The sequence below is a fragment of the Sminthopsis crassicaudata genome, chromosome 4, assembly GCF_048593235.1.
Source record: "Sminthopsis crassicaudata isolate SCR6 chromosome 4, ASM4859323v1, whole genome shotgun sequence".
NCBI classification, from domain to species: domain Eukaryota; kingdom Metazoa; phylum Chordata; class Mammalia; order Dasyuromorphia; family Dasyuridae; genus Sminthopsis; species Sminthopsis crassicaudata.
In genome coordinates, this window is record NC_133620.1 from 333100430 (window position 1) to 333244608 (window position 144179).

General features: G+C 38.6%; 5 protein-coding genes across 20 annotated transcripts; 2 read left to right on the forward strand and 3 right to left on the reverse strand.

The window, feature by feature from the left end:
* Window positions 1-2446: 2446 nt before the first annotated feature.
* Window positions 2447-17605, forward strand: COG1 (component of oligomeric golgi complex 1). The gene is given in 15 exon segments (XM_074260648.1): window positions 2447-2494; window positions 2496-2909; window positions 7239-7483; window positions 7664-7845; window positions 7997-8167; window positions 8853-9009; window positions 9217-9427; window positions 9859-10638; window positions 12680-12826; window positions 13521-13682; window positions 15052-15179; window positions 15617-15725; window positions 16160-16269; window positions 16350-16428; window positions 17405-17605. Coding segments are annotated over 15 exon segments (3084 nt in total). The 3' UTR covers window positions 17546-17605.
* Window positions 16549-43352, reverse strand: VCF1 (VCP nuclear cofactor family member 1). Of its 3 annotated transcripts, none has more exons than XM_074260666.1 (4): window positions 43083-43352; window positions 39927-40023; window positions 20339-20401; window positions 16549-18886 (listed from the first exon to the last, which is right to left on the reverse strand). In XM_074260666.1, the coding sequence occupies exons 1-4, from the start codon at window positions 43103-43105 to the stop codon at window positions 18641-18643; spliced, it is 429 nt and encodes a 142-aa protein (XP_074116767.1). In that variant the 5' UTR covers window positions 43106-43352; the 3' UTR covers window positions 16549-18640. The 3 variants fall into 3 exon arrangements, with proteins under 3 accessions (XP_074116767.1, XP_074116768.1, XP_074116769.1); XM_074260667.1 differs by lacking the exon at window positions 43083-43352 and adding an exon at window positions 40336-40505; XM_074260668.1 differs by lacking the exon at window positions 20339-20401.
* On the forward strand, window positions 34228-56354 carry MTNAP1 (mitochondrial nucleoid associated protein 1). Of its 8 annotated transcripts, none has more exons than XM_074260651.1 (6): window positions 34228-34298; window positions 41232-41301; window positions 46621-48128; window positions 54549-54656; window positions 55123-55236; window positions 56052-56354. In XM_074260651.1, the coding sequence occupies exons 3-6, from the start codon at window positions 46628-46630 to the stop codon at window positions 56078-56080; spliced, it is 1752 nt and encodes a 583-aa protein (XP_074116752.1). In that variant the 5' UTR covers window positions 34228-34298; window positions 41232-41301; window positions 46621-46627; the 3' UTR covers window positions 56081-56354. The 8 variants fall into 8 exon arrangements, with proteins under 8 accessions (XP_074116752.1, XP_074116756.1, XP_074116758.1 ...); XM_074260657.1 differs by having other exon boundaries at window positions 34296-35034; XM_074260650.1 differs by lacking the exon at window positions 34228-34298 and adding an exon at window positions 40604-40906.
* A 3592-nt stretch (window positions 56355-59946) lies between these two features.
* Window positions 59947-88295, reverse strand: CPSF4L (cleavage and polyadenylation specific factor 4 like). The gene is made up of 7 exons (XM_074260669.1): window positions 76621-88295; window positions 75755-75805; window positions 69728-69880; window positions 64582-64677; window positions 62834-62927; window positions 62216-62256; window positions 59947-61371 (listed from the first exon to the last, which is right to left on the reverse strand). The coding sequence occupies exons 1-6, from the start codon at window positions 76721-76723 to the stop codon at window positions 62232-62234; spliced, it is 522 nt and encodes a 173-aa protein (XP_074116770.1). The 5' UTR covers window positions 76724-88295; the 3' UTR covers window positions 59947-61371; window positions 62216-62231.
* Window positions 88296-97162: 8867 nt separating this feature from the next.
* CDC42EP4 (CDC42 effector protein 4) lies at window positions 97163-126321 on the reverse strand. 7 transcript variants are annotated; one of them, XM_074260659.1, is made up of 3 exons: window positions 126115-126321; window positions 112134-112226; window positions 97163-100810 (listed from the first exon to the last, which is right to left on the reverse strand). In XM_074260659.1, exon 3 carries the CDS (start codon window positions 100694-100696, stop codon window positions 99632-99634), a length of 1065 nt encoding a protein of 354 aa, XP_074116760.1. In that variant the 5' UTR covers window positions 100697-100810; window positions 112134-112226; window positions 126115-126321; the 3' UTR covers window positions 97163-99631. The 7 variants fall into 7 exon arrangements, with proteins under 7 accessions (XP_074116760.1, XP_074116759.1, XP_074116765.1 ...); XM_074260658.1 differs by lacking the exon at window positions 112134-112226 and having other exon boundaries at window positions 126115-126320; XM_074260664.1 differs by lacking the exon at window positions 112134-112226 and having other exon boundaries at window positions 126221-126311.
* Window positions 126322-144179: the final 17858 nt, after the last annotated feature.

A 144179-nucleotide genomic window follows, 5' to 3' on the forward strand; every position in this document is an offset into this window, starting at 1 on the left:
GCAATTGGGAAGATACCATTAAGGTAGACTAAGTTCCTAATGTAACATTTAGTAAGTGGACTAAAAGGAGTCAGCAAAGAAGTAGAGTATCATCAGTAAGTTCTTTTATAGCAGAAAAATAATCCAGGTGGAGATTGATATCATGACTTGGTGTTCTGATGGGACACTAACTGTGGGGGTCATGATAATTTTTGTTAATGCAAGAGATTCACTAGGAATTCAACAAGGGCCTACTGGAATTAAGATTCACTTAAGGATAACAAATGGCCAATTTAAGAACAAAAGGCTCCCTTCAAGGCCAGGTAATTGAGTCAGTGCTCCTCCCTGCTTGTCTTTGGGAATAGTTTGACTTTCTAGTTCTTTATAATTAGATCCTTTCCAGTTAATGGCCCTTCTGATGACCAGCTACCAAAGACCCAGGACCCTACCAAAGACACTCTTGTGATGTCATATGTAGTCTTTGAGAACAAAAGACAATCTGTGAATGGAAGCTGCCCTTTGGCAACCTAATTTACCAGTTCAAATTGGGCAATGCCAGCTATTTCTTCATCACATATACTCTATCCACCTGAGGAATTGATGCTTGAAGGGGGAAATGATGGGGGTGAATCCTGACTTTTGGGGTGAGCTCTGAAACTCTCCTCAGAGACCCACCCTTCAGGGCAGCTAAGTGGTTTCATTAAGATTAACCCAGGACCACTCTGTACTTAGCTCAAGCCTAAGTGATCTCATTCAGCTGGAGATCTGGACCTGGGGGCAATGACATCATTGAAGGAATCTCATTCAATGGAAATGCTACAGCCAGACTTCTTAATAAATGACCATCAAACTCCAAATCTTTGCAGAAGTCCAAAGTAGGAATTATGCTTTGCCAAGGGACCTCTCCTCTAGGCGCAGCTGCCTCCAGGACTCTTGCCCTCTGTGAAAACATTCTCTTCTCAGTGATAACCTTTTGTTATTTCTCGCCAGGACCTCTTGCCACTCAGAAGTCTGTCTTCCTAGCAAAGCTGGCTTCTCAGCTGACTCTGCCAGTCAGACTTTTCGGGTCTGTGAGTTCTCTCACATTGGATCTACATCTCCCACCAAAGGGGATTCCCACAGCTCTCTGCACTGCAACTAACTGCATCAGTCATACCTTTATATGGGGGCGATCTGTCCAAAAGAATATAATTTTTAATCACTTATATTTGGTAAGATATCTTAAGGTTAGGGGGCTAGATTTCTTTTAAATTTCCTATTTATCTTCCCACCCATCCCAAAAGCTGAGACAATTAATTCTTATTTTGCACAGATTTTATGATTTCTTGAAATACAGTTCTGGAAAAAAAAAAGTTTTGATAAAGCTCATTGGGGGTTCAGATGGAGCGCCCTGATTTATCTTTAAACCTAAACCACTCTGGCTTTCATTGAGTTGCCAAAAAAAAAAAAAAAAAACAACCCCAAAAAAATCCCAGCCCAACCTCTCTCGCTCATTGCTTGGGGTTAAATAGCCATTATTTTCTGTTCTGGCAGAAACTCTGAGAACCTTCCCCTCCCAGACTGATTCATTGTGATAGCAAGCTGGGCCATCTTGTTTCAGTTCTGACATAGCCCCTAACCACTGACTGCATATTGTTTCAGACAGACAGGGAAGAGCTGAAGCTAAAAAGGCCAAGGTCACCCACTGCATCCTGGAGCGTCACAGGTGCCTTAGCTTTTGCTTTATCATTCAATTTCAATGACTCTCACAACGACATCCATATCTCGATTGTTGTGAAGATGAGATGATATTTGTAAGGTGCTTCGAAACCTCGAGGCACTATATAAATGCTATTGTCTTGCACACATGCCTATGTACAGATACGTTATATATAACATGTTTGTAAATATATATAAAAATAACACGTCTTGGTGCATAACGTATCATTCGTCATGTGGTATTTGCATACCGTCCTCACTATGGACTGGGAGGTCCTTGAGACAGGAACTGTTTTTGCCTTTTTTGTCAATTTCAGCTTAGCACGATATTTGGCATACACTGATCTACAAGGTCAGTGGTGTCCAACTCTTCCTGACCTCAATTGGGATTTTGACCAAAAAACGGTTTGCCATTTCTTTCTTCGACTCATTTTGCTGATGAGGAAACAAAGGCAAAGTGTCTCCAGTATGAATTTGAACTCAGGTTCGGGAGTCTTGCAGGCCTCAGGCCTGGCATTTTGTTCACTGCGACACCTAGTGGTCCTTTAGTCTTTAGTAGGTGTTTAATAAGTTGTGGATTGACAGGGTCTGAAATCCGGTGGAGGCCTTGTGAATAATCCTTTCAGCTTCACTCTTAGGTGAGATGAGTTTATTAATAACTCTTCAGTATTATCTGCCTATTTAATTACTCTTCCACAATAATTTTCAAGAAGGCAAGTCTGCCCTCCATAAATATAGCGTCCTAGCTACGCGTCATTCCCTGAAAAACATGGCTCCTCATGGAAAGCGGAAGCGCTCAGCCCCAAACAAAAATGGCGCGGGTGGCCCAAGAGTCTGGCGGAAGTTACCTCCTACCTCCCCCCGCCCCGCCCCGCCCGTCCTGCAGCAGAGGGAGCGCCACGATGGCGGCAGCGACGGCCGGGGCGCTGGCTCTCAAGCGGCCGGAGCTGCGGGACGCCGCGGCGCTATTCGAGGCACATGGAGCAGAGGAGATCCGCGGGCTGGAGCGACAAGTACGAGCGGAGATCGAGCATAAGAAAGAGGAGCTGCGGCAGATGGTCGGCGAGCGTTACCGCGATTTGATCGAGGCGGCTGATACCATCGGACAGATGCGGTGCTGCGCTGAGGGACTGCTGGACGCCGTCAGGGCCACGGACCAGTGCTGCGCGCGCCTCCGCCAGCAGAGCCACGCTACGGCTACGGCTACGCCGCGCCCCTCGCGTACCCTTCAGGTTTCGGCCCCTTCCCCAAAGCCCCGCCTCCTGTACAAGCCCCGCCCTCCCTGCACCTGACCCCGCCCTGTCTGCTTTTAGGAGTCACACCGCTGGGCGCGGGAATAGGGATCACTTTATCTCGCGGAATTTCCCTTCCCCACACCTTCCTTCTCTTGCTTTTAGCAAAGCCCCAGGTTATAAATTACAGCAAAGGGGCGGGGCTGCAGTGGTGACTGGAAGGAGTTTCCTTTGAGGGGGATTCTCTACGTGATTGAAGCTCTAGATCCGGGCCCAAACCTCAATGTCAGAGGTTAGGTTTAGAGAAAAACTGCCCCGGTTTCAAGAACTTTCCTTCCTGCTGAGGGATTACCAATAGCCAGCAGCTTCTGAGGGCTGTAAAGTTTACAAAGCATTTTATTGACGTCCTCCCCACACCCTGGTTGGGAGGTGCTGCTGCTGGTCTCACTTTGTGGGCGTGGCTTCTGAGGGCCGTCCCGCTGATGAGGGTCTGAGCTTGCCTTTGAACCCCGGCCTCCCGAACTCCAGTATGCACAGTGCACCCACCTGAATGACGAATTACGGATGAGGAAACCCAAAGGACCGAGGCGTAGTTAGTCAGATCTGGAAAGACCGGGTGGGGGCTGGCATGGGGAAGCTTGGGACTCCAGAGGTAGTGAGAAGGAATTTATACAATATCCCCAGAAGCAATTGGAAGTTACTTGAAGGTTTTTGAGTAAGAGAGTGACTGGCAGATCTGTGTTTAAGGCTATCGATTTACCAGGAGTGTGGAGAATTAATATGCGCGCTGGAAGCAGGAAGGACAGTTAGGTCACTGCAGCAGCTTACACAGAAGGTTAAAGTAGGTAGTGGAAAGAAGGGGATGGAGGAGAGGTGCAGGTAGAAGTGACAAGGGTTGGAAAGTAGTTGATGTGGGATAAGAGAGGAAACAATCCAGGCAGATGTCAAGATTGAGCACCTGGCTGACTGGACAAATAATGATGCAATTTGGAAGTTCAGAAGAGGGGATAAATTGGAAGGGAAAATGAATGAAATTCACCTTTAATTTGTGGTATTTCCAGACAGTCGGTTTGAAATGTCCATTGTTGATTTTAGGCTCTAGTTTAGGAGAGAGAATGGGTCTGTATGTAATTATCTGTTATTGTCTTTGTTAATTGAACCTATGGAAATTGATGAAGTCATTAAGTGAGAGAATAGAGAAAAAAAGAGAGACAATTCATAGGCATGGCTTGGATTTTGAACCCTCAGTAAGAGACAGGGATGCAGCAGTCAGTAAGGCAGTGGGAAGAGTAATGTGAAGAGAATGATGTTACAAAGACTCCAGGGGGACAGAGTACATGAAGGAAAAGGTGCTAGCTATGTCAAATGCTGAAAGGGACTCAAGGGCCATTTAGATTGGGCAAGGAAGGGACCATTGGTAAGAGAGCAATTTCAGCAGAGTACTGAGGTCAGAAGCCAGATTGCAAATGGCTGAAAATAGGTGAGAGGAGAGGAAGTGGAGGTAACCACTATAAACTTTTGAGTTCTTTCAAGTGAATAAAGATATAGGATAATAGTTAGCAGAAATAGTGGGATTTAATGAGGCTTTTATTTTAAAGGGTGTGAGAGATAAGGAATGGAAAGTGGGGACAGTCTGCTGGAAAAGATGCGAAGGACATCAAGGGTGTATGAAGAAGGGTTGTCCTTGGTGAGGACAACCATAGAAGAGTAAGAGAAGGAATGAGAATGACCTTGATTTGTCCTGATCTGTGTAAAGGAGAGAACCTTAGCTGAGAGGACTAGAGAGGGGCATTATGGGAAGCTTGAGGAGAGAGGTTTGGAGTAGCAATTGTGGAGAATGAGATAGATCATCATTTGGGGAGTAAGAACCCTTTTGTGATTAGATGACAAATTTGTACTGGACCTAAGTTACTTGACTTCCTAAGTTTCCTCTAGTTTCATTCTGCTGCAGATGAGGGAAGTGGAATTGGCAGGTGGTGGTAGTGTAGGGTTAGGATTTGTAAAATCTAAGGGTAAGAGAGGGAGGGAGCCAGGGATTGGAGCTGATTAGCACTCTGTTATTAAAATTACTTTGCCTTTACTTGTATATTGATGTATTTCTCTATGGGATGTAAATTCTTTGAGAGCAAGGACTTCATTAAGTCCCTAACACTGTGCCTAGGTACTTTAGGAATGTTTGTTGACTTGAATTTTGTGAAATATAGCTGTGATGAAGCCCTTTGGGATTCAAAAGGAGTTATTGGATTATGTCTTTAAACACAAATCACTGTGGCTCTCACTGATTGGCCAATAATAAATCCCAGTCCAAGCTTCATTTACCCATTGGGTTTTGATGGCTCCAAATAGTCTTAAGTAGATTTTATTTTCTGTTTTGGCCAGAAACTCCCAGATTGATTCTTTTATGAAGGCAAAATAGGTGGGCCATCTTTTGTCTCAGTTCTTACCTAGCCTTTAATTACTGCATGGGTATTGCAACAGACAAACTGAGATCTGGGTAAGACCATAATCCAAAAAGGCCAAGGTGATCCACTGCATCTGAGGCCATCAGTCATCCTCTTGTATATCTAGCCATTGGACTCCAATGACTGGAGGGGAAGAGTGAGGCTTTTCATTATTCTGCATCTCTTAAATTCATTTCATTTGCAAGTCAAGATATCTCTCTTGTGATATCCCTGGTGCTCTTGAGAATGTAGAACATTCTGGAACACCAAAATTTTTGTTTCTGAATTTCAGGTGAATCTGATTTTAAAAGTTTAGCTCTTATAGAGCCTTGGAAAGTTGGAAGGACTTTATTTGGAAATGAAGGACCTTAATTGTTAAACGTGTTCTGTAGAGAGTGTATACTATCATAGCCTATATAATCCCCAGCTTTTAGTTGAGACAGGACTCTCTAATATTGATTAAAGGCAGTCATTTGGACAGAGAAAAGAACTCTCCTGAGAAATCATAGGTTTAAGCCAAAGTTCATCATTCCAGAAGGGGAATGGAAAACAAATGGTGGAGCCAGTGGCAGTTTGTCAAGGCATTATACTTGACATTCTGGAGGGGAAGTGTCCCACTTAGCTTACCCATTAGCAAGATAACAGTCTATAATGTAGGACTTCTCCATCCAAGACGTTATTCATTCATGGCATACTGCTAATTATTTTAAAAATATTTTTATTGATATATTTTTTTGTCAACAAGATTTCTCCCAGCATCCCTCCATCTCCACTCACCCAAAGATACATCTTATGTAACAGATAACATTTTGCTGAATATGTTGACATGAGAAGAAACACAACATGGGATACAAGGAACTAATTTTTTGATTTTGATTTCAGAGATGAGTTCAATTTCAGATATATCAGAGGAGACATAAGAATAACCAAATGGAAAGATCCAGCAGGCAACCGGAAATAATGAGGCATATGAACATGACAGTGAAAATAGGTGCCTAGCAGTCTAAAGGGTGATAGTTGAAACTGAGTTTGGATGAGACCTAAGGGCAAAGAAAGAGAACAGGTGTCCAACCCTTGGGGCCATCCACATTTAAGGGAAAGGAGGAGGAAAAGAAACTGTTGCAGAAAACAATATCCAAAGAGGTAGAAAAAGAACCAAAAGATTTCCGGAGGAACCCAAGGGAGGAGGAATGTTGACAAAGCAGCTAAATTGATATTCCTAATTTACATATTTAATTTCCTACTTAATTTTATAAGATAAAAGCCTATGTGACATTTAAAATCTTATGTAACCTGGATGCTATCTACCTCTCCATTCTTATTTTTTTGATCACCTCTTCTTCAGTCAAATTGGCCTGCTAGCTAAATCCCTTCTCCCACCTTTGTCAACCTCCATAGCTGGATTATTCTTTTCCCTTCTAACTGATAGGATCCCCTGATTCCTTCAAAGCACAGCTCAGATGCCCCCTTCCCTGAGGCCTAGTCATTTTGTACCTTGCCATGTGCTTAGAAATGTACATTTTGGTTTTCCATTAATAGATGGTAAGCTTCCTAAAGGCAAGGGCTGATTTGTTTTTGTCTTCATATCCCCAGCACCCAGCACAACTTGATCAGTATCTGTTGAACTGAATTGGAATGCTGAAGAGAAGTTAAGGAAAAATTGATATAAAGATAGATAAGAGAGGAACTTGACTCTTCCATTATCTGGTATCTATGGAACTGAGCAAGGGGAGGTGCTATATCCTGAACTTCCAGAGTCCAGCCTCCATGCCCCTCAGAGTAGATTAGAATGCAGCCTGCATAATTCAGGTTTGGGGCCCAAAGTTAGTCCCCAGGCTTCCCACTGAGTAACAAAAGTTAGGCCCCATGTTCTCCATCTCTCCTACAGCCCCAGCAGCCTTCCCAGGAGAAATTCTACAGCATGGCTGCCCAGATCAAGCTACTCTTGGAGATTCCTGAGAAAATCTGGAGCTCCATGGAAGCCTCTCAGTACCTGCATGCCACCCAGCTCTACCTGCTGTGCTGCCACCTTCATGGCCTGCTTCGGCTGGACTCCACCAGCGGCTCCTACAGCCCTGTTCTCGCCCGGTTTCCAATACTGGTGCGGCAGGTGGCAGCAGCCAGCCACTTCCGGTGAGTTGTTAGTGCAGAAGAATCATTTCTGGGGCCTCCCAAATTGTGGGTTATTGCTTTTCTCTTGTTCTGTCATTTATGGCTCTCAGTTGTTTTGGGGTTTTGCCATTCTCTTGGACTAGTTTAAAATCCCATTTACCTTTGTTGTTCTCCCTGTCCTTTCATTTTATTTCTTCCTAGGTCAACCATTCTGCATGAAACCAAGATGATACTCAGATGCCAAACTGTGTCTGACCAGGCTGTTGCTGAGGCCTTGTCATCAGTCATGCTGCTGGAAGACAGTTCTCCCCGCCAGGCACTCACGGATTTCCTGTTAGCCAGAAAGGCAGCCATTCAGCAGCTTCTCAATCAGCCCCACCATGGTAGGCACAGCTTATTTCCCTTTGAAATTTGATCCTCAGAAGCTGAGAGAGAATCATTTCTCTGAGATTATTTGTGACCACAGACTTTCACAGATGTGCACTTAAAATGAAATTTCTGTCAATTTCAGTAAAAGAAGATGCTTTCTTATAGGTGCTGGCATTAAAGCGCAGATATGTTCACTCGTGGAGCTGCTGGTTACCACTCTGTACCAAGCCCATGCCCTCTTCTACACCTTGCCCGAAGGTGTGCTGCCCGATCCCTCCCTGCCCTGTGGAGTTCTCTTCTCTACTCTAGACTCTGTCACAAGCCAGAGGCTTGCAGGTAAGTCCCTGACCAGCTTTCTTAATGACATAATGATATCATTCCATTTCACATCTAATTTATTTCTCTTTCAACAGCTCCTTATTACATCTGTTCCAATATACCTTTAAAGCTTCTCTTTCAAGGACATAAAAGCCAAAAGAGACCTTACGATGTCATTTTGATCCATCTTCTTACCACTAGCATCACTAGCACAATTTAAATGCAGAAGGAGTTTCAATTACTATCTCCAGAGGGTATTTGAAGTACATAAGATTTTGTGTTTTTAAAAATCAGGTTAAATTCAGATTTTTTTACATTTGAATGTGTATTTATCATTCCAAAGCATTATTCACCCCAATATTTTTTTCCATAATTTTTATTATTTGCTTTACTGGGAATCATTTATCAAAGTTAATAGAGATGTGGATTAGCTGGAATGTGTGTATGCATGAGTATGTACATGTCAGAGAGAAAAGGGGAGGGAGGGAAAGGGAGACAAAGGGGACAGTGTGTGGGTGTACTTGTTGGGGACACTTGGAACTCATTCTTGTACCTTTGTTTCCTATCTTAAGAATTGGCTCCAGAGATGAAGATTTCAGTCATCCTCAGAAATTCTTTTCATACCTGCCCGGAGTAAGGGGAAGATTGGATGTCTGTTTATTAGGCTTAAACTATTGTTGACTAATAGGTTTCATCTGTTTAGGGAAAGGCATCATCAGTGTCTTGCAAGAGATGAAGTTGTGTAGCTGGTTCAAACATCTCCCAGCCTCCATTGTGGAGTTCCAGCCAACTCTTCGGACTCTTGCACACCCCATCAATGAGGAGTACCTGAAAGATACTCTACAGAAGTGGATCAGCATGTAAGCTTCGAGGGAGAAGTTTAGGCTGGTGGCCTGTGGCTCTGTGATGCAGAGTGATGTTGAACTGTAGCATAAGAACACAGGCATGTGACTTGCTCTAAAGCATGCCTCTGTCCTTAGTCTAGTGGAGGAAAGCAGCACATGTTATGTGAGAAAGAGACTATTCATTGAGGGGACTCAAAAAAAAAAAAAATGGCTATGTTGCAGGTGTCATGAGGACATCAAAAGTGGGATCACCAATTTGCTGGTTTATGTGAAGAGCCTGAAAGGCCTGGCTGGCATCCGGGATGCTGTGTGGGAACTGCTCACCAGTGAGTCGATGAGCCACAGCTGGGAGATGGTGTGCCGGCGCCTCCTGGACAAGCGCCTCTCCTTCTGGGAGGACCTGTTGCAGCAGCTGTTTCTGGACCGATTACAGGTGAAGGGGTAGAGGAATTTTAAAAACTTGGACAAATGCTAGCATCAACATAGGAAAAACTCATGGGATTGAATTAAATGTCTGCTCTGTGCAAAGGACTGTAGTAAGACCCTGGCAGATACATAGAATGGAAAATGGTCTCTGCTCTCAAAGTACTTACATTCTCCTGAATTTTAAAGCCTATGCCCTAAAGAAAAGTGTTTGAGGTAGAAGAGGATGCTAATAACTGGAAAATTCAGTAAAGGCTTTGCGTAAAAACCAAGATTTCTGAGAGAGGGAAGTGGGGAAGCAATAACATGTGCTGAGGGAAAAGGAATGGGCTGGTTTGACTATGCATGAGGTGAAGGAAAGGTGCCCAAAGATCTGGGAGTGGTGATTTCTGAGGCTTCCTCCCAGAAATCTGATAGGGATTCTTTCTCATTCTCTCTTAGACGCTGACAAGAGAAGGCTTTGACTCTATCTCCAGCAGCTCTAAACAGCTTCTGGCCTCAGCTCTGCAGGAGCTTGAAGCCAGTTCCAGCACCTCCCCCAATAAGCAGGTTCAGTTTGAGCACAACATGTCTCTCTTTCTCTGGTCAGAGAGTCCTTCTGATTTGCCTTTAGATGCCGCATGGGTCAATGTGGCAAACCGGAGCCAATGTGCCAGCAGCGGCCTCTCCATGAAAGCTCAGGCCCTCAGCCCCTACGTACAGAGCTTTTGTCTTGCTCTGGACTCCAAACTGAAGGTCAAACTGGATGACCTCTTGTCGTACCTTCCTTCAGATGCACCCAAGGAGACCTCGGGCATGCAGACCAAGAATTCTGCTTTTGATAGATACTCAGATGCTGGCACTGTGGAGGGAATGCTCCGAAACCACTGTGCATCTTGCACCGAGCAGATTGTGGCGTGTGTGCGTACTGAACTGCAAGGGGCTGAAGCCTTACTGCGAGGGTCGGTCCAGACCCTCAATCGTTCCAAGCTCTCCTCGGTCCTGTTCATGGCCAGACTTTGCCAGTCCCTTGGAGAATTGTGTCCCCATCTTAAACGATGTATTTTGGGCAAATCAGGCAATTCAGAGAAACCCACCAGGGAACCTCGGTCTATGAAGAAACAGATGAAAGGAAAAGCTCAAGAAGTGAATCCTATTCTAGCAAAATGGCACGAAGTGAAAGAACAGCTCCTAGAGCAAAGTCTGCTAGGATATCGCCTCTGGAGCACAGCCATCACAAACGTATGCAGATGGGAAGAGGGGAGGAAGGGAAGATAGGAACTTGCCCTTATATTATGTTAAAGGAAATAAGACAGACAGACAGACACACACACACACACACTGTGATACAAGGAAAAATGTGATTAAGTTCATGAAAAGTATGAACAAAAGTTACTTCCCCCTGGGATTATTAGGGAAGATTGTATGGAAGAGATGGCAATTGAAGTAGGCCTTAGGATTTCAGCAGATGAAAGTACACAAAAAAGAATTCTAGGTATAAGGAATAAGCATAATGGAAAACTTCAGACAGAAGTCTTAAAGGATTGTTAACTGGTGCAATTTGGCTGGAGTTCTTTTCATTGGAGCCAAGTTTGGCGGGGGCAGTCTTTGAATACAAGGTTAGATATTGGGGATCTACTGTAGGCTTTTTACCTGGGAATGTTTTCAGGTGTGTGCATTAAGTTATTTTGCCACAGATTAGTGGCAGTGGAGATGAAAAACATTGGGGACCTCTGTGAGATTTCAAGTTCAACTCCACAGACTTGGTAAGTGTATGTGTGGATAGACATGAGGAGGAGACATCAGAGATGACCCTAAGGTTCTAAGCCCAGCTAACTGAAAGGCTAGTTCAGGATCAACTCCCAGGTCTGTCCAGTTCTGGCACCAACATCTCAGTTGTCTTGTCCTTGTCATTCCCTAGATTGCTTTGAGTTTCCCTTGCAATTACTTTTCAGATCACTTTACCTCCCCTAGGTCTATAGTAGTAGGTTAATTGGTCTCCTTGTCTCCATCTCTTTCTATTCAATCTATCCTATACACTATTACTAGATCAGTCTTCCCAGTAAGGATAAGGATGTGAACCTCCATGGGCGTCCCACTGCCTAAAAATTTAGCAGGACTGTCAATAAATGATTTGGGGTTGTCTTGTGTGGAAGGTGATAGCATTCTGATCCATTGCCATAATTTAAGCTAAGGGAAATTACAGATGAAGAGCAAGCTAAGGACAGATGCTTTGGGAAATGGCAGCATTAGGGCAAGCTAAGGACAGAAGCCTTAGGAAATGGCAGCATTTAGGGAGGGAGGGTGAAGTTATAGCATAACTAGCATCTGAGTAGATATGAGAGAGTCGTGGCAGAAGTTAAAGAGAAGGGAAGAATTATTGGTATTAGTATACCAATAGCAGAGTTGAGGCATGAGTTGATGGAGGGGAGCAATGTACTCTTGCTAGTAGTAAAAACAGTGGAAAAGAGAAAGTAGTGGTTTGGGATTGGGATAGGATCTTGTTTTGAAGGATGGGAGAGACTAGAGAAAGGGAGGAGCCAGTGGAGAATATTGAGGATGTCCATCATGGTGCTTGATACTATTCTTGGTATAAAGAGGCCTTCCTAGTAGAGTGAATCTTAAGGGGACTAGATAACGTTTACTCTCACTTGTGAGTTTTTTCTTCTTACCAGCCTATTTAAATTTGAGACCTGTTTTGTTTTTTCCCTAATATACCATTTCTATTTAGCACCATGACCTTTATACCAAGAATAATGAAGTCATTCAACAGGAGCTCCTTCAGATTTTCTTCCATATCTGAACAATTTTACGTCTTTGTTTTGTCTCAGTGAGGTAGCCTCTTTAAGACCAATCTTTCCACTTCTGCTTTTGATCCCATCCGTTCCCATTTCAAAGACCCAGCTCCACCCTGACCATGAACAACCTCAGTATTCTCCTCCACTGGCTCTTACCCTTCAAGATCCTACAATTTGAGATTGGGGTAGGATCTTGAAGGGTAAGAGCCAATCTCAAATTGTTCCTTTAATCAGCTGAAAATGTGGAATCCCTTCTGAGGATTAGGGGATTTCATTACCCATTTTTCTTTCTAGAATGTGTTCTTTTCCAAAATATCTGTGTTGTTTTTGACTAGTAGTATCTAAGTGCCATCTTAGTATCTTAGATATTAAGTATCTAAGACTCAACCCATGATTAGATGCCCTTTCTGTGGTATATTCACTCGTTTATACCCACCTTGGATGTATCTGTTAGATGTTCCATTATATATCTCTTTGTTTGCCAGGTCCTAGTTCATGATTTCACTCAGTCATTACTTCTTGATAATGCTGGCTCCATCCTAGCTATGGCCACTAACTGGGATGAACTAGAAATCCAGGAGGAGACCGAAACTGGAAGCAGTGTAACATCTAAGATTCGACTGCCAGTACAGGTGAGGTCACTTTTTTTCTGAGGTAATTGGGTGACTTGCCCAGGGTCACACAGGAAGGAAATTATTTAAGTGTCTTGAGGACAGATTTGAACTTACGCTCTAAGGTCAAGTCACTTTTAAATGAGCCACAGTAAGAATGAGGCATAGGAAAAAAAACTGAACAATCTGGGGTTCAGGTCCTAGAGCATTCTTGGGCACATGAACACCTTTCTGAGCTATACTTAAAAGTTTTCTTCAAGATAGAATTTATTGTACTTTTTAAAGTTGTAAGAATAGGTATGTGTGAAAGCACATCTTACTGCTAAAATGTAAACAATCATATTGCAAAATAATCCATGACAAAGAGAAGTGATTCATTATAATTAACCAGTGAGGCACAATGTGCCAGAGCACATGGTTAGGTAGTAAGAGAGAATAAGAGAAAATTGTTTTGAGGAGACAAAAATGGCCCCTTCACAAAGGCCTTTTGTAAAGTACCTGTGTGAAAATTTTCATTTTACTATTCTGTCTCTCCTGAAGTCTTCTGTGCTGTGAAGCAGAATCCTGGAATAGTATGTGGGGTAGATAGTTGATCTGAAAGATCAAGTCTCAGTTACATTAAAAGAAGCTTTCTATTTGTTAAACCTACTTTGCCAATGACCCATTTTGATGGCTTGCCAACTCCTTTCTAAATGCCAGTATTTGATTCTTGTAGCCATCCTGGTATGTCCAATCCTTCCTCTTCAGCCTATGTCAAGAAATAAATCAGGTTGGAGGCCATGCCCTGCCAAAGGCAACACTGCAGGAGATGCTAAAGGGGTGCCTGGTTCAAGTACTAGCAGGCTATGAAAAGCTTTCCGAAGAGAAGTCAACAAAGGTATGTTGTTGGAGCTTATCTCTGTCTCAAACATGTATTGTGCTTCAGGAGATCTGATGGGAACTAAAGACGTAGAAGCCATAGTTTTCAGACATGTTTGGCAATACCCTTGGGTACATTTGGGTCAAGTATTTACTATGGAACATCCGAATACTTTTGCCCAACTATGGGTTTTCTAGCTGGTTTGAATTTTTAAAATGTTAAATCTCCATGTATTCTTTCCTAAGCCATATTTTGCAATGATCAAATTGAGCTCTTGGCTCTATCTTTGCCACTAAGTAATTCTCACTTGGAGCATCCAGCTTCCTTTATTAGGTATGCTTGTCTTTTATAGCATAAAAGTTCCTCTTTTCTACATCTTAGTTCTTAAATTGTTATGTAGGACTCATTTGATCTGCCAATATAGGTGAAAGCTTTCAGTCTATTGCCAATCTGAGTAGCTCTTTGTCTTGGAATAAATCTTGATTCAACTCTTAGACCAAGTTCTAATCTTAAAACTTGTAGCAATTAAGCAGTTTAAAAAAAAAAAATCTAGAATTTGAGTTTCATTTGCAAAAAGCCTTTCCTTGAAATATAAAAATTTAACTTGCATGACTAATTCTAGACTAGTGTAGTGATCTCTAAACTTTAATTTGCACATGGCTATTGGTAAAATATAAACATTTGCTACTGCACTAATGATGTGGAAGTGTGGAATAGCAATGTGGAAGTTAGATGAAATATTTGAAGTAGAGGCAAGTGAACTACTGAGAATGATCAAGTAGGAGTTTTAGAAGCTTTTAGAAAATCGCTGGCATTTACACATTAAGTGATTTGAGGGTGGGACAGTTAGGAGGCTATTGCAGTAGTCCAGGTGATGTGATAAGGTGGCCTTCTGAATAGGGAAGGACAGAAAAGATGTGGTAGTAGAAACAGCAAAGTATGTCAATGATTGGATTTGTAGGGGGAGGAGAATCAAAAATTGAGAAGTTGGAAACATGGAAGAGTTTGTGTAGGGGGGAAAAAGCAATGAGATCTTTGATGCATTTCTGCTTATTCTAGGTGGTTCACTGTCCCTTTTAAATGAATTAGAACAGGGTAGCAGACTGCTTATTCACCAATCCCTCTTCAAGATACAGGGTAAAGAAGTAGTGGCATTTTCTCAGGAACAGCCCTTGTGGGCTGCTGTTATTTCCCTTCAGAAGTAATACCGGGCCTCAAGAGGATAGAATATAGAATATATCCATAGGTGAGGCAGGGATGTACTATCTTCCTGTGCTGCAATTTGTTGACCATATTCCACCCCCTTCAGGTCAACCAAAGTTAATGTCTGCTCAGTATGCCTATCTAATATCTCATTTCTCTTCATGTTTGGATAAAACAATTACAGAAAGAAGGTATGTTCCCAATGACCCAGAACAGGGCACTGCAGTTGCTTTATGATCTGCGTTACCTCAATATTGTGCTGACAGTCAAAAATGAAGAGGTGAAAAGTAGTCGAAGTAAACAGGATTCCAGGTATAGTACCTTACCTATTACCAATGTGGGCACATACCCCAAGTGCCCACATTGCTAATGAAAACAGTGGTCATGTGGAGGCTGATTAAATTCCAGCTAAGTGGATTTTGTGTATGATTGGTTATTCAGATTATCTGAATTATCATCTATCACAAATCTGTAATGTGGCTGTCTCCCAAAATTAACAACACAGAATGTTGCCTGAATTGAACACTATAGTCTCTGAATATAATAATATAAGTGTCTGAAGTGAATTAAAATTGTGGATGGCTACTCTGCATCCATTTGTAGGAGGAAGGTGAGCTACTATATAAAAAGCAAAACCAAACAAATCTCCAGTACTGGATTTTTCTAGGACATGTATAGGTTTTATATGTATAGGATTTCTTTTCAGAATACTGAAAAGCAATTCTCATTCCAATTTTTTTCTTTTCCAGAATAGAAAAAGTAACAGACTTCTTAGAAGGTCTCATTGATCCTTTTGACCTAGATGTCTTTACACCACACCTAAACAGTAATCTTAATCGACTGGTCCAACGAACCTCAGTAAGTCAAAATGCTTCCGAGTTGTGTCCGGGAGGCTTGGGTTGCAAAATAAGTCAAAGCACATATTAGCAGTTGCCTCTCAGCTGGAGAGAATGGGGGGGAAAGCAAAGCAAGTCATTCTAGTGAGAGGTGACCTTCATGTTATAGCAGATAGACATGGTCAAGTTTAAATCTTAATCAGATGAATATTACAAAATCCTCCCCAAGTGGCTGGATATGAACAAAATGCAAGCATAACTTCCTATGATCAAGTGGTAAAGAAATAATTTTGAATAGATTTAGTATGCTATTCAACATAGGAATATTTCCATACAACTGTATCTGAAAACTGCAGTATTTGCTAAGAAGCGTGAAATCCGGCCTTTGGAGGATTAGTGAGTTAATTAAATTACTAAGTCACCCTCTTAATTTGACCTGTTTTTTAAATTTCCCAGGTTCTATTTGGATTGCTAACTGGTACAGACAATCAGTTTTCTGCCCGGAGCAGCACTTTCAACTCCCAAGAACCCCATAATATACTACCATTGGCATCGAGTCAGATCAGGTATACTTTCATTAGAAACTTCATCTAAGCCCTAGGGTTTCTTGGTGACTCCTCTGCAACCTCCTTATTCTACCTTTCAGGTTTGGACTTCTTCCACTTAGTACGACTAGCACAAGAAAGGCTAAGTCCGCTGGCCGAAGCACAGAATCCAAAGACCAGGTTAGCCAGCACAACAACTGAAGCTTATGTCCAATTAGACTCTCCCTCCCCACTTTCTATATACAGACCCTTTGGGGGGAAATCTCCCTCTTAAATACAAGAAAGAACTAAATGACAACATGCACTAATGCTGCATTTAATGGTGGTGTGATACAAGAACAAGATCTTATCTTGAGCTGATGTTTAAAAAGACGATCATGTTTAGACACTGAAGCAGCCTCACAGTGGAGATAGTATTTTAGGCTGCTTAATACTATATAGAAAATTCTGCAAAAGACAGTATGGAGTTTTATTTAGTATACTAAGGAAAGGGGGTTGGAGTTACATAGCCAGCCCCAGAAAATGGTTGTACTTGTTTGGAAAACAGGGGGGGGGAAAAAAACTTTTTGTCCTAGTCATGGTTTCATCCTCCACAACCTTATTTGTTAGGAGGAAATAGGAAACTTATTGCTTTTTCAAGCCATCCAGTAAAGCCTGCAGCCTAAAGCATTCTTTCCTCATTCTCTGCAGACCTTCTTCCTAAAAACTTTTCAATCTCACATGTTTTTTAAAAAGTGGTGAGAAGAGAGAAAATACAATCTCCCCCTCTCCCCCCCAAGACTAATTAGATTTCAATTTAAATAAAATGATGCCCATTCCAAAGATGGTTTACCTCTGCTGAAAAACTTCCTCCTTCAAGTGTCTGTGGCAAATCTTATTCATGTTAAAGGAGCCAGCAGAGGGAAGAAAGTATATTTTAAACTTTTCTTTTCCTTAAAGTCTGACTTACTAGTTCTGTCTCTCATCACACAAGTAAAAGTTAATACCAGTCAAGAGTTTTTTCAAATCCAGTCTTTTTCTAACCTTACCCTAGAGGGGAAAGGTCCTCTCTGCTTTAGTGCACTGGATGGCATTCAGAACAGAGGACTGGAGGTGGGTAAGCAGGTAAGAGAATCCTGGTAGAATCTAAGGCACTTTCCTTTCAATCTAATGGCAGGTTGTACTTCCAACACTCTCCAGAGCAGATGATGACATGATGCGTCCTGGTTCCTTGTTCAGACAGCTCGTCACAGAGGAGGAAGACACATCTACACCATCTCTTTTCAAACTTAGTTGGCTCTCTAGTATGACTAAATAAAATGAAGCAATTTATCAGGACATACCTCTCCTTTTCTAAATAAATATTACCATGTATTTATTAGTGCCTCTGCTAATTTGTTTCTAAGTTCCACCAATTGTTGTGGTTTCAATGAGGGAATATGGCCCTCTAGTGACTATTAGAAGGTACTTCAAATAGTAAATTGAACCTAAGCTAACACAAAGTTCTACAGTACCTGTTACCTTAAACACCAGCTCAGGTTGCTTAGTTTTTACCATTAGTCATCTGTGCCTTAACTAGACACAATAGGTGGAATTATCACAAGATCATTTAAGCTGTACATACATTTGTGTTTGAGACAAAAGTTACAAATACAGTACAACTATTTCAAAACTGTGCAGTGTTTGCTAAGAAGCTTGAAATCTAGCCTTTGGAGGATTAATGATATAGAAATAATCAGGGTTCAACGAAGTATCTAAAGATATTCTCCCTGAAATGCAAACACTTTTACATAGCGAAGAGAAGAAAACAGATTGTAGGGAGGGTGTTTCCATCTTACAAAGTCTAATCTAATAAGCTTGGTCTAATTTTTCTCCCCCTGTAACAGGGGAAATTAGTTTCAATAGGACATCTGCATACTGAGAGGTAGTATGGTGGCCAGCTTCAGACAGACAGAAGCGAGCTCTTTTATACTTTGGGAAAGAAAACTAATGTTTTTCATGCAAACTAGTCCTTACTAGTTCACAGAATTTTTAAAAAATCTTTTAAAATTTGAGGATCCCAAGTTTTAATTGGACTCCTTGCACAAAAGAGTAAAATTCCAATTGGTTTCCAAATCCAAAAATGGAGCCATATGGACTCTTAACATGCAGATGCGGTTTTCTTCTACCGTCACCTTCATTGGGATGACACCACCCTGAAAAGAATCCCATAAAAATGGCTTCAAAGCCCCTCTGAAATTGCAATAGTGCAGCAAAACCACAAGTAAACAAATGCCTGCTAACCTGTTATTTCAAATATAGACTGAAAAGCCAACAGGCATATTTTGTGCAATTTTTTAACAAACTTTTTAAGTTGAAATATCAAATCTGCACAGTGCTGTCCCTTCACAGAAGGCAAGGAACTGCTAGTTCATCATGTAGGAGGCCGTCCTCGGTGCTGTAGGCTATAAAAATGCGCCTCCTTCAGAATCTGGTTGATGTGGAAGTAAGGGCCTTGGCATAGTGCAGACTGCTCCTGTAAGGACTGAGGGGTATTAGGGCTGGATCCGGTAATTATCTGGTTTAAGCTGCTTTCTTGAACACTTCCCCTGTCTGGGCTATTGATGCTGCTGCTGGTACTACTGCTGCTGCTGCTACCACCACTGTCACTGCTTGAAGACTAGAAAACAAGAGAAAAGAGAGAAGAAGGTTAATGGCAATGATATTAGTTCTGCTTGTCCTCTTCCTTTCATACTCAGAACATTTGTAAGAACTCATCTTATTCCCCCCCTAAACCCTGCTGATGTATTACTTTTACCACCCATTCTATACCACCAACTTCTATATAGAAATGAAATTCTGGACCTCCAGGGAGAATTTCAGTCATTGGGATCACATTATAGTATCAGTAATATTCCAACCATCATCAAAAGAAGGAGAAAAGGAAAAGAAAGAAGCAAAAAAAAAAAAAAAATAAAAATGAGCGAAAGTAAAATAGAGCAACTTTTGCTACCCTTTTTGCAGTTCTTACCTGATCACCAACTATACTACACTAATATGATAATGCAAGAAATATATTTTGCTCAATCATTAGTATAATTTCAGTAGTTTGTGGAAAAAATTGTCATTTCTGTTCGGCAATAATTTTGCTACTTACTTCCTCCCTTCCCAGTTTTTAAACTGGACTCAGCTGATTCAGTGCTTCCTGCTTGATATCATATGGAATAATATCTGACATCATTATCAGATCTGATTCTCAATATTAGGTCTCTGAAAAGAGGTGTTCCAACAGAACTCATTTCAAAATTAGGTTATTATACTTCTTAAGTAACTAAGTTAGAACATTTATTCCATTCCTAAGATACAAATTTTTAACAATCCAATATCAAAAACCTTAAAGCATGTCAATACTATCAACATAAACAAGGAAAGAAAATTAAGAAATTTAAGATTTTAATAATGATCCTATACATAATGAAATTTAAAATTTCTAACCATCTTTTACAATTTGTATTCCTTTTGAGTTCCTTGAGAGAGAGAAATGAGGATATTTAAGGAAACCTTTGTTTTGCTGCTCTTTCATGAGTTAGTAAACAGGGACTACCTACCTACCATTTAATTTTGAAATGTCATCTATGTATGTATAATTTAAGAAAAAAAAAAGTTTTAATTATGTCAAGTTCAACATATATTCATGATCATTTGTAATAGCATGGATGACAATTAGGAAAAGTGTCATATTTATATATGACAATAACAGAACGAAACTCAAGTTCCACCAGTTATCTGGGTCTATCCAACATACATTACACAAATTTACTACAAGAAGCCAAGCAAATTAAGAAAGAAGAAAAAGTTTTTTAAGCTCAAGAAAATAATTATTAAGCCATCTGAAGATAGATTGAAGTATTTATCCACCATTAAGAAGTGACAGTATTGTTAGCTGTAAAAAGGAAATTCATACATATGTAGACTTTACACATAATTTTAAAATTAGCAAGTCAAAATAAGACATTTTCACTAGAGGTATATATATCCTAGACTATGTCTGCTAGAGACTCCATTTGAACAGCCCCTGGGTTAATGAATAGTAGTCACAAAGTAAGTTTGCTACACTGGATAAGAAACCCACCGCACAGAACACTTTGTTTCCTCTTAGTCTGTTTTCTTTACTGTTTTTCGTTACGGGTGCTGTCTGAAAATTAAGGTGAGAACTATAATCAGTTTCTAATCAAGTTTCATATTAAATTATAATATATCAAAGTTTACAATTATAATGACAACTTGGTAACTCTTGGTGAAAAAGCAATACCTATTTTCAAAATTATAAGGATTTAAGTAAAAAAATACACTCCCAAAAACAGTAAACTTCAACAAATTCAATTTGTGCACTACTGAAAATACTCTGTGACAAAAGATATAAATTTAGATCAACTATTTGTGAATTTAAACTACCAAAAAAAATTCAGTTCATTACAACAGCATAAAGAAAGACTTGGGAGAACATTCATCTTTCAAACTTCAATTTCTAAAATAATTTTGGAGGTACATTGTATACAAATGGATGCACCTAATTAATTTTTTAATTTTAATTAATGAATACAAAGAACTATGTAGTAGTGTCCTCTACTTGGTAACTATTACTACAAGGATTAAGTGATAGTAATTAAACTACATTTATATGAATTATTTCTAAGGTTTCTAGCTAGAATCCTTATGAAACCTTTTGTCATTCCTTAAAAGAAAACAAAACCCCCCCACCCCACTCTACAAGTATTACTGCTCCCTATAGCTATCCCCAAGAGATGATGTTTTCACTATTAAATCATGTAAAACATTATAGCCAAATTCAATCACCCATATATAACATTGCTCCTGTGGAACTAATGAGAATGTTACTTCATTCATGTTATATTTTCCTGGAATCAAGTGAAAATTTAAGTGAAATGTATAATATAGTTCTGATTTTTACTAATTCAGAATTATCTTTAGCTCCAAATTGGTACAAATCAATATTTATTTATTAAGGATCTATGAATGTGTAAAGCACCAAGCTATGAAAAATGGGTCAATAGTAGTTTAGAAGACAAATCCAACTATAATATATAGTATTAGACAATATATACATTATGAAGGGTCAAAAATATCTGAAAGGGAAATGCAAAAAAAACAAACCTTAGTGATTAAAAGACATTAACATATATATTGTTTGTGTACTGAATAAACAGGAATTATAAATAAGCAAAAGGTAAGGGAATCTATAATGTTCCAGACATAGAATATCTTGAAATAAAAGTAGGGAGGTAAAAAAGAGGGCAGAGAGTATTCAGTTTAGCTAGAACAAAAGTACAGGTAAATGAATAAAGGTTAAACACCTCAAAGGCACAAGATTTTACTCTATATAGATAATTTAGAATTAATGAATACTAGAATGACACAATCTAGGTAGGATAAAGACTTTCTAGCAATTAATAAGGACGAATAACAGAGAAGGAAAGTTACACTTGTCCAGGTAATGACAGTAATGTCTATAGGAACAAAAAGTAAGGGAAATATGTGAGAGATGTTATAAAGATAGAATTATCACAACATGGTAAATGTTATGATAGCTAGATGGTGCCATGGAAACACTCCTGGAGTCAGGAAGACTTGATTCCAATTCTGCCACTTCCTAATTGTATGACCCAGGCAAGTCACTTAACCTGTTTTGGCTTCAGTTTCTTCATCTGTAAAAGGCATAATACCTACACCCCAATGTTGTAATAATGAGATCAAGCTCATATGATTAAATGATCAGTTACAAGAGAGAATGAAGCCTAAAAAAGATTACCCCAATCCTCACCCTCAAAGGTGAAGAACTAGGCAGAAGGGTAGTGTCTGTCAAAGAATAAAATGGTTAAGTATGAGAAAGAAGATACTGAGTAAAATTAATGAACACAAAAGTTACACTTTGTCTTCTAAGATCATATCTTTAGAGATGAAGGAGACTTTAAAGGTCACTTAGTCTGTGCTTTTCAATCAACAAACATTTGTTAATGGTACTGGGAATACAAAGAAAAATATATAATAGACAAAATATTCACTTCCCTCAAGGGGCTTACATTTTAACAGGAAAACAATCTGCACACATAAGCATATCCAAAATATATAAAAGTAAATACAAGTTGACTGAGGAAGGATAACAACTGGAAAAGGCCTCATCTTTGAAGAAGGCCAAGAATTTGATAAATCTTCATTTTATGGATGGAGAAGCAGGTTCAAGGGTTCAGTGGATTTGCCCAAGGTGTTCTGACTTCAGATCTACTTCTCTTTCCACTTCAAGAGGTGCTAACAAAGGACTCTACCACTGGGAATGTAGGTTTGAAGGTCAGAGGGAAGGACTCTAGAGATGAGTGTGATTTTACAGGGAGCCAATATTAAAGCAGTTTGGGAGTGATGAAGATTACATAATGAAAATTACAAGAACATTTTGTAAAAGTTTTTTCATAACTTGGAGATTGTTTCTAAGGGTATGAGGGAATTGAGAGAATCAAAGAGAATCAGACAGACACTGGAGAAAAAACAACAACTACACATATTAAGAGAAAAGGAGGAACAGAGGCAGACAGGTAGAATTGGAGCAGTGTCTTGGTGGACAAAGGATGTCAAAAGGGATGAAGACTGAAAAAAAGCTGTAGATTTTGTAATTAGGTAATTGTATAAAGCAGCTTCAGTGGGTTAGTGAAAGTAGAAGATAGATGACAATGGAGTAAGGCATGAAATATGAAGAAGTACTGAGATGTGGATAACTTCTCCCAAAAAAATTAGCAGTGAAAGAAAAGAGAGCTGGAACAATAAGTGCCTGGGGCAAATAAGCTAAAGTTTTTTGTTGTGTTTTCAAGATGGGCAATACTTTATGGTTATAGTAGGTATGTAGAGAAGGGCCAATATGGAAGCAGAACTAAAGGACAGAGAAAAGATGACTGTCAAATAGAAGGTTCTAGACATAGAATTCAAGGACATAGGCAGAGACTAATCTCTAAATGAAGATTAAGGATATTTCAATAAGCAGGGGGAAGGGAAGAGACTAAGTAAAGAAAAATACTGTGACGTTCTGAGGACTTAAAGAGATTAAGTCAAAAGTGGTTTTACTTTATTTCCCAGTTCTGAGGATATACCCGTGTGTTTTATAAAAACTATCAATGCTACATCAATATTCAGATCTATCAAGAGTACATTTAATTAGTTGGAAGAAGACTAGAGAGAGCACTTCACACTTACTTCTCTTCATACACTCCTGATTCCAGGCTAACTGGCCTTTACTGAACTTAATAAGTCATCTCTGGATACTTACCTATAGCTGCCTCCTTCCATAATTTATGACATTCTTCCTGATGTTAGTTCTCTCCCTCTTCAAATTACCTTGTATTTATGTGTCTAAATGCTAATCACTGCCTCAGCCACCTGTAGAAAGTAAGCTCCTAGAGGACATCCTTTGTATTCTAAGCATCTAATACAGTATTTGATACAGGCTTCAAGTTTGCTGAATAGATTTCTTAAGGCATGAAACTGAATTCTAAAGGCCTAAGGAGAAGGAAAGGATTTAAAATTAAATTGTTTTTGGTTACATTTTAAATTGAGTTGTGTCTCTTCCTCTTTCCCTCCAAACTTGACATCACCATTTGACACACATATGTAAAACCATACAACATATACTTCTATTCATCAGTTCTTTCTTTGGAGGGGGATAGCATCTTCCTTCATAAGTCCTTTGTAGTTGATCTGAGTATTTATAATACTCAGAATAATTTAGTGATTTAATTGTTCTCGGAAAAATATTGCTTTTAACATATATTCTGTACATTCCACTCTTCATTACTTCATGCAAGTCTTTCCATGTTTTTCAAAAAATCAACCAGCTCATCATTTCTTACAGCACAGTAATATTCTACCACAATCATATACCACAAGTTGTTTAGCCATACCCTAATTGATTGGGATTGCTTTAAACAATTTAGAATCAGTACACAAATTCCATAATACACCTCAAGAGTTCCTATCAGAAACAAGTGTTTAATACAACTGGCTGCTCCAAAGTTCATCTTCACCTTCCTGAAACTGTGACTAAAGTTTAATGTCCATCAAACACCTGACAAATTATTTTCATGACACCTTTGTGGTAAATTGTTAAGAAAAAAAAAAATAATAATAATAAATAAATCCTTCCAAACACCTATGAGCAACAGATAAGAAAAATCCAGAATGCTGAAATGGGAGCTCATATATTATAAACTGACCCTCAAAAGATGAATTATTCTAAAGATTTATATACTAGGATTTGTACCATCAGTTAGAGACTATTAAAAATATATAACTATGGGAAAAAAATCTTTGCAGCAAGCTTCTCTGATAAGGGTCTCAATCAAGATATATAAATCATTCATTTATAAAGCTAAAAATCATTTCCCAATAAATAGAAAAAGGACATGAAGAGGTAGTAAAATGCTCTAAATCAGTAATTATAGAAATGCAAATTAAAATGACTCTTCAAATTACATTTCATTCCTATCAAGATTGGCAAAGATTACAAATGAGGAAAATGACAAATGCTGGAGGGGCTGTATAAAAAATAGCATAGTACTAAATCACTATTGGTGAAATTGTAAATTAACCTTTCTGGAATGCAATTTCGAAAAAGTCACTAAATCATGCATACATACTGCTTTAACTCAGACCACTACAATACCTATATCTCAAAGAAAGAAAGAAAAAAAAGACCCATACGTATAAAAATATTTGATTGTTCTTTTCATAGTAGCCATAAGCTGAAAACTGAGAAACCCACAGGGAATAGCAGACAAATTATGGCATTTAAATATAATGGGAATATCAAAGAAATACTAAAAAAGGGAAAAAAGTCCTGTATGTGCCAAAATGTTTGTGGCAGCCCTTTTTGTAGTGGCTAGAAACTGGAAAATGAATGGATGGGTAAATTGTGATATAAGAAATGACCAGCAGGATGAATACAGAGAGGCTTGGAAAGACTTACATGAACCGATGCTGAATGAAATGAGTAGAACCAGGAGATCATTATACACTTCAACAACAATACTGTACGAGGATGTATTCTGATAGAAGTGGATATCTTCGAAAAAGACAAGATCTAATTCAGTTGCAATTGATCAATGATGGACAAAATCAGCTACACCCAGAGAAGGAACACTGGAAAATGAGTGTAAACTGTTTGCATTTTTGTTTTTCTTCCCAGGTATTTTTACCTTCTGAATCCAATTCTTCCTGTACAACAAGAAATTCGGTTCTGCACACATACATTGTACATTGTATCTAGAATATAATATAACATATTTAATATATATGGGAATGCCTGCCATCTAGGGGAAGGGGCGGAGGGAAGGAGGGGAAAAATTGGAACAGAAGTGAGTGCAAGGGATAATGTTGTAAAAAATTAGCCATGCATATGTACTGTCAAAAAAAAAAAGTTAAAAAAAAATTAAAAAAAAAGAAAAAATAATGGGAATATTACTCTACTATTAAAAAAATTAACAAAATGTAGAGTTTTCAAAGAAAACTGGCAAAATCTCTATTATCTGAGATAGTGAGCAGAACTAGGACAATTTACAACATTAAAAGAATCTTGAAAGAATTTAGAACTCTGATTAATATAATAAGCCACAAATCCACAAGACTGAAGATGAATCCCAGAGGGCTGATGAACCCTAAGCCCAACACAAGACATATTTGAATATGGCCAATGTGGGAAATTGTTTAACTGGACCGTGTACATTGTAGAGTGGTAGTAGTTGTAGATTTTGGTGGGGGGAGTGTGGCTAATTGTTCTATAAGGAGATGGGGAGTGATACTAAATCAAACTAACAAGCATTTAGTTAAATCCCCAACAGTACCTACTCTCAAGGACAAGGCAGTGTGCTAGGTTAAGACTAAAACAAAAAACCTTTCTAGCATGAAAGGAATTGCAAATTATGCCTATAATTTCGAGGATGGAGCTTTACTTTTTTAAAGTTTAAAATTAAAATTTTCAAATATGAATTTAAACACTAAAAAAAAATCTATAGAATAGGAAGAGTACTGGATATGAAATTATGAATCTTTTATCATGTAGAGCTAAAAAAAAAAAAGAAAGAAAAAAAAAAGAAAAAAAAAAGCATAATATGTAACTTCAAATCATTCTATTTGTGCCTGTGATTCCTTTTGGCCTTCTAAAAAAGGAAAAAGAAAAAATTACAACATGTCTAACAGAACTACATACAAAAGTAAAACAAATTCCTATAATGGCTAAAGCCCTCAAATATATGGCTTATTTTGCAATAAATAAAAAAATAAAAATAAAAAGACAAAATAAGCAATTATTTATCATGTTTCTGGAGATGGTTTCTTGCACATAGAATAATACTGTGGAACAGTGGTAGTTTTTTGTTGATCAGCATTCTAAACTCTTTCAAAGTTATTTTCACAGTCCTAGTATAATTGTTTTTCTGATTCTCTTCATTTTCGCTCTTTATCAGTTCATAGATGTTTTCAAGTTTCTCCAAAATAATACTATTTGTCATTCCTGTTCAGTTATTCATTCCCCAACTGATGGGGAATGACTTTATTTTCTAGTTTTTTTTTTTTGGTTACTATAAAAAAGAGCTTGTACATATATGTTATTTCTTTTGGGGTACAGAACAAGTAATGGTAAACTTGAATCAATGGATATACACAATTTGTGACTTTGGGATATAGAACTACCACAGACCAGCACCACAAATAGTGCAGTAATGACTTAAATGTATGCCATTCTGTAACTAAGGTCCATCTTGTTCTGTCAAGATGGAGATTATATATATATATATATATATATATATATATATATATATATATATATATATATATATAGAGAGAGAGAGAGAGAGAGAGAGAGAGAGAGAGAGAGAGAGAGAGAGAGATGCTTCATCACTCCATTGTAACTGTGGTAGGTCTGTTCATTAATATATACATATTGTCCTTCCTCCACCCAAATCATTTCCACTACTGTTTTCTTTTTTTGTCATCTTTACCAAACTGATCGGTATAAGGGAAACCCTCACCCAAAGTTTCATTTGCCAAATTATTAGTGAAATAGAATTTTTTTTTTAATATGAAAAAGTTTTGATTTCTTCCTTTGAAAACTGCTGGTTCATCATCTTTGATTATTGGGAAATGGCTCTGAATCAAACATTTGATTCAGTTTTTATCTTAAATGTGAGATTTATCAGAGAAACTTGCAACAGTTTTTCCCCCATTTAAACTGTTTCTTTTCTAATCTTAACCAGATTGGTTTCATAGTTCTGGAAAGTATTTTCCTCCTTGCTCCTGGTAATGTATTTTCTGTGATTTTTTTTCCTACATGATTCATGCTGTTCCGTCACCTATGACTTTCATGACCTCATTTGGGGTTTTCTTGACAAAGATGCTGAAGTGATTTGCCATTTCTTTTTCCAGTTCATTTGACCAATGAGGCAAACAAGGTTAAATGGACTTGCCCAGGATGTCCCACCACATAGTTGCTTCAATTCAATTATCTTGGTACAGGACGTGAAATGTTATACCAAATTTCTATCAGAATACTTTTTTGGTTTTCTCGACAATTTTGGTCAAAATAGGTGAATCCTTTATTTAGTAGTCTTTGGGGCACAAGTTTTAATTCTGGATTGATATTTTAAAGCAATATCAAAATTTTACTTCATTGCTGGCTCTCTCCTTTATCCTTTATTCCCTAGTCTCCCTTTATCTGGCCATAACAAAGAAATGAACACTTAACTTTTTTATATTTAATATTTTTTGGTTTCTTATTAATTTAAGTGAGATATTTTATTTTTACTTAAGTTATTTAGTGAATTTTATTTATATGGTCTTTATTTGGAGGGGAAAGTTTTCCAATCCTAGTATAAGTATTTTAATTCTAATAACATAATACAGTGCATTCAGTAAGTACTAAGATAATTGCAGAAAGTGGATTAAGTGAAAAGGGCTTAAAGGAAGTTAGACCCCACAAATTCTGTTTACTACTAAAGAGGGAATTTGAGAAAGCCCTTCTTGGCATTTCCCAAGTTTTCAGTGGTTTGGGTAAAGCTCGGAAGTACTATAAGACAGTGTTATTAAGTCAGCTGGAAACAAAGTAAAATGTCACTGATTGGGGAATGTCTAAATAAAATATGATTCATGAATTTAATGGAGCATTATTACACTATTAATGACTATGAAGAAAACAGAAATATAGTTAGCCTTAGATGAACTTATATCAAAATATAATGTTGTTGTTGTTCTCTCAAATATCCTAACTTTCCAGTTCTTTAAACTACTCAATTCCCATGGCCTACAATTCCACTTTACCTCAGGTTCCACAAAGGAGTGGTCACACCCTTGATCATGCATTGACACTCAAATGTTTTACTTTCATGTTCAAAAACTTTCATTCCATTTCTCCCTCCACCTCTAGTCAATTTCTTTGCTTCTTTGACATTTTGCAGCTACTTTTACCAAACCCCAATCTATGGATTACTCTTACCATCTGTCTGTCTGTCTCAAAGCTGGGCACATTGACTGGGTTTAATACCTAATTTTAACTGGACAAAATTTTGATTCCTCCCTTTACTGACTCTCTACAACTAGTGTTCCAAGGATTCTCTTTTCTTTCAAGCCTCTCATTCCGGTACTACTCTATATACTCGAATCATACTTTACTGAGAAAATCAAGGCCATTTCACCATTCTCTTTTCTTCACATCTACAACCTTTAGATCATCATCATCATCATCTACTTTGTCTTCCTTTTGTGATGACAAGAGTGAGAATGTTCTATATATAATCTCAACCCCATCTTTTCCTCTAGCAGATTAACCCTACTATCAGCTTTTCCCTCTAATTTTCATTCTCTTTACTTCTTTGCTTCTTCTTACTCCTTCATCCTTAAAAAAAGCCTGACCAAATCCTACTGCCCCCATGATCTAATGTTCTACATTTCTTTTTCCATGTCACAGCCCAACTTTTAAGGAAAGCCTGCCTATACTCCTTCCTTCCATTTCCTCTCCTTTTTATTTCTCAATTTCTTACAATCTGGTCTCTAACCTTATGATCTCTAAGTGAAATTATTCTCTCCTATCTTTTTAAAATAATTTCTTTAAAAAATTTTATCCTCTCCATACATATACCCTTTCTTGTTGAAACAACTTGTAACAAATATGTATAGTTCACATATATATATATATATATATATATATATATACAGATCTTTATACATATTATATGTACACAGACCTACATACAAGCATAAGTATGTCTAGGGCAGAGGGAATGGGAGAGGGAAGAAAAGGGAAAATTTACATGATAACTTTATTATGTTTAAAAGAAATACCAAGTTGTATATAACAGATTTCAGTTTCTTGTGTAATAATCTTTTTATAATACTATGTTTTGGAAATGCTTGTTGTATTCCATAAATTAAAAAGAAAAAAAAATGGAAAATAAGTATTCCCACACTGGCTACATCCAAATGAAATACATGTCTCATTTTATGTGGAGTCCATCATCTCTGTCAGCATGTGGGTGGCATACCTTCATCAGTTCTCTGGAACCACTTTAGTTCAGAGCACTGACCAAAGTCCTTCAAGTCTTTCACAGTTGTTTTGTCTTTATAATATTACTTATTAAAAGGTTTTTCTTTTGGTCCCTACATTATCAAATTTTGAAAATTGACTATTTTCCTTTTGGTTTTCTTAAAAAAATTAAATCCTGCTGTTTTAAATGTATAGACACTTTGGAAAGAAAATAGTTCTTCAACCTTAGGACATATGCTGTACTTCTGATGACATAATATAATTTAACTACAGAAATTGGATTAAGAGAAGCAACTGATTTCAACTAACTTTGATAAGAGGTTTAAAGCAAGGGTAGATAACAATCTCTTCTGTTAATACAGAAATTATTCTGGTCATACTCACTTTGAGTTAATTGATACATATCTTTCCATCCCTTTTTCTTACCACACAGTATTTTCCTGTACACCCACCGCTCCCAACTTCCCATAATTTTCAGGTTTTTGCTACTACAAAAAGAGCCTCTCAAGTTTTTTTGCATGTATAAGCTTTGTTCTTCCTTTGACTTATTTGGGGATACAGGACTAGTAACAGTATTTCTGGGTTAAAAAATACACACAGCTTGGTAACTTTTTGAATATGATTATAGATTACTTTCCAGAATGGCCAGACCAATTCACAATTCCACTAAACAATGTATCAATGTGCCTATTTTCCCACATTCCCTCCAACACTTGGCATTCTCCTCAATAGTTTTACCAAAAGTCTCTCTATCACCAAATCTAATGGTTTTCTTCAATTCTCATACTCCTTAGCTTTCTCTCTTAAATATTTGATACAGCTTATCACACTCTCATTTATGGGCTTCCTTGACACTATTCTCTTTGTTCTCTTGCTACCCATCTTGTTTGTACATATTTTGTCTCCTCTTGTTCCCGGTGGGGTCTCCTCAAATTTGAGTATGAGTTCCTCAAGGATAGAGATTGTCTTTGTATCATCAGTTTTTAACATAGTGCCTAGCACATAATAGACATTTAAATACTAACCACTTCAGTTGATAGGTAATCATTTATAATTACATCCCCTATGGGTATGTTCATGGCTCAGTCTTTTCTCTCTCCTCCATTCCTCTCCTCTCTTTTTTTTTTTTTTTTTTTTTTGGCTGAGGCAATTGGGGTTAAGTGACTTGCCCAGGCTTACACAGCTAGTATTAAGTGTTTGAGGCCAAATTTGAACTCAGGTCCTCCTGACTTCAGGGCTGATACTCTATACACTGTGCCATCTAGCTGCCCCTCAAAATATATACTCTTACTTAGTGACTATCTACTCTCATGAGCTTAATTACTATTGTACAACTGATTCCCTAAATTTTTATATCCTACCAGTTTCTTTCCCAAATGCTATTATCATTTGAATCATCAACTGTACATTGGATGTTTCAGAATATCCAATGAATGTTTCAGGTATTTCAAACTCAACATGTTCAAAATAATGTATCATATTTCTTTCCATATTCCCCATTTCTATCCACACCATCCTGCTAGTTATTCCACTTCCCAAGCTTTTGCATCATCTTCAACTTCTCTTTTACTACTTTATATACAATCATGTCACATTTTGTTTCTAGTTTTCAATATCTCTCACTTTTCCCTTTCTCTCTGGTTATCACAGCTCCCTACCTATAACGATTAACTTCATCATTACTATTGTGATAGCTCCCTAGGTGATCTCCCTATAATCCAGTCTTCTACCTATCTTCCACAAGTATGCCAAAGTGAATTTTCCTGAAGTGGAGGTCTTTATTACTGCTAGGGACAAATAGATACACCTCTGATATGTAAAAGCTCTCCATAATGTGGCCTCAATTTACCTTTCCAGATTTATTTTTTTACTGGGGTTTAAAATTTTTATTTTTTCCCCCTTTTTAAAATTAATTTTATAATTATAACATTTTTGGACAGTACATATGCATAGGTAATTTTTTTGACATTAACCCTTATACTCCTTTCTTTTCCGAATTTTTTTCCCCTTTCCCTCCACCCCCTCCCCTAGATGACAGGCATTCCCATACATAATATGTTATAGTATATCCTAGGTACAATATATATGTGCAGAATCGAATTTTGTTGTTTTTGTTGTTGTGGCAAAGGAAGAATTGGATTCGGAAGGTATAAATAACCCGGGGAGAAAAACAAAAGATACTAACAGTTTACACTTATTTCCCAGTGTTCTTTTTTTGGATGTAGCTGATTCTGTCCATCATTGATCAATTGGAAGTGGATTAGCTCTTCTCTATGTTGAAGTTATCCATGTCCATCAGAATACATCCTCATATAGTATTGTTGTTGAAGTGTATAATGATCTCCTAGTTCTGCTCATTTCACTCAGCAGGGTTTAAAAATTTTCACTTATTTTATTTATTTATTACTTATTTTTTACACTTTACTTTCCACAAACATAATACAATCCAGGCAAACTAGCTTTTCCTATGTACTTTATTTCTCATTCCTGACTTTTGTCCTGATTGTCCCCTCATCTCAAATGAACTTCCTCCTTACTATTACCTTTTACATTCCCTTATTTCCTCCAATACTCAATTCAAGTACTACCTTTTCCTGATACAAAACAAGATGCTAGGACATTCTATCCTCCAAATTGCCTTGTATTTTGCATGTAACTATATATGTGAATGTTATTTCTATCAATAAAATGTAAGCAGACTTTTCACTTTTGTCTTTGTATCTACAATGTCCAATAGAATCAGGCCAGCATTTGATAAATTACTGGTGATTGATTTTACTGAAGCAAAGTAAATTAATCCAAACTACAAAACATACACAATGAACACAAGGCAAAAATGGTACCCCTCCCACACACAAAAACCCCAACTTGAAAGCTGTGTGACTATAAAAACCAAGCTTGACCCCCAAAAAAGCAGCTCCCTAGTTATTGCAATCATGTTAGTTTAGACTTGGCTGATGTGTTCATAAGTCCATTCCCTTTTTTATAAGGGATAGTAAACTCTTTGGGCAGTGGAGTAACATATATATTTGAAAATAAAGGTGAAATACAAACAGAAGATAGCAAGATTGCAGATCAAATTATTACAATGCATGTTCATATGAAACAAATCCTTCCTTAATTAAGCTGCTTGATGAAAACTTTCCCCCAAATTACAGTATAAAATTAAAAGCTTTTAACAAATGACTTATAGGTATATTGTTTTCCTCTGGGAAAATAATTGAACATGTTTGGGTCTTAGTGTCCTTATATTAAATAAGTATTTAGAATATAAGTATTTAGAATATTTGATCTCAATGCTCCTTTTCAATTCTCATTTTATCATTTCTACAACAATCTCACCTCCTTAAACTGGCTGAATAGGGAGGGTTAATTTCAAAACTGGGATTTTCAACTACACAAATGTTAGCAACGTCTTCCACCTTTAAAAAACAACCAATTGTTTGTGACAATTGTTTGCCACACTGAAAGTCTTGTGTGCAAAACAAAACAAAACAAAACAAAAAACAAAAAAAAAAAAAAAAAAACAAAAATAAAAATAAAAAAACCCAGCAAACTCAGTTAAGTCCCAACCAGATGAGGGTGGTACATGAATGGAATTGGTGCACTATGGGAAATAACAAATGAATTCTTTCAAAACAGGAAAATGATAGATTAGAACAAAGCAATGAAATTAAATGAAACCTCATATAATTATAGCGATTCAAGCTCGGATCCAGAGCACAGCTAAGAAAATGAAAATTTCTTTCCCATCACTGCAGAGGTAAAGGACTTTAGATGTGTAATAAATACCACAAACTGTCAAATGCAGCCGATTTTGATTGGTTTTCCTGAATCAGTTTTCTTTCTCAATCTGTTTACAAGGAAAAATTTAAGTGGGGTTGGGAAAAATATGTTCAAAAATGAGGATGAAGTAAAAACAAAGGTCAAATGATATCTAATTAGAAATATTAAAAAATCAAAAATAAATATTGGTATGGTTTAATGAGTGAATTTAATTCCAAGGACCTGAACCATAATCAAAGTTCGAAAATAGGAAATCAATAAAATTAGACCACCTGTGAAAATGTACTGTTTCAATAAAAAATTTCTTAGAATCTGGTTCCTATTTGGTTTTATGACTATAAAAACCGTAGAAATCTCAGAACAAAAGACAAACCAAATCAACTTAAATCTCCTGCTCATTTTACTAATTTTCTAGATGGTTCTTGTTCTCAAATTCATTGCTAGTAATGAGAGATGAGTAAGGCCATCAAAAGCTTTAAAGCCTCTGATTTTTATTGTTATTAGGGCTACAGTCTTTGGCTAAAATAATCTGTTTGAAAAACCAAACCTAACAAATATGTTTAGTTCACAGAATTTTGTAATCATGCAGTTGCTAGGTTTCTGTTTATTGATCCTATACCTTTTACAATGAGAATATCCTTAGAATGCTGAGATTGTGACATCGATGGTTTTTTCCCTACCAAGAAAGGAAGGGAAAAGGCAGAAGCCTGAGGTAAGTCTCTTCTATTCTTCTTTCCCTCTCATTTTCACTCCCAGGCTGCTTGTATAATGTAATATCTTAAGTTAAAGATCTCAGCAAGTCAAAAAGGTGAAGAAACAGACATTCAGGTTATGCCACAGGCATAACTCATAACCTTTTTTTAGGCAGAAGTCTTTTAAGGGTCACTGTGTATCAGAGTAAGATCACAAAAGAAAATACAGGTATTTCACAGATTAAGTAAAAGCAGAATACAGAAAGTTTAAAATGAAGAGAAGCGTAAATAAAATAATAAGCTTTGATATTAGCACCTACTTTACCATCAAGGAAAAAAGTTAGAACTATCATGAGATGAATGGGGCATAGCTCCAGAGGTCACAATCTCAGGAGGCACAGTTTCTACCTGTGCTTCAGCCCCCCCTTAGTCCTAATTAAGGGACTGGCCTTTCATTTCTTTAATCTAGTACTGGGTTGCCATCTGGCCAAGTCCCACGACCATTTTAGGCTTTCTTTAGGTATAGCTTTTCACAACGGCAGACTATTACTCCATACCCAAACAAAGGCTGCCTAGCCCAAGACTCCATCACAGCCACGATTAGTGCAAAATCATCAAGGACATCCATAAGCTGTAATGTTCTTTGCTTTTCTATTGTGCCCTTTGAAAACTTTTCTGTTGTAGTGAGATAGCTGGATTTAAATTCAGAGCACCGATTCCTCCCTCTGGTTCAGCCACATCTATTTGACACCTTAGGCAAGTCATTACTTCACCTTTCTATGCCTTAGGTTTCCTTATCTATAAAATGAAGGAATTAGATTAAATGATTTAAGGTCCTTTCTAAATAAATTTTTATGATTTTGTGGTCCCTTGTTCTCATTCATTCCACTTCTGGAGTTGGATGAAATAAAGTTTTCTCCTGAAGCCTTCTCTCCTGGCACACAGAACCAGGAGAAATTAGGCACACTCTTTGCTCTATAATGCTATATTCAAACAATCTGTTTTCCTTTCAAGTTCACTCTAGGATGTTCCTAGATCCTTGTTGCTGTCATTCTCTGAATCTCCCTCTTCCTCCTATTTGATTAATAGACTTCTCCATCCCAATCCCTGTACCATTTGATTTCCTCAATTCACATGGTCTGTTTGCATCTTCAGATGCCAGAATTCTTCATTATATCTCTCAATACAATGAGACTCACAGAGCTTTCTTTTTTTTTTGCTGAGGCAACTGGGGTTAAGTGACTTGCCCAGAGTCACATAGCTAGGAAGTGTTAAGTGTCTAAGACCAGATTTGAAGTCAGGTACTTTTGATTTCAGGGCTGATACTCTATTCACTGTACCACCTAGTTTGTCCCCTTAATTTTGAGGAATAAGACGATTATCCACTAGGGAAAAAAAATATCTTCCTCCCTTGAATCAACAATCACATGTAATTCTAGAAGGAAATTTCTGACTTTTTCAAAATAATACATATTGTAGATAGGAGACCTTGTCAAAAATAAATCTAAAAATTAATATGCCTAATTTAACTTCTATTATGTAAAAGATATAATTAGCATATGTACAGTCTAGTTCAAAGCTGCACGATATTTTCATTTTAAAAAGCACAAATAAAATACTTGAAGTAACACCAGATACTAATACACAAAAACTAGAAAAGCAGTATTTCTAAGACAATGTTCTTCACAATAAGGAGGAATTTCAATACTATGATTTTTTTTTTCCTTCTAAGGTATGAATAAAAACTAAATATATGAAGCTGCTTTTTTTTTTTTTGGGGGGGGGGATATGAAACAAAAAAACCTGTAAATTCCCTTCCCCCATTTTCAATTTTTCTGATTTTGCTTTGTTTCAAGAAGATATTCCATATTCCTAGAATCCTTGTAGATTCCATCAATTTTTTTCTTTCTTTTTTGTTAAGACAACTGGGGTTAAATGTAGTAAGTCTTCAGTGTCTGAGGGCAAGTCAGATCCTCCTGACTCCAAGGACAATGCTCCATCTAGCTGACTCATTCATTTCTTGTTAAAAATAAAGTTTTATTAGTTCTCTTATTCTTATACCAGTTATTTTTGGACACATGTAATATATAATCCTGTGAAACCAGTCCTCAAAAAGGAAATGTTTGCTTATAAAAAAGACAAAGTTATGCAGAAACCAGTGTCCATCAATATATTTCAGGTACAAAAGTTTTGCATGGTCAAAGCAATTTGGGAAAAATCCTGTAAGTTAAATTCCTCCTGAGTTCTTCCAATTGCAGCTTTGGGGAAACCATTTGTCCTCAGTTTTTTCTTGTTTTTTCCCAGTGAGAAAATGAAGCTAGTATATAGCAAGCTAAGAACATACTATACACGAAAGCATACTCAAACATACTTTAAAGTCTCCTAAAAAGAAAGGGAAGATGGTAATTATGCGGGTAAATTGCTTCAGACCCCTGAGGCAAAGCAAAATTGGCTACTCAAGGATACAGGTGGAAAAGACACAATTGATCCTATAAATTAAAGCAGCCCTCTTTAAGCTAAAAAGATTACTTGGTTCAAACCAGTTTGACTGAAGCACCTCTCACTACCTTTCACTATTTTTTCAAGGTCTAGTAGGGAACCTACAGAATATTGCTGAAAAAGGTAAAAGGGTGGGGGAAAAAATGGTCAAGAGAAAGATAAATATAGGGATTCCTGGTGCTAAGGTTTCCCCTGATAATCCAGAGAAGCAGTTCTGAAACTAACTCCTCCAGCCTGAGGAGCACATGACCATTTTTGCAAATGGAGAAAGCATACCAGATACTTCAACAAGAGATTAAACAAATAATAAATAAACCTTCAGGTTAAAAGGTAAAAGTGTCTTAAAAAAAAAAAAAAAAAGGCATTTCAGCTACTTAAAAAAGGCAGTAAATACCAATACTTCAAGGAGGTAAAAGATAAGAAGATCCCATATGTACAAAATATGTTTTATAGTAGCACTTCTAGGGAAGCAAAAAACATGAATCTGAATGGATGCCTATCATCTGGGGGAGTGCCTGAACAAATCATGGTATATAAATGTAACAGTGGATAAGAAGAATTCATAAATTAATTACTATTAATTGGATAAAATTACATGAGCAGAAAAAATACTAAAACTCATATCAGTGCAATGACTAATTTGGCTTCAGAAGCCTAAAAAAGTTAAAAGAGCCGACAAATCCAAGATCAATGTGTTTTGTTTAACTATACTTTTCTAAACAAAGGGAAAGCACTGATGGGAAACTGATAAATTATTGTAGTAAAAAATAAAAGACAGACATAAAGGAAAACATTGTCTCGAGTTATCTAAAGCATAACTGACTAAAAGTGAAAAATGAGGTAAAAGCAACATAAACAGAAAAAAGGCACAATATTTTTTTCCCTTTAAATGTCAACCTCTCCCACCTGGAAAGGTGTTAACCAGTCCTCCTAATAAAATCAACATAAAAATAAGCTTCAATAGAAGTAACTCAATTAGTTGGTGCTCAATTCTCTCATAATAATGGAAGGATCACCATTCTAACAGTTTCTCCTTTAGCTCCTTTTTGGTAGCTAATGCTTTTTTATCCAAGAAGCAGCTGCATAATTTGGCTCAGCTTAGACTCTCTGACAAAAGTTGAAGGAATAATGGAGAATCCAATAGATACATTCTGAATTTTAAATTACCTATTGATTCCATCTATTCTCTCCTTGTCCCATTTTAATGGCTTATATTAGCAACATTTTTGTATTAGCCTTGAGCAGAGTGTGAAGAAACTCTGGCCTAGCCTCAAGACAGATGGTGACGCGAACAATTACAAGAGACTCAAGACTCTGGGTATTATGTGAGGCAAAAAGTGGATGGCAAAATTTCTCCTTTGCTTTCTTGATACCACTTGTGCACAAAGAAATGTTTAAATCCAACAGAAACTAATATCAAAGAATTGACTTTTAAGATAGTTTTTGTTCAGTTCTACTTCTCTTGAAGCTACAGATCAGGAATTCCCAGGTTCAAAACACAACATGAAGAAAAAGTAATAGGTAACAAATGATAAATAACTTAAAAAAAAAAAAAATTAGGTTCCCAAATAAAACCTACAAGCTACATCTTTGATGTAGTATAAACACATCAAATGTAGAAGCAAAAATGATACTTATGTTGAAAAACAGAGGAGGAGCCTTGCTGACAATAGGTCAAATCACTTACGAAAAAATTTTCCCCTGATTAATTGAACAGAACTTGAGTGAAATTTAAATTGTTACTCCAGTTTTTAATAGCTACTAGTTGTAGTTATGACTACAACTAAGTTTAATTTAATTACTGATAACTAGTTTTCTCCTATTCCTTAAAAACCACACTGCTTTAATTTCATCTTATTCATTCAGTCAGTCACTGTTCCATGAATTCTGTTCAGGTGTATTAAGCATCATTCAATGTGCAGAGCAATATTATTAAGCACTAAGAGAGATAGCAAGCTTAGCTAAACCTTTAAGGATTGTATTAATGGGGGAATATGACACATACACAGGAAATGAAAGAGTACTAAGATATAAGAGCATTAGTATTATCCAAAATGACACGAAGTCTAGGAGCTGAGGGAATGGTATAGGAGAGAAAATGGTAAACAAAAAGGTCAAGAATTCTAAAAGACTCTAGAAATTCAAGTTCCTAGTGTTTCTAATCTGCATCTATTAACTTTTGCACTGTGATAGCACCAAAGGTAATTTTGAGCTGTATACTTATTTTCTGACTCTGTACTTAAAATAATTCCATGAAGGAAGTGTGTCTGTCTCTTTTTGGCTGAAGCAATGGGGTTAAGTTGTTTGCCCATTTAAGATATTAAATGACTGTGGCAGAATTTGAATTCAGGTCCTCCTGACCTCAGGGCTGTCTCTATCCACTTTGACATCTACCTGCTCCAAGGGAGCCTTTATATGTACAACAAATCAATTACAATGAGTAACTGAGAATTCTGTCAAATATAAATTCTAAATAAATGGGACTGGGAATCAGAAAACCTTTATGTGGATAGGGTTTTTTTGGCTGTTGTATCTTTCTTCATATGATTTTATCTGTAATATTAAGAATTCAAACCTATTTGTTTCATAATAAGGGTAACAAACTTCCAATTTCCAAAATGGACCAGAGTCCTTTCTATGGAAATCTGGTTTAATATCCACAGACAAAGCACCACTTTCAGTAAACTTGGCTTAGATGTGTGTCCAGCAGATTATTGCTCCAAAGCTTTTCTAGTATGTTTTGAATCCTCATATTTTGAGGGATTTTCTTTAATACTCTTAAAGCTATTCTGAAAAGAGCTATCCACGTTTAAACAAAATTTTTTTTAATTAGAAAAATTCCCCAAAACACCATGTAGATCTGGTCTTACGTTAACTAAATAGTTATTAGATATTTATATGTTATTAGTAAAGCTTGTACATTTACAATAAAGATATTGTAAATGCCTACTGTGTGCCATAGGAGAGGAAAAAAGCAAATTGGTAAAGATAATTCAACACCTTCAAATATATTTCAAGCATTTTAAAGGGAAACTCTTGTTTATTTTTTGAACAATTGTCATTTTTTTTGGCTGCCCTTTACAATGTAGATATTTAAGTTCAGGAAACTTTTAAAAAACTAGGGGCTTTAAACTTAATCCAGTTATTACCTCTGTATCCCAGGAGTCCTGAAAAACAGGGTTTCTGCTACTCCGTTTGGTCTGAGGGAGATGACTGTCTTCTTCATTCCCATTCCTTCTCCTTTTCCTGAAATTAAATCATTGGAGGGAGAAAAAAATTAGCCAACTACTGTCATTTGATTTCTCAAGCATAAATAAAAAAATCATACATATTTTATAGCTTCCCCTTAAAATATCCTCCAAAACCTGAATGATCCAATTGATGCTAGAGTAACTTAAACACTATAGCACTACTAGGCAATGATAACAAAAAACAGTATCAGCATAAGTTAGCGGTACTAATAAAGTTAAGCTATTAGATTCAGTTCTAAAATTAAGCCTGAAAAGTTTTCAAATAACAGGAATACTGTAAGCTGTTAACTAAATTATCAATATCTACCTAATTATGTTCATCTTTTTATAATCCCTGAAATTACAATTCCATGTTAACTAATTTTACTCCCTTCCATGTGATGGCAGTTAAGCCAGGTGTGGCTGCCAATCACTATTTACCCTTAAAGCACTTTACAGTGGTACTATGACAAACACTGAAAAGGTTAGACTCTTCTCTTGTTAACTCAATTACTCAGTTTGCTTGTACCAGATAGTATTATGACATAATTGTTACTTCATTGGATTATTTTGAAGGGGAAAAAAAAAAAACATTTGTTTTTTAAGGCTCACTGGTAAATAAGATTTTTAAATACAGGTCTGACTCTTCTTAATCAAGTGTTCTGGAAGGAATTTAAATAATCAAAAGAGACAACAATATGTATGTACTCGGTATGGGCCCCGACTGTTAGAGAAAGGATGTCTACCAGCATTCTAAATAGCTGCTGAGAAACAATAAATTATAGAGGAAAAACTTGTGGTGTAGTTTAAGCTAAATCTGTGCTAGATGTAACCTACTCTTATTATAATGAAGAATTTCCTAAAGTTCATTGTTTATAGCTAGAAAGCCAAAGACTAAGGTGGGTCTTTTTAAAGACTATTTAATTTTGGGCATAGTGTCTTACACACTATGTAACATATAAAGCCTACTTAATTTTGGGTATATACTGTGGCCTGATTTTAGAAATGTGTATAAAAATTTTAAAGGAATAAGAGGCTCTTGAGCCCTAAATCTCTCAATTCCAGAACTATGTTCTCCGTCTTAAATGTAAACCCTGTTAATATAGATAATGATCTCAATTTCTGCCTGATCTGGTGGAAACAGATGTTTTCAGCTCTGTGGGCCAAGTTTTCTCCCTGAGACTTGAAAAATGGAATAATCGTCTCTTTCTTTTTTTCTCTCAGGAGTGCTGCGAAGAATATCATTCTGGTACAGTAATACTTTGAACTCCTTGGAGGTGGATGCCACATGAAGGTATTGTCATTAAGTGGGTGCGTGAAAAGCTTATTTGCCAGATAGGTGAGCCTCAGAAACTGCTACCCTTGGCATCCATTAAACCACTGGAGTAAGGGGAAATCTAAGGAACCGGAAGGGTAAGCCTAAATCATTTATTTGATAGTAAAAAGAAGTTTCAGGTATGTATCCAACAACATTTTACATACATATATATATATATATATATATATATATATATATATATATATATATATATATATATATTAGCAGAAGTGGGTTGGAGTAGAGAAATCTTTTCTGTTGGAAATGTTTTCAATTTTCAAGAATGAGTGAGGGAAGTGCCCCAATAGCAGCCTTTAGAAACAGCACTACAGAAACCAAAATAGACTTTGATCACTTATTTCAAAAAGTGGCTTGATTCTAGCATCACCATATAATATCCTAGACTCAAAATGATCCTATCTTTTTGAATAAGTAGTTTCAGAATGTGGCTTGGTTCTATTTATAATAGCATCACTTTATAACATCCTAGACTCAAAATGATCCTCTCTTTATAAGTAGTCTCCATATGTTCATCCTTAGCCTCTCTGATCAACCATCCACATTACTATTAATCATGAACCTCAGGTTTTCACTTAACTGGAGGCTGGACCAAATAGAAATAATGGAATTCTAGAAACTGGTTTTGAGAGTAGAGTGGGAAGGGAAGTAATCATTAGGGTGTTAGCATATGCTAATTAACTTTGCAGTTTATTAAAGACAAAAAAATAGTCTTGACAAATCTACCAAATTTGACAGGATTGGCTAACCAATGCAACTTTGATCCCATCACGGATCAGGGTTATCTATTCTGGACCTCAGTTTTCCCATCTGTAAAATGAGGGAGAAGTATATGGTTCTTCTGGTTCTAAAAATCGACACCAGCAGAACGATTTTGACTGCAGAGCCCTTGGATCTTTTCTCTATTTCACTCGGAAGCACTTTCATCAGCCCTCACCTCTAAAGGAAACATGAGACTGCTGCATTGTAGCGGCCACCGAAAATTCTTGATTCTTTTTAACGACTCTCTCTGTAGTGGTTAATTCAGCAAGGAAAGTAGGAAAGGGAAATAAAAGTCACAGAAGTGGGCAAAGAAAAAAAGTCAACTTGCTCCTTCGGCTCGTCTACCCCAACCACGAAGGGAAGAGTAAAGCCCAGCGTATGAGGGAGCCCAATGCTGGAGAATACACAGGCACAGTGTATTCCAAATGCTCCTTCGCCCAGGACAGCTGATTGTCTCCTTAATGCGGTCCCAGGAAAATATTATCACCTCTCCTAGTTCTGTCTACCACATCCAATCGGCTTCACTATCCAAGTCTTTCCCCATTGCAGTAGGGAGCACAACTTCTCCTTCTGACATCCAGGAAACAAGAGGTAACCCCTTCCTCCCCTAGGCGATAAAACTAAGTATCCACCAAGATCGGACCGCAGTCAGGTTTGTTACTCTTTCCTGAGGAAAAAAGGGGCCTAATTTGCCGGGGCTCACCACTCCCACCCAGGGGAAGAGGGGGGAGAATGGGGGAACACAAGACTTCCAATTTGTCCCCCTGGAGCAAACTACGGGGCTTCGACAGGATCAAACAGCTACGCTTCCTGTGCTACCCCCGACCCCAGCAGCCCAGCGCCAGGACTGACGGCTAGACGGATCGACGGAGTCCCTGCAGGGTCAATCCCTTCCCGGCTCTCCGCTCCGCACTCCCGCCCGCCTCCCGCGACTTCGGCCTCTCCAAGAAGGGGGGTGAGGGGATCCCTTTTCTCACCTGGGGCGGAGGCGTTCGCTCATGGCAGCTGATAGAGAGGAGCGACGGCACGTCGCCTGGCGGGGAGATCGGTGGGGAGGTCTTTGGTTCAGGCGGCGGTAGCGGCGACCGCCGCCCCCACGCCCTCCCCCTCCGGTCTTATCCCTCACTACCGCCTTCCTCTACGCCGTCTGAGTGGAGTACCCCTCCACCGGACCCGTACCACCACGACTTCCGGCGTCTCCCCGACGCTCCCACCCCCCATACCACTGCCTCTGTAGACCCGCCCACTCGCGCTTGCGCAATTGGGCCGACCCGAGAGGCTCCGCAATCCCACCTACCGGAAGAGGGGGTGTGGCGAGCTGAGAAATTCGATCTTCACCTTTTCAGTAAAGGTGGGGGAAGGGGGTAGGGGATAGAGGAGGGTCCTCATTTTGTAGGTGTCTATAATTTTCGCCTGTTCTCCGTGGACACGTATCGCACCCCTGAATTATAAATAGACAAGAAATCCATAAGATCGATATAAAATATTAGAGTGAAATTTGGGTAGGGTTTGGAAAAGGGAAGTTCACAGTCATCCGGCATTTGAGAAGTCAGACGAGCAGGAGGTGGCCTTTTCTGTAGTCCTCTCAGGAGCCGCTGGAGACAGCAACTTGTTTCTCCCAGGAGTGCGGGCTTTAGGGCTTTCTGAACTCCCTACGGGAGACGTGTGGAGCTCTGAGTGAAAACCTGGTTTCTGAGGAGCCCCCATAGAGAACCTGGAGTGGGTGCACTGCTCCGAGACGGGGGGCTAACCGGACTGGGGGGTAATGACCTCCAGCCTCCTGCGGAAGCTTAGCGCTTGCCTGCCTGGGTGTTGAAAGCCGGTGGGCGTGGGATCCGTAGAAGGAATGAATCTGCAGGGACCCCCCAAGAAGGCCGCCCAGGCCTCCTTTAGGACTGGGAGGAAATCTCCGGTCACTGTGTATTTGGAGAAATCAAAACCCCGAGGGGTGACGTGCCTTGCCCAAGGGGCTAGTTAGCAGTAGAATGCGAATTCGAACCCAGTTTTTCGGCTCCAAATCTTAGGAATTATGTTAGGACGGAAACGTCCCGCCTTTGCTCGCACTCCCTGCTCCCTTCCTAGAAGCTGGAGCGGAGCCTGAGAGAGGGAAAAGAAGATTCGTGAAGAAACCAGAGTTCAAGAGCCACATGGCGAAGAGAAAAAAAGGGAATTGATGTGCCGGGAAGGGAAGGAAACAGACAAATCTGCAGTGTTTCTCCCTGGCAGTGGGGAGGCTGGCAGCATGGCATTCGCGATATAGTTACTCTTCACCGATAGAGTATGCACCATGGTCTATTTTGGTCTTCGAATCCTCGCCCATAATAGGTGCTTTATTAATAGACTTTTGTTGGTTGGTGAAAGCTGATAATCCCAAATTATTTCCGTGTAGCTGGAACAAGTGCACGGGTGTATTGCAGGATTTATCCTCCTGCTTAGGAGTTCTTGTGCCGTAATGAAGTGAGCTTTAATTTCCCAAGCACAGATGCACAGAATTTAGGGAAGGGCGACAGGAAGAATACTGGGGAAGAAGAGAAGAAACCCAGCAGTTTTAACATGTTGGCACATGAATGAAAAAATCAGTTTCTTAGTGTGTGCCGTGTTAGGCTCAGGGATACTTTCACAAAATGAGACCGCTCCGAGGAAGCTTACATTCTAACGGCGGGATGACGACCCACATAGAGCACCGTGCCCAATTTACAGGAATGGTGTAAGAGGATCCAGAGTGGAACGAGGGGAGCTACGGAGTGAACTATCTAGAAACATTGTACATAGTAAATGAATTAGTGAAGGGAAACATCTGGGATCTTCCACCAATCACTGACAGGGAATCAGTCATTGATCAGAAGGGCAGAAAATCGCTTCAGGGACACAGTCTGCATGGGTGGTGAGCATCAAGAGTGGAGCTATATTTTAGGGTGGACAGACTAAGGAAACAATGGATACTGTGCAATACACGGAGTGGGGAGGAGCTCAGTTCTAATTCTCCTTCATACCTTTGTAAGTGGTGTGGCTCTGATAAATTCGGTGTGCCTCAGTTTCCTCATCTGTAAAAAGGGGATAACACTAGCCCCTATCTCCCATTTACAAAGATAAAATGGGATAGATGATATTTTCAAAGCATTTTGCAAAATTTAAAGTGCAATGTGAAATGCTGGCTATCATCATTACTGCTATTATTATTCAACCTGATAACTACCAACCATTCTTTATGGGAGAGCATTTAAATACAGATTTTACATATATGTGAGAAAAGCTACACTTGGGGAAACAAACTTTTTTCTTCCCCCAAAGGAAGAAGCTTAACCAAATACTATTCGCAAGTCCCTTTTCCCATTCCATTTGTCTTGACAATAAAGATACTTTTTATTTTACCTGACTTCCCCCAGGATGGTGTTATAGGATTACTCTGATAAATGGACTGATAAGTCTATCTGGTTTCATTCTGTTTCTCATGTAAGTTGCTTGCTGCACTCTTTTCTAACCTTGGCACATTCATCTTTGCCTTTGAGTCACAAATAGTTATAGCCATGATACCTTACATAGATTAGATATGTTTTTATCTAGAGAAAAACAACAACTTGAATAATAGAAAAAAGATATTTGCACCTGAAATTTTGAGTATTTCATGTGTAACTGGGGAGGTGAGGGAGAGAATGCCATTGATGTGAAAAGATAAGTGTCTGCAAATCCTTGGATCCCTGAATCAATATTATAGTTAATAGAGGCCTTGGAAATCATCCTGTTCAGCCTGTTCATATTATATGTGCATGAAGAAATTAAGACCCATGGTCATTAAGCAACTTGTCCAGCATCAAAAAACTACTATTTGTCAGATAGTTGAATCCCTGTCTCCTGATTGTCATTCTTGTACTTTATACCACGCTTTATTATAATCATAGGACACACTTCTCTTTTCCATCTTGAATGATGAAATGCTGGTGGTTATTAAAAGCTTTCATATGCATTAATATAAACATGAATAATACTCAGAAAGTTTAGTTGGTTATGTTAGCATTCAATGTTTTAGATTAAACACTTAATAATTAATTATTAATAAAGCCTTAATGTTCACCTGGTTTCTGCTAGTGTGCTTTAGTGCATAATAATAAATCCCATATTTAGTTTGTCTTTTAATTGTCCCTTCTTTATCCTTCTTATTTATTAGTTTAAGATTGTTATCCTTTTTTCCCCCCCTCTAAAGCACTTAGTATTTTACTGAAGGTAGAACTCAGGGGTGACAAGGAGACTCTTTTAATTCTCTTCTGTAGATCCCCATAAGACCTTAGGAGAAAATAGAAAATTCCTTACTGAGGCAAGTTAGAGACAGAGATTTAAATTTATTTTTAAAACAAAAACTATTCTATTAATTTTTCTACCTTCACAAAAAGCTGAAATGAAGTCAGTCAATTTCAATTCATTTCCTTTACATTTAAAATGAGTATGAATGGGTACCTAATTAAACAGATGAAAAGGAAGTTTTCTTTATAATAATAATGTCACATTTGTATTTCTTAGCAGGAAGATGGCAGACATCTTACCTCAAATGGAATTGTGTCCTCATTGTAAGAAACAATTTAAACGGTTAAAGTCTCATTTACCTTTCTGTAAAAAGGTAGGAACCATCCTTCCTTTTAATTCAGAAATTACTAATTCCAAGGCAGCTTTCTTTCAAGCTCCCAAATCAAAGAAGTTACCAAAAAAGCTGATAAAAACTGATCGTGAAGAGACACTTAAAAAAGATCAAATTAAGAGAAGAAACACTAACCTTATGAAAGTTAGACTACATAATGCTGACTTAGAAATGAGACTTGCTATGCAGACAGGTGAAAATATGAAGAAGCAAATTAAAAATAACTCCCAAGTGACACAGAATTCTACTAGACCAAAGAAGGTTGTGTTTTTGGCTGAGAATGGGCATTTGTTTTCTGCAGAAAAAAAAATTTCCAAAGCAAAATTTACAAAATATTTACCTAAATCGGGAGAAGACAAGAGCAAAAATCCTTCAGAAATTTTTGGGAGCAGCCCTTCCAAAAGTTCTTTTACCAATGAAAATAAGACACATTGGTCAGGTTTGCAGAATGATAACAGAATGGAATACCCAGAACAGAAATTCCTGGCAGAAACATTAGACTTTCCTTTCAGTATTTGTGAGAGTTTTCCAAGTCTTGATAGAAGTCAGAATCCTTATGCAACTTTACAAAACAATGAGAGAGGCCTCAAAGCTTGGGACCCCATTTCAGAGGCTTCATACAGTGTCAATAACTCTGAGATGCCGAGAAAAAGCATAGGATCCCTTTTCTCAACCAATTATGTAAATTCGTCATTGTCTAAGTCACTCCAAACTGGAGGAAGAGAGAATCATCACATCAAACACAGAGCAAAGAAAAAAGGGTTTCATTTTGGATTGGCAGCTAGAAAGTGTAGTTGGGATAAAGAATCTAACTACAATAAATCACCTGAAGTAAAAGTACCCAAATTGGATTACATGAGAGATGGCCTGAGGAAGCAAGTTAATAACAATAATTTAGCCATAGAGAAGATACCTCACCATGACGATCCTGATTCAGGTTGTGAAGAACCGCTTTCTTTGGCAGATTTAGGTAACCAAAGTCTGTCTACTTTGGTTTTAAAATATCTACAAGAGGAGGAAGATGGGTACAAGGATCCAGTCACTCCAGTTAATCCAGTGGAGAGTAAGAAACCAGTATTTTCAGAGCCTCATCTTAATCCCAATACATGGGCAACAGAGCCTCCTCCTAATCCCAATACATGGGCAACACACACTAAATATAATCAGCAACCTTTAAACCTGGCCTGTCATTTGGCTCCTAAAAACCTGACTGGTGGTCATATTGAAACTACTGGCAGCAAGAGCCTTCCTACATCCATGGGACTGGAGTGGTTTCCAGAACTCTACCCTGGGTATCAACATCTGGGAGTATTACCAGGGAGATCTCAGAAGGGGAATATTGAGGTCCAGAAACCTCACTATAGCCTCCCAGAAGAGGAAAGAGTTTTACAAGGTAAATAAGTAGTCCATTTTCAAATATTTAATAATCTTGAAGGTTTTTATAGAGATGCTGATAAAATTTTGGATTCCTGTTAGTATTTTTAATAACTTCATCCCTTTCCCCAATGATAGTCTAGGTGCCTGACAGAATTATCATTCCCTCTTAAATGGTAGCCCATCTGTGTTCATTTTCCATTCCCATCAAAAGGGAATGAGGAGAAGAATAAATCCTGGGTATGTGGAATACACTGATTTGGAGTAGGGATTTAGTTCCAGGAATTTGGGTACCTAACCATAGAGAACATGGGTTTAAAAATATATATATAGAAGGACAGCTATGTAACCAGACTTTGGGATGGAGACAGCCTTTTCTGAGGCAGGGATTATTTCCTCCTCCTTCAGGATACAGCCAACAGAAAGAGCTGGTTATAGGACTAAGGAACTAGCAATGTTAACAACAACTCACTAAGTACAGTTGGTTCTTATCTTGTCATTGAGCTGTGCCTTTAAAAATGTGAGGTGGGGCAATGGATAGAGCATCTGAATTTAAGTACTACTTAAGTACTTACTAGCACTGTGACCCTGAGCAAGTCACTTAACTATAATTGTTTCTCAACAAACAAACAAATGGATAGAGATAGATCAATCAATCAATCAATAACAAAACAGGAAGAAATTTGTTGTAATGGATAGAATTTCTTGGTTTTCCTTAAAAGGACCCTTCTACCAGGGCCTGATCAGATCAAGAGAAACCTGATCTTTTCATCCAGCTATATGAGTATCCCCACACTGAAAGTAGGTAGGAATGGAGATATACATTGATGAAAAGTTTTTATTAAAGGCAGAAATGTTAAAATACCATTCATTGTCTAAATAGATTCTTCATTGGTGTTTTCAGATGTCTTACTGTTTTATTTTATCAGGAAATTTTTTTTGGAGGGAACTCTTAATAGATTTGAAATGCAAGTTAGCCCTTGTAGTTTAGTGTAAGAGGAAGAAGAGCTGAATTTGGAGACAGGAGACCTGGGTTGAATCTTAGCTCCAATACTTATTTCTTAAAAGACCTTGGCCAGTAACTTCTTATAATTTCAGTTTCTTCATAAAACAAAGGTAATATTTACATTGCTGTCCTCATAAAGTTGTGAGGAAAGGAACACAGTTTTTTTCAACTAAAATACTATATAAATGTCAGCTGCTATGATTGTTTTTGCTTCTTACAAATATCAAGTTTTTTTTTTTCTCATGAGTTGTTTACAAGCTCCTAATGTGCTTTCTTCCAAAGCATCCTCCTGTTTACAACAGTTATGTTTTAGTATGTAAGACAAATATCTATATAATAGCAGTTTATTGTCAAGAAGACTAACAGCTGATTCCATGATTGCTTTTCACTTTCTTGAGGAGGTCTTGGGACCTACTGATATCAAGGATTTTTTCCCCTGACTCAATTAGGATTAAGTGACTTGCCCAGGGTCACACAGCTAGGAAGTGTTAAGTGTCTGAGTCCAGATTTGAACTCAGGTCCTCCTGACTTCACGGCTGGTGCTCTATCCACTGTACCACCTAGATGCTCTGATAGCAAAGATTTTTATATAACCCATCTTTTGAAGTCTTATTCTCAAGCTTTTTCCTTCTCTAAAACACTATGTGGTGGATAATACCATTCTCTTACATTTGATTAGCATTTGACAGTTTTCACATAAATTATTTCATTTTGATCATGAAATTATCCCCATGAGACAGGCAGGACCAGATGTGTTCCTGTTTTATAGATAAGGAAACAAATGTAGAAAAATGAAATTATTTGCCCCAGGTCATGTAGCACATAATAATGGAGTCATGACTAGAATGCAGGTCTTTTTACTACCAATGCTTTTCTATTTTGTAACATTACATAGTAAATACAGTATAATAGTTTCCATATAACCGGAAAGGGACCCTTTTTTATGTGTTCTAGTACCCTTTGCATGGCTAGTGATAGTTACTAACCAGGGATGTTGTGAGGATTGAATGAAATAATTATAAAGTACTTAGCACAATGCCTGGCAGTAGAGTAAGGGCTATGTAAATGTTACCTTTTTTTTTTTAATTTTTAATTATTATTTTTATTATTTTAATTTTTAATTATTATTGTCTAGTGTCTTTCATTAGGGGAAGGTCTTTCTACCCAATCTGGGCAACTAGATTAGAATAGAGATGACCTGTTTAAGTAGGTTGGTAGTTAGTTTCATTAGGTAGGCAGAACATTATCTGTACTTCAGGCCTATGAATACAACTAGCACTTATATACTTTAACTTTTTTTTTTTTTTTTTTTTTTTTTTTTTTTTTAGCAGCTTTATTCACCAGTGCAGCTCAGGTGGCCAATACTGAGAGATTAAAATGTATTATGAGCAGTTAAGATTATTCTTTTAAGCTCCAGTGCAGATCTTTATTAGGAACTCAAACTAGGGAACTAAAACTATCTATCATTATCTTCACTAATTAGAGACCTATTAATATCCAAAACTGTTGAGCTGAAAACTGTCCTTAATGTCATACATGCTTTTGAGAAACTTTTCATCAATGTGTATCTCCCTTCTTACCTACTTTTAGTGTGGAGATATTGTGTATAGCTTGATCACTAATGAAAAGATCAAGTTTCTCCATTGAGACAGAATAATTTCCTTTATGTCTGATTCTTAGGTCATCTCAATGGTTTCTGGTATCTGTTCTAGGATGATTATGGTTGGCTTTTATGCCATTACAACAGGCTCTCATAGTTTGGAATCAAAGTTGAGAGATATGGGCATTCTGGGATCTTGGGTTCTGGTGAAAGGTAAGGAACTGTGGTGGTAGGCCTTGGGGCTACTCCCCAAACCAATATCTTCAAAGATTCTGGGACTTCACTTTGATTTATCGTTGGTTTAGAGTGCAGCACTGACTTATTGATAGTGATCACTGACTCCTCCGTAAACCAAGTTGTTTTGTTGAAAATATCTGCAAGGACTAGAGACATCTCTGAAGGAGTAATAGATCTAGCTTCTCTGGAGGCCTGGGCATTTCAAAAGGCTGATGCTGATTCTTAGGGTATTACAGCTGTTCAGAAATCATAAAAACCAGGGAATGTGTGTTGTATAAGAAGAGAACTTTGAGAGATGCTCATGATTACTTAGGGAGCAAAAGATGAATAATAAATTAACAAAAAAGATTATGAAGAGCAATCAGGGAGAATTGGGGAATGATGGGGTTGGGATTATAAAGGTTGAGTTCAGGATGGAATTAGAGCTTCAGAAAGTAGAAAATTCCTTCTAAGAGCACTCAGGCCTATTGGGTTATAAGGGACTAACCCAAGCTACATTTTGTGATTCTGCCAAGTCAGTGTCTCACTAGGATTAGGGAATTACTGAAACCTGTTCCTGTTATTGTTCCTTTAGTTTTGGTGAATGACAAAAGGTTATTTTTGGTGAATGAAAGAAGATTCTTCTGGTTCCTGAAAAATAAGAGTTGTTTTGCAAAGGCTTGTATATAGAGAAATGGACTTGGTTGTTCTGAGTCATAGATCAGGTTTCAGGGAGAAGAGACGGAGTCCAAGGACCATTCTCTGAAGTTCAGGAAGAAAAAAGGCATTTTCACATGTTAAAACATTTAATAGAAAGGCCCATCTTAAACAAACACACAAATAACCAGGTGTCTGAGGCTCAAAAAAAAGGGAAGATTCAGAGGGAATGTGTAGTTCTGAGATTTTCCTACAGAAATACGTTTCTAAAGATCAAGGAAGTGCTTCTAGGATTTTGGTGATATTTAGGGCTCCTGGATCTAAAGGGATTCTGTGGATCTGTTTTAGAGTCCAGGGGGTGCAGACTTCTGGAACTTAAGATATATAGTGACTTCTTGGAAACCAGGTGATACCAGTGTAGGGAACCAAGGTCTAGGTGGTATGTACAAAACAGGTAATCAGGCTTTAAAGTTTAATTGGGGGAAGACATTCCTAGTTTAATCGTTGCTAAGATTAAAAAAAAAAATTCACTGGAGAAGAGGAAGGGCCAGTGATAGGGAAGTAGGAATCATGCCAGGCCTTTATTTCTAACTGCTGATCAGCCAGGCCAGCTAGCAGAGTGGTGTGTGTATGCTGGGTTTGCAGACTGTGTGTGTGTGTGTGTGTGTGTGTGTGTGTGTGTGTGTGTGTGTGTGTGTGTGTGTGTGATGAGCAAGTGTGACAGTTCTATATTGCCCAAAAGGAATGAAGAGGTTTCTGAGTTTTAAGTAAAACAGTCAGGATTTGGGCTGGAATGGGAAGCATAGAGAGAAGATAGTTATAAAAGTGGAAATAGGGTCATTGTTGAATTTGAGTAGGTACTTGTGATTGGAAGAAGTCTGGGAACCAGCATATTCATGGAAGTTTGCAATGTCCTTGTTTCTCTTCCCAAGTTATTTTTCTTCTGTCCTTTCTTCTTCTTCTTCTTCTTCTTCTTCTTCTTCTTCTTCTTCTTCTTCTTCTTCTTCTTCTTCTTCTTCTTCTTCTTCTTCTTCTTCTTCTTCTTCTTCTTCTTCCTCTTCTTCCTCTTCTTCCTCTTCTTCCTCTTCTTCCTCCTCTTCCTCCTCTTCCTCCTCTTCCTCCTCTTCCTCCTCTTCCTCCTCTTCCTCTTCTTCCTCTTCTTCCTCTTCTTCTTCTTCTTCTTCTTCTTCTTCTTCTTCTTCTTCTTCTTCTTCTTCTTCTTCTTCTTCTTCTTCTTCTTCTTCTTCTTCTTCTTCTTCTTCTTCTTCTTCTTCTTCTTCTTCTTCTTCTTCTTCTTCTTCTTCTTCTTCTTCTTCTTCTTCTTCTTCTTCTTCTTCTTCTTCTTCTTCTTCTTTTTAAAAGCAGTTTTCATCTGCCCTGTAAAGGTCTTTAGAGACATTGAGTTAATTTATAGTTTTCCACTAAGATAATGAGACTGGATGATAAAGTGATGGGGAAGAACACTTTCTACTCATTTAATGTGGTTAGAAAGGATGTGGGACAAAGTTGAACATAGGTCCAGGAAAAGCATAAACTTCCCCTTTGTAAAGTCGACACACTTGCATTTAATCATGTATGAAATGTGGGCAGGAAATAATTGCTGGTTTGAATTCCAGATAGAAATAAGATTTAAAAAGTAATGGTTGCTAGTTAAGTACTAGTGAGAGTACAATAGCATAGTTCAGATGTGTGGAAAATATAATGACCACTATTATTTCTTAATGCTGTCATGCAGTAGAACAATATTGTTTTAGGTAAAAATTTGATGAAGATATTGCCTCTTGTCTCTTGACACTCATGTGCTCTATGATCCTGGCAAGTCACTTCATCTTTCTATAGCTCAGGCAACTCCATAGATCTTGATAGATCAGAAAACCTGGGTTGGAATCCTGACCCTGGCGGTCATGTTATTTAACCTCTGGATCTCAGTTCTTTGTCTTTAAAATAAAAAGATTGATCTGAGATGATTGTTGTCCCTTCCAACTCTTAAAGAGTTGCTCTGCTAAGAAATGGACAAGTTGCCCAGTGCTCAGTTATTTGAAGCTCTAGGGAAAGAGCTTAGTTATTTGAAGCTCTAGTATAAGGACAAAGACCTGAAAGTCTTTGGAATGGGACAGATGAGGAGAATAGCCTTGGGGATCATAGGTGTTGAGAACATGCACGAGAGACCATGGGGAGCAGCTGGATTATAAGATAAAATAACCATGGTTTAGATAATATTGGTAAGAATAAATTGCAAGTAGGTATTGGATTGATGAAAAGAGTCCCCTGTGTGGACAAAAATAACTGTGTTTATATAAACATTATATTTGTGTGTATATTATACACACATATATTCATATACATGTGTATATGTATATATAACCTGTAGGCATATAGATACATATTTATACATTCACATGTGTGTATATGTGTATATACATACATGTGTTGGTATGATAGAAAGGATATTCATAAAATGCATATTGAGTTAGCTATGTATCAATTTAAGGATTATGAACTTCCAGGAGTGGCTAGGTGGTACAATGGATTGAGCACTAGTCCTGGAAGTCAGGAGGACTTGAGTTCAAATTCAGCCTCCATAGCTCTATGCTCCTGGGCAAGTCCCTTAACCCCCAAGTTACCTCAAAATAACAACCAAAAAAGAATTATTAATTTCTTGTCAATTGTCATAATTCTTAGGGGCTTAAGATTGTTGAAAATTCTTCTGGTTGAAAAGAGTTTTGTATCAGGATTTGCTTGATAGATGTGCAGTGTGTTTGTTGCCCAAGTCACTCTTCTCTTTATTGCCTAGAAGAATGATTTTTCTCTAGTCCATTTGGGGAATTTTTACCACTAAAGATACTAAATTATCCCTCTCCTAGGAAGACTTGGTGAGAGGAGAGGATGAAATTAGATTGTTAGAACAAAGTAGGTGAAATTGGATGACGTATTACTGGAAATTTTGTTTGTATTCATAGCTCCTCCTTTGGAAAGAAGTCTGATGGATTTCAAGATTGCAAAGCTTCCATTTTGGTTTAGAGTTTCCAACTTCTCTATAATGGGACTGCTGGGAAAAGTACAAAAAGGTGAGATTGGGTTGATGATGATTCAGTTGCTGGGTTTAGATATTTTCACAAACTTTCTTTAGAAATCTCTATATTCTATGGTATCTATGCCACTGGATCTGTCATTTTGTGTGTGAGAACCTGGCCTGTATCTCTTTATCTATTCTTGGTTATGAATTAGTAGAAAAACCTGTATAAATGATATCTATTGCGAATCCCAAACTGCACACTAGTGATGTTTCCCATGAAATGACTGACCCTAGCTCCCAATGAAGAATAAATCTGTTTTGGAGAAGGTAAATTTTTACACCTTTCTGGGCATTTGAAGGGACTAGATTAATTGTTCTTTAAAGCCCCTCTGAGATAAATTTATGGAGTTTCACCTTCATCTCCCTGATCAGTAAATAGCCTGAGACAAAAGACCTTGACAAATAAGTCCCAGAATCAGAGTTCACTAACAACTAGATTCATACTTCTTTTTAAACAGCCTGGATTAAATACCCCAAATTTGTCAGCTTGAAGAAGGGTGGCGCCGGTTGCATCACCATGTTCTGTGCTGGATACTGGGTCCTTTGCTACAGTTGGAGTTTCAAGCACCTGAGTAAGATTTCCTGGCTTTGGGGCTTGAATTACAGACCCTTAAATGATGGTAAAATATATTAGGGTTGACTCTTTTTCTGCTTTGCCCAACAATGCCTGTACTTCTGGCCTTTCCTTTCCCACAAAATTTATATAAAGGTGATTTTTTTTTCCTCTCAGCAGTCCTCAGTATTCTAATAATGCTTATGTGCCTTCTCCCACTTGCTGAATATTTTTATCACAATTATACCTGCCCACTTTTTTTAAGTTCTTTGATACATAAAGTCTGAGTCCTTTAGGAAAAAATAATCTTCTTCCCCAAAGGGAAGAAGGAGTCACTTCAGGCTTCACGTTTGGACATGGATAAATGAATCCTTTGTAGATCTAGACTGAGTTCAGACTAGGGGATAAAAGCAGGATCCTCATGTCTGAGGTTTGAGTATGGCTTTAGACCTGCAAGTCAGAGATTCCAGGTACCGTGGTCATTTGAAGATCTTGTTAAATCAGTCTGATATTCAACTCAACAGATACTTTGCAAGCCTGGTACTTCTTACTACTCAGTCTTCCTAACTTTGACAACACCTTTCCCCTCCCTTCATTCCACTTTGTTGTTTTTTTTGTTTGTTTGTTTGCTTGTTTTTGTTGTTGTTGTTTTTTGCTGTTGGAGATTGCCAGGAACAAAGTATCATTTGAGCTTTTGATTTCATGAGCTTTTCTGGGTCTAGACTGGAAGAAAAACTTATCTGAGATTTTGAGTTTCAACTTGTACAAAAGGATTTTATTCTCTTTATGGTCAATAATTGTTTCCTTACTTCTTTTTCTCTTCTCTACCCAAAGAGTTGCAGCGTTGGCGCAAGCACCACTGACTGATCTGGACACTATGTATTGTGTCAAGAGTTCTTCTGATAGACTGAGACGCAGTAAGAAGCATGGAAATTTATATAAAAGCTTAAATTTTCAATTGGGAATAGGGGAGGAGGAACAGTAAAGTTTTTGAAGTATATTGAAGTATTAGTGGTACATGTATTATCAAATTGCTTGCCTTTAGTGGGTGGGGAGAGAGGGAACTTGGAATTCAGAATTTTAAAAATGCTCTTATATGTAATTGGAAAAAAATAAATAAAATAATTTTAAAAATTAGTGCTATAGGAATATTATTCTTATGGAAAATTACTTAAAAGATAAAAATAGTCAAACTAGATCTGTGCCTCATCTCACAGATTGACTTCCTTGGCCAATCTGAATGGAGGGTATGGAGTAGAGATGTAATAAGTATTTATTTTATCACTTTGATGCACTGTATTATAATTAATCTGTATGTTGGAATCCTAGTTTTAAAAGGAAGAACAGAGAAGTTGTGCTAATTCCAACTCCTACTAGGGCTTAGACAGGAAAATCTATGATTTCCCCTAGAATTTAATTCAAGTCTAGACCATTGGTACCAGCCTCCTCCATATTTCTAAATGGGGTTTCCATATTAGGAAGACTATGCATATCCTCTCTAGACAGGAATTTCTGAAATAATATTTAAAGGAAATACTTTGGAGCCCCCAGTTTCCCATGAATATAATCTATATACTTTCACATTAGTGTAATGCTACTCTACCACCTTCTCTTCAGCACCTTTCCATTGACCTATATAATAACAATTATATTAAAGACTTATTATATATAATATATAACATATATATGATATACAACATAAATCATATATATGATATATTATTCATATCAATATATCAATAACATATAATATATAATTACATATTAAAGAATTACCTTGTCCTAAATCTAATATTTGTATTTTTTAAAAAGGTCTTTTCAAGACCTAATCTCTTTTTAAAATAGCTTTTTATTTTTCCAAATACATGCAAAGATTCACCCTTGTAAAACCTTGTGCTCCAAACTTTCTCCCTCTTTCTCCCCTACCTCCTCCTATAGGCAGCTGGCAATCCAATATAGATTAAACATCTATTGACCATTATGAATCACTAAATTTTCTGAACCTGGATAATCCTCCTGCATCTCTCAGCAATTTGGACTATACCCAAAGGACTATAAAACCATGCTTACCCTTTTATCCAGTAGTGTGTCTACTGGGTTTGTATTCCAAAGAGATCATTAAAAAAGAGAAAAAGATTCACATGTTTGTGACAGCCCTTTTTGTAGTGGCAAGGAACAGGAAATTGAGTGTATGCCCATCAGCTGGAGAATGACTGAATAAGTTATGATATATGAAAGTTATGGAATGTTATTGTTCTTTAAGAAATAATGCGTAGGTTGATTTCAGAAAAATCTGGACTTACATGAACTGATGCTGAGTGAAGTGAGCAGAACCAGGAGAACATTGTATACAGTAACAGCAAGATTATGTGATGGTCAACCATGATGGATTTGGTTATTTTCAACAATGAAATGATTCAAGGCAATTCCAATAGATTTGTGATGGAGAAAGTCATCTGCATCCAGAGAGAGGACTATGAAGACTAAATGTGGATCAAAACAGCATTTTCATTTTTTAAAGTTGTTTGCTTGTTTTTTCTTATGTTTTTTTCCTCCTTTTGATCCGATTTTTTTTTTTTTTTTTTTTTTTTTTTTTGCTCAGCATCATGACTGTGGAAATATGTTTAGAAGAATTGCACATATTTAACCTATAACAAATTACTTGCTGTCTTGGGGAGGGGGGAGGAGAGGGAGAGAAATTTGGAACACAAGGTTTTGAATGAATGTTGAAATGTTGAAAATTATCTTTGCATGTATTTGGAAAAATAAAATAGCATTAAATTTAAAGAAATATTTTAAAAGCATCTTCCACTTGGACCTAGCACAATGGAAGCACAGAGTATATATTTAGAATGAGAATCAAGTGCCTTCATTGTGCTGAAGGCCATTATTGTATTAGAACAGATTATAAAACTTTGCCAGATCTTTGAAATGTTTTTTTCAGTCACATGTGGCAGACCCAGTTTAGGTAAACCACATAAGATGTAAAATCATGTGAATTTTCTTAAATTATATGTATTTCTTCTTTTAGATAAAATTTAACATATTAAATATATGTGAATGAATATGTATTCAATAATTTGCTATATATTATAAGTCAATAGCTATCAGATTCAGACATTCTGCCTTCACTTCTGTTTTCCTGTTTCTGAGGTTCACTTATTTATTGGATAAGAAAACAAGACGAAGCATTTATACTTCATGCTATTCTGAATTCAGTGAGTTTTCTTCATTAAATACATTAATTTCAACATTAAAGTTTCTCTGTACAGAGTATCATATATGCTGTGACCACTGGTGATATTTGCCAAAAAGGTTGTCCAACCATGTAGATAATTCTGTTATTTTCTGACGAATACTGTTTGATTCTTGTTGAACTTGTTAGCATAAAGACGGTTTCCTTTGTACTGAAAGGAAACGGTCGATAGGCTTAACTTCCTCCTCACATATGCTACAAGAGCTCCTCTCATTGCATAGTGAAACCCCAGCAGAGCCCATGATACACATTTGACTTCGTATATATATGATCTGTATTTCCTGCCAAAACAAAATCCTGCAATTAGTTAGAAAAAGGAACTTGAGAAGATTACACATTGTCAATCCATTCATTCACTCAGCAACAATTTTAAAGGACCTCAGAATTGTCAGTGATACGAGGTAGAAAAGAAAAGCACAAAAGTTATGTCTGGGACTACAAAGGCAAAGAAAACTATGGATTCTACTTTTCCTCCTTTCCATAAGCTCAGAAAACCCTGAGCAATGTAGTATCTCACATCATAAGACCTTAAGAGATTCCTTCCCTCCTTCCTTCTTCCCTCCATTCTTCCATTACTTCTCTCTTTTCCTTCATTCCCTTCTTCCTTTCCTCCTTCCTTCCTTCCCTCCTTTTTTTTCTCTTCCCTGTGCTTCCCTTCTTCCTTCCTTCTTTCTCTTCTCAAAATAGATATTAACATCAAGAAGAACGAATAAGATGACAAATCCAGGAATTATATGAATATAATTACATAATATTTCTCACACAAAGTCAGATCTAAACAGTTGGAAAATATCAATTTCTCATGGGTAGGCTGGACTGATATAACAAAAATGATAGTTCTACTTAAATTAGTCTACTTCTTCAGTACCATACCAACCAAACTGCCAAAATATTATTTTATAGAGATAGAAAAAATATCAAAATTCATCTGGAAGAACAAAAAGTGAAGAATATTAAGGGAATGAATGAAAAAAAAAATATGAAGAATGGTGGCCTGGGCAGTACCAGATCCAAAACTTTATTATAAGGCAGCAGTCATCAATACCATTTGGTACTGACTAAGAAATAGTGTTGGAACCATGGAATAGGTTAGATACCATGACACAATAATCAATGACTATAATAATCTAGTATTTGATAAACCCCTAACCTCTAATTCTAGGATAAAAACTCACTATTACACAAAAATTACTGGGAAAACTGGAAAAGAATATGTCAGAAACTTGGCATAGATCTACATCTTATATTCCATAGCAAAATAAGGTCAAAATGAATACATGATTTGGGCAGAAGGGTGATACCATAAGCAAATTAGGAGAGCAAGATGGAGAACATGATGAAATGCAAAATGGACAACTTTGGTTACATTAAATTAAAAAGGTTTTGCACAAAACCAAACCAACACAAGTTTAAAAGGCAAGTACAAAGTTGGGAAAAATTTTTTATTAGTGTTTCTAATAAAGATCTCATTTCTAATACATATAAAAAAACTATCAAATTTATAAGAGTACAAGTCATTTCCCAATTGATAAAATGGTCAAAGGACATGAATAGACAATTTTCAGATGATGAAATTAAAGTCATCTTTAGTTGTGAAAAAATGCTCTAAATCACTATTGATTGGAGAAATACAAATTAAAACAACTCTGAGGTGTAACACCTTACACCTTTCAGACTGGCTAAGATGACAATGATTAATGTTGGAGGGAATGTGAGAAAACTGGGACACTAAAGCACTGTTGGTGGAGTTGTGAAATGATCCAACCATTCTATAAAGCAACTTGGAACTATGTCCAAAGGGCTATAAAACTTTGAATACCCTTTGACCCAGCAGTATCAATACTGGAACTGTATCCCAAGAAAATCATAAAGGAAAAGGACCCATATATTGCAAAATATTTGTAGCTCTTTTTGTGATAACAAAGAATTGGAAAATGCATGGATGCCTATCATATGAGGAAGGCTGAATAAGTTGTGATATATGAAGGTAATGGAATTATTATTGTTCTATAAAACATGAGCAAGCTGATTTTAGAAAGGCCTGAAAAGATTTATATGAACTGCTGCTGAGCGAAACAAACAGGACCAGGAATGCATTATACACAGTAACAGCAAAATTATATGATGATCAGCTATGAAAAACTTGGTGGTCCTCAGTGGTTCAATGATCCAAGGCAATTCCAGTAAGCTTTGGATAGAAAATGCCATCTGGATCCTGAGAGAAAACTATGGAGATTGAATGTAAATCAATACATGCTATGTTCACTTCTTTTTTTCTGTTTTTTTCCCCTTCTCATGGTTTTTTCCTTTTGTTCTGATTTTTCTCTAGCAACATGATCCATAAATATGTATTTAAAAAGTTAATATACATGTATGACTAGAAAAAACAATAAAAAGGAAGGAGCTCAATCACCCCAAGTACTCAAGTCTTTCTAGAGATAAAGATCAATGAAATAATAATGCAAACTCTTTATTAACTTTTAAACTTTTTTCCTGCCTTTTTAAGAAAGCAAGCAATACCATTTGTCAGGAAATATAAAAATAAGATTACATTGCTGAGAATCGTCTAGTAACTTTCAGGCATCTTGATTTGATTTGCCAGTATCTACCCTCTCCTATAGTCTTAAGTACAGTTGTTTTTTTTTTTTTTTCCTGACTTGTTACACATAGAGGATTATTCATACCCAGATTCCTGATTGAAATATATTATTAGTTCATAACAAGAAAGATGGAAAAATTCTCTTAGCCCCAATACCCATCCTAAAGCAAATGAACTGCTACAAAGGACACATTGGACTTGCTTGAGACTTCAGCTGGTGTACTCTCTTGCCAACTGTGTTCAGAAGACATTTTCACAAAGGAAGCAAGTTTTGTTGGTCCTTGTAGTTGACTTACATTCTGAAAGAAGAAAAGGAAAAATAGGAGTTGAGACTAATAATTCTCCAGTGCCAGAGCAATGCTCAGAGGATGATGAGATACCCAGATTTAAAGTCAAGCTTATAAAGACTAGTTATCTGCTATTTATTCAAAGGAAGGTGGGAGTGGGGAGAGAAGAGAAGAGAGTGATTACATTTATCCCTTCCACATCTTGACTTTTCCAATCACTATTTCAATATATTATGGTTCAGCATAAGAAATTAATTGGGAATTTGAGGGTTTTCTGGATACTGCAGATGGAAGGAAGGTGAATAGATAATACAGAAATGTAGGATTGTTATAATAATGTATTCTAATAGATTATATCATTATACAAAAGGCTAAATCCTTATATGATTTTTTAAAGGAAAATTAAGATGAAGGATCTACCTCTATGGGTTTTTAATGGATTCTCCAGATTGTGGGGGCCCAGAAGGGATAACTACATTTATTTTTACTTCTTCAGAAGTTGAATAGGCTGGCAAGTCAGGAGAGTTTTCTACCTTATGCCAGCAATTTCCAATAACAGATATTGCTATCAGCTAAGGATTTCCCCCTTTTAAGGCAGCAAATGGCCAAGGCTGTGTCTCATTTTATGATTCCAGTATCCCACTTTTATGAGTTGTATCTGCTGCCTAGCCAAAAACCTGTCTGTCTCTCCTCTTAGAAATTTATCCTAGAAATATTCTAAATGATCTTACATGCTAATGTATAGTGCCCTATAGAGTTAGGAGATTTAGTGGGATGGGGGCTCTGGTCCACCCTCTTTATTATTGGAAGGAAACAAGCCCAAATAGTTGACCCCAGACCCTTTTCTAGTTCTTACCTTTGAGTGACTTGCCTTATGTAGTAACAGTCATCTTGAGGCTGAGGAAAGTATATGACAGGTAATTAAAAAAACAATCTAACACCTCTAACTCTGTTAATATGCTCAACACCACAGATTGCTATAAACTTCAGCTTTCTAACCTTGGAGGGAAGAGATTCCTCCCCAGGTCAAGCATGTGTTGAGCTTTTTCTGCCACTGATGAAGAATTTTGTGAAAGCAAGGGGTAGGTAATAATAAGAAAACCTCTATTATAGTGTGTAAATAGAATGGGCTACTTTGGAAGAGTGAGAAATTTGGAAGAAGGTTTCAAATCTTGAAGGGAAAAGATTCCTTCCCAGGTCAAGCATGTGTTGAGCTTTTTCTGCTGCTGATGAAGAATTTTGTTAAAGCAAGGGATAGGTAATAACAAGAACCTCCTATTATAGCGTGTCAATAGAATGGGCTACTTTGGAAGAGTGAAAAATTTGGAGGGACCTTAACACTGGGCACAAGACCTTCTGTTATGAGCTATTGGGGACACATATGCCTCTGTCCTTTAGGGACTAGGAACGAGTTATCAGTGAAGGGTCTAATCTAGCTTTCTAGGGTGACCAATGGTTCAAGGAAGGTACATACTGTGTAAATTTGCAACTGGGTCCCTCTGGACAGAAGCCAACTAAGTAGTTGATACACAGCACTCTTCTTACATGGTGGAATTTACACAAAGGACCTGCCAGTCCAAGAAGAAACACATCTTAGTGGAGAAAGCCATCTACAGCCAGAGAGAGGACTGTGGGAATGGAGGGTGAATCACAACATAGCATTCTCACTCTTTTTGTTGTGTGCTTGCATTTTATTTGCTTTTTTAAAAATTTTTTGATCTGATTTTTTTTGTGCAGCAATATAATTATGTAAATATGTTTATATACATATTGGATTTAACATATATTTTTACCATGCTCAACATATATTGAATTACTTGCCATCTAGGGGAGGGAGTGGGGGAAAGGGAGAATAAAATTGGAACATAAGATTTTGCAAGGGTCAATGTTGAAAGATTATCTTTGCATATGTTTTGAAAATAAAAAACTTCAATAAAAAAGAAACATATATCACTCAGCCCCAGTGTCAAGAGGAATAATTGGCTTTGGGGTAGATAGGAAACTGCCAGGAAATAGAGAAGCTGTAATGGGAGGACAACCACCGAAATAAATTTCCAGCCCACTCAGAAGTAATTGTTGGAGCTTAGTGTCTTCATTCTTGCTACTCAGTGCTACTTATGCCAGTAGGCACTGTTAGATAAATCTATTACATGATGATAGCCCCAGTAGATGGAGCTTGAACTTTGATGGTGAGAAACATTTAACTTACTGCCTTTGGGACCATGTGAACTTTAGGCATTATCCCATCAACCTTTATTTACTAGTTTAGTAGCCTGGGAGGTTTCTTATACCAACCACACAGTTAGCAATTCTAACCTTGAAAAGAGAGATTTCTTAAAGCTAGCACAGATAGACAAGCTGTGCCCAGAGGCTAATAATGCCCAAGAGAAACAAACCAGCCATTTAAGATTAAAAGAAACGAATAACAGAAACGGTATTATAGCCAGATTAGAACATCCATAATTATTTTTAAGACTTTTTGATAAAATGGTGGCATTTACCATTACAAAAATTAGGGGTTGGAGAGAATTGAAGCTAGGCATATAAGAACTATAAATCACCCCCAAGGACTGTTTTGGCTACATTTCCCAAATTTTGGGGTTTCACTCTTCACACTGTTTTTAATGTTTTGTCTTTTTTGTTGTTTTATTTGTCTGACAAAGACCCCTTTTGGGGTTTTCTTGGCAAAGATACTGGAGTACTCTGCCATTTCCTTCTTCAGCTCATTTTACAAATGAGGAAACTGAGGCAAACAGTTAAGTGACTTGCTCAGGGTCACACAACTGGTGTCAAAATGAGTCTTCCTCACTCCAAGTTCAGTACTCTAGCCACTATGCCACTTAGCTGCCCTTTGTCCTTTGATCTGCCAGTTCTTTAGAATTAAAATATTTTATTTCCATTTGATTTTTTTCTTCAGTAATCTTTTGCTGAATTTAATTTTTTATTGCATTTGATCATGCATTTAAATTTTTTTTTCATTTGTGAGGTTTAAATGTCCTAATACATGGTCAGTTTTTGGGAAGGTGTCATGTATAACTGAAAATTATGTATATTCTTTTCTATTGGTAGAGATAAAAAAAGCTGAAAAGATTTCTATTTTGATTTGAGCATTAATGTCAAAGACTAGGGAAGCTCATCAATAAACCACACCCTTCTCCCTCCTGACACATTTTTCCATAATAGGGAAGAAAAACTGAAGTCTTCTGTCAATCACAACCTTACCGAACTTGCAGAAACCTTGATCATACCAGGGGCAATCACGCATCTTGGAGGCAGGGTCAGCATGAAGGAAAAGGCATTCTTTATTGCTGCATTCCCCTGAAATAGTACCAATCACAGCTATATTGTGTTCATCTCTTAGAACTCCTCCCTCCATCACATTCCCACACCTATTTATATTAATTTGGGTTCTTACATGGGAAGTGCACACCTTTCTTCTGAAGTCTTTTGCCCTATAAACACTACTAAAGCATTTCCATATATCTCCTATAAATATATGTCTAACTTCATACACTTTCCAGAAAAATGAAGAGCTCTACTATTCTATTCTGCTGACACAGTATTAGGGTAATAGCTAGTCTCCTTGCCCAATAGGTCCATATGAAGGTTCATGAAGTCCCTCTGATATGATAATAATAATAGATAAATCACTTCTCATTGACTACCATTATATTGTACTTTAAGGTTTTCAATGAACTTTATATATAATGTCATTTGAGCTTCACAATCCTGTGAGGTAGGTGCTATTACTGTCCCCATTTTATAGATGAGGAAACTGGAGCTAAAAGGTTAACGTCAGTTAGCTAATGAATGTCCGAGGTCATATTTCAGATCAGGGCCTCCTAACTCAATTCCAATATCCTACTTCACATACTATTTAACTATTCTCTCCCAAAGGGAAGTTATAGATCTAAGTGTCCAGTGATTCAAAAGTCTAGTTCTCATCTCATATGAATTGAATTTATTTGGGGGTAAAAACATGTTTCCATAGACATTACCTTCATATTAAAATTCAAAGATTCATTGCTTTTCATATTTGTATGGAATCATTGAGTATGATTTCCTCAATTTACAGAGGAAATTAAGTGACTTCTAAGGTTAGCCAGTACCATAACCCAAGATACAACTCCAGAAAGGCATCTTTTAAACAGATTCCTGTTTTATATAATGATACTATAGAAAAACAGACAAGTAGGCAACGAAGGCAAAAAGTTAGTGTAACTCAATATTTTTAACTAGAAGAATCAGTGTATAGAGGATTTATAATTTTTACTCTTATCATCTGGCTCTTAAGATACTTGACTATGCAATTCTTTTTATCATCAGAAGGTGGTGCTAACACACCATTTTCCCTAGGTGTCATTTTCTGGCGAAATAATGGCTATTAATTGTTATCTCCAAAAATCTTTTGTGAATTGATCAGATCAAAAAGGTCAGAGACCACCTCTACTTTCTCCATCCCACACCACCTATTCTCATCGGCCGCTCCCCCTTCTTCCCTTTCCCTCCCAAAGAAGACTAATAAAAGTTCATACAAGTAGGACTGGATCTGTAATTCCATTGGTATAAAGGAACTCTTAGATGAGTTCCTTCTAAATATTTGGTATAAAACACATTGTTAGAGATTTGCTTAGAGTACTGAGCAGATAGGTATCAAAAATGGGTCTTCCTGATTTCAATGATAGCTCCATATTCACCAATCAAAACTGCCTCTTTGAGTGTAAACTGTGAGCATTTTTTTGTTTTTCTTCCCAGGTTATTTTTACCTTCCGAATACAATTCTTCCTTTGCAACAACAACAACAAAATTTGGTTCTGCACATATATAATGAACCTAGGATATACTATAACATATTTAATATGTATGGGAATGCCCGCCATCTAGGGGAGGGGGTAGAGGGAAGGAGGGGGAAAATTCGGAACAGAAGGGAGTACAGGGATAATGTTGTTAAAAAAACTACCTATGCATATGTACTGTCAAAAAATGTTATAATTATAAAATTAATTTAAACTGCCTCTTTGGTCATCTAAAAGAAAGGGGGCAAATAGGATGCTTTGGATAGGATATCAAGGAAGGATAATATGTTTTCATTTGTTCCAGAAACAAAAGAATAGACCTCTATGAATAATAAAGTCCTGAATGGTTTCAAAGAAAATCAAAGATACACCTAGCTTTTAAAGTTGATGTCTTATCATCAAGACCTGTCATAGGACATCCACTGGGACTGGGTCAAATCCAGTATGGCCTCAGACAGGTCACTTACCCTCCTCCTTAAGCCTTGGTTTCTTCATTTGCAAAATTAAGGTATTAGACTTGATGTCCTCTTAAATCTTTGATTTACAGATCTATGATGCCATAACTACTATTGTCAAGAAGATACTATTGGCAAAGATAATCCTTAAATCTGATCTCCTGTGACAATTCTTACCATAGAGAGGTGATTCTCCTCTTTATCAGCTGGATTGGAGAACCTCTCATAGAGCTGGGCATTAACTCTGGCTCTGTAAAAATGACCATGTCTATTGGCTTCTTGATGAATGATATACTCTATTTTGCTGAGATGACAGCAATTCTTTAGATTAATTCCCATGGTCCATAGCTCAAGAAAAGGGAAAAGGAACCATATATGCAAATATGTTTGTAGTAGCTCTTTTTGCAGTGTCAAGGAACTAGAAAGTTATTGGATACCCATCAGTTGGGGAATGGCTGAATAAGTTATGGTATATGAAGGTAATGGAGTTTTATTGTTTTATAAGAAATGATTAGCAAGATTTCAGAAAAGCCTACATGAACTAATGCCGAATGAAATAGGCAGTACCAAGAGAACATTGTACACAGTAACAACAAGATTATGTGATGATCAACTGTCATGGGTTTGACTCTTCTCAACTATGAAGTGATTCAAGGCAATTCTAATAGGCTTGTGATGGAAACTGCCATCTGCATCCAGAGAGAGAACTATGGAGACTGATAGGAAAAAAAAATAAAAATACTTTCTTGTGATTTTTTTTCCTTTTGGCTTTTCTTGCACAATGTGACAAATGTGAAAATGTGTTTAAAATAATTGCACATATTTAACTTATGTCAGATGGCTTGATGTTTTGGGGAGGGAGGGAGGAGATAAGGAAGAGAGGGGGAAAAATTAGAACACAAAATTTTACAAAAATGAACACTGAAAAGTATCTTGACATGTATTTGGAAGAATAACATTCTATTAAAAAAGAGATTCGTTTCCATGACTAGGGGATTGTATTAAGATATTGGTCACTGGGATCAGGGAAGACATGCACTTAATGAAGGAATCTCTCCCCTAAATCACTGTAAGAAGAGTGAAGAAAAACTGTTTCTAATCTTTTATAAGCACTTGATTTTTAAGATGGATCCAATATATTCTCTAGGAATTCCAGTTGGGGGGGGTGTGTGTACTTTTTTTCCACAGGAATTTCCCAGTCTCAGCACATGAAAATGACGATCAAAGTGAACTTATTTGGGTAAGACTGAAATGACACTTCAAGAACCTTACTGCCTCTTTGTCTTTTGTTCCTTCCCTGATCACAGGCATTTGACCAGCAATCACTGATCCCAAAAGATGCATATGTGCAACCTTGAAGGCTCTCTTGTTAGTTAAAAAAACTCCTGGGTTTCTGATGGATGCCAGCTGTCCACCAAATCATGCTTTCTGCAATGATGCAACTTCTCTGAGAAGATGATCACTTCTGGGAGAGTGCTATCTCTGAAAGGACTAAGAAAACCCATGCTGCTGCTCCCAACTAGCTGAGAGAGCTTGATTTTGTGAATTTATTCAGATAGGTCAAAGGGAAGAGTAAAACTATTACACATTCTTACAAAGTGGTTTTTAACCTCTCAGGCAATTATAATTGGAATGATGGGTTTTTGCTTCATGTTTTAAGTACTTGTTACTGTGTACTTAGGAACCTCTGGTGTTCGAAGCATTTAAAAAAAATTTTTAGCAAAGGAAAAATAGCTACCTTGTACTTAATATCAACTTTATTTATCAAGTAGCTTTTGCAGAAGGGATACGTTTGGTCCCTTATAGGGGGGACCCTAGTCATGAGCCATACCTATGATTTATTTAAGAGATTTTCTCCCAGGAACAATGAGCCAGATAATTTGAGAAAAGGCCAATTTTTCTGTTTTTAGGGGTCAGGTCCTTCCCAAGAATGGAGAGAAGGGAACAAGGATTTATGAAGTGCCTATTATGAGCTAGGCACTGTGCTAAGTGCTTTACAATTATTATCTTACTTGATCTTTCCAGTAACCCTTCAAGGTAAGTGCCGTTATTATTCTTATTTTATAATTGAGGAAACTGAGGCAGACAGAGGTTAAATGACTTGTATTGATGCTAGGCTGAAGCACTGTGCCCCCTTTTCCCTAGAAGAGGACTGGACTTCCTGAAGTCCACCAGGATTGGGTTGGAGTTATCACTCTTCTATTTAACAAAAATCCTCAGTGATATGAAGGAGAAAACTCAAATCAGATGAAGCCAGAAAGTACTTCATAGATCAAGGATGATATTTTTAAAATTATATATATATATATGTATATATACATATATATATATATATATATATATATATATATATATATATATATATATGTATATAAATGATTAGCAAGTTAAACAGAATACACACTTTAAAAAAATACAGTAGACATTTGTCACCTTTTTTTCCAGATGAGGAAACTCCAGGCCCTGAGAAGGGTTATGATCACTAAAATAGTAAGTGACAGAGCTGGGATTTAACCCAGCCTGTCTAACTAGATTCTTCAAGCTTTCTATTTCAGTATGCTAATAAGAAGGGATATCTTTGTAAAGACCTGCACAGAAAATTTCTGCACTATATTTTGAAGACTGGAGTTGGTTTTCCAGTACACACACATACATACACAAACACCCTTCCAACTTTCTCTTGGGAGACAGACATATTGGTTATTGTTTTCATTCTCAAGGAAAACCGAAACGACATCACTATGTTGGGTTCAAAGAACAGTGTGTCTGACTGTGGCTGATCAAACCAATAGGAGCTCAAAATATTGTAGCATAGGTGGGGCACAAATATTCCATAGACAGGACATGTACTAGGTACTCTTTGCAGCAACTTGTAGTTTACATTTCTCTGGGAGGTGAGGAGAGGAATTAACAGTGGCAGGAGTCCTTTAGGAAACTACCTAGCATCTCTGCACCCTGGGGTGCCTATCTTACCCTTCCTCTCTGAATTTCCTTTCTTTCCTTAGGACCAAATTTCATGGAGAGTCCCTTAAACTCACCATTCAGCCCTTCCTTAGTAGGGTACCAAAGGAATGGGCACTAGATAGGTGAATATGAGCACCAAAAAAGATGCATTACCAAATTTGGAGTAGAAATAACATTCAGGCATCTTGGTGACATCATATTGGTGCAGAAATTTGCAGCAGTCGCTCTTCTTACAAAGCCCCCGCAGCCAGTGTTTACATACTACTGTCTTTTCCCCATCATCATGCCGGAAGGGACAGAGCTTGCCTAGAAAATAGATGAACCCCAAGAAAATCAAGCTTATCCCTAGCATAGGCTCACCTTCACTTACTCCTCCAAATAACATCAATATTTTGGGAGGAAGAAGCATAGGGATGTTTTAACTACTGATTTCCCCTTCTTCCTGAAACTGTACTTGAATCTCCTCCCATTGAGATGTTTAGACATTTTTTTTAAGATTAAAGGAAGAAAACACTTAAAAGGGAGGGAGAAAAAACATGAAAAGCTAAGGTACAAAAAAGGTAATCCTACTTACTACCTAGCAAAGTACAGCATTATTATAATAGGCCTATTCTGTAAAACTTCGGATTAGCTCCTACCTAGTAATATTACATTTAATGGCCTATTATTTAAATAGAATTTTTTCTTATTGCTGACAATAAAAGAAACATTTAAATTCTTAAGTTTTCAAGTCACGATGTTGTCAGGAGGAAGGGGTTCCATCTAAAATGATCATCATTTGACATCAGACCTAACCAAATATATTTCTCTTATCAGTCTTTAATTCCACAATTAAAATTTTATTCCTAAGAATAGTAATACCAGTATTATATGCAAGAATTTTATATTTTAATAAGGCCTCCCAAGTAGTTATGACACACATTAAAATGTAACTGGTGTGGGAACAGCAATGTGACTTCCAGCTGCAGTCCAGATGTTCCCCAACTGGGGTAATACCACTAAATGCCAGGATATGATTATAACCCTCCTAGGTCCCTTAGACTATTTTAAAATAATTTTGAAAGTGGCTGTACTAAGAACAAAAAAAAGAATGTGGGGTGAGATAATAGGGCCCTGGAAAGGGAGGTAAGAATAGATTAGGTAACTTCACCTACTCCCCTGGCTTCATCTGTAATAAGTTCTAGTCTTCCTAAACTGTATCTCCAGACCTCACTGCTTTCTTGGTTACTGGCTCTGATTTCTAATTGCTGCAAGACTTCTCAACCTGGCTAAGTCTGAACTACCAGGGGGACATCATTATGAAAACTGAACTTTTTATCTTTTCTCCAAAACCTGCTTCTGCTTATGGACTTCTTAGTGAACATTGCTATTATTCTCTAAGTTACACAGATATTTATTCTGCTACTAGCTTTGTTCTAGTCTTCTTGATTCCTTGTCTGAATTATAGCAATAGTCAAACTGCTATTTCCACTTCCAGTCCATTCAATAAGTTGTTGCCAGATTAATTGTCATTATAAAAAATATTCATGAAATCTTTCTAATCACTACTTTAAAACAAACCAAAAGCTAAAAATTATCTTGTCGTATATCTGGGGAAGAAATAAAATAGTATTATATATGTAATATAAAATATAATATAATATATATAGGTATATATGTGTGTATATATTCATGCATATATATATATATATATGTATATATCTCAAATCAAAAAAAGTCAGTGATTGTTGGAATGCTGTCCATATTTCTTAAGTGATTCTAAGCAAGTCATTCCCTTTGCCCCAGTATTCTTATCTATAAAGTGGGGATAATAATAGCACCTACCTCTTGAGGTTATTATAAGAATCAGATGAGAAGATATATGTAAAGCACTTTACTTTAAAGTGCTATATAAATGCTTATTATTATTATTATAGGATCCTTATAATCTGGAGTCTTTCAGACTTATCTCATGCTTCTCCCAATCCATTCCAGGCTCCCTAGACTCTGTGATTATGTTCAGGTTCCCTGCTCTCTCTAATATTCCCTCCCCCCAGCCTGCTCCCTGTCCCCAATCTCTCTGTTGAAATCTTAGCCATCCTTTAAGGCTCACCTAAAATGTTGCTTTCTCTGTGAAGCTTTCATCACCTAGCTAGTTGAGTGTGATCCCTTCTTCTAATTCACAGAACACCTAATTTATATGTCTCTTAGGCTTTTAGGTTCTTTTTTTTACATGATAATGTTCCCTTATCTTCCACAGTAGATGGTAAAGTTTCTTTATGTAAATGACACCTCATTCACCATGGAGCTACATACTTTGTACAGAATAGTATTTGTTGGTTACAGAAGATACAATTTCACTTTACTTGTCATGCTTAGGGCAGTCTTCTTTTAGCTGCTTTTAAATATGCATTTATTCAATTCTTAATATATGCCAGACACTATGATAAGGGTTCAGAAGAGGAGGGGAGAGGGAGAGAGAAGAGGGGAGAGGAGACAGGTGACAGGGAAGAGAAAGAGAGAGAGAGAGAGAAACAGGAGACAGAGAGACAGAGGCAGAGAGAAAGGAAGGAAGGAAGGAAGGAAGGAAGGAAGGAAGGAAGGAAGGAAGGAAGGAAGGAAGGAAGGAAGGAAGGAAGGAAGGGAGGGAGGGAGGGAGGGAGGGAGGGAGGAAGGGAGGGAGGGAGAGAAGGTGGGAAGGTGGGAAGGAGAAAGGAAAGAAGGAAGGAAAGGAAGAAGGAAAGGAGGAAGTAGGAGGGAGGGAGGAAATAGGGGAGGTAGAGAAAAAAGGAAAGAAGAAAGAGAAAGATGGGAGAAAGGAAGGAAGGGGGAAAAAGAAAAAGAATAATTTCCACTTTAAATAAATTTACTGTTTATCCAGATCTCTGCCCCTATCTCCACTATAGCTAAATTATTTTTATCATTCCCTTTCTTATCTTCACAGCTCACTATCCAGGGATGGCCTTAGGAACTACTATGACTCAGTTTGTTTAGAGTATTTCTTTTATTTTCTTCTCTTCCACAGGCTCAGTAATGTTCTTTGAGAAGTCTCTAATGTCCCAGAAACAAGTCTGGTAAGGTGTTACCAGCTTGCTTTTAAACCTGCACCATGGGGCTAGCAGTGGAATTTCAAACACTGGCCAAGTCATCTCCCAGAGCAGCCATACCCAAAGTGAGGCCCAAGGCTTTTAGGAGGTTGATCTCAAAAAGCATATGATCAGGGAGCAGGAAGAGATATGATAATAGTTACAATTTACATTATATTTTAAGGTTTGCAAAGTGCTTTACAAATATTTTATTTGAAACTCACAACAATCCTGATATGAGTACTATTAATATTCCCATTTTATAAATAGGGAAACTGAGGCAGACAGGTGAAGTGACTTGCCCAGGGTAGCACCTCTAGGAAGGGTCATTGTTCTTTCCATTCTGTTACCCTCCCTTCCATAGCCAGTTGTAGACCTTGTTTCCAATAGAACCACACCTATTCTCATTTCCCCCCAAATTCTCCTACTTTACTCCCTTCCCTTTCCTTTGTGAGGCTACTGTAACCTTTAAAATTAGACTTTGGCCCCTCAGGATGATTACAACTTAAATGTCACCTGGTCACCTACAGCACTAGGTGCCACTAGGAAAATTTCATGCCCCCTCTCCTTCCCAGTATGTTAACGTTCAAAATGGAAATTCATTGTTTTATATTAAATTCCTTCTTATGTTCTGCTATGCACATGGAAATGTTCCTTTTTCATTCTTGTCTCATCTGGTATTTAAATTAAAAATTAATAAAAATATTGAAATGAATTTTTAAAAGTTCTCAGTTTACAAATTAGAAAAAAAAAAAAAAAAGATGAAGGAGCTGAAGTCGGACTACCTTCCCTGCCTCTGGGATGATGCATGTGGATGATGGGATGATAGCCAGCCTGGCCTCCATCTTCCTCCCAGATCACCTTCTGGTTGTAGCAGATGCCCCTTGAAGGGTAGGTTCTTCAAACCAGAATAGTGAAAGTTGAATAAGAGTCTTTTCTTCCTTTTCATTTTGGGTGGGACAGAGTGAGTGAGTTGGAAGATTCCCAAACTCATTCTAATCAACTTTCTAGTTATCCAGATTTACCACCTCAGTGTCAATCTTTGAATCTTCACTTATCACCTCATCTAACGTTAATAAGACAAAATCAAGTATTTGCTAAATAAAGATAAAGAGTTTCTCCTTCAAGGAGCTTACAATTGAATGATCTCATGTAAAATCTTGCTGCTTCTACCTCCACATTACTCATGTCTATCCCTTGTCTTCAACTCACAAATTCCCCTTTTGCCTTGACTATTGTAATAGCATTTTAATTGTTTCCCTGCCTCAACTCTCCCCACTTTAATATACTCTCCACTCAGTTGACAAAGTGATTTTCCTAAAATTCTGGTTTGATCATGTCACTTTCTTACTTAATAAATCCCAGCAGCTCTATATTGGCTTTATATCAAATATGATTTCATCATTTCATCCTTTGAAAGTATCTGGTTAAAAATTTTATGAATTTTATATCATTAGTAGAGTATAATAATATATGGGGTCAGCTGTGTTGCACAATGGAGTGATAGAGGCTTATCTTCTTGAGTTCAAAGCTGGCCTCAGACACTTCCTATTTATGTGATGCTAGGCAAGTCATTTAATCCTGTTTGCCTCAGTTTGCTCTTTTGTAAAATAAGCTGGAGAGGAAAATGGCAAACTTTAGTATCTTTGCCAGGAAAACCCCAAATGAGGTCATAAAGAGTCAGACATGATGAAAAAAATGACTAAAACAAAATAAATGGTAGTACATGTATGTAATTTTAAAATAAGTAAATATGCATATATTGGTTGTTAATGCTCAAAAAATTATTTACTAATGGGATACACAATCAAAAAAATTTGGGAGACCACTGCCCTAGCAGATGAAATATTCACCTACTTATGGTAGTTGAGCAGTGACTTAGGATAGTAGCTGGTAGGAGAGGATATGGGAAGTGGGGAAGTAGAGAAATGCAAGAAGCTGAAATATTATTAACCATTAAACTCTTCTGCTGTTGCCAAGGTAAAAGGATCTTTCTCTTTTTAGCACAAATACTTCGGTGTTCTTTTCTGTGACTTCTTTCCCCTCTCCAAGACTTCCTTGATTACAGGTTTCTTCTGGGGCAGCAGGGATGACCATAAGCCTCAAAAGTTTCCCATGTGAAATTTGATTGAAAGCCAATTGAAGGTTGACCGAGAGCCGGAAGGGACCTTTTATTTAATTATAGAAAGCTACTATGTGAACAGGGAAGAACAAAACACCAACTCAGAAGAGGACAAAATGTCCACAGAAGAAATCTTAAAGAGTGATATGAATTGGTCTCAAGCCCAAAGAGGCTTCTTGGAAGTGCTCTTAAAAGATTTTAAAGGCAAATAAAAGAGGTAGTGGAAAAAATGAGAAAAGAAATAAGAGACATGCAAGAGAGAGTCAACAGCTTGGAAAAGGAAGATAAGAAATTGACTGAAGAAAACAATTCTTAAAAAAATTACAACTGGCCAAATGCAAAAAAAAAATCCACTGAACAACACCTTCAAAAGTAGAATTAACCAAATGTTCAAAGAGATATAAAAGCCAATTGAACAAAATCAGAAGATACCTTCTCCCTCTGAGACCACCTAGTCCAACCCCCTCATTTTACAGTTAAGGGAACTAACAGTTTTGCTTCCAGTCATGCAGGTAGTAATTTGTCAAGAGGATTTGAATTCAATCACTCTGGCTATAGAGCTAGAGTTCCTTCTACTGCATTATGGAGAGATAGTTGTCAGGTGGGGAAAGAAACCTTTTTATAACCTTGCAGGTCACACTATGACACTTTGGTAGCCAAGATCTAGTTAATTGTGGTTGTTGATTGTTCAGACGATTCATAGATGAGGAAATTGAGTTAAACAGGATTAAATATCTGAAGCCAGATTTGAACTGAGTAAGATGAGTCTTCCTGACTGCATTTTATCTATTGTGTCACCCAGCTGTCCTGGATAAAGGTCTAGTTTATCCTTCTCAAATCCTAAGTCCCTGTACTTTGCTCTGGTCCTACTACCTTTTTTCTGTCTCACCTCTTTCCCCCAATTCACTTAAATAGATTTGAAATGGATCAGACAGATTATATTTCTTAGGCATTTAGTCCCCATCCAGACCATGCTACTTCTTTTCAACTCACCTTTCTCACAGAGGCCTTTGAGAAAGAAGGTACATACAGCCACCCCCGATTCTAGAAGTGAAGAAGAAAATAACCTAAATTATGGAATTGGCTTCTGTCCTTAACTCTCACTTTTAAAAGAGGAAGAAAGAAAAAGAAAAATCTTATTATCCCAGAGCATTCCTAAACTGGAGACCATTTGTGGCAGGCATTAAATAACAATAATACACACCCCTTCCTAAAACATTCACCACCACCCTCAACTGCTGCTCCCTCTTCTCGCTTATAAAATCTTTCCTCTCTTTGCTTAGCTCTCCCCCCCTTGACTTGTGGGAGAACACTGACTTGGGAATGAGGAGAGGGCAAGGTCAAATCTGTTCTTTATTGTAATCACCTTATCTTTCAGGATTCTCAGAATATCTCATATGCAAAATGGCTGTGTAGTTGCTGGCTCCTCCTAGAGCTCTGGAGAAGACAAAAGGTCAGGTCTGAGCTCCTGAGTAAAAAGATTACTCTTGAAATCCTAGATCAGATCAGGTGGTCCTTGATTTAATCTTTCCTTTCTGACTAGGGAAGTATGTGTTGGGACAGAAGAGCAGTCATATAGTTTAGCTTTCATACCCTAGATCCCTTTGGTAGTCTGGTAAAGCTTATGAATCTCCTTCCTGAATAAATGCATAAAATAGATACATGGAATTACTAAAAACAAAAAAAACAACAATATTATTGAAATACGGTTACAACTTTAGTTAAAATTTTAAGTTAAGAATCCATGGATCCTAGCTTAAGATCCCTTGATATTAGTTAAAGAAATATCAGGAGGAGAAGGGAAAGGCCAGCACTTAGAAGTATAGGCATCTCTTACATTTCTTCCATTTCCAACTTACTGTCCATTCCTGGGAAGGGCAGGAACCCAATACCTCTTTGGTTCTCCACATCAGCCTCAAGATCAAAGGAGATTTTCTCCAACCCAGCAATGAGATCCTGCATTTTTGACTTTTCCCTGGGTTTAGCTTAGGTTTTAACCTAGAGGTCCTACAGGTGAATCCTATATACAGTTTATCATAGGGTCAGCTAAAGGGGGCCAAACACTAATTTCCTTTCTCATTGTTTTTTTTTTTTTTACTTCTGAATCCTTGATCATCTGTAAGGTGCTAGGACCCTTTTGTACATCGAATCTTAGGATTCCAAACACACACAACCTCTATATATTGTCCAGGTTACCAAGTCAGAAAGTGGTAAGGAACAAATGTGAGTGATCTTCTAATGTCTAAAAACTCTAAAAGCTAGAGTTTTTTCTTTTAGTCAGTAATTCCTTTTCCATCTAACTGATGATCCTTACCACCTTTAGCTCTTTAATATTCTGTAAAACCCAGGAATTATTTTTTTTATCTAATAATTTATTTTTTCCCTCTATTCTTCCTTTCACCCCCCCCTTGAAAGACAAGAAATAAAACTTCCCATTATACATATGCAAACATTTCCACATTAATCATATTGTGAGGAAAAAAAGCAAGAAAAAAAAAAAGAAAAAAAAAGCTTCCATTCAAATTCAGAGTTCTGTCTCTGGAGGTGGATAGGATCTTTCATCATGAGTCCGTTGGAATTGTGGTGGATCATTGTATTGATCAAAGTACCTAAGTCTTTAGCAGTTGATTATCATCACAATACTGCTGTTAATGTGTACAATGTAAAACACGGATTCTTAATCTTTTTTGAGTCAGAACTCTTTTGTTAATCTGTTTAAGACTATGTATCCATTCTCAGATTAATGTATGTTGCTTACATTTGTAATTGAAAGTAATGCTAAATTTCAGCTCTAAGTTAATAAAAATAAAAATGGAATTTTTTGCATCCAAATTCATAGATACTCTAATATCTGTCTGAGGACCTGAACTGCTCTAAAGTTTTTAGAGAAAGAAATCAATTACATAGGGATAGTTTGCAAGAAAAGTGACTTCTTTACTCTTAAATCCAGCAGTTCTGCTACTGTGCATGTTGCCTAAAATCCAAGACAGGCAAAAATCTAACATATACCAAAATATTCATAGCATTGTGTGTGTGTGCATGCATGTGTGTGTGTGTGTGTGTGTGTGTGTGTATGTGTGTGTGTGTGCTTATGATAGTCATGAACTGGGAACAAAGTAAGTGTCCATCAGTTAAAGGATGGCTGAACAAATTATGTGAACAAATTAATAGTATATTATTCTGGAGTAAGAAAAAATCCAACATGAAAGATCTTCAGAGTAACATGGGAAAGTATATAAATGGATGTGGAATGAAATAGGTCAAATCAAAAGAACACAGTGACTTTGGCAACATAAATAGAAAAATCACTAAAAGCAACAGGGACTCTGAGTAATTGATAAAAAATAATGGTCCCACAAAACAGATAATAAAACCTATATACCCCCATCAATAGAGAAGTAGAGATTCTCCAGGCATAATGATAGATTCAGACTTGTTTCAGAATTAGTTGTTTATAGTTAACTGTCCTTCATAGTTGCTAGGAACAGATCATCTCCCAAGTGTGAGGAGGCAGTGGGAATGTGGAAGGGGGACCTGTATAAATCCACAAGTAAAAGTGATATAAAAACAAAAGGCATCAACAAAATTTAATAATTTAAACATCATGTTTAAAGGATGGGATAAATAAATGCCAAAATATTAAATAAATGTCACCTTGTTTCTTTCATTCACTTAATAAAGTAGAATTTTTTTTATTTAGAATTTTTTTCCACAGTATATATGCATGAGTAATTTTTTTTAATAATATTATCCCTTGTATTCATTTTTTCAAATTATCCCCTCCCTCCCTCTACTCCCTCCCCTTGATGACAGGAAATCCCATACATTTTACATGTGTTATAGTATAACCTAGATACAATATATATGTGTAAATACCATTTTCTTGTTACACATTAAGTATTAGATTCCGAAGGTATAAGTAACCTGGGTAGATAGACAGTAGTGCTAACATAAATTAGAATTTTTTAAAAATTTAATTTATAATTCCCAATTCTCTTTCTTCCCTATCCCCACCCACCTCATCCATTGAAAAGACAAGTAAAATAAAACCCATCACAAATATGTATAATCATGCAATATATATTCTACCCCTCAAAAAAAATTAAATGAAAGAAAGAAAAAGAAAAAAAAATATGGTTCAATCCATACTCTGATATCATTAATTCCCTGTCTGGAAGTGGATAGCCTGCTTCATCATGAGCCTTTTGGAATTGTCGTTGTCATTGTGTTGATCAGGACTAAGCCTTTAGTTGATCTAAAGTTCATCAGGATTAAGTTGATCAGAACTAAGTCTTTCAAAGTCAATTGTCTTTATAATATTGTTTTATAAGTTGTTGTTCTGGTTCTGCTCACTTCACTTAGCACCATTCTATACAAGTCTTCCCAGGTTTTTCTGAAACCCATCATTTCTTACAACTCAATCAGTCATATATACTTTGTATAATTATTCCTAACTGATGGGCATCTGCTCAGTTTCCAATTCTTTGTTACCACAAATAATTAGCATTTATGTAGCATTTTAAGGTTTGCAAAACATTTTATGTATGTTATCTCATATGATACAGCAAAAATTTGAGGTAGGTATTATTATTAGTCTTCATTTACAGATGGAAAAACAAAGAAAGAGAGTTAAGGTGACTTATTCAAAGTTGCACAGCTGGTACATGACTGAGGCAAGATTTGAGATTTTTCTATATCCAGGTTTAGCATTCTAACCAGTCTGCCACCAGTTTCCTTCTCAGGCACTTACCCAAATTTTTTTCTTATTAATTTTATAATTATAACATTTTTTTTGACAGTACATATGCATAGATAATTTTTTTTTTTTTTTTTACATTATCCCTTGTACTCCCTTCTGTTCCGAATTTTTCCCCTCCTTCCCTCCACCCCCTCCCCTAGATGGCAGGCATTCCCATACATATTAAATATCTTATAGTATATGCTTGGTACAATATATATGTGCAGAATTTTGTTGTTGTTGTTGTTGTTGTTGCAAAGGAAGAATTGTATTCGGAAGGTAAAAATAATCTGGGAAGAAAAACAAACAAACAAAAAAAAATGCTCACAGTTTACACTCATTTCCCAGTGTTCCTTCTCTGGGTGTAGCTGATTCTGTCCATCATTGATCAATTGGAACTGGATTAGCTCTTCTCTATGTTGAAGATATCAACTTCCATCAGAATACATCCTCATACAGTATCATTGTTGAAGTGTATAATGATCTCCTAGTTCTGCTCGTTTCACTCAGCATCAGTTGATGTAAGTCTCTCCAGGCCTCTCTGTATTCCTCCTGTTGGTCATTTCTTATAGAACAATAATATTCCATAACATTCATATACCATAATTTGTCCAACCATTCTCCAATTGATGGACATCCATTCATTTTCCAGTTTCTAGCCACTACAAAAAGGGCTGCCACAAACATTTTGGCACATACAGGTCCCTTTCCCTTCTTTAGTATTTCCTTGGGATAGAAGCCCAGTAGTAGTATGGCTGGGTTAAAGGGTATGCACAGTGTGATAACTTTTTGGGCATAATTCCAGATTGCTCTCCAGAATGGTTGGATTCTTTCACAACTCCACCAACAATGTATCAGTGTCCCAGTTTTCCCCAGCCCCTCCAACAGTCATCATTATTTTTTTCTGTCATCTTAGCCAATTTGACAACTCAGCCCTTGAAATCTCTCTAAGACAAAGTTTCAATGGCCAATTTGCATCTGTGGTTTGTTTCTTAATTGATGAAATCACTGAAGTTCTCCCCCCATATATTTTATCATTATCAGGATTTCCTTGGCACAATAAATTAGGAATGAAACATTTTCCAAAAGTCACTGCACCAAGCCTTCAGACCCTGAGTTCCAGAAGGCCTCCTTTCTTTCTTGAGAGTCTGTTTAGGCATAGTAACCATTTTAGCTCCTGTTTCCTTGTTACCTGGGCTATGGGCCTAAGCATGTTTGTTTGCTTTTCTAGGGCTAAGAGCCAGGATTTCTTGTTCCTTTGAACTCCAAGTGAGAAAATACATTCAAAAGAAATTTTATATGTTTGTCTGTCATCCCCTATCTAGAACTGTGAAGCCCAGGAGGGCTGGGAACTAAGTTCTATCTAATCTTTGTATCCACCCCCCTTCTTGCTCCTACCACTCCCAGGAGGAGTCAGTCACAGAGTCTAATAAACAGTGGCCCTTTAATCAATATTTGTTGAAGTTGTAGTTGAATTTGACTTTCACAGGAAGTCGAACGGAGGAAACCAAATCTTAAATGTTTTTCAGAAGCCTGAACTTGGTTTTTAACAAGAACATTAAGAAAAGGGTAGGAGCAGTAAAACTAAGATTGGGTAGAAAGGTGGACAGGAGAGGTCATTAGTTAGGGATTTTTGCCAGCATGATTGTTCACCATGTTCTTTCTTCTACTGAGAATTCTGGGAGTTTGTTGTAAATTGCACCACAATTGGAGTTCAGACTCTTCCACCTAAAAGTTGTGTCGAATCATTTAATCTTTCAGGGCCTCTGTAAATTGAAGGTAAAAATGGTTCAGATTTATGTGATTCATTTTCTCAAAAGGGATATGAACAAGCACTTTTCTAAGGAAGAAATTCAAGCTGAAAATTGAGATATAAAAAAAATGTTCCAAATCATTAGTGATTAGAGAAATGAAAGTTAAAATAACTGAGATTTTTATCTCACAAGCATCAGATTGGCAAAATTGATGAAAAAGGAAAATGACAAGTTTTGGAGACTCTGCAAAGGTCACATTAATGTGTGATACCTTGTCAAAATGATTAGCTCATTTTCATTGGGGGGGGGGGGAGGAATATAATGGTCTCTAAGGAATACTTTATTTTCTTCTCTTTAGTTTTAGGTAGTTTGTTTTAGGAGAAAAGTGGTGAATTCAGTCATAGTTGCTCTAAGTCTAAAGTAAGAAAAACTTCCCAATACCTAAAATCTGCTTAATCTTACATTTATATTTATCTTTAGCTAGCCCCTGGCCACCTATGGTGAATACAGTTTATTGGATAATGAAACAGCAGTTTATTTAGTGTCAATGGATAGACAGACATCAAGAGGGGAAGATGAGAAAAGAACTGACTGATATTTTTCTTAGGACTTCCCTCAGTCTAGATCCTCTTCTTTAAAGTGCCAGAAGAACCAAGGATTTCTCTTGATATCTTCTCCTTTCTGCCACAATGCAATCCTCCCATTGGTCAAGTCTCTAGAACTCACGCTCAAAATCTCTTCTCAATCTGTTTTATACAAAGTACTCGACAATGATTCAGTGTTTCACACAATGATTTTGATTTAAGGAGGTGTACAGACTCTATTAATATTTGGTTCTAATTGTTTTATTAATTTTTTTAAAAATTGCTTTCACCTTTTTGAAGCACTAGAGCTAAATGTTTAGTTTTGACACTATCTTTCTAAAAGAAGGTTGGTGGAACTTTGAAATGATATAGCCATTTTGGAAAGCAATTTGCAACATAGCAAACATTATTAAACTGTCCCATTGACCTAAAGAAAAATGTCTTAAATATACAAAAATATAAATCAATAAATAAATGAAGAATACATTTCAGAAAGCTCTTTTTTATAGTATCTATCCCTTCAACTGGGCAGTATAAAGATAAATTGTGGTATATGGATATGATGGAATATTATTGTATTATAAGAAATTATAAAGGGGATGGTTTCAGAGAAATAGGAGGATATATACGAACTGATGCAGTAAAATAAGCAGAACCAGGAGAATAATTTATACAACATAAAAACAAACAATTTTGAAAGCTATAAGAACAGGGATTTCTTATTTTTATGAGAGTAAATCAATTCATTTGAGTTTTCTTGATTTAAATTACTTGATTCTAAAAGAGATAAATGTTTTCATAGTTGACCATTAAAAAAAGAAAGATAGCTATAAGAAAAGGGGCAGTTAGGTGGTACAGTGGATAAAATGTTGGGTCTTTGCTAGCTATGTGACCCTGAACAAGTCATTTAACCCCAATTACCTAAAAGAAAGAAAGAAAGAGACAAAGAGAAAAAGAAAGAAAGAAAGAAAGAAAGAAAGAAAGAAAGAAAGAAAGAAAGAAAGAAAGAAAGAAAGAAAGAAAGAAAGCGAGCTAGCTATAGGAACATTGATCTATGATTAAAGCATGATTCAGAGGACTAATAATGAAGCATACTTCCTAACTCCTCACAGAGAGTAATAGACTCAGGGTGCAGAACAAGACTTTTTTTGGACATAGTCAAAATGGAAATTTGTTGTGTTTGACGAAACATAATTATTACAAGATTTTTTTTTTCTTTTCCCCTTAATTATAAAGAAGGGAGGGAAAGAGGGGAAGGAGAAAATAGATTTATGTCCATTAAAAATAATTTGAAAACAAACTGAAGGGAAAAAAGAGCATAGTAGCATTGGTAGCATTTTTTTTTTTTTAATCAGGATGACTTAGGTTAAAATCTTAACTCTGACAAAGTGACTCCAGGCAAGCCCCTAATATATCAGTGCCTCTTGACAACTCTCTAGATCTTAAAAGTTCCAAGAAAGTTGCTGATCTGCATTTCATAGTCACCTGGGATTTCCCCAAATTGATGAAATCACAGGTCTGGACAAAAAACAAACAAACAACCCAAACCTGAAGATTATAATATCTGCTCTATCTAGCTCACAAGGTTATGCTAAGGATCAAAAGATGAGTGCTTTACTATTATACAAATGTGAGCTTGCCTTTATTATTTTCCTTTTCTTATAGCCAGATAATGCTTATAGCTCACATTTCTGTAGTATGACACAGTTTATAAAATAATTTTCCTACAACTTTCACAAAGGATAAGTGAATTAGCTCAGGTCTTTCATCAACTGACTAAACCAGTTTCACTTTAAGTAATAACAATTCCCAAGCAAGTATAAGACAGAAAGAAACTGTGGTGCAGGGTAAGGAGATCTGAGTTTCAATCCTGGCTTTGCTATTTATCACCAGTATGACATGAGAACTCACTTCTCTGGCCTCAGTTGCTTGAGAGAGTAAGATTAAATAAATCTCTCCACTTGTAACATCCTATGGTTCTACAGCATCTATGGCACCCCATCTGTCTTGTCTGATATGTCTACCCCATGTCAGAGTAGTCTGTGGGTCCTCTCTCATGAGTCACTACCAATGTTTCTGGTTTTTTAGTCAGCTGGAAAACACAATTAGGTAAAAGAAAGGATATTTAATAAAATAGTATTTAAGTATTTAAATTTTTGGGTAGAACATCTCCCCATAAATATAAAGCATACTCTCCTACAAAGTTATATCAGAAGAGATGGTAAGAGGATATGGGAATTATGTCTGAGGGTAACAAAGGAAAATACATGTGAAAGAGTAAGTCATAATTCAAATATTTCAGGATGGTCATACTGCTCTCATAAGGCCTGGGCAAGTTACTTAAGCTCTGTCTGCCTCAGTTTCCTTAATTATAAAATAGGGATAGTAATAGCACCTATTTCCTAAGGTGGTTGTGAAGATCAGATGAAGTAGTATTTATAGAACTGATTATCTCAGTGTTTGGTACATAGTAGATGTTTTAAAAATTCTTGCTTCCTCTCTTTATGTCTAAGTCTGGGCCAGAACTCAAAGCAGATCATCAACTAATTTAAAGTTAGCCATTCTTATGTTCCTCCAAGATATTCTTTGGTTAGTAGTGTGAGAATTCTTTGAGGGACAATGATATTCTCTTTGCATGGGACAGCTAGGTAGTACTATAGTCGAGTCAAGAAGACTCAAGTTTCTGAGTTCAAATCTAGCTTCTGACACCTCCTAGCTGTGTGACCCTGGGCAAGTCATTCAACCCTATTTGCCTCTTACCTGTATTTTTTCTATTTTTCTGTATTTTTTCTTACCTATATTTTTTTTCTATTTGTTTCTTACCTGTAAAGTGAGTTGAAGAAAGAAATGGCAAACCTCCCCAGTATCTTTGCCAAGAAAATCCCAAACGGGATCACAAAGAGTTATCCATAACTGAATAATAGCTTTACCTCATCCAGAGATAGATGATAATGATAATCTCTTACTTTTATATACTTTATCCAAGTGCCATCTTCCAACCATTAACCTCATTTTGATGTGTCTGTGTGCAAGTAAGCATTTCTTATTCCCATTTTACAGATGAAGAAAAAGACTGATAGGAGTGAAGGGACTTCTAAAGTTGTACAAGGAATTAAGGATTAAATCCTAGTTGCTCAATTCCCAGACCCATTCTGTTCAATATTGGCCACTTTGCCAAGATCATAGGATAATAACTTCAGATTTAGAAAAGACCTTAGGGGTCATCTAGTTAAACCTTCTAATTTTATATATGGGAAAAAGAAATCCCTAAATGTTATTGTTTTATTTTGTTTTGTTTTGTTTCTGAGGCTGGGGTTAAGTGACTTGCCCAGGGTCACACAGCCAGGAAGTGTTAAGTGTCTGAGACTAGATTTGAACTCGGGTCCTTTTGACTTCAGGGCTGGTGCTCTATCTACTGCGCCACCTAGCTGTCCCCCAAAGGTTATTTTCAAGTCACATGGATAGACTTGCCCTTACTTTTTAACTTTACTGCAAAATAGTATTCTCATTTTATGAAAAAAGATAATAATACAATGGAAAGATATGAATTCCAACTTCACACAAAAATATTTGGGATGGTGCAAGGATGTGAAACCAGGGATCTCCCCCTCCATTAGCTTGCAGCTTTTTCTCCTGGGATGAATCACCAGGGATGTTTATCCACAACTAGCAGCATTTTGATTAATTAATTCATATCTTAAAAATGGATATGAAAAGCACTGTTAACATTAATATAAATTTTTAATAATCACATCATTATTACTGTATTCTTATTTATCTTCTGCTAGAGATTTTCTGGATTCTCAATCCCAATGGCACCTTGGTCCTAAGTGCTGGAAGATATAGGAAGACAGAATTCTCAGACTTTCAGGGCCCCACCAGAATTATCTCACAGATGCCTCCATCTCCAGACCTCTCTGCAGTGCATCCAATTTATTCTTCAAAATTTCTAGTAAAAGAGATTTCCATATTCTTCCTTTTATCTCATTCATCTTCTTTACTGCACCTTGTGAGATCTCTGGGATATGCTGTGGAAACTGAGGCATAAGCACGATATAATTGAGATTTACCAATTTTTATTGGTAATTTGGTAATCAATTCAGGGGTCCACACTTCAAGATCCAAGATGTCCCCATTTTCTTACTCTCCTATCCACTTCTTTCCTTTCCTAATGTCTTGCTCCTACAGGAATCTCAAAAGAAGTTAATTTGTGCCCAGTTCTTTGTTTATTGGGTATTAGGAGCTGGGACCTAGGTTATAAATAATGCCATGGGGTGTGGTTCCTTCAAGGGCATGACAGCTGGTTAACCTGAGGGGAGGGAAGCCTTTGCTCTCAACAGCTGCTGTTTATTGTTTTGCCCAGAGAACAATAAACCAATGTACCCAGCCTTCCACACAACCCTTTGTGGCCCACATATCATATGTGGTTCAGATGAGAACCTGGTCTTACAAGAAACACTTTGAAGTATAGCCGAAGGTATTCATAGCCACTCTTCTGTCCTGGACAGGTTAACTTTGTTCATTATAAGAAATAAATTGTAACAGGAAGGTGGCAACTATGTATCTCTAGGATATGGGGGGGGGCAGGAGAGGACTAGACTATTATATTTATTATTAGATTTTTTTGGGATGTTTTAATTAGTTTGTTGGAGATTTTTTCTCTCTTTTTAAAAAGTCTCTGTTATACTAAATGATGGTAGGAAGGAGCAGGGAGGATAAAGGAGAGAATTAAGAAATTAAGAATTAATACAAAAAGTATTAATAAAAAAATTTAAGTGAATCAATCTTAAACCCTTTTGGGGATATTATACATGGGCATCCTAGTACAGTGGAAAGAACACAGCATTTGTAGTCAGAAGGCTTGGATTCAAATTTGGCTATGAATTTTGTTCCCTACTTCAAGAAAGTCACCACTCTCTGTGCCTCATTTTTCTAATCTTTAAAATGAGTCAACTGGATTTCAGTTTCATGGTCTTAAAGTGTGGTCTAGGAGTCTGTGGGAGTTCTCCAAGATTATTTCTGGGGTCCATGAAGTCAAAATTTTTGTCATAAAGATATTAAAATGTTTTAATTTTTAACATAGTAAATAGTGATAGATAAAACTCATATAAGCAAAAGTTCTTTGGGGAACCTTGATAATTTTTTTTAAAATATAAAGGGATCCTGACACCATAAAATTTGAGAACTATTAGATTAGATGTGGCAGCTGGATGGTACAATGGATAGACTATCAGGCCTGGAGTTAGGTGTTCAAATGTGACCTCAGACACTTATTATCTGTGTGACCTTAGGCAAGTCACCCTGTCTGCCTCAGTTTCTTCATTTGTAAAATGAGCTGGAGAAGAAAATGGCAAACCACTCCAGTATTTCTGCCAAGAAAATCCCAAATGGGGTCACAAAGAGTCAGACACAACTGAACAAGGACTGAACAACGAAACTATATTGAACTATGTATGCGTTAATCAGGGACTTTGGAGAAGGTGACCAGGATGTTAAGGATACATTAATCAAAATAAGGATTAATTAGAACAATCAGAGTCAAATGGACAAGTAAAGCCAAATATAACTTCCCTTAGAGGGAAGGATATAGGGGGAACACAACAGAGCTATATTCAGTATAATTGTATTTGAAGGGCAGTCATGTAATAGAGGAATTGGACCAAATTAGGACTTAGGGGAGAGAGTTACAGAGCAGATTTGCTTTGATAAAAGTAAGAATTTCTTAACAATTAAAATCTACCACTAATAGAAAAGATGTCCTTATCAGGTAGTGAGTTCCCCACCACTGGAGGTATTCAAGCAGAAGATGATTTAGGATTCTTGTTTCAAATAGAGAACTAGGCTAGTTGATTTTGAAATTATCTTTTAATTCTGTGATTCTAATTTAACCTAGAAATAGGGACAGGGATGCTTACTAGGGTATTATTGATAGATGGAAATATATATCCTCTGAACTTTAGAAACACATCTGGAACTTGGGGATGTGAGATTTCTGAGTTTTTTAGTTTTGCTGAGATTTTCAATAGGTGAACAAAAGTTAGCTGGGTCACAGCTTCTTTGCGCCTCTGGGATTCAGGTGTTCTTAGGTACTAGTGTGTGGGAGTCCTGGCAGCTTCTCTGTTCCTATGCTTGTCTCATAAATCACAGGTTAGGTCTCATTTCCCTGAACAAAGGCCTCCTCCCTTCACCCAAAGCAAACTGTTCTCTTTTCTGGCCTTCTACCTCAGGCTTTGTAGGCTAGGTTAGGACTTGATTTCACTCTCACTCTCTCTCCTCCCTCCCTCCCCCCCCTCTCTCCTTCTTCTCTCTATTCCTCCTTTTCTATTCCTCTCTCTCTCTCCTTCCCTCTTTCTCTCCCCCCTTTTCCTCTCCCTCTTTCTTGGTCCTCCCTTCTCCCTCTCTTTCGGTCTCCTCCCTCCCCTCCCTTCTCTCTCCCTCTCTTGTCCTCCCTTTTTCTTCCTTTCTCTCCTTCTCTCTCGCCCACTCTATCCCTCTCCTTTTCCTCCTTTCTCTGTCCTCCCTCTTTTTCCCTCTTACTCCCCCCTCTCTTCCTCTCCCTCCTCCTTCTCTCTCTCCCTGTCTTTCTTCCCTACACATATACAATCTGCCTCCAGAGAAATATAGAAAACTTGAACAGGATTTCTAATTCTGTGAGCCACCCCCTTGGCAGCTCTGCATGCTCATAGTGGGTCGGGGCCATCCCCTGGAGCAGAAAAGAAAGGGGGTAGGATCACTGGAGCATAATTACTTCAACAGCAATGAGTCAGCAGAAGTGGCATGGGAGGCCGGCTCTGTGCCAGCTTTCCCACTCAGGTTACATGCCCGGGGACCAGGGTGGGGGTGGGGGAGAAGAGAACATGTCTTTTTCTCTGGCAGTTCACAGATGGCATGAGGAAACCAGAGTCAAGTGGACAGATAAAGCCAAATGCTCTACTTCCGCTGCCCCTACCCACCTGGGCCTCTGCCCACACCTCCCCCCCCCCCAAGCCTCTTCATGAAATATCTTCTTCAGTGCCTTTCTCTAACAGAAAAGAAAGTCCAGGAAAACATAGAGGTGCAAGAAGAAAAGTTTTTGGAGGCAACAGGATAAACATTGGCTCGTGCCCTTAGTATCAGCTTCTAACTGCATTTGAGGAAAAAAGGCATGAAATTGGAGAGATGGGGAATTCATGGCCTCTGAAGAGGGGAGAAAGAACCCCCCCAGTGTTGAAGTAAAGAAAATAACAATATTTAATAAGTAGACAATAATAAATAATAGAGAAGTGCCCTTGGCGTCAGGATGACTGCCTTCATGGCTTCAGACACTGATTGGACAAGTCACTTAATCGCTCTTTCCCTTAGTTTTTTTCATATGTATAAAGTGGTGATTATAATAGCACTTACCTCCTAGGGTGGTTGTGAGCATCAGATAATTATAAAGTTCTTAACCCAGGGCCTCACTAGGTCCTTAATAAATGCTTGTTTCTGGGGAATGGCTGAACAAGGTATGGTACATGAAGGTAATTGGATATTATTGTTCTATGTGATGAGCAGGCTGATTTCAGAAAATCCTGGCCAGACTTACATGAACTGATACTGAGTGAAATGAGCAGAACCAGGAGAACACTGTTTATAGCAACAGTAACATTATTAGGATGGTCAATTTTGACAAACTTAGCTTTTTTCAACAATACAATGACCTAAGACGATTCCATAAGACTCATGTTGGAAAATGTTATCCATATCCAGAGAAAGAACTCTGAAGTGTGAATGCAGATAGAAGCATATTATTTTCACTTTTTTCTTTCTTATGGTTTTTCCCTTTTGTTCTGATTCTTCTTTCACAACATACTAATGTGGAAATATGCTTAATATTATTGTACATGTATAAAATCAGATTTTTGTCATCTTTGGGGGAGGAGAAAGAGGGAGAAAAAATAGTGGAAATCAAGATCTTATAAAAGTAAATGTTGAGAGTTAGAAAATTGTGCATTCCCTTTAACCCAGCAGTGCCATTACTGTGTCCATATCCCAAGGAAATTTTAAAGGAGAGAAAAGGACCTAAATGTGCAAAAATGTTTGTAGTAGCTCTTTTTGTGGTAGCAAAGAATTGGAAAATGAGTGGATGCCCATTAATTGGGGAATGGCTGAATAAGTTGTGAAATATCTTCATGTCTTATATGAAGATAATGGAAATTATTGTTCTATAAAAATGATGAACAAGCTGATTATGGAAAGACCTGGAAAGATTTACATGAACTGATGCTAAGCAAAACAAACAGGACCAGGAATGCATTGGACACAGTAACAGCAAGAATGTGCAATGATTAACTATAAAAGATTTGGTTCTACTCAGTAGATCAGTGATCTAAAGGAATCTCAATAGACTTTGGACAGAAAATGTCACCTACAACCAGAGGAAGAACTAAGGAGACTGAATGTAAATCAACACATGCTACTTTCACTTCTTTTTTCTTTTCTTTTCTTTTTTTTTTTTTTAATCTCTCCCATGTTTTTTTCCCATTTTCTCTGACTTTTCTCTTTCAACCTAATTGATAAAACAATGTGTATCAAAAATAAATAAACTTAAAAAAGTTAATGTTGAAAGCTATCTTTACCATAACTGGAAAAATTAATTACTATTAAGGCAGAGGTAGGGACAGAAAAAAATAGGGCTTTTCCTGGGTCCAGAATTGCTTCATGGAGAGGCAAGAAGATAGGCACAGGGCTCTATGCACTATAGTGTTAGTTAGCTGCCTTTACTCCAGATCTCCAAATTTTCTCTCTTCTATTAAAACTCCTTCTCCTTTCCCTTTCTCTCTTTTTTTCCTTCTACTCCTTTTCTTGACCTCTCCTACTTCCCCATCTATCCATTTGTATCACCTTCTTCTCCTGGTAGAATGCAACCCTTAAGGATAGTATAGCAGAAACTAGTCCAATGTCATTTTAGAAGGTATAGACAATACCTATAGAATAAGCATCCATTCAAATTTATGGAATGAACAAATCCTTTTCCTAAAATGCAAGCTTTTAGCCCCAAAGGCCAGGCCCCAGATATAGTCAATTCATTTTTCATTTTCAAAAAGGACCAATGATGTCAGGAGGTGATGTCTTGACACCTATGTAAATTGGATTTAAGTGAGGACAATTCTTTTTTTCCAGAGTCATCAAAATCCATTGTCAAGATAAAAGTAAGGATGGCTGATGAAGGGCGTGAGAAGAAATGGATGACCCTGGTGTCTTTCACATCACGTAAACACTTCAGAAAGCCTGTTTCAGTTGCCTTTGGGGCCATTGGAGCAAATTGTTCTATCCACCCATTCTACCCGGCTGTCTTCACATACTCCCCCTACCCCAAACTCACCAGTAGGTTTGAGTCCTGTTGGTTACCCTTAACCTGGTGGTGTTTGTTAGTTTGTTCTGGAGAGGGAAATTGGGGAGAGGGTAGGAAGAAGAGGGATGAAAGGAGGGGATATAAATCCAACTCATGGAAAAGAGGATACATCCCAAGAACCCACTAATTTTTCTAGCAGAGCCCCAGTTAGCTTACTAAGGTCACAGTGTCAAGGCTATAGATTCAATAATTTCTCTAGCAGAGTCCCAGTTAGTTTACTGAGGTCACAGTGTCAAGGCTATAGATTCATTCTTTATATGGGTTAATTGGCTTTGGAGATAAAACTCGATTCCATTACCACAGATTGTACCCTCCAGCCAACTCTGGTCACAAGAGCGTGAATGGAAAAACACTCAAAACCCACGTCCTATTGACAGTGAAGGACAGTTGGAACTAAGGTTGAATGCCCGCAAGCAGAGGACAACCCCTAGTTTTTCCTTATTGGATTAACCTAACCTAGGACAGTAAGACCTAGGAGATATTTGGGGGGATGCAGGGGCAAAGCAGGCTTATATGGATCTTAAAACAATAGATACATAAGTACTTCTTACTGGGTGGATGACCACCGGTCAGAGGTATTATGGAGGGGATTCCTACTTGGATAATCACATTAAATAACCACTAAGGTCCTTTCCAGCTGTGAGAATCTGTTATTTTTTTCAACTGGAATTTGAGGTTGGACAATGAACAGGATGAATTTGCAACCCCACTTATCTCTGACTCAGCTCCCAAGGCTTCCTTTAGGTCCCAACTGAAATATTACCAGAAGGTAATATTTCAGTAATACCTAACACATAGTAGGTACTTAATTAAATGCTTGTAGATTTGACAACAATTAACCTCTTCTCCAGAAAGAAATCAGTGTGTCTTGTGGTTTAAGCAGTAGATCATAGAATCTAAGCAAAAAAAAAAAAGAAAAATTCAGTCATTCAGAAAAAAAAACAAAAAAAAAAACTTTTCTGCAGCCTCCCATTTGTGATACATCTACCGGCAGTGAGCTGGAAAGACTGTCAAACAGGCTGGAGAAATGGACAAGAGGAATTTTCCCTTTTTATTCAAAGCCTTGCTTCTGGGAATTCTGCCAACTAGGGGTACTAGGTAAAGACACGAAGAGACCAGTTCAAAGATGATGGTTGTGGCTCTGTGGGTAGGGAATTTGGTATTTCTAGAACACATCTAGTAGGACTCAAGACCCTCAAACTGATTCTGAATTTCAGAACTCCTCTCACCCATTACTCTACTCTTTTGAAGACTGTTACCTCCAACCCCCCACTTAGCTATCACTTCCCAGGGTAGGACAGCCTGCCTGACTCTCCAGGACAGTCCAGTTAGGTTCCCAGATCACGAATTTTTTGCTACACCAAAAACATTTTTGCCACTATTTATCTGTTATGCTGAGTAAGTGACTCTGTCCTCTTAATGCCCTTAATTTCTTCATCTGTAAAACGAGGGAATTGAACCAGATAGTCTTTATAAACCTCTCTATCTCCATTGTCTGATTGCAGGAAAATCTTGACCTTGGTACATCAGGGTAAGCAGAGTGTCAAGGAGGAAGATGACTATGGATGAGCTTGGGGATGGGGTGTGTGCTTGTCCAGATGGGTGGAGAGCCAGAACCTCATTTTGTGTTAGCAAATTCATGGGTGTGTCGCAGACAGAAAAGGGCTGGTAAGCATTTAACTTCTAACTAGAGCTCTGTTCTGATCCAATTCTCCAGGGTACTCCTCAGGCCCGGGGAAGACAATACCAGCTTGAGACCCCAGTCCCTGGTTTTCAAGACTGCCAGCCAGTTGAGCTTAGCATCAATTATCAGACAATGGGAATCATCAAGAGAGTGGGCTAACGACTATATATATGCTCTTAATATCCTTTGGAACAAGCTTTCCCATGGAGCAGACTAGCCAGTACAACTTGACATATCCAGTTAATGCCAAAGTTCTTACCTAATATTTGTCTTTTCATCTATCAGCGGCACATAGCACAGGGTCAAAGAACTTAATGATTGCTGAATTGAACAGCCTCTCTGCCCTGCTTAGCCACCAACCAAATTGTTAGTTCTAGAGCTATAATGAGAACTTTTTTTTTTTTTTTTTTTAACCTTTCCCCATGTAGTCTAGGACAAAAACAGCTAGCGGGAATGGGAGGAGTATTCAGATCCTGATAGGGGTGTTTGATCTGACCAAGGATGTGGTCATACTAGGATAGATGGTAGTCTCTTCTTTGGAATGATGAGGGTAGGATGGAAGGAGAGACCTAAGAGGTGAGATTTGGGATTGGTGGTTCCCATCAGGAGGGGGTGATGTCAAAACCCCCATACCCCCATTTCTGTGCATAAAGACAAAATCCTTGGTCTCTTGCTTGTTATAGCTTTGCTGGTACTTTCTATCCCTCCAGCAAAATGATAGTTATCAAAAGTCCTGAGTTGAGGATTTGGGTTAAGTGAAGTGGCAATTGCTATCAGAATGTTAACTTTAAATGACCAATGGTTAACCAAATGTCATTTTGCCAAATATCCTATTTCCTCCTGCTCCTATTTCCTCATACTTGGGCGATATATCTATTATTAATGCCAGCTCTTAGGAGCCATAGGAACTTAATAGAATTTAAAAAATTAATTTTGGGCCTCTTCCCTACATATAAAGTTACACTATACACAAGGTTACAAGTGTGAGGCATCTTGATACAGTGTAAAGTATGCTAGATTTATAGTTGAAGAACCTGGATTTGAAGCTCATTTTCTGCAGTTTACAATCTGTGGGAATTTGGGCAAGCAATGTCTCTGAACTTCAGTTCCTCATCTATATAATGAGAGAGTTGGAATTACCTAGGCATTAGATCCTTTCAGCTTTAAATCTATAGTCCTACTTTTCTATTCTACAATTCCTTATAGTAGGATTCTAGTATTCAAGAGGTCCCATATACCCTATTGTTTCCTCTTGGCAGCTAGGGAGCACAGTGCACAGAATATAGGGCCTAAAGTCAGGAAGACCAGAATTCAAACTTAGTCTCAAACATTTACTAGCTATGTAACTCTGGGCAAGTCACTTAATCTACTTGCCTCAGTTTCCTCAAGTGTAAAATAAGAATAAAAGTAACACCTATCTCCCAGATTTGTGAAGATCAAATTGGATATTTGTGAAGTGCTCAGCACATAATATGTGCTTAATAAATGCTTATTTCTTTTCTTCCTTCTTTTCCTTCATTTCTTCCCTTCCTATATCTCCTTTCCCCTCCAGTGATCTTCAGTTACACCTTGCAAGCTTAGTCCCATATCCCAGCCTCCCATTAGGTTGCCACATAATGTCCCTATTGGGTAATTTCTAGTCTCAGCAACCTCCCTTTTCTTTCTCATTAGTTTTAATGAGTATTAATCATTTACATTTCATTATCCATTTTAATTATCTCTCCTACATTAGGCTGGAGAGCTAGTCCCCTGGAGACCTCCATCCATAAAGCATGCAGAAGAGAAGGGTGGGAGAATGGAGAGGAACCTTGCCTAAGAAGTAGTGTTTGCCATCATAATAAGGGGTAGCAGGTGGCAAGAGACCTATCCTAGAAGGGAATGGGATGTAGGCAAAGAAAAAAGAAAGAACACAGCCAGGAGGCTGAGGACAGCTCATCTGCTGCTACCCACAAAACCAGGGTCTTAACATCTCCTTGATCTAATTTCCACAAGACTCAACACCATGGCTACTCCAAGGTCAGCCAGTAATGAAGGAGAAGGAGCCTCGTGGGAAGAAAACTTGACCCCTTTCCCTCTACCAAATCCATTGCAAGGTACTCTTACCTTCCAGGCTTGCTGAGATTCAGAACTAAAAGGGACCCAATGGGACTTGGGATCAGAGATCCCAGGATCAGAGCTGGGAGGTGACTTTCAGTGAGAAACTGAGGCACAACTGCCAATTTGAATCAAGATCTTTGGCTTCCAAATCTATCGTTCTGCCATATAACATGCTATCAGATTTATCAACAATCATCTCATTTTCCTTAATAACAGACCAAACTCAATCCTTCGGCAGGCTAATTACCCGAGGTCTAAATTAAAGTCTGAGGAAAGACCCTGGAAAAAGTGTGTGTGGTGGGGGGTAGGCAGGCATTGGGCTCAATAACAGCCTGTTGTCCATTGGCTGTAGCTCTTCCACAGACAGGTCCTACTTTCTTAATACCAGAACCACTACATTTTAAATGTTAGCCATAGGGAATCTTGTAGGTCCTCTAGATTTGTGGACTTTGACCTTTTTTTGATCATCTCATTTTGAGGGTGCAACACTTGCCTCCCAACACATACAGGGGGTATTAGGTAGTCTAGTGAATAGATGAACAGACCCAGAGTCAGGAAGAACTAAGTTCTAATTCTACATTGGATACTTACTGTGACCTTTGGCAAACTATCTTTCCTAATTTCCCCACAATGGGAATAATACTTACCTGCCATTGTTGTGAGGAGAAACTTTAAAATACTTTAGAAATGCTATAATATTGAGTATAAATATATGTGTACACAATACTAATTAGTCACCTTTGCAACACATAAAGCTGAAAATTTTAAAGGAATGAATTATTTGATCTACAGTCAATAGGGAGCCAGTGGGGTTTATTGTAGTGACATGCTCAGACCTGTAATTTAGAAAACTAACTTTGGTAGGTTCGGAGAGTGGGGGGGGGGGAATTGGATGCAGAGTACAGGTGATGAGGACCTGAACAAGAGTGGCAGCCACATAGAGAACAGGATTATTAGATCATGAAATAAAATGACAAAATCTGGCAACTGAGTGCCTGATGGAAGGAGAGAGCATGAGCCTGGGGATGTCAACCAGCGTGACTGAAAGAATGTAGGTGCCTTTGACAGCAATAGGGAAATTTGGAAAAGAGGTGAGTTTGGGGAAGAAAAACAGCATCTTCAGTGAAGACTATAACCTATTTGTCTGCTCATCTTGTTCCAGTCTCACCCAGTTTTTTTGTTTTTTTTTTTTCCTGAGGCAATTGGGGTTAAGTGACCTTTCCAGGTCACAAGCTAGATGTCTGTGGTCAGCTTTGAACTTGAGTCCTTCTGATTTCAGGGTTGGTGCTCTATCCACCGCACCACCTAGCTGCCTCAAGGGTTCTTAATGAACAGGAAGACGAATTCAAATGTGACATATTATAGCCAGTGTGACTTGGCAAATCACTATCTGCCTTAGTTTCTTCATCTTCATTAAAATGGGCTTAATAAAAACACCTACTGCGTAAGTGTTGTTTTAAGGATCAAATGAGACCTATAAAGTGTTTAGCATAATACCTATGCCCCTTCTTCCCCACCCCTTGCCCCAGAAAGCTAGATTGTTTTTCCAAAGGCACCTGCTCAGCTACTGCAATATGGCTGCCTATAGTAGTTTGGTTATAACTTCCTGGAGAATCTGGACTTAAAGGAGGCAGCAATTAAGGGAATGCTGGGGGAAATTAAAGGAAGGCAAAGTTGTATTGGAGAAATGCCCAATGATTGGCTAGTTAGGGCTAATCATACATGTCTTTCCCACCCAAAAGGCTTCCTCCATCCTGGTGATTTTTTTTCCCCTGAGGCTGGGGTTAAGTGACTTGCCCAGGGTCACACAGCTAGGAAGTGTTAAGTGTCTGAGACCAGATTTGAACTGGGGTCCTCCTGAATTCAGGGCTGGTGCTATATCCACTGCGCCACCTAGCTGCCCCCCACCTTGGTGATCTTGCAGACCACTGGTCTAAACCAATCCCCACACATTACAGATGGGGAAGCAGCACCAGAAAGGGAAAGCATTTGCTTAAGACTGGAACAAACTGATGGGTGTTCTCCCAGGGGGAGGGTGAGAAGTTCCCAAAGCCTGTAGAACCCAGTCCTTCCCGGGGAATGGAACTAATAGTGGATAAAGATCCATAATTAGGATTATTATCCCATCAACACCCTCCCACCCTCCCCAATACACATATAAACACACAAAGTTGAAAACATCAAGCATCACTAAGGATTTTTAATGTTTCCTCTCTGTCTTCCATAGGCCTCATTAAAAAAAGAATATGCATTTTAGTGTGTGCTACATCATTACCAGTAAACATTTCATGTGCTGCCCACACAGGGTGGGGTCCATCCCCATTCCCTCTCCCTGTCCCAACAGGCTTATCCTTTTAAGTTTTAGAACTGTCACTGGCCATGGACATCACCCAAATCTGTGCTTTTAAAGAACTAAGTTAGTTTCATATAGTTGCCATCACCTGCGTCACTAATCATTTTAGTCTTGTTCTATCCCTTCCCTTTCACCTTCTCCCCTCTAATTTCCAGTTCCAGACCTAGGATCTAGCTTGATTTGATCCTCTGGGCTTCTCACCATGCCCAAAGTCCCTATGTCAAGAAGACAGATGGGGCAAATGGGGTATCTTTCAGAGAAGAAAAGGGTGAATAGGATGGTTGGAAGCCAAACCTTTTTCAGGACTAGCTGAAGAAAATGGGGGTGTTTATGCTGGAGATGAGATTTCAGGTAGGAAATCTGTTAGCTGCCTTAAAATACTTTCAGAAGGAACCAGTGGTTTGTTCTTGGGGCATTAAAGGCAGAATTAGGAACAGTGGGTATGTGATAGAAAGGCCAAATTAAGATCAACGTAAGAAAAAATTTCTTAAAAGAGCTAAGCCAACATGAAATGAGTCATTTTGGGAGGTAATGGGTTCTCATTTACTAGAGATCTTTAAATCAGAGCTGTAGGACTACTGGTCAGGGATGTGATACTATAGAGGGGATTCCTGTTAAGGGATGATTAGACTAAACGACCTCTGAGGTCAATCTGTGCTGAAACCCTAATACCAGAGAGCAAGGCTGACAGACTAACCCATTAGGACTTATTGTACAGCTCTCTAATGGGGGCTCAACCTTCCCAACTGTGGAAAGATTCTACGAATCAGTCCAAGAAATGGGCAGCCCTGAGTCAAGGCTGGGGATTTAAATGAAACGTCTAAGAAAATAATTCAGGTCAGTGAAGAGAACTGGCAAATCTGGGAGGAGCCCTACTCACCATAAAGGCCTTTCCTCCCCCCAAAGGAATTACATTAAAATTAAAAGGAAAAACTACACCCAAATTATTTGAAATAAAAAAAAGGTATGCTGATCCAATAGCTGGTCCCTGTGTTTTGGGGAGAACCCCACACCCAGGTTTTGTTATCATTGCTCCCATTTGGGTAGATTAAATTTCAGAATCACAACCTAGAGGCCCTTTTCAGGGTATTCCCATCATCATCTTCTTCTCCTTGCTCCCTACAGGCTGTTGTGGGAAGAGGAGATTTTCCACGTATACTACTCCAACCCAGCCACCTGGTGCTGTTTAACTCCAAGGGGCCCCAGACTTCCTGCCTGGGTTTTGGGAGGCAGAAATGGAGCATTTGAGGGGGAGGGGAGCTGGACTACAGCTCCAAAACTATGACCTCCCTTTCTCCCACAGCTAAGCTTCTTACCCTCCAATACAAAGGGAGCCCCAGCCCTGTTTGGGGAGCCCCAAACTCCTCCCAGTTTCTGTTCTTAGAAAAGGGGCAGCTCCCAAAGGAGAGGGAGTGAAAGGGGAAACATTTCCCAATCAGGCTCCAAGAACTTTATAATTTTCCTCCCAACAGTTTCCTCTTTTTGAATCTCCTCTTAAGACAGAAATATGAGCAAAGAAATAGGTAGATGGGGGTGAGGAGGGGACTTCTCTGAGCATCCTCCCACCAGCACCATATATAACACCGACCCCTTCTTCTAACACTCAGACCTCTTTCTATTAATGGCTAGTAGCCAGCGAACAAAGTCACAAGTCAAAATAAAAGTCTAGGAGGAATGAGAAACATGGGGTGGGAAGAGGATTGGGGGGTGGTGGAAGAGGTTTAGAAAGACATTAAAAAGGGGGAGAAGAGGAAGCTACATAGAGTGGGCGACAACACTACAAGCTAGACAGACAGCTCAAATAGAGGTCTGGCTTCTGCTGCCCTGATATTGCTTAATGTGCAGAGGCAATCAGATTGACGTCTGGCATTCATTTGGGAAGAGGTGAGGGGGAAAGGGACTAGAAAGGAGGAACACTGATTCCTGCTTCATCCTGAAGAGTTCATTGGCCACCTGATCCTCAAATATGTTGGGGAAGAACAAATTGTCCGTGGATGTCAGGTAAATAATCCATCCCCACCCCCTCTAACCCACAGTTGTTTGACTCACAGGTTCCACCAAATCCCACATCTAGGAGAAAGGAGTCACAAAGAGGACCAAATATTCTATTCACAGGCAAAGATGAATTACAGAGGTGTCTCCTGCAACTAAGACTTTCTGCCAAGGCCCCTTCCATGGGCTATTCTATTTGGACTCTGGGAGTCCCATAGAAAGGTAGAAAGTCACAGGGAGTGGGGAAAAAAATAAGTCAGTTGTGCAGAGCAACTCAACACTCCCCCCATCCCCTTCACACACGGATCTCGTCCTCTTCTTCGTCCATAAAGGAGAACTCTTTGTTAGGCTGTCGGGCAAGAGGGACCCGAGCCCTTTCCAGCCCGTGGAGTGCAGGGCTTCGTTCCTCTAGGATTCCAGAGGCACAGCTGGAGATGGAACTACTGTCTCTTGTGGTATGACTGCCCACACTTCGGGCAGAGGCTGGGCTGGGAGCTGCTGCTGCCCAGCCCTCATCCTCCAAAGTGCAGGGAGGCAGCAATGGTGAGTCTGGACCAGGCTTCCCTTCCTGCTGTATTAGAGGAACAGCAGCAGAAAGAGGGGGCTGGCTGCTGTGGCTTGGGCCCTCATCACCATGGCAACCATCCTCTTCCTCTGGGTCCCACTCATCCTTGTCCATGATGCTAAGGACATCCCCCAGCATGGAGGGCCCCAGGTCAATATGGAAGGACATAATAGATTCTGCATGCTTCAACCCATAGCCAGCCTTGGGTACGTGGGGCAGGTCTGTAATATCCCCAAAGGCCCGCTCATCAAGGATGGGGTCAGGAGAGTGGGTGCCCCCAGATCCATTCAGACGGGGTGTCTTCTCCCCAGCTCCTCCTTCCTCCTCCACTTCTTCCTCTTCTGCCCCTCCAGCGGCCGCCTTCTTCACAGGACTGGACGAAAGGCTCTTAGGCAGCTTGCCAGACCCCTTCTCTGCTGCCTCTTTCTCGTTGAGCTGTGGCAGGGACACGGCGTTCTTCACAAAAAGCGCAGAATCCCGCAGAGAGCCCAGCATGTCCCGTCTGTCTCCCCGTGTCACTGACTGGGATCTCTTGCTTCCCCGAAACTTTCGAGACAGGAGGCTGGGTTTCGATGAGGAAGTAGCACTTGCCTGTTCTTCGAGGGCCTCAGGGTCTGGCTCCCCAGCTTTACTGTTAAGGAAGGAGGTGTCTCCGAAGGCATCCCCAGCACGCCCTACATGCATGGTGTGGCGGAAGTCGCCCAGGGGAGCGCTGATCATCTCTGCTGTGAGATCCACTCGTGATCGGCGCTTTGAGTGGGCCGAGCTGGACACTAGCTGTTTGAGAATCGGCATCTTCCTGGGTCAGGGAGGCAGGCCCTCCCCAAATCAAATACAGGATGAAGGAGCAGTTCTCTGAGTCTGGATCACGATGTGGATGAGAGGATGAAAAGAGTATACTAGCAGTATCTGGAGAACAAGACAAAAAGGATTAATGTAGTTTGGAAAAGCAGAGTATAGATACAAATAAATCTGCTTCTCAATTATTGGTTTTGTTTTGTTTTTTCTCTCTAGTGAGAGAGAGCCCTTTTTCCTCAACTTGTTTGCAAAGAGTATAACAGATACAGAGAGCCCAAAAGATGGACTTCTCATTCTATTCCACTCAGTCTTCCTTTTGATTACCCTGAGCCAATGGCTAGTAGACAATTCTGGTTTGGTGAACAGATCATTTATAGGAACTTTGAAAATCCACCTGATCAGCTTTTCTGAGAGGTGAATCTATATTTTTCCTATTTTTACATAATCACATAATATTAAAGTGGGAAGGATCTTAGAAATCACATAATCCCTTCCACTTCCTCTCTCCCCTTTTTAAAAATAAGAAAAGCAAACCAAGACTAAGGACAATAAGATAAATTATCCAAGGTAATATCACAGAAAACAAAGTAACTAAACTAAACACAGGTAACAAACTAAAACTCCAGACCATCTTTCTGATTCCCAAGTCCAATAGTCCTTTCAATACCCCATACTGCTACCCCCTAACTCCAAAAATATATGTGGACCCTACCCCGGTTTAAGAATAACCACCTCACCACCTTCCATTGAGATGGGGAAAGGGAAAAAAAAAAGCCAGATCATAAAATCCAAGGTCTAAGAAGGAGATTGACTGAACTGTCCTTGATGGTAACCAGCCCTCCTGGAAAGTTCTTTATAATACCCTAACCCAATGCCTACTAAAGTCACTGAATGGTTCAGTTATAGCTCAGTAGGTTTTCTCAATAACTCATTATACTTGCACTGCTTCTCAGAGAAGATAACCGCCACCCGGAAGATGAGCTCAAGTTAGAATTCAAAAATTATATAACACTGAAGTGAAGGTGAAATGATTGTTCAGCATTTCTGCAAAACGTTTTACATTTTGATGTGCTTTAAATATCAACCTTCCAGAAGAGAATAATAGGAATTAGGGGCAACTGTTTCTTGTTTTAAGCCTGTGAAAATGGATAATTATGAGTCTTTTGCATTTTGAGCATTTTAATGGAGGAAATAGTTGTCCTAATCTGATCTATACTGCATGTCAAATAACTTTCTCTATTGGGGACATTGCTAGACATGAGCCAAAACTAAACTTTCTTTAGGCAATTTCCCTCTGGGCTTTAGGGACCCTGGAGGCAATGAGAATGATGAGACAAAGAGGAATTCTATTGAAAAACTAAGTGCCAAAGATCAAAGACCAACATCTGTAAAACTGTTGAGGGACTAGATAAGGCTTCTGTTTATAGCTACAATCAATTACTTATTTCCCAAAGGAAATTTAGGTGGATTTTCTGGTGGTTAGGTACAGATGTGATAAGACACTTACCTTAGAAGTCTTCTTGAAGCAGAAGAGACCACCCACCATTTATAAAGATTACCTGAACCAGATACTGGCTCTTAAAATGATATTTCTCGTGAAGGAAACATTGAGTACTAATACCTAACTCTTTTTCCTCCAAGTGAAAGGGATCCCAGTTCAGACAGGAGAATACAGAACTAGAGAGCGCTATGGAGACTCCTCAGGTACCCCAAACCAACAGAACATGGGAATATCAATAGCCAACCTGATCCTTTAACAACTTCAGGTTTAGGGTGGCGAGCCTATAGCTATGCTGCTGGTGACTGACCCATATCCTCAATCAGTTCAGAGAGTTAGGGCAGAGAAGCCATCGGGTCACAAAAGAGTTTGACTCATGTGACCCCTGACCTAAATTATGATGAAGTCATACACATGAGTCAGGTAATAATACTAGAGATTGCCCATGTAAAGGTACCCTAGGTGTAATTCTATGTAAATTACAACATATTCAGATTATTCTAATTTTATATCTTTTGTTTCTATGTAAATTTGTTTATGTGCTCGTTATGCAGTGTATTATATAGCAACATCTGTCAGTTATGGACTATTTTGCTCATTTATTTATTTGGTTATTTGAAGTCAACAAGCATTTACTAAATACTTATTAGGTGCCACATACTGTGCTAAATCTTGGGGCTATAAATGCTGCTATTCTCTTTCTTTCTCTCTCTCTCTTTTTTTTTTCCCTGAGGCTGGGGCTAAGTGACTTGTCCAGGGTCACACAGCTGGGAAGTGTTAAGTGTCTGAGACCACATTTGAACTCGGGTCCTCCTGAATTCAAGGCTGGTGCTCTATCCACTGTGCCACCTAGCTGCCCCAATGCTGCTATTCTCAAAGAGGACCAAGGTGTCATAACTTGCAAGTGAATTGGATTTGGTGAGGGAGGACTATGCAAAGTCACCAGATTCACTCTCCCCCCCAGAGCCATGTGGATTCAGGGGCAAGATACAGATCAGGAAGACTAGACATGGCCCCCAAGGATACAAATAGAAGCAAAATGACAGTCCTGTCCTCGGGTAGCTTAATCTAATGGGGGAAAAGAACACACAAAAGAGCTGACTGAGGTGGGGGCCAAGGTGCCCACCCAAGGGACAAGTTCTCAAAGGCTAGAAAATCAGAATCAGAAGAAGAATGAAGGTTGACCTGTCATGGGAGAAACTTGCCAATGGAAAAGGGGGCCAGCATTGTGGAGGAAAGTGAAAAATTTGGGAATCAAATATGTATAAACAATTAACAAACCTTAAAATGCTATGTAAATATTAGCTATTGTTATTATACATTGTTATACCCATGCTTAACAGTTATACTCATGTTGTAATATTATAACTCATGCACTTTGTTTTGATGATTTGCTTATGTACTATGGATATGCATTATATCCTGCGTGTAATTTAGAAGCACTCAGTCTAGTGATATTGTGTGCTGGTATTGTATTTTGTGTTGCTGTGTATTTTTAATGTTCATTTGCTTTAAACAGTATTGTGGACGATTACCTGGGATGCTGGATAATCTCTTGTGATCACACTACACACACACACACACACACACACACACACACACACACACACACATACACACACACACACACACACACACCCTCTCTCTCCTTTAAGGGATAATTTTTATTTTCATGCTTATGCTATAAAATTACAGATGTCAAGTATACCCCGACTGATTTTTTTTTTTTTTAATAAAGGACTGCAAAATTCTGGCACTGGAGATAGATATAAAAATACCTGTGCTATAAGTCTTGATAAGGAAACCAGTTCTGTCCTAAGAACTCACCGGTTTGGTAAGGTCTCTCTGAATTTAGGTTTGAAAGCTTCTGGGAGGAAGAAGCCAGAAAAGAAGAATGAGACGATCCAAGAGAAGAGCTGCTGGCAGATCACGATGTCTCTGCTTTTTAAAGGCTACTTGCCTTCTACCTCTTCCAGAACTCTGAGGTGTTAGGATACATTGGTAGCAACAAGAACTAGTAGAACCCTTGGCCCTGTTTCCAGGGGGACAACATCAGAGGACAGTGTCTCTCTAAGATCCTTTGCTTGTCCTCTTGTCAGCCCTTCCTCCCAACTGGCATTACTGAGAGTACCCATGCTGGAACTGAACGGCAGTCTAATCACCAAGCTAGTGCCCCCCTCCCCCCTTGTGGATTTGTCCAAAACACGTAGCAGGAAGACTTGGTAAATCACGGTTGACAAAGGACATTAAAGCATCAGCTTAGTACCAGAATGGGCGAGAAGCTGTTCTGGCCGTAATGAAATGAAAGCGGGGTCCCATGCTCCATCAAGTCAACAACTGTCCAATCTGCAGTTCTCAGCAACTCTTGTCTTTACAGGACCGAGTTCTACAAGTTTGAATGCAGAGGTATCAATAGGATGTTGGGAAGTTCATATAACTTTAGTGTTTGCAACAGCCCCAAGAAATACCAGGGGTGAATATCCCCATTCAACAAATCAGAAAAACTTAGGTTAGAAGAGGGGGGTTTGACTTCCAATGAGACTATGCTGGGACAAGGAGCTCAGTCCAGCATTCTTTCCACTACACTAATTACCTGCTCCGGTTTCTTTCCTGTTTCCACCTCCAAGATCTCCTACTTTCCTTTCTCCTGTTCACAAAAGCTAGTTACAATCCTGCTCTTACAGTGTACAAACCAGGAATTCTCAAGCATTTCTACTTCATGGACCCTGTTTTTTAAAAGTGCATAAAATAAAAGACACTACAAAAGAAACCAGTTATAAGAAAATATAGTTATCAAAATATTGAAAAGATAATAAGTTCATGGATGCCAAGTTAAGAATTTCTTTTTCTAGTCAAGCCAAAAAAATTCACGACTATAATGATGTAAACATAAATAACCACCATTCAAAGAAATCAAAGGTAAATGTAATAAAATAATAAGGAACTAACATGAAAGATATGTGGGAAGAAACTGAGAAGACCCTGCAACTTTCCTGAGGCAGAAGTCCCAAAAAGGCTGTCCCATGAATGCATTTTCAGATTTTTTAATGTGATGATTATGCTGTTTTTTTCTTCTTCTTCTTTTTTTTTTTAATCTTTATAATATATTACTTATATGTAATGACTCTGTGAGGAGAAAGGAAGAGATACTGGTGGAAACTACAATGTTACAAAAGAAAAAGATAGCAATAAAAACTTATTTCAAAAAATACATTAATTTTTTAACAATCCTGCTCTAAATAATCTCTCTCATTCCACTATATAACCAAAGCCAACAATCAGTCTGGCAGCTTCCTCCCTCTGTACCTCCTCCCCTTATAGACCAAGGACTCAGATCTGAAGCTGAGTGGGCAGTAGGGCTTACTGGAATAAAGAGAAAAAGAGAAAGGTGGGGCAAACAAGAAGAAATAATACTGGCAATCACTCAGATGGGCCTACTGTGCCTACAATTCAAGGTCCTACCTGGATGTTCCAGGCAGGACAAAGTGTCCACAACTCGGTCCACATATTATTCTGGTGCCTCTTTTGTCATCCATCCAGGAGTAGGAATTTAGATTCCAAAGCATAGTTAAAACCTGTATGGTTTTTAAGACTACTGTTCTAAGATTTTTAAAAAGAGATGAAAAGGAAAGGAAATAATCAAGTGGGAGAAGAGGTCTATGACTAATTATTCTAGGTCACTGTTCTGAAAAGATTCACTTTATTCATATATGTAAATGGTTAAAGTGCTGGATTTGGGAGTTAAAAAGAATAGGTTCAAATCCTCCCACTCTCTGAACCTCAGTTTCTTTATCTGGAAAATGAGTTGAACTAGATGGGTTCTGAGGTACCTTCCAGCTCTAAATCTATGATTGGATGAGCCCCAGAAAAGTTGGCCTTCCTTCACTCCCAATCAATTCAAAATACATTACTCTCTGGCATTTTGACTTCTACCTCCTCACCTTTGGGAACCTGAAACTTGCTGGGTAAGCATGGCTTGGAATTAGTGCCTGGATGAATTAAAAGTTTCCTGCTGCAGGGCTGGTTCCCTCTCCACTTTTATCCAAAGACTATAGATGCACCCTCAATATCAGTACCAAGAAATCTATTAAAACTGCTCCTGTAAGTCCCTTAGGGGTTTGTTGTTTGTGGCTTCTAGCCCAAACTTGCAGAAAGGAGCTTCTGTAGAAAGGAGGAAGTTAGAGCTGACCTAAAAGAAACCAAACGACAGCCAGGTATTTGGATAGAAAAATCCAGCTGTTATGATTTCTCAGATCATCCTCTTCCTATCATTAGAGGAGTGGGGGCAAGTATAGAAGGAACTATTCATTTGAGCCTGTTTGCAAAGAAAATCTCAGAATGTCAATTCTGGAGGGACCTTCAAGAGATCCTCTAGTTTAATCCCAACCTCCACCCCTTCCATATTAACAGATAGGAAATATTAGGCTGGGTTTTCTTGGCAAAGACACTGTAATGGTTTTCCTTTTCCTTCTCCAGTTCATTTCACAGATGAGGAAATTGAGGCGAACAGGGGTGACTTGACCAGGTTCACATAGCTAGGTGTCTGAAGCCAGATTTTAACTAAGGAAAATGATTGTTCCTGCCTCAATACTCATATAAGCCTAGGTACTAATATTGTTCAGTCATTTCGTCTGCATTAAAACAAAAACAGCAACAGCCGCAAATATTTCTATAGCACTTTTTAAAGTTTGAAAGATGCCTTACATATACTGACTCATTTGACTCACTTCCTCTACGAGGGCTTCAGTTTTCCCATTCATAAAACAAAGAACTCTAGACTAGCAAGAGTTTGTAACCACTCAAGAGTTACACGGATAGATTTCAGAGAGTTGATGAATTTGGATACAAAAATAAAATTACCTTTCCATTTTCATTAATCTCTATTTTAAATTTAACATTTCCTTCAATTATGAATGTGGGCAACAAACATCATTCTGAGAAGGGGTTAGTAAGTTTTACCAGGACATATAAAAAAGTTTGAGAACTCTGGACCTAGAGACCTTTAAAGTTTCTCCAGGACTGACAATCTAGCATTTATATTCTGTGGTTCCAAGCTGTCAGTTAATCTACATATGCAAATCCCCATCCCTGGGTATTTTGAGGGTGTCTAGAGGTAGAAGGGCACTCTCAGTCCTTGAAGGGCAGCCAAAACATGTTTGTGATGCCCACAAAAGCATATTATCTCAAGTATGTAAAGGCAAACTAAATACAAAAGGAGGGGAGAGGTTGAAGCTAAGCAGTTTTAATGGACAAATTCTTATAGTTACCCAAGGATCACAGTACAATTGTGATTTATAACCTCTTAGAACAATGCCATATGCCAAGGCTTTCCCCTTACAGAATTCTTTTTAGTTGTAACTAAACGAGACTGTATTAAGCACCAAGTCTGTGCCATGCTCCGGGGCAAGAGAAACCAGCCCCAGAGAGGCTAGAAAGTCCAAAGAAGCAGCTGTCCTGCCTAGACTGGAGAGTGACTTCCTGCCTTGGTCATCATGTCTATCCCCCTACCTCCTCTTTGGATACCTCTTTCTTATTTCCACCCTTATTCTTCTACCATACCCTCACTAAGGATGATTCATCTTGATCTTCCAGATCAGCTCAAAAGTCCCTAGTGAAGGGAAACTCAATGATTTCCCAAGGCAACTTTAATTCACATTTGGTTTACTTCTGAGAGGGAAACTTCCTTAAACTGATCCTCACTCAACTTTTCTGCCACTTCTGCACATTTTTCCTAGCTCTGCTTTTTGGAATTAAGCATAACAAATCTCCAGCTTCTGTTGCAAATAGTTTAAGATAACTAGCATGTTCCCAATGCCAAGCTTTCTTTTCTCCAGAGTAAACACCCTACTTTTTTCATACTGTTCTCAAAGGGCATGACCTCCATTCCCTGGTCTTCTTCTGAAATCAAATATCTGAAGAAGAAAATATCTAATTATGAGACCCTCCTACTTCCTACACAGGACTCTCCCAAGAATTTCATGGGATAGGGCTGGGAGGCAGAGAGTAAGAAGAATGTGGAGAAGGTAGGGAGGTAAAGCATGCATTTTCCTGCCTGAGAACTTAGGGCTGAGGTCTCCTAGAAAAAAGGGGATGCTTTACTTAAAGCTTTTCACTGTTCCAATCTATCTTTAAGGGGGAGAACACAAAAGCTTGTTAACTTCTAGATTTAGGAAAAGAACTTTTCAAACCAAATCATAAGATCGAGTTATTTGATTAAGTCTACCCTTGAGAGTACAAAGTAAAGCAAGAACTTCCATCCCAGAGTAGGTGACTGTAATCATTTCTTTACCCTCTGGGTAAAGAAGTCTGGGCTCTCCTGGGGCAGAGATTTTGGTTCCAATAGCAATCCCAAGGTTCTTAAAGGGGGAAAGGATGGGATAGAGTAAACCTATTTCAGGAGCTGGCATTGCCAAAGGAATGGGGGAAACAGATTCACCTACCATGTCATTTTAAGTCAATTCACTCTTGGGAAGCCACCTCAAACAGCTGACACGTAGCCTTTGCTTTGCTCAAAGAGAGATAGTTGGGACAGGCTGAAGAAGAGTGCTGGGGGAAGTGAAGTCCCTATCACAAGTCTGGTCACTCCCTCCTGTCAGATTCTGTGGGCAGGGCAGAATTCAGAGGGGCCAGCCCTGAGAAGGAGCCTACAAGAAAGCATCCTTGCTGTGACTCAGCTTTGGGGAAGCAGCTAAAATAGACTCAGGGAGGATCACTCCCCATTGGTCTGGCTTTGTACACCCACTACGCAAGGTACCAAATCTTTCTTCCAAGGCAAGGTTAAAGAAAAGGATGGCAGACATTTCAGAAGACCAGATTTCCCTGGGTACTAAGTCAAATCCTTCCTAATATCTTTTAAGATAAAGAGAGCAAGTGCTCTTGCAGAGATCTAGTCTTTGACAAAAGTCCATACTCATTATAATTCCTTCAGATAGAGCCTTTTTTTTTGGGGGGGGTGAGGGGGGGAAGAATCTTAAGGATAAATTTTTCCTTCCCCTGTCCTATTACACGATCCATTTCCTCATCTACAAAAAAGGGAATGAAAATATTTATACTAACCTACATCTCATGTGAGGGAAAGGATTTCGAAAACTTCTGAGCTCTGGTTGCAAAGAGGCAAATTTTGGCTGGACATTGAGGGAATTTTTTTTTTAAACCGTCAGAGCTATCCAAAAGTAGGTGTCTTGGGGATGGTGCTGGTGAATTTCTCTTTCACTGAAAGTATTTAAACAAAGGTTGGATGACGACTTGTTGGATATGGGTCAAACTATATTGCCTCTGAGGTTCTTTCCAACTTAAATTTTCCGGTATTATTAATAATATTATTTTGTCCAATTCCCTGAAGCCCAGAGAAAGCAAACAATCTGTCCAGATCACATAGTTTAGTAAAGCTTTGGATTTTTGTTGTTTTTTTCCAGTTGTTTCAGTCACATCTGTTTCTGTGACCCAAATTAGTTTTCTTAGCAAACATCCTGGAGTGCTTTGCCATTTCCTTCTCCAGCTCATTTTACAGATGAGGAAACTGAGGCAAACAGGGTTAAGTGACTTGGCTAGGGCCACAAAGCTAGCAAATGTTTATCCACAGTGCCCAAGAGCTGTGAGAAGAATCTTCCAAATCCTATGCTCATTCAAGAACATAATTGGATTTCCCTACCTGAGAAACCTAGGATTGTGATCACCTGGAGAAAAAGGAATGCTTTACTCAGTCATTCACTATTCTAGTCTATCTCCAATGGGAAGGAAGTAGAAACAAGAGCTTGGTGACTTCCTGGTCAAATAAAAGAATCTCTAAAGTCAAATAGTGATACTGAGTAATTGGTTAAATCTATCCCTGAGGGTTCCAAACATGGCAAGAATGTGTATCTTCTAGTGTGCTAGTAAGGGGAAAGAAAGATCTCACTACTCAAAACCACAGGTTTAAGGAAGGGTATTCCTACTAACCACAGTATTTGGCACCAGTACAAGCAGTATGATGCTAGAAAGGACACTCTAGCCCATCCTACAAATAAAATGATTCCAGCAAATAGGAGTTTTCTGGAATATTCATCAAAAATGGTCAAGTATTGAAACTAATTGGACTTTGCATGGAAACTAAAGGCATTAGGAAAAGGCTTTTAACTTGAAAAGCAATTCAACAGAACCCCAGAAACTCATCAATTTGAGCAGTGCTAAGCACTCATAGGTGCTCAATAATGACTTGTCAGTGTCACTCTCATGCCCAGAACATCAGGGAATTCCTTCTTTAGCTTTTCTCTTCCCAAATCAAGAAAGCACTGTGCGACAGGTACGTGCATTCTCATTTTATTCATAGGATTTAGAGCAGAAGGGACCTTGGAGATGATCGTATTTCAAATAAGAACACTCAGGCCCAGAGAGGTAAGTGTCTTCCCCAGGTCACAGAATTTATAATTTAAGATAGAGTTTCAAATCAATGGTCTCTTGCTATAAATCCAGTGCCTTTTCCATGTTTAAAGAACCTCTCAAGTATATTGGACATTTAGGGGAAGGCATGGGGGAAGCAGAGGAAAACTGGAATTCAAGGTTTTACAAGGTCTAATGTTGAAGAATTGTCCACGCATATGTTTTGAAAAATAAAAAGCTTTAATAAAGAAAGAATAAATAAAACAAAAAAGAACCCCTTATTCCCTGTAGAAAATTGTTTTTTTTTTTAATTTTTTAAATCTAAAAAAAATTAGGTTTTTTTTGAAGATTTGTATTATTTTATTTATCCAAATATACATAAAGATAGTTTTCAACATTAATTTTTTTTTTATAAAACTTTGTGTTTTAAATTTTTCTTCCTCCCTCCCTCATTTCCCCCTTCCCCAAGACAGCAAGCAGTCTAATGCAGGTTATACATGTATAATCAAAATTTTGTTCTTTAAAATAAAATGTCATTGGGGCAGGTAGGAGGCACAATGTATAGAGTACCAGCCCTGGAATCAGGAGGGCCCGAGTTCAAATCCTCCCTCATGTACTTATTAGCTATGTAACCTCAGACAAGTCACTTAGCCCCCAAAATAAAATGAAATAAAATGTCACTATAGGGCATAGAGGTGGGAGGACAGTCTGAAAAATTTTCAACTTACCCTTTTAAAATTACAGCCAGAATGATGACAAATTATAGCATAATAGAAAGAGCCCAAAAGGATCTGAGCTCTAATCCTAAACTCCTAACTAGCAATGTAACCAGGGATAAGTCATTCAAAATCTCTCTCACCCTCAGTTTTTTCATCTGGGAAATAAGGAGTTTGAATAATATTGAACTAAGAGTTTATGAAATGACAACATTAATTCTAAGAAAAACAACTCTAAAACACCTCAGAACTCTGACCACAGTAGAGACCAATGATAACTTCAAAAGACTGAGGATGAAACATACCTTCTACTCTCAGCAGAGAGAAAAGAGAGGTACAAGACTAAGCATGCATTCTTAGACATTGTGACCAATGTGTTGTCAGGTTTTAGTGTGTATTCATGTGCATACATGTGTGTGCGCTTGACTATACTTTTATTATAAGGGAGCACTTATACATGTTTAAGGTGGGATGATAGAAAGTGTATTGTGGATAGATATGGAAACAAGTTAGGACATTTTATTCATTGAAATCAATTAAATGGAAATGATCACTAAATAAACTTTGTTGGTTGTATCAATATAACATTTTTTAAAAAAATTATAACATATTTTTAAAAAATAAGATGAAAGTGGTTGAATTATCTTTGTAAGAGTTAACTCTAAGGTTTTATGATCTACAACTTTCCCATCCAGAAAAGAAAAGCCAGGATCAACAGCTGCATCCTGATTCCACCTACCAGCCCAAACAAGAGAAACTAAATACTCCAAGCACCCCAAAGGAGATCTGTTTGTTTCCTGTGTCTTAAAAAGAATTTGAGAGTTGGAAGGGACCTTAGAAGCCAGAAAATCTAACCTCCCACCTCTTTCAGGAGTCCTTTCTCTAACCTGCTGGAGCTTAGTCATCCAGTAGCTTCTTCTCCTCTAAAATCCGGGACAGCGTCAAGTTGTTAATCCTAATGATCAAGAAAAGAGTTTAACAGTAATGATGGTGTAGGAGAGACTGCCTACAACCCATAGCTGAATCACTTTGTCTTTCCTTTAGGATGTATGATCTAGGATTCCATTGCTTAGAAAGACTAGCTGAGGACACTCTGCTCCCTTGGAGTTCCTGGGTGAGAGAGGATGCTTATTTCTTTCAAGCAGAGATAGAAACAGCAACAACTGGGACAATTTACTTCCTCTCTGGGTCTCAGTTGTCTCACCTGTTAAATGTGGGGGTTGGAGAAAATAATCTCTAATTGATGCAGCACATTTACTGAATGGTATGTTCCAGATCCCTTTTGCAGTGTGGTGAAAACCTATGAACTTCTCAGAAGAATGTTTTTAAATACATAAATAAGATACATAGGATTAAAAAGAAAACAAATTCCACCGAAATTTTTTTTTAAATTCATGAAACCCAGGTAAAGAACTTTGGCTTTAAAATTTACCTTTGTAAATTTTCATCACAACTTTTGTGAGGTAGATGCTTTACAAAATGTTACTACTGACCAATTTAAAGAAAACCGAGGCTGATTGTGAGCAATTAGGGGGATAGAATTCTAGGCCTAAGTCAAGAAGATTCATCTTCCTGAATTCAAATCCAGATTTCCTTGCTGTGTGACTCTGAGCAAGTCACTTCACTCTGTTTGCCTCAGTTTCCTTATCTGTAAAATTGCTGGAAAAGCAAATGACAATTCCAGGATTTTTACTGAGAAAAGCCCAAATGTGGTCATGAAAGGCCAGATATAACTGAATAAACAGTTAAGTCACTTGCCTGTGGCTACAAAATAAATGTATGGACTACCCAGATCCTTCTCATTGCCAGTCCAGGGATCTTTTCTACCATACTACCTGTCACTCCCTTGACAACAGTTCCAGGACAGGACCATAGAATAGAATTGTAGCTTTTTAGCTCTTAAGGATGTCCCCCACCTGACACTGTCTTTCTGCTTTTTCTCTTTTAGCAAAGTTTCCCAGACCAGATACTAAGCTGTGTCACTGAGGGCCAGTCACTTAATCTGTTTCAGTTTCCTCAACTATAAAATCGGGATCCTAACACCTACCCCCTAATGTTGTTTTGGGGTGCAAATGAGATAACATTTGTAAAATTCTCAAACACAGTAGGAACTTAATGCTTTTTTGCCCTTCTCTTCTTTTCCTTTTTCTTATTCCTTGAAGGAATCACTTTTTGCTCTCACTGAGCAAACCAAGGTCAGGATGGACAAACTTTTAAACTGTCATAAGTTCTAATTAAGGAGATCTAAGGGGGAAAGGAAGGGAGAAAAAACTTGGACTAGATTAAACAGCTCCAATGAGCTATTCCAGTTCTAGGATCTTCTCACGGGAAAGTGCTAGATCAGCCTTCCCAAAGTAGCAACCCATATTCCCTCCCTCCCAGCTGGCCTGGCTAGTCTTTACTTCAGTTGGCTGAAAGAGCCAAGTTCCCATAGAAACATTCGATGCCTCCAACTGAAAGCACTGTGGATGTCTCCTTCCAGGCAGAAAAAAAGGGAGCAAAGGTCCCGAGTTGCACAGCAAAGTGAGTAGCCCCTCACACATTCCAGATATATCCCTACTGACAAAACACAAGCAGTTAAAGGTTCGGCCCTTGGACAGGACAACAGGAGAGAGCTGGAAGGGAGGAAGAGATAATGCTACAGGGGAGAGCTGGAAGGGAGAGAGAGATAATGCTATAGTTTCTCTATCACTTCTGCTTTCTTTGTGCTTCTCTGGTTTTCTTTTAATAAAGAAAAGACAGTGGAGTTCAGCTGAGCTGGGGAAAACGCCCTATGACTCCAAAGTTTTGGGGTTTTCCTCTTTGTCCCTGAGGGGGTGGCTTTAAACAGCTTTTCTGGTTAAAATCATCTTGAGACCAACCCAGACTGGAAAAATCGCTACCCTAGGTCTCCTGGAGCATCCAGGGGCCCAGGCCTCTGTTGTTCCCACCTTCCCACAGATTATCCTGTACATCCCCATGGCTCTCTGAAAGGCTGTTTAAGGATCTTCCTGTTAAAAATTCACTTCGACTACTAAGAATCTTCCCTCCAGATAATGACCAATGTTGGAGGGGATGTGGGAAAACTGAGCCACTAATACATGGTTGGTGGTACAGTGAACAGATTCAACCATTCTGGAGAGCAATTTGGAACTTTGCTCAAAAAGTTATCAAAAAATCTTTCCTCCTCTCAAAAGTTAATGACAGTCTCCCTGTTCATCTCCATCATTTCCTATCTTTCTTCCATAGTTAGAGATTTCTTAGCCCCCAGAATTTCCTTTTAAAGATTGAAGTCAAAATAAAACAAAAACCAGAATTTTAAATAGACTAACCTGCTGGGGAAGTATATTAGAGCTTCCAGAGATTCCTGGTTTGGGGAGGAGAAGGGGAAGAAAGAGTAAGTAGTACACAGAAGTGGTGTGGGATGACAGGAAACTGTTTAGGAATCAGGGTGATGAGTACCAGTGACTCAATGACATCTGGCAACTTCTTTTGTTTATATGTTTCTTCCTGCAGTTCTCTCCACCCACTTGTATCTCCCAGACAACATAACTGGTCAGGCTTTTACTTACACAGAGAGAGGAAAAGGGGAAGGAGACAAGATTTAGAACTGGGCCCGGCTCTCCCCAACTTCAGTATGGTCTGGGAGCTATCTTCCTGCTTCAATCAGCCCCTTCTCTCTCAATTGTATAGAAACTCAGGAAAAATACAAAGTTGAAATCAGATCTACCAGCTTGATTTTGGACCAACCACACCATTTCTTTTAAGACCAGGGTTCGGGTTTGACTTATTCAATCACACAGATATTCAAAATATTTGATTCTGCAGACACCACAATATCCCATTCCAGTTCTGGCTGGTAATTCCTCAGGAGTTGCTCAGCTTAGTAATAAGTATCATGGTAGCTGCCTCATTTTAAGATAGTGCAAATGGTGGAATTTATCTGAATGTGCACCAAGGTCCCAATATGGGATTATCCAATGTGGTATAGGATGATAAAGGCCAAAGTAGTCTAAGAAAAAGTGAAAATATCACACTAGAAATATCACACCCAAAACTATTCTTATTGAAGTGAGTATCCCAAGAAGAGATATGACAACTCAGAGATAATACTACAATCCAAAGACCATTTTTACTAAAGGCCTGCCATGTGCAAAGAATTATATTAGGTGCTAGAAATACAAAGATAAAATGATGCAACATGTAAATTGACAAACATATGAATAATATGAGGAGGAAAAATGTATTAAATAACTAGGCTTCCGGTGGATTGTGTTATTTAATCCTTGGCTTCAAGATATGTAAATATTCTAAGAGGTAGATAGATGTCAGGAAAAAATGCATTCTAGGAGAAGGGAAGAGCCTGTGCAAATATAAAGATAGAGGAGCAGCGAGGTGGCTCAGAGCACTAGCACTAGAATCAGGAGATCCCTAGTTCAAATCTAACCTCAAACACTTACTATGTAAACCTGGGCAAGTCACTTAACCCCACTGCCTCCCCAAAACAAAAACAAATGCAGAAGTAGCAAATGGAACACAAAGTTTAAGGAAATACACTTGAACATACCACATAGGCAAATGAGAATAAAATAGTCCTAGGTTTTTGGCCTTGGAGCATTCTATTTACTATCTGACTTCAATATGGAAAGCATAAAGGAAAGCAGTGTGAAATAAGCCTGAAAAGTCAGATTGGCACTATATTGCAAAGGGCTTTAAAATCTAACATGAAGAGTTTACATTTTATCCTCCGGACAACAGGACAACACTAAGGGTTCAAGGAAGAGGTGGGGTGAGATGGTCAGACTCAGATTAAGGAAGCTCTTGTGGAGCCCACTTTTTGGAGATCCCAGATAATAATGGCACCCCATAGCTGAGAATCTTCATTCTAGTTTATTGCCTGGACCACTTATTACCCCTCTGTAAAGCAGGTCAGGAAAAGGTAAGGGTAGGAGGAGAGAAAGACTTCCTTTCATATCAACAAAAGAATGGGCTGAGCCCTATCATTGGAGGTATTCAGGCTGATGCCAGCTGAACACTTGTCAAAGATGTTATAAAGGAAATTCCTTTTAGGAAAAAAAAATGGACTAGGTGCCAGCTGAAATAATTTCTGGCTCTAAGATTCTATGAATGCAGAATAGGGTGTGCTGGCCTTGGATCCAATGGAGTTTCCCAGCTCTTTAGATTTCTAGTATGGCAATTCAAAAGAATGGAGAAAGAATGAGAGATAAGGAGTTTAGAAGGAAGAGAGAAAAGAGAAAGAAATGTTTCTTATTCTATAATGAAGGCAGATAGTCCAAAAGTAGGAGGAGGAGAGCTTGAAGTCAGAGATACCTGAGGAGAAGGAACCCATCCTTGTGGAAAAACCTAGTAATAGGGCAACTAAGATGTAGAATGGAACTGCATTACTCTGCAGAAGAAGCTGTGTCCCTAGGGTGGGGGGGAGAAAGTGAAGTACTAAGGGAGCTTTATCTTCAGAAGGAAAGGAAAAGGACATGACCTGATCTCGAAGTAAGGGATCTTATAAAGATCATTGAGATAAACCACTAAACTTTGTTTGTGTTCATGGTCACATGGCTGCAAACCTTAGAAGGAACCCAGCTGTTGACCCTCTCCCAGGCCAAGACAAGCTGGTCAAGAGTGGGAAATGAGATGGCTGGAGGTATACTGAACCCCTGGCCAAATTCATCCTGTTCGATACCAGGATGGGAGGAGATTAAGTCTTGGAGCTGAAGATGTTTCCAAGTATATCTACTGAGCTCTTAATTACTTGCTTTTAAAACTGCCACTGGAATGACAGAAGAACAAGTTCATTCCTGCAGGCGGGATTAAATGAATTAGTCTTCCTAGAACAGCAGGACCAAGGAGTGAATGAAGGAATGATGCCCATCTACAGCAGGGGTTCTTAATCTATGGGCTATAAACTTGTTTTTAAGTACTCTGACAACTGTATTTCAAAGTAATTGGTTTTCTATTTTGTGTTTTAAAGAAGGAAGCCATAGGTTTCACTGGACTGCAGAAGGGATCTCTGATAAACACATAAAAGATTAAGAAATCCCTGGATTAGAGAAAAGTTTTGTCCTTGGCCATGTCCTATTCAATATTTTTATGAATGACTTGAAAGCAAGCCAATCATATTTAGGGATGAGACAAAGCTTGGAGCAGCAAACAGATTAGATCATAGGATCATTATCCAAGAAAAAAAAAATCTAGACACACAAGAATGATGGGCTAAATCAAATAAATTACATTTTTTTTTATTAAATTTCAGGTTCTATAGTTGGATTAAGAAGAAAAAACCCCCACCTACTCAAGAAAAAAGATTGGAGAAAGTTGAAGAGTTCATATATATGAGCTTAATATATAGTTTGAAAAAGAGTTTAGTGTGTGTGTGTGTGTGTGTGTGTGTGTGTGTGTGTGTGTGTGTGTGTTGAAGGTTTGAGACTATAAACTCAACATGAGTTAAAAGTGTGACATTTAAAAAAAAAAAGTAAATACTCTCATTGGCTGAATTAATATAAAGAGTTCAGAATGAAGGAGGCATCATTCCTTAGAAATCTGGGAAATATTACATTCAGTTTTGAGAAATATGTCTTCCCTTTGCAATTCTACATAACTTATTTTATTAATACATTTAAAATGTAATAACAAAAACTAGCATTGGCCTTTCACTTTAAACTTGGCAAATTACTTTTCAAATAATATTTCATTTGATCCTTAAAAAAACAACCCTGGGAAGGAGGTTCCTTTCATTATTACCATTTTAAAAATGAGGAAATTGAGGCAAAGAGAAATTAAGTGATATGCCCAGGCTAAATCAGTTAGTCAATAAGCATTTATTAAGCACTTACTATATACCAGACAGTATGCTAAGTGCTAGATATCACATTTTTTTTTTTTTAAATTAAAGCTTTTTATCTCAACACAGATGTGTGGATAATTTTTTCAACATTGACCCTTGCATAGCCTTATGTTTGAAATTTTCCCCTCCTTCTCCCTACCCCTTCCCCTAGATGGCAAGTAATCCAATATATGTTAAACATGTTAAAATATATGTAAACATATTTGTACAGTTATCTTGCTACACAAGAAAGATCAGTAGATCACAGTTAGTAGGAGTTTGAATTGAGATTATAACCAGACATTTTTAAGAATGTCATTAGCAAGATGTTGCAGAAGAAAGTGGCCAAGATTAGGGGGTACTAGAAACTATGACATACAAGGATGGCTTGAAAGAATTGGGTCAGGTTAGTTTAGATAAGGAAAGCTCTATCTATCTGTCTGATTGCTATAACATGGAAGAAGGATTAAATCCCAAAGAAATAACTGGGAACAGACAATACTCTAATTTCAAAGAGCCAATTGTAGGCTTGATATGTGCTACTAACAATTAGTTGCCCAAAAAACAAAATGGGGAGCTTAGGGTTTGATAAAAGTATAGCACATATACAAATACTTATAACATGGACTTGGATTTGAATTCTGATCCTCCCACTTAGTCCTTGCAAGTTTCATCATGTCTTGGAGCCTCAGTTTCTCCCTCTGTAAAACCAAGGAGTTGGACTGGATGACCTCTAAGTTTTCTTTCAGCTCTGAAAATAGTTACTAGGGAGGCCTAGTACTTCTACTGAAAAAGCATAATCTCTCCCCATCTTAGAAGGTTAAAAAAAAATCCAAACCAAACAAAAACAAAAAAAGGTAGAGATTTAAGTACTCTTGTTTCTTAAAAGAAAGGTTTCAGATACTAGCCACCAAGAGAGCAAGATGACAGCATCAGAGAACAAATAATAACAATAACATTAATGATTTGATGATGATGACAACAGTGAAAAATAATGGCATTTATATAATACTTTAAGGGTTTGCAAAGCACATTAATGTTTGATTCTTACAACCCTATGAGGTAGATGCTATTATTTTCCATTTTACAAATAAGAAAACTGAGAACTCCTGCTCGACTAGGGAACATGGCTAGGAAGTATCTGAGGTTGAAAAGAATTCAGATCTTCTGACTTCAACACTCTAGTCAACAAGTATTTATTAAGACTCTACTGTACACAGGTCATTTCTAGTTGTCCTGATCTGTATTTTGCCACCGGACCCAGATGGCTCTGGAGGGGAAAGTGAGGCAGGTGACCTTGCTCCAGCCTTCCCTCACTTAAATCCAATTCACTTGCATGTCATGGTATTACCTCCATGGTAAGACTTCCAAGAAAGAAGGACAAATAATAACAAAAACAATAGGGGTACAGAGGCACTGTGATAAGCTCTAGGAATGAGAAGAAAGGCAAAAAATAACCTCTGCCCTCAAGGGGGTCACATTTTAATGGTGATGGTGGACAATAGGCAATAACTAGATTTATTCAGTTGAATATGAAGCAATTTATTCCTCTTCATAGCCATATCCCCAGAAGTCAATGAATGATTGGGGAGGTAATCTGAAGTACTCCCAGGAATAATGCACGTTTACAGCTAACTCAATACACATGGACATAGTTTAAGCTGGGGCTAAAAGCACGAACTTCTTAGTATAAGGACAATTAAAATTAAGCCTTGCTTACAAAGAACTTGCAGAAACCTATCTGCAACCAACCACCCAAGCCCTTCCCTGCATTCCACTCCAGCTGACTGAGTAGGGAGTTCCCAGCTCCAGGGTCCTGGATTTGGTGACCTCTAGAAAGCCTTCCTGATTCTTAAATCCTTTGGCTTTCCTTGGGGCCCCAGGAGAAGCTTCCAGTCCACAGGTCACTGAATCCAAGCCATAGCAGGTCATCTGAGCCTCCAGAGCTGGGTTGCACAACTTCCTGCCCTTTCCCCACCCCCAAGCTTTATCTCTGGCATCCCTCCAGGCTTCATTCCTAGGGTAACAGAGGTTCCCCCACCCACCCCTGAAGAAAATTTCTTTGTCCTTCCAAAAGTGGAAAGGGGGGAAAAAGAGGCCATTTCTCAACTAAAGAAGGTCACTATCTGCCCACACCATCTTCATTGTTGTGCCCTTCCCAAACCACACCTACAGCATATACTTTCCCTTTTCCAGAGCTGGTATTGAAGCCAAAGGTCTGGGTTTGGATGCTGGCTCTCCCACATGCCAGCTCTACGGCTCTGCTGCTTCTCAATAAGCAGGAGGAGAACTAGCTAATTTTAAATTCTAAATCCTACATACATAAAGCAAAGCAATCCTAAAGCAATCCCTGGCAGGGGCTGGAGCAAAGCCTGTATTTAATAAATATTTGCCGGGCTTGTGGTTACTCACCAGAGCAAGGTTACTACCTTGAACTTTCCTGGTGAAAGGTGGGATGAAAAGTATCTGTAACTGTAACCTTCAATTATGTGGATACTTCCAAGACTTTTTGCTGGACTTTCCTTCTTTTCTCTTTCTAACCTAGCCCTCCCTATTTAATAAAATGCAGTAGCTCCCTATCACCTCTAGCATTAAAAAAAAAAAAAAAAAAAAAAAAAAAAAAAAAAAAATCCTCTGGCATTCAAAACTTTTCACAACAGAGTTCCCTCCCACATTTCTTGTCTGCCTTAACCTTAATCACCCCCACCTATGTTGCAACCCAGTGACACTGGCCTCCTTTCTGTTTTTTGAACAAGATACTCCATCCCTGGACCCCTGGCACTTTCATTAGCTATTCCTCAAGCCCTGAAAGCTCTCCTACTTCATCTCTGTCCTCCAGCTTCTCAGGCTTCCTTCAAGTCCCAATTATAATTCCATCTTCCACAAGAAGCTTTTTCTGATTCCCCTTTAAGGCTAGTGCCCTCCCTTGATTATTTCCAATGTATCTTGTTTGCATTTTGTTTGTATAACACATTTTCATTCCATTCACATCCCATTAGACAGTGAGTTCTTTGATAGTAGGGATTGTATTTTAACTTTCTTTGTATCCTCAAAACTTACCACAGTGCCTGGCACATGAAATGCACTTAGTAAATGCTTGACTGACTGAACAGTTCTTGCTTTCCCCACCTCTCACCTGGACAGTATGTATAACTGTAATCTTTCTCTTTCATAGTACATTTATCCCAAAGCTTTTTCTTCTTGATAATACATATACTTTATGCTTCTCTATACTATTTCTTGGGTGATTTTATCAACTTCCATGGGTGATATGGAGAAAACTTCCCAAGATCAGCCCTGGTCTCCTTCCTAACCTTCAGTCGTAAATCATCAGTTGCCTTTTGGATATCTCAAACTGAATGACCCATAGGCACCTCAAACTCAACATAGACAAAACATTCCTCTTTCAAACTTTCCTACTTCTGTTGCACAACTATCTAGTCACCCCCAGTAGACTCCAAGTCATTCTTGACTCCAAATCTCCCTTTCTCCTCCAACATACCTTATCGATTGCCAAATCTTGTCAAATTCTACCTTCACCATATCTCTCTAGTTCAGTCCCTTCTTTCTACTTATTTAGTCACAACTCTAGTTCACAATTCTGGGCTATTCCAGGAGACTACTAAAGATTCTTCTTCCAGTTTTTCTAGTCTCCAATCCATCCTTCACCTAATTGCCAAAGTAATCTTCCTAAAAGCACAGGTCTAAGACCAAATATAAACTCCTCTATTTGTCATGGAAGTCTTTTCACCACCAGGATTCAACCTACTTTTCCAGCTTTATTCTATATTCATTATTCCCCTTTGTACTTATTACTCACACTGGGCTTTTTGCTATTTCTCACACACAACACTCCATTCTATCTCTGTCTTTGTCCAGGTTGTCCCCTCCTATCTGGAATGCACTCCCTCATTTCTATACCATTTAGAATCCTCAATTTACTCCCAAGCTCAACTTGACATCACCTTTTACATAAGCTTTTTTTTTTTTTTTTTTTTTGGATCCTTCCCAGACTTTCCCCCTCCAAAAAAAAAGTTCTTGTATTTACAGATTTTGTATGTGATTACCCCAATACATATAGTATTCCGAAAAGAATGCACTTGCTTGAGAGAGCCTTGTGTTCCTTGGAAGCTCCCAAAAGGCATATAACAAATGCTTGAAAATACACTGAGGTCATCAAATGAGCACCTACTGAATACAGAACAAAGTGAAAGATCCCGGGAGAGAAAGAAGGTGTTATGATATAAAGATTACATATGTATAATACGCCTTCTTTAACTATGGATAGCTTTTTGGTGTATCTTCAATTTAACATGGTAGTTCCATCAGTTCCCTGTTTGTTCCCCTTTCTGAACCTCTTCCTGCTCTTTTATTTACCTTTTCATGATTTATGAACAAGATCGTCTTTCTTGTCAAAATCCAAATCCATTTGCTGACTGTCTGGAGGAAAAAAGTTTTATTCTGCCCTGAAGGTCCATGAACTCTCTTTTAAGAGTTGAGAAGCAGAATCCACAGTTTTCTGGGAGTAGTCATGGTATTGATCATAATTCTAAAGTCTTTCACAGTAATTTGACTTTACAATGGGTCTACATCTGCACATATGGGACTTCCTTTATCTTTCATCTCTTTGGAATATAAGCCTAATGGTACTATCAGGGAGTCAAAGGGTGCACATGGTTTAGAGACTGAATATAGTTTCAAATTGCTTTCCAGAATGGTTGGAACATTCACAGCTCTGTTAACATTGTGTTAAGTGTGTCTGCTTCTCTTATAATCCCCTAACAACTGCCATTTCCCCTTTTTTTCATAATCTCTGCCAGTCTGAGGTAGAATATCTCAGGGGTATTTTAATTTGTGTCTATTGTTGAACAAAATTTCTTTTCCAAAGAGGTTAGCCTGATTTTACACATAAGGGGGCTGAACTGAAGAAAATATCATTTGGGACTTGGTTTGGTTTGGGTATGAGCTAGCTAGATTGGCGTAAACATTGTCACCCTTAACAGAGTTATGTGCATTGTGAGTATAGTAAAAAGCTCTTATTTCTGAGAAGTAAGCAAGAAATCCTTGAGAATTTTTTTAAGGGAAAAGGCGGGAAGAAAAAAAATGAAGGAAGAACAAAAGATAAATGATTTCCCCAAAGAAGAGATCCAAGAAACATGGATGACCAAACCCAACATTAAAGAGAGACTTTCAAATCACATCAGAAGAATAAAAAACCCGAGACTTACAGCAAAACGCCGAAAAGTCATCCCCTTTGTAGCTGGTCCCCTAACCCAGAAAGTTAAGTACCCGATCCCAGAAAGCTCCGGGGAAGATTTTTTGCCCCTTATTATCCGGGAAAGATAGATCCCAGGCTATCTGCTCAGGGATCTCCCTAACCTCAGCTAGAGCGCCCCAATCTCCCGCCGGCAGGCGCAGCTAGCCTTGAGGCAAGGGTGGAGAGACAAGGTTCAAGTTCATGGGATAAGATAAAAAAAAACCCACAGTACAAAAACATAATCTGCTAATGCTATGGTCACATGGAGCAGTTCAGACAAGCAAGGCAGGTCAGAAGGGAGGCTTGGGCCCTAGCCTGCAAGTCTACAGAGAAGGAAACAAGAAAACCTAGATTTCTTGGAGAGTATTCTTCAGTCCCTCCTTTGTACCCTGTCCCCTTTGTTCTCTCCTGTTTCAGTTCATTCTCCCGGTGTTCCCACACAAAACAGCGAGAGTACCTTCCTCTCTTCCACCCAGATGCAGTTTCAGAGAGCTGGTGATGGAGGTGGGGGAAGGGAAGATTAGAAGGGAAGTTATTAGAAGCCCAGACTCTATAACCCTAACTCCCATAACTGGGCCCCTCATTGTTCCCTTCCCAGACTAATTGGAAAAACCTCTCCCAGACCCCGTTAGCTGAAGACAGATGGGAGGCGGTGTCTTTCTCCCTAGCACCCCAACATCAGCGTTCCCTTTCCCGAAGGGCTAGAGACTCCGGTGGGGGCTCAGACAGGAAGTGCCCCCTTCTCCCTAACCCAAATGTCCACTGCTACGTGGGGAACGAACAGCCGAGCACGGAGGTAAGGCTGAAGGAAGCAAAATGGAGAAAAGAGTGAGAGGAAAGGAGGGAGTGTCTCATTCACCCTCCTTCCAAACATAGGGAAAATAAAAAAAAAAAAACAACAAAAAAACAAACTTAAAAACCAGAGCCAAAGTGCTCATTCAAGGGAAATGCCATAAACCTGGTTTGAATCAGCGAGCATCCACCCACCCTGCATTTACATATACTCGGGCTGGCTCGGTGAGTGAAACACACACAGAAAGAAAGCAGGTTCAATGACTGAACTACACACACACTGAGCAGAGGCTGTGACCGAAATACACACAGAGGCTGGTCCAGAGACGGAAATACACATACTAGACTCGGGGGGGCTGAAATTCACACTCATGCTCAGTGACTGAAATTCACACACACACGTAGGCAGGCTCAATGACTGAACCACACACACTAAGTAGGGGCTGAGTAACCGAAATACACACAGAGGCTGGTCCAGAGACAGAAGTACACACACATACTCGGCTCGGGGACTGAAATTCACACTCACGCTCAGTGATTGAAATTCACACACACCGAGGCAGGCTCAGTGACTCACAGACACTAAGTGCGGCTCAGTGACTCACACAAGCACGTCTCCCTTTAGTCCTTCTTCAAAATCAGCCCAGTCCAGCCCAGCTCCTGTCCGGGCTCACCCCGCAAGACCCGAATCCTGAAGAAGGCAGCGTTAAAAAAAGAAGCAGCTAAGAAAGAAGGGGCAAGTTGACGTCCCGGTTGGGGGCGCTCCAAGACCGGGGCGGTGCTAGAGGCCGGGGAGGGGGGCCTCGGCAGTCTGAGTAGGCTCACCAAAGGACGATTAAATCATTAACCCGCCGCAGTAACGTGCCGGCCCCCTTCTCCACCCGCCACGGGCGCGGCCACCTCTGCCTCTCCGGGCTTTAAGGGAGCAAGCCGTGCATTGTGCTGATGGGAGCCCCCCAACTTTTATCCTCCCCCCTAAAACACACGCACACACACAAAACCTTGGACAAAGGGAGGGCGCTGGAGGGCTATCTTTCTTCCCAACGGGTGGTTCCCCGAAGAGCGCGGATGAGGTCGATGGACACGGAAAGCGAATAATCCGCACAGTTTAGGGTGCCCTTCCCGGCTGCTGCTTCTTTCCCGTCTCCTTCAAGAGAAATCAGCCTGGTGACATGTAGTGGCGCTGCAGAGTGCGTGTGTGTGTGTGTGTATGTGAGTGTGTGTGTGTGTGTGTGTGTGTGTGTGTGTGTGTACACACACACGTACGGGCGAGCCTGGGTTACTACAAGGAAATGTTTCCGTATATTATTCATGGAGAACTATATCAAATGCCTACACGCCCCTCTCCGAGCAACCACAGCCGCCGGGGGCTGGTCTAGTCTTTCACTCCCACCGCCTCCTTCTCCACCCCGTACCTGCCCCTATCCCAGGGCAAGGGGAGACCCCCGGGAGGCCTGGGGGCAATAGGTCGGCTGAGTTAGGAGAGCGAATGTTCCAGCCCTCAGCTCAGGGTGGGCAACATTATTAGCCAGCGCGTTCCCCTTACCCACGCCCCTTCTGAAAGACAAATAACAAAGCTTAGCGGTCTGCAGCTTTGCTGTGCCCCTCTGAGGCGACTGGAGTTTCCCGAGCCCCTCTCCGCGCGCGCGGGGTTGGGAAGAAGAGGGACCCTGGAGCCGAGGCCGGACGAACAGGCGGGCCGCCCCAGCCTGGCATCTCCGGTGGGCACGAGAGAAAGGGGCTTGGCTGGCAGAGGTGGCAGTGGGGGAGGGGCGGGTACGCCCGGCCGATCCCGAGCTTCTCCTCGGATAGCCACATTTCTGGCTCCGGGGGGCGTGCCCGCTTCTCACAGCTCCGGTGGGCACGTCTTCCCGTCAGAGCTCAGACCCCCAACCCTCCCCCCCCCCAGGCGGGCTGGCTGCAGACAACTGTCATCACCCAGACCACCGCGGTGGTGCGCGCCCCACTTTCCCCTACCTGGTCACCAGAGTCCAGGCTGCTGAGTGTCTCCCGGGCTCACGGCTGCTCGCGCTCCCGCGGACTCGGCGCGCCTCCCGCTTGGACAGTCCATGTCAGTCCTCACCTTATCCAGTTTTCTTTCTTCTTCTCCCGCGGCCGCTCGGACACTCCTCTCTCCCAGGCTCCTTCTCAGTGTTTCCTCCCTCGCAGCTTTTCTCCCTCCCAGAGCTCTCCCGGGTGATGTAATCGCCCCGCCGCAGCCAATGGCGTGTGGGAACCTCCGCCCCGACGCGCAGGCCTCCTCCATTCAAAATCCCAAAGCCTGGGGCTTTCTGAGTTCCATGTGAGTCCGGCCACGGATGCGAGTGCGGAGGAGCGGGGGCCTGGGCCCCAGGCCGAGAAAGGAGCGTTCGGTAGGGGAGAGCGGTGCTAAGGTCCCACCGCGAACCCCTTGCCTCAGCTCCTTCCCTTTTGTGAATTTCCCTCCGATTTCCAGCTTCATCAGTGTGAGAGGAAAAGAGGGACCCCCTACTCTGGCAAAGCCACATCCAATCTTTACTACGAGATCTAACCTAAAAAACTCCCCCTCCCCCCCAAAGTAATGACAGGAAGTGTCTCCCCCGGGAGCCGAGTTCCCGACTCCTGATCTCCTTAAAGCTGCTGGGACGGGCATTAGAGACTGGGGCCGGGAGGCTGTCAGCTCTTAGAGTACTAATCGCCTCCCAGCCCCATCGGAGAGAGAAGGGTTGGAGGGGGGAGGGAAGAGCTCGCTTCAAGTTCATGGACTCCATCCCAGACAGTTACTGGAAACCAAAGGGGGTTGGAGTGGGGGGGAGGAGTGAGTGAGGAAGAAACTTAATCCAAGATGGGTAATTGGGTTTTGTTCGTTTGGTCTTTTGTTTCTGGGATTCGAGAATAAGCTTGAGTTTGGGCTGGTGGGTGACTTGTATTAAGTTCGACCCACCTTTGAAAACGCCTCCTCCCTTCAGATTAACTACTTATCTTCCTTAGATAGTGAGATCAAAACTCAAGTTGTGGAGGCCGGGATGGGGAGAGATGAGAGGGACCTTGATTTTTAGAATTCTTTCAGAATTTTGGTTTGAGTGAATGAGATCTAGGTGAATGCCTAACTCTTAAATTGGAAGTACTCCTCAGCCCCAAGGTTTCTACCAGCCCACCACCGTTTAATCGGCTGCATGACTGCTGATGAAGTCGTCACAAATTTGATAGGTAAATTCAACCAGCCGCCTCTGGTGACCGCCAGTTCTTTAACCCCTCCTTGACTTAACTCTTGTCTCAATTCTTTTTTTCTTTATTCAAACCTTTTCTGTCCTTGGACCATCTATTACCATCTCCACCACTTCCCTCCAGAGCACATCATCTCATATTGTACTTCATTGAAAAAGAAAGTTCCATTTTCCCCCATCTCTGTTTTAAATCATGTCTTTAGTCACTTACTCTCCTCTCTCTTGCTCAAAGTTGGATGGGAGGAGGGAATAGCCCTTCTACCTGAAAATGCCTTTCTCTTTAGTTTTAAGTAGAAATTTGCTTGAGAGTCTTTCCTCTTTCCATCATGCTCTCTCTGTCTTTCTGTCTGTGTCTCTGTGTCTGTGTCTCTGTGTCTGTGTCTCTCTGTCTCTCTCTGTCTCTCTCTCTCTCTCTCTCTCTCTCTCTCTCTCTCTCTCTCTCTCTCTCTCTCTCTCTCTATCTCTATCTCTCTGTCTGTCTCTCTCAGAGAGGGAGAAGGCAATCAAGATTAAATGATTTGTCCAGTATCACACAGTTAGTATCTAAGGCCATATTTGAATTCAAGAACTCCTTAGTCCAGGACTGGTTGCTCTGCAGGGGTTCTCAAACTATGGCCTGCAGGCCAGATGTGGCTCACTGAGGACATTTATGCAGCCCACCAGGTTATGGCAAATGGGCTGAGGGGAGGAGACAGAGTGTGAGGTTTTGCTTTTACTATAGTCTGGCTCTTCCACAGTCTGAGGGACAGTGAACTGGCCCCTATTTAAAAAGTTTGAGGACCACTGAGCCACTGAGCCACCAAGCTGATCCTACTTCCTTTTCAATTTCAAACATGCCCGTTCTCTCCCCCATTTTTATAAACCTTTCCTTGATCCTACCATCTTCTCAAGCTATAATGTTACATCTTTTTAGGTCAAACCCACACATTGCTTCCCCCTTTCTCATCTCCTACATCTCAACCTCTTGCAATCTAATCTGGTGTCCTGAAATTGCTCCTTTCACGATGACCAATGTTCTCTTTTTTTAAAAAGTCCTTTTCAAACATATTCTATTAAAAAAAAATGAACTTGACAAATCTTAGCAACCATGAACATTTCCATATATAAGAAACAGAAAAAGAGGACTGCATGTGAAAGTATGAAAATCTATCACATAACATTCCATTTCCTGACTGAATTTTCACTAGTTGTCCCATAGTTGGAATTCTCCCTCTTCTCATCTCAGTCTTTGGCTTCTTTAAAATCTCAGCTAAAATCGCACACATCAGTCAGCAAGCATTTATTGAGCAGCTACTAAGGGTGCAAGGATACAAAGAAAAGCAAGCATACAACCCTCCTCCCCCTCCAAAAACCCTACAAAAAAAAAAATCCAGTCTGTGATCTAAAGGAGCTCACACAGTTGACAAATAACAAGATATAGATAGGATAAATTGTAGATAAGCAGGAAAGGAAAGGCACTAGTGTTAAGGGGGATTGGGAAAGGCTTCTTGTAGAAGGTAAAATTTTCATGGAGACAGAGTTTTGAACAGAGAATTGCAGACATGGGGACTAAAGAGTGACAATGTAAAGTGGGGAAATGAATTGTTTTATGCAAAGAAGCAGTTCCACTAGTCTGAAGAATAAGTGTGTAGGGAGGAATGTGTAAATAAAGTATAAGGAGAGTAAGGAGTGATTAAATATAAGGAGACTGGAAAGGCAATGGGAATCAGGCTTTGGATATCAAAAAGTTTTTGTGCAATTGTTTTCAATTGTGCCCAACTCTTTTTTTTTTTTTTCCCTGAGGCAATGGGGTTGAGTGACTTGCCCAGGGTCACACAGCTAGGAAGCGTTAAATGTCTGAGATCACATTTGAACTCAGATCCTCCTGACTTCAGGGCTGGTGCTGTATCCACTGCCCCACCTAGCTGTCCCATGCCCAACTCTTTGTGACCTCATCTGGGGTTTTCTTGGCAAGGATACTGGAGTGGTTTGTCATTTCCTTTTCCAGCTCATTTTACAGATGAAGAAACTGAGGCAAAAAACCCTAAGTGTTTTGCCTGGGTCACACAGCTAGTAAGTATCTAAGGATGTCAAAAAGAGAATTTTATATTTGATCCTAGAGGCGATAGGGAACTACTGGATTTTTAAAATTTAGTATTTTACTTTTCCCACAGTTACATATGAAAACAATTTTTAACATTCATTTTTAAAAGTTTGAGTTCCAGGTTCTCTTTCTTCCTCTCTCCCCATCCTACCTCATTGAGAATGCTTGGAATTCAATATAGGTTATACATATGTAGTCATGTAAAAAATTTCCATAATAGTCATGTTGTAAAAGAAAACAGGACCCTCCCCTCCCCCCAAAAAACTCTCAGGGAAAATAAAGTTTAAAAAGTATGATTCAATCTATATTCAGACACCACTGTTCTTTCTCTGGTTATGGATAGCAATTTTCATCATAAGTCCTTTAGAGTTGTTTTGGATCATTGTATTGCTGAGAATAGTTACATCATTCACAGCTGATCATCTTACAATATTCCTATTACTTTGTACACAGTATATTTCACTTTGCATCGGCTCCTGAAGAGCCATTGGATTTTATTGAATGGGTGAAGGAGGATGGCATGATATATGTGATCAGATCTGACTCTTTTTTTCAAAAAGCCTTCCTTCTCATTACTAATGCTTTCCCTCTAAATTATATGCTATGTGACTTGTTTGTATATAGTTTCAAATTGTCCCCACTTTAGAATAGTGAGATAAAGAAAAGGAATTATTTTTGCCATTTTTAATATCCCCTGAGGTCAGCACAGTGCCTGATAAATAATAAGTGCTTATTGGTTTCTTAACCTGATATAGTTTGGATTTTTAGAAAAAAGAATATGTTGTATTTAACACAGTAATACCAATACTGCCCTGCATGTCTCTGCCCCTTTCAACATTTCCTTCTGTTCTTGTATGTGTATTTTATGTTACACAGTCATCATTCTCTCTTCCATTCATTAATATCCAAGGACAGCACAAAAATTAAGATGACTGGCAATGGCCCTAGATGTAGTGAATGACCTTGGCATATGAGATATCCAATCAAACTTTAAGACACCTGCTTCAGTTATTTTCATGACCTTTGGAACAAAAGATTCCACCCATTCTGTCAGAGGAATTCTTCACATTCTTGGGGTACACATCCCACTAATTCACCAATAGGTTTAGTACCTGTAGGTTACCCTCAACCTGGGTTTAGCCCATCTTCTGAGATGGTTTATCAGGATACACCTGCTGTTGCATGTGCATGCTGCAGCTTGGAGCCACAGGTGAGAGTTGCATGAATGTGAACACTAACTGTGGGTGAGCAGCTCTGCAACAGGGCTTGTTAAGTCCTCAAATCAAAGGTTCTACTCTTCCCTGGACACCCTATATCCCCCATTATATTTTTTTACATATAATTTTGAATTGTATGAAATTTAATAAAGAAAACACTACAAAGGATCCATATTGCAAGTGCTATTTGGGACCTGGCTATATATATATATATTTTTTTTTTTTTTTAATTTTTTTTTTTCTTTAACTTGGAAACACTAGATTTTGGCTAGAATATCTCTAAATGTTTTTATTTTGTGGTTGCTTTAAGGATAAGATCAGGAGATGCTTTCTATTTTCACTTTGATGTCTAGGTCTCATAGAATTGAGGGTAATTTTCTTTTTATGATTTCTTAAAATACATTATCTAATTTTGATCCTGTATCCTCTGTGGTCTGCAGCTAAACTAGCTGTCACCGTTGGCCAAAATCCCTGCCTTTTGTCTCAGTCTTCTGGTCTGCCTGTCTGTGTCTATCTGTCTCTTTCTTTGTCTTTGTCTTTCTCTCTGTGTCTCTTTGTCTATCTCTGTCTCTTATCCTTCCACTCTTGATGTTATACCTTCTTTTGTTTTATACACATACATACACACACATATATACAATATTGTAATCTTCTCTATCCTCTCCATTTTTGCCAATATTATCTGTGAAACTACCCTCTTGTATCCTTTTAATGCCTGCCTCTTTTAGGGAACCTTCAAAACCAGAAAGGCACATAGAGGAAAAAACACAACTGGGAATGTGAAGGCTTAGACTCTAGTCTTAATGTGATGAGTCACTTTGGGAAAGGCATTTAATACTTATTTATTTATTTATTTTTACAAAAGAAAATAATACTTGCCTTGTTTATCTTTGAGGATTGTAAAGATCAAAGGATATATATATCAAAAGTTATTTGAAATATGCAAGGTGGTTGTTTCTCTTATCGCCTCCTCCTAAAGAAAGTCCTTCCCTTTTGGCCATAAAGAAAACAGGATATGCTTCAAATCTGAACACTCCCACTCTCCCCCATAGATTACATGTCATTTCTGACCCAAGAATTACCTTTCTCCTTTTCTGTACAAACTAATGACTCCTTTCCCTTTCCAAGAACCAGCAATATGGCATAGCGTAGGAAAAACAGCATGAGAATCTTTGCTTGGCCACTTTCTACCCAGCTGATGTGGGAATCTGGAAAAGTGGGCTTGAGATTTGGCTCTGATTGAGTTACTTTGGACAGGTCACTTTCCAAAGACCTGATGTTCTCTGTTTACAAAAATGAGGAGATAGCACTACATAACTTCTTAGCACTTTTTAATCTTTAGCTAAAATATTAGATTTCCAATGAAAAAAATCATCCCTATAGAATTAGGATTAATTCCAGAGATTCCTGACCTGATTCCTTCCCAAGCTTTGTAACTACTTAATACTTGTATTTTCAATTTGTAATTTATTATTTGACACCTGTATGACTTTGGATATTTGGGTCTCAGTTTCCTTATGTAAGATGAGGCAGTGGATAGAAGGCTGTACTTGAATCAGGAAGATAAGTTCAAATTCTTCCTAAAAGGGCACTAGGTAGCTCAGTGGATATAGTGCTGGGCGTGGAATCAAGAATCCCTAAATCCAAATCTGGCCTCAGACATTAGTTGTGTAACCTTTGCAATCTTAACTTTATTTGCCTTACTCCACTGGACAAGGAAATGGAAAACCACTCCAGTATCTTTACCAAGAAAACCTCATGGGCTATATAAGGTCATGAAGAGACTGATATTACTGAACAACAACCAAAGACAAATCTCTTAACTTTTCTCAGTCTCAGTTTTTTCATATGTAATATGGGATTAATAATAGTTCTCATCTCACAAAATTCTTGTGAAAATCAAATGAATCAACACATGCAAACAACTTTAAAGTGCTATATAATTACTAACTATCTACCTCCATGTGATAGATCCAGAATGCAAAATGAGACATGCATTTTCATTTTTGGATATGGCCAATGTGGGAATTGGTTTTGCATGACTACATATATTTATTACAGAAGTTTTGCTTTTCTTCTTTCTCCTTTTTTGGGATAGTGGGTAGAGGTGGGGTAGAAGGGAGAGGAAATAAATACTCATTAATTGAAAAAAAAAGTTATAGAGTGAAATGAGGAGATTGACCTCAGAGTTCCCTTCTTCCAGATCTATTTATTTATTTATTTATTTATTTGTTTATTTATTTATTCATCCTTTTATTTATTCATTTATTTATTCATTCATTCATTCATTTATTTATTATTTATTTATTTATTTGTTTGTTTGTTTGTTTGTTTGTTTTGGGGGGGAACTCTGTGACAGAGTTTATTTGCCTCAATTGCTACCTAGCCTTAATCACTGAATGGGTATTGCCTCAGTCAAACTGAGACCTGTTGAAGACCTTAATTTAAAAAGATCAAGGTCTCATTTCATCTAGGACCACCTCTAGTCATCCTGATTTATATCTTACCACTGGACCCAGATGGCTCAGGAAGGGAAAGGGAGGCTAGGACTTTGCCCAGCCCTCCCTCACTTAAATTTGAATCACTTGTATATCATGGCATCACTTTTCTGTTATCGTGGTCCTCTTCTAGAACAAAGGACAAACAGCAATAACAGTAACCTCCAGGTAAACCTCAGATTCTGTTGTATCATGGAAAGGGTTCTATTTATAAGACTCTAGAATCTTGGCTATTTCCTTTCCTTATTCTCTATCCAGTTGGCATTCAATGCCAATCAATACATTTTCCAACTAGTTTATTGAGAATCCAAGAAAATTAGTGAAAAAATCCAGATCTTATTCTGTCTCCTGGTTCTGAGGGAGATGAAATACCCTTGCCTTTAGATAGGGATTTGAGTTCTGTAGCATCTGCTTAAGAGACTCATAAGCCTTTAAACCAGGGAGTGTGTCTTTGCATGTAACATTACAGCTGTTAGCCTACTGTTGGGGCTCAGAAGAATTTCAGGAACTTGTTGTCCTTGCATCTTCATGAGCCCTTTCTTCCCTTGATATCTATCTTCTGATGTTTGTACACAGAATGTTTTAAGCATTTAAATTCACTCAGTTCTATCAAGTTCATAAAAAAATCAATGGGATGTGATAGAACAATAGGAAACCTAGTCTCCAATACAGCTCTTGAACTGATTCTATTAAGGTGGGCAAGTCACTTTATAGCTCTGGGGCCTCAAATTCTACATCTGTAAAATAGGGACAATACTCACACAACCTTATTTTCAGAGCTGTTGTGTGGAAATCACTTTTGTCAATCATTAAATACTATATGAATATGTTATTAATAGGATTTTAGATTTAGGAGTGAAAGACTCCTTATAAACCATGTAGTTAGTCCAACCCATTCATGTTTTGTTGTTGTTCAATCATAGCTGAATCTTCTTGATCCCATTTGGGGTTTTCTTGGAAGAGATACTGGGGTGATTTGCCATTTCCTTCTCTACCTGATTTTATAGATGAGGAAATTGAGGCAAATACAATTAAGTGACTTGCCCAGGATCATATAGCTAGTAAATGTCTGTGGCCAGATTTGAACTCAGGAAGATGAGTCTTATCCTCGGCCTACCTCCTTGTGCAAGTCATTTAACCCTGTTTGCCTCAGTTTCCTCATCTGTATAATGAGCTGGAGAAGAAAGGCAAACCACTCCCTGCCAAGGAAACCCCCAAATAGGGTAATGAAGAGTCAGACACCACTGAATAACAGTGCTCTATTCATTATGCTCACAGAGCTGCTCTCTCACTCATCTACAGAAAGGAAAAAGGAAGCCTGTCAAGGTTAAGTGATTTGCCTAAGATCACAGATGTAATAAGTGACAAACAGACTTCAGAATTAGATCCTCTTACTCTAAATCCAGCTTGCTATCTATTGCTTTTTAATTTCTGACTCTCTGGAGGTCAGTTTAGCACAGTTTCTTGAAATCCTGAGACATGACTTTCTAGGTCTGGACTATGACAGTTTCTCTATCTTCTTTATCTCCAACAGCCTTCTCCATTGCTCTTGAAAGAATTAAATATATAGGTCACTTAAACTGCCTCATCTCCAACTGAGGACAACATCCTTATTTACCCTGCTATTCTTCTGCCAACAAGTCCATCTTCTGGATTGGCTACAGCTGATTTAGTGATTCTAAATTAGGTGCAGGATGTGATCCATACAGAAAAGTACTTTCCCATTAGGGAAGGTTGGATATAGAGAATATCCAGCATAAATGGTTCTTGAGCAAAAAGAGGGAGGGCAGTCCAGATGTGCCCCTTTGGCCCCTGCAAAATTGATTACAGTCATGCACAGCCTTTGCACAGGAGTTTATTCATTGGTGTTCAGAATACAATTGGAGACAGTTGGGCAAGAGCAGAAAGTTGAGCAAGTATGAGGAGATGAAATCAAGGGAGTGGGCAATCTAATTATTAGCCATAATCAAATTCCTGACTTAAAAACAACAACAAGCCTTCTATTTGAATAGTTCCTTACACCTTAACAAAATATTTTCATTAACATTATCTAATCTGACCCTTATAACAACCATGGGAGGAATGAAGTAAACAGAACCAGTAGAACAATAAACCAATATCTACAATCATTTGAGAAAATAAAAAGTAAACTCTGGTTAATTGCAAAGATCCATCTTGGTTAAAGATAACAGATGATGAAACACTTTCTGCTTCTCTCTGCAGTTTGGGTGCAGAGAATTGTCTATTTTGACTACTGCAGCTAAAGTGATAAGTTGTACTTAACTTTTCCTTTACTATCAGGGAATTTAAGGGGAAGGAGGAGTTATATTGGAAGATTTCTGGGATATAAGAACAAAAGGGAATAACTTTTTTTTTTTTTTTAATGAACTAAATTGGTAAGGTAGTTATCACCCCAAGTCCTTTTTTTAGCAAAAGAAATTAATTGGCCAAAGTCACATAGGCAATAAGTGGCAGCCCTGGGAATCAAATCCAAATCATTTCTACTTCAGTATGGTGTTATTTTTCTACATTTCTGGTAAAAATGTAGTAGTATGATGGATATAGGAGCAAATAGAGGATAACATTGATGAGGGGACCGCCCTCCCCATGGGTCAGTCACAATTCTTATAGTTTCAAGTTTTTAGGTCCATACCCTGCTGCTTTCTAGGGGAACTAGTCCTGATTTAGTCCTTTCTTACTGAATGGTGTATATCAGTTTTGATATAGTCAACTTCACTTAGGTCAATGGACACTTTGGAGTTTTAGGAAGGAAATGGTGCTGACTACCCCATGGGGCAGATATCCCCATGAGGTAGGATTAACATGAGGTGTACTATTTTTCCATTCCCCCACACTCAAAAAAAAAAAAGTGCAGATTAGAAAATAGATCAAATCCAGTATCTGGAGCAGGAGCAGAGGTCAATCAGCCACCACCAACCTCTTAGACTTGATGATAAGTAGAAAGGGACCATTTCTTATGGGGAGGTTGAAGAATACTTTATCTCCCTTAGAATTAATGGATTTGAAGTTACACAGGATCTTAAGAAGTTTTGAGCTGGGAAGGATTTTAGGGGTCATCAAATCCAACCCCTTCATTTTACAGATGAGAAAACTGAGGCAAAATGAGATTAAGGGATTTGCTCAGATTCATAGATCCTTTCTGACTCCAAGCCCAGTTCTGTAACTACCAAGCCTCTTAGTCCAAATCAGGTAATTTTCCAATAGGATAATTGATGGATAACATTTGCAGAGAAATGGAATATGTCCAGTGGTTCCACAGTTAGCAGAATGGTGTTAGTACTGAATTAGTATTTGAAGTCTGAGTTCTATTTTCCCTCTCCATCCCTACCAACATACATCTTTGGGGTAGAGTTGGGGATATTTAATCATTAAGGGGAGTAGAATGAGAAAATGAAATACCTTCTAACATCTCTGTTGTTCTTTTCCACAATGAATCAAATAACAGAAGCTTCTATGAGCTTCTGATTCAGGGTCCTTTCAGATCTAGGTGAGCTTTCAGAGACTAACTATGGGTCTCCCCCTTAGCTCTCGGCTAGTACAACTCTAGTTGGGGGAAGGAAGAACACTGTAACTTCTGGAGCTGGGTAAGATTGTAAGCTGGGTAAGAGAGGAATTTGATTTAGTTAAGAAACCAAGGAATTGGCCAAAAGGAAATAAATGGCTGGGGGAGGCAGGAGTTTGCACATCATGAAGAATTTGATGTGGATGAAGAGAAAGCTGCTTTTTGGATGATGTCTCTTCTGAAGATTTCTATTTACAGAACCAAGAAAATGTATACAGAAATAGAAATATTGTTTTAAGGACAACTTGAATGAATAAATCATTTTGACTGTTACAAACATCCAAATTAACTACAAAGGACATATGACGGAAGATACTATCTGCATCCAGATAAGTAGAAGTATGCATAGAATGGTTTTACACACACATACACACACACATATATATATATATACACACATATGTACATTTATGTATATATATATATATTTGTATGTGACAGTAATCATCTCTAGAATGGGAAGAGGAGAGAAAAGGAAAAAAAAGAAATTTACATAATAACATATATTTAAAAGGAATAGCAAGTTGTACATAATAGATTTGCATTTTCATATACAGTAATCTTTTTTTAGTTATACTATGCTATAGAAATGCTTATTTTATTTCCTAAATGAAAAATAAAATAAAAAATTTAAAAGATCTCTCTTTAAAAAAAAGTTTTGCTTAAGCTTTTTTACTTTAAGGATTTCTTTTAAAATGGGAGTAATTTCATCGAAAGACCATAGAAATTCAGCATCAGCTAGGTCTCTTTCTTGATTCTAACTGCTGTCTCAAATCTATCAGCAAAAAGATAATCAAATCTTAGTCACCTCCATGGAGGGGGCGTCTTTTAAAGTTCCTTTCCCAACCCCCACCCCAACACACACACACACACACACACACACACACACACACACACACACACACACACACATCCAGGACTCCAATTAAATATCTCCCTGGGGCTGGGAGCTGTCTGGAGAGCCAGGACTAGAGCCCTTGAAGGTTTGAGCCTATCAGTCTTCATCCAGTCAATCTGAATGTGATGTGACACATTGGGCCAGATGTTGGCTGAGCTTAAAGAAGCACTCTTCCCCTCCACACACACCTTTTTCCTGACATGTCCCCTTCCCCCCCTTCCCTAATTCTAGGGAGAAGTTTTACTTTAAAACAACCAGGAGTCTCTGCTTCTTGGGGAAAGCTGCTCCTTTCCTTCAGACCTCCCAACTTGTGTCGACCTCCACCATCCTAGGCTAAAGAACGAGGTTCCAGATGCAATAAAAATCTTACTCAAACTAGAGAATTTTCCTCTTAAAAAGGGAGGGAGTTTAATGTTCTTGCTCTGCTAGTGACTACCTATTTCATCTTGGGCAAATTACTTGGCTTCCTAGGACTCAACTTCCTCTTCTTTACAAAGTGGGGCTGTGCTAATCAAAAGACATTCTTGTTGGGGGAGACATGTCAATAATTACCTACAAATAAGAGATAGACAGGGTATAGTGGAGATAATCACAGAGGGAAGGCGTAATCATTAAAAGGGACCTAGAAATGCTTCTTGCAAAAGATGGGATGATTTCTAGAACTCTTTTAATCTCCAAATACTATGATCCTCAGGTTGAAAAGTCATCTTAATTGTTATTGTTTCAGTCATGTCTGACTCTTCAAGACCCTCTTTTGGGTTTTTCTTGGCAAAAATATTGGAAGGATTTCCAGTTGATTTTACAAATGAAAAAACTGAAGCAAACTCATTCAAATTACTTTCTCAGGGTGACCCAGCTAAGAAGTGTCTGAGCAGGTCCAGCACTCTCTCCACTGTTTCATTTAGTTTGTTTGATCTTCCACTTAACAAAAATAGCTCTAAAAGATTTGCACCAATGAGAACATTTTAGCTTGAATTCTCAACTTCTAAGAAAATGCTTGGTGTCCAGAATGGCAGCAAGCTTCCTTCAAGTCTCAGCTGAAGTGCCATCTTCTATAAGAAATCTTCCTGTTCTTCTAAATTTTGCTGTCTTCTCTCTAAAACTACCCACATTTTATCCTGTGTACATTTTGTTTGTCCATAGTTGTCTTTACCATTGGATAGAAGCTAGATGGTGCAGTGAATATAGAGAGCAGGGCTTAGTGTCAGGAAAACTCATCTTCCTGACTTCAAATCTGGCCTCAGATACTTACTAGCTGTGTGATACTGGGAGAGTCACTTAACTCCACTTGCCTCAATTTCCTTAACTGTAAAATGAGTTGGAGAAGGAAATTACAAACTATTTCAATATCTTTGTCAAAAAAATCTCAAATGGGCTCATGAAGAGTTGGACATGACTAAAAGTGTTTGAACAGCAACTAATGAGAGATGGAAGACTGGGGATAAACATAAGAGAAAGTCAGAGCTGTGGGTTGGTGCCTATTTGCAAAGCTCCAACTAGGCTGTGGGATTTTTTCTTCTATTATTTTCTCTCACTCTCTCTATTCTTGAGTTTCGCAAGTGGTGGCTGTGGGGAATTTTTCTGTTTGTTTGTTTTTGGCCTATGTGTGTGTTTTCTTTCTTTGCCTCTGGGAAAATTTGGAGTCATAACAATAACCAGCTCTGGATCAGTGTCAAGCATAATTGTGTTTCCAGCTTGTCTTGATGCTGCAAAATGTCGAGCTTTCTTTGATTCAATACCATGTCCCCCCCTCCTTCTCAAGCACCCCCCCTTCACCCTCCCAAACCAGTTACTCCCCAGAAAGCTGTTGCAGTTGATTGAGACAACAACAGGAACTGTCAAAGGGAAAATCACCTCAACCTGACCTCAATGGGCGTCAGGCCCAAGGACAAACAGTCTGATTGAAGTTCTGAGTAGCAAGAGAGGCTGAAACTGAGAGTTGACCACTCTGGCCCATGGCCAGGCAGGACTAATCCAAGGTGACCTAGAAGGCCAGAGAAAGAATGGCCCCCATCCCTCAACCCCTTCCAAAGGCATGTGTCAATATACACAGGAAAGGAGGCACTTTGAAAAGAAGGGAGGGGAGGGCCATGCAGCACTCAGTACCCTCAGGCCTCTTCATAAATACGAAATCATTGCTGTAATAAACCTCATCAGAGAGCCCACAGTGGGGGTAATAGAAAGCACCCACCATCTCTGATTCATGTGGGACTAGTTTGGGCAGGAACATAGGGCCCAATAGAGACAGCTGGCTGACTAGAGGAAAAAGTCAAGGAGGGATGGACAAGGAAAACATACAGAAGGTGTTATCTTTTTGTTCTTTTGCCCACATCCTCTTACAATCACTATGCCTGTGAAAAAGGAAAGAATAGGGAAAGCACCTCCTCACATAAAGGGATGGACTCAAGATGAAGAAAGAGACAGAAGCCAGTGTGAGGAGCATAAAGGTTGTTCCTGCTACTGAGGAGACTGAAACTAGTGGAAAGATATTGGGTTCTGAGCTGCATTAGGGCTAGCCCTTCCATACTTGTTGGTATCAATATGGTGAGCCCCTGGAGGAAGGATATAGGTGGGTCTATGGAATTTAGTGAGATCATCTGATCAGCAGGGAGATACAATCAATGATGGTGCCTATGCTTCCAGCTTGGGGCAAGATAAAGAAAAAAAGAGAAAAAGAAAGGAGAATAGGAGAATGAATTTATAATGACAAACAACTTTCAAAGATTCAACTCTGATAAATGCAATAATCAATCATGATTTCAGTGGATCCATGATGAAATATATTACATATCTCTTGACATAGAGGTGATGAATTCAAGATACAGAAAGAGATAGAAGCCAATGTGAGGAGCATAATGGCTGTTCCTGCTACTAGGGAGACAGAAATTAGTGGAAAGATCATGGGTTCTGAGTTGCATTAGAGCTAGTCCTACCAATTTTTGGCACTAATATGGTGAGCCCCCTGGAAGAAGGGTGTATGTGGGTTATTCCAGCCTGGGGCAAGATAAAGAAAAAAGAGAAAGAAAGAAAGAGAAGGAAGGAAGAAAGAAAGAAAGAGAAGGAAGGAAAGAAAAGAAAAGAAAAGAAAGATTTTGTGTGTGTTTTTTTTTTTTTTAAAGTAGGACTTAAGGAATTCAGGGATAGAATTTCACTCCCCCTTCTATCCCACTTTCCCCCACCATATAAAAGAACAGAATGAAGGGAAGAAAGAATCACAGATAAGCAGGTTATCTTTGAAAACATAAGCTCAATATATTATACATTTTAAAAGAAAACAAGTGCTGCATAATACAGATTCACAGTTTCATGTATATATATATATTCTCTTTATACAATCTGTAGTGTATATATATATATATATATATATATATATATATATTCTATGTATGGAAATTCTCATTTTATAAGAAGCTTGTTAAGTTCAGACTAATAAAATAAAATGGGGAGGGGGCAGAAAGAAAGACTCAATAGGAAAGAACACTCTGCATCAAGGCTAGATAGAAGTTAATGCAGCAATTTTTTTTTTCCTTTTAATTTTCAGGGGGGATTACCTTGCAGGAATTTCTTCTCATTCTTATCTTTTGCTTCATTTGTTTCATTTCTAAATGTGTCTGAAATGGGGGTGTTAGCTGAGTTTGACTACAAACTTTAACTGTGCCATTTTGGAACCCTTTTCCTGCCAAAATAACACAAATTATTCCTAAATATCTCTCTCTCTCTCTCTCTCTCTCTCTCTCTCTCTCTCTCTCTCTCTCTCTCTCTCTCTCTCTCTCTCTCTCTCTCTCTCTCTCCCCTTTTCTCCTCCCCCTCTCTTTCTTCCTCCCCTTCTCCCTTTGTGTAATGCATATCCACTTACATTTGTTAATGTGACTGACTGTCCATGTTCTTTTTGGACTTTATGTAAAGAAACCTGAATTTGAGGTCACAGGAAATGGATTCAAATCCCAATACTGACATGTACAACTCAAAGTAACTCATATATCCTTTCCAGATTTTAGCTCCCTCATCTGTAAAATGACAGATTTAAATCAAATAATCTGTAGGGTTCCTTTCGGATCTAATACTTTACAGCTCTGAAATTTTGAATAATTCCTTGAATTCCGAGTTATAGTTAGATTTAAAAACAGAACAATAATAACCAAAGGGACACTTTTCTGAGATTGAACGCCATTATGAGACTTTGGTGAGAGTCACAGTTCTAAAGTAGGTTTCACAATTTTTCTTTCTGTTCTATCTGATATGTAGTCTCTGATTCATGTATCAGTCCACTCCCTGTTGCCTTTAACCTCCCTTTCTTGTATGGAGGAATGTTACTGTCCTGGTAGAAATCTCTGTAATCTCTGTAACTTGTCTCTGCATTCCTCAAATCTAGCTGAGTCCAGCTGGGAAGGATTCCTGTCTACCCTGATTTCATGCTTCACCCCCTCAAAGCTTCTTAGAATAGGACCACACCCACTGTGGGTGGCCAATTAGTATTTAAGAAAGGGAAAGGGAAAGGGAAAAAAAGGTAGTAGAATTATGTCTTTTTCTGGAGTAACTTTCATCTCCAGATATAAAGAGCCTACCAAGGCCCAGAAGTCCAAGCCATTGACACACTGAACTTCTCTGGGGTTCTCTGGGCTTTCCTGAGCTACATACTAGTTTTTGTAAACTTTCAGAGAATTGCCAAAATTTTTTTGAACCAAAAGCAATCTCGGTAACTAGTACAATCTATGCAGGAATATGCTTGGTTAGTGATTATCCAACTTTTGTGTAAAGACTTCCAACAAGGAAAACCTGCTGTTGTTCTCCCACCACCACTCCTCTAACTCCTAGACTGTTTACTACACATTTAGATAGTTCTAATTGTTAGAAAAGTCTTTCATTCCCTGTCACCAGGTCCAAATTAATCTCTTTATAACTTCCACTGGTTTTGTCTTCCTAACCAAATTCTTGTCCAGGGTCACAAAGCTAAGAAGTGTCAAGTATCTGAGAACATGTTTGAACTCAGATCCTATCTCTATAGGATATTCCTTTTTCAATGTCTTTTTTTTTTTTTTTTTTTTTTTTTTTTTTACTGAAATCTATCAACTTCGGCATCATAATTCACATTTTCTAGAAGCATCCAGATGGTGCAGTGGATAAATTCCAGCTCCCCCCCTTCCCATTTCCTGTCCAAGTCAGGAGGATCTGAGTTCCAATCCAGCCTCAGATATTTAACACTTCCTAGCTGTGTGACTGTGGGGCAAAGTCACTTAACCACTAATGTCTTGCAAGAAAAAAAAAAAAAGAAAAGAAATATCCTTTGACTATATGTACTTTGGAGATATTATAGGTTCAAGTCTAGATCACTGAAATAAAGTGAATATTATAATAAAATGAGCTATATGAATTTTCTTATTTCTCAGTACATATAAAATTACATTTATATTATACTATAGTTCATCAAGTGTGCAATGGTATGAAATTTACCTCATTGATTAAAGTTTCCTTTCATTTAAACACTCTGAGCCCTTGTAGGGTTATCAATTGACTTAATTTCAATATAGTTGTATCTCAGGGAATAGGAGCAGAGGGAGAGAGATGGAGGGGTGTATTTGTGTGTGTGTGTGGTGTGGCAACAGCTAGTCAGTGAGGCAGTCAGAACACACATACCATTTCATCTTAAGTTCACAGTGCTATATGAGTATGGATTGTGGTGCCCCCAAACAAATTACAATAGTAACATTAATAATAATAGTAACAGTAATCAGTGATCACAGATCACCGTAACAGGTATAATAATAGTGAAACAGTTTGAAATATTGGGAGCTACCCAATGTGACACAGAGACATGATGTAAACACTGTTGGAAAAATGTCATTGATAGACTTTCCCACTGACACAAATCTTTAATTTTTTAAGAAAAAAAAAACGGTATCTGCAAAAGTACAATAAAATGAGACATGGCTGTACTAATTTTTGTTTTTAGAAAATATTGTCACATTTAGCTGTCCCCGTGTCTAGCAGAGATTGAACTGGTCCATCAGACAGAATGGCAATTTTTTTCTCTGGGCACCAGGCCTCTGAATGGAGTGTCTACTCTGAAAAGTAAATATTAGGGACCCCAGGGATTCCCATAGTAGAATAGACTGGCATGATGGGGGGGGGCAGAAGGAATATTCTTTTGTCTTCTAGCATTCTTCCAATAAGGGCTTCATGATGTTGGCAATTAGAAAGTCCATTTTTAAATTTTGTAGCTTTGAAGGGCTCAGAGATTATCAGTCCAACTCCCTCTTTTTAGAGATGAGGAAAGTGAGATCTCGAGAGAGTTTCTGTTAGTAGGACTTGGAGGAGATCAAATTTAACCCTACATTTTCTGACTCAAATTCATCTCTCTTACTATGGCCCCCTCACCACCTCTGGATAATAGTAGCAGGGTAGCTCTCTTAGAGGACATAGATTCCTGTAAGGGATGATATCTTAAGGCTTCACTAGAGTATGAATGAATTGATCAGATGTAACAGGGAGGAGGGGCAAGGAGAAAAGAATGTACAGAAAAGGGATATCTGGGAGCCAATGAATACAAACTCCCTTGA

Excerpts from the sequence above, each read along its gene's own strand:
- CDC42EP4 (XM_074260659.1), bottom strand. The coding sequence starts at position 100,696 with ATGCCGATTCTCAAACAGCTAGTGTCCAGCTCGGCCCACTCAAAGCGC.
- VCF1 (XM_074260666.1), bottom strand. The coding sequence starts at position 43,105 with ATGAGCGAACGCCTCCGCCCCAG. Across the intron at positions 40,024-43,082 it reads AGCGAACGCCTCCGCCCCAG|GAAAAGGAGAAGGAATGGGA; the intron begins GTGAGAAAAGGG and ends ATTTAATTTCAG. Across the intron at positions 20,402-39,926 it reads AGGACTCCTGGGATACAGAG|ACAGCACCCGTAACGAAAAA; the intron begins GTAATAACTGGA and ends CTTAATTTTCAG.
- CPSF4L (XM_074260669.1), bottom strand. The coding sequence starts at position 76,723 with ATGCAGGATCTCATTGCTGGGTTGGAGAAAATCTCCTTTGATCTTGAG. Across the intron at positions 75,806-76,620 it reads GCCCTTCCCAGGAATGGACA|AATCGGGGGTGGCTGTATGT; the intron begins GTAAGTTGGAAA and ends CTTCACTTCTAG. Across the intron at positions 62,928-64,581 it reads TCAAGGTTTCTGCAAGTTCG|GTCCTTTGTGTAAATTCCAC; the intron begins GTAAGGTTGTGA and ends TTGGACTGGCAG.
- MTNAP1 (XM_074260651.1), top strand. The coding sequence starts at position 46,628 with ATGGCAGACATCTTACCTCAAATGGAATTGTGTCCTCATTGTAAGAAA. Across the intron at positions 48,129-54,548 it reads AGAGGAAAGAGTTTTACAAG|CTCCTCCTTTGGAAAGAAGT; the intron begins GTAAATAAGTAG and ends TTGTATTCATAG. Across the intron at positions 54,657-55,122 it reads GCTGGGAAAAGTACAAAAAG|CCTGGATTAAATACCCCAAA; the intron begins GTGAGATTGGGT and ends CTTTTTAAACAG.